The 144,179-nt window shown below is 45.3% G+C and overlaps 6 protein-coding genes and 3 non-coding genes across 9 annotated transcripts; 5 read left to right on the top strand and 4 right to left on the bottom strand.

Annotated features, from left to right (window-relative positions):
• The first annotated feature begins 7,337 nt into the window (after positions 1 to 7,337).
• Positions 7,338 to 8,103, top strand: LOC125530291 (putative calcium-binding protein CML31). Its single transcript, XM_048694687.2, has one exon. The coding sequence runs from the start codon at positions 7,472 to 7,474 to the stop codon at positions 7,925 to 7,927; it is 456 nt and encodes a 151-aa protein (XP_048550644.2). The 5' UTR covers positions 7,338 to 7,471; the 3' UTR covers positions 7,928 to 8,103.
• Positions 8,104 to 14,086: 5,983 nt separating this feature from the next.
• On the top strand, positions 14,087 to 14,808 carry LOC125549370 (putative calcium-binding protein CML31). Its single transcript, XM_048712803.2, has one exon. The coding sequence runs from the start codon at positions 14,193 to 14,195 to the stop codon at positions 14,649 to 14,651; it is 459 nt and encodes a 152-aa protein (XP_048568760.1). The 5' UTR covers positions 14,087 to 14,192; the 3' UTR covers positions 14,652 to 14,808.
• Positions 14,809 to 18,089: 3,281 nt separating this feature from the next.
• Positions 18,090 to 18,844, top strand: LOC125549371 (putative calcium-binding protein CML31). Its single transcript, XM_048712805.2, has one exon. The coding sequence runs from the start codon at positions 18,227 to 18,229 to the stop codon at positions 18,680 to 18,682; it is 456 nt and encodes a 151-aa protein (XP_048568762.2). The 5' UTR covers positions 18,090 to 18,226; the 3' UTR covers positions 18,683 to 18,844.
• An 8,906-nt stretch (positions 18,845 to 27,750) lies between these two features.
• Positions 27,751 to 28,561, top strand: LOC125549372 (putative calcium-binding protein CML31). Its single transcript, XM_048712806.2, has one exon. The coding sequence runs from the start codon at positions 27,876 to 27,878 to the stop codon at positions 28,332 to 28,334; it is 459 nt and encodes a 152-aa protein (XP_048568763.1). The 5' UTR covers positions 27,751 to 27,875; the 3' UTR covers positions 28,335 to 28,561.
• Positions 28,562 to 31,355: 2,794 nt separating this feature from the next.
• TRNAK-CUU (transfer RNA lysine (anticodon CUU)) lies at positions 31,356 to 31,428 on the bottom strand. The gene has a single exon. It is a non-coding gene; the product is annotated as a tRNA-Lys (tRNA).
• An 11,733-nt stretch (positions 31,429 to 43,161) lies between these two features.
• LOC147981933 (non-specific phospholipase C2-like) lies at positions 43,162 to 47,411 on the top strand. The gene is made up of 4 exons (XM_087514170.1): positions 43,162 to 43,856; positions 45,847 to 46,364; positions 46,473 to 46,652; positions 46,756 to 47,411. The coding sequence occupies exons 1-4, from the start codon at positions 43,276 to 43,278 to the stop codon at positions 47,076 to 47,078; spliced, it is 1,602 nt and encodes a 533-aa protein (XP_087370296.1). The 5' UTR covers positions 43,162 to 43,275; the 3' UTR covers positions 47,079 to 47,411.
• A 929-nt stretch (positions 47,412 to 48,340) lies between these two features.
• Positions 48,341 to 99,656, bottom strand: LOC147981932 (uncharacterized). The gene is made up of 9 exons (XM_087516146.1): positions 99,647 to 99,656; positions 99,382 to 99,498; positions 99,242 to 99,298; positions 50,210 to 50,514; positions 49,915 to 50,118; positions 49,620 to 49,793; positions 49,176 to 49,535; positions 48,882 to 49,091; positions 48,341 to 48,792 (listed from the first exon to the last, which is right to left on the bottom strand). Exons 1-9 carry the CDS (start codon positions 99,654 to 99,656, stop codon positions 48,616 to 48,618), a joined length of 1,614 nt encoding a protein of 537 aa, XP_087372272.1. The 3' UTR covers positions 48,341 to 48,615.
• Positions 97,892 to 97,964, bottom strand: TRNAK-CUU (transfer RNA lysine (anticodon CUU)). Its single transcript has one exon. It is a non-coding gene; the product is annotated as a tRNA-Lys (tRNA).
• Positions 99,657 to 100,119: 463 nt separating the features above from the next.
• On the bottom strand, positions 100,120 to 100,328 carry TRNAK-CUU (transfer RNA lysine (anticodon CUU)). The gene is made up of 2 exons: positions 100,292 to 100,328; positions 100,120 to 100,155 (listed from the first exon to the last, which is right to left on the bottom strand). It is a non-coding gene; the product is annotated as a tRNA-Lys (tRNA).
• Positions 100,329 to 144,179: the final 43,851 nt, after the last annotated feature.

The following is a 144,179-nucleotide window of genomic DNA, read 5'->3' as shown; positions in this document are numbered from 1 at the left end:
AAGCGTATTGCAACAGTCTGATTCTTAAGCCTTGTCAACACGAGATTTGTGAAGCTTTCCACAAACTTAATCTGCAAGTTGTTCCTCAAGGTTTCCTCGCCAACCTTCAAGTCTCTCCTATCTTGGAAGACCAGATTTGCCAAGCCCAGCTTCTTGATGCTATGGTGAAAAAGGTGAAGATTGGGATTGCCAAGAGTCAGTCCAAGTACAAGTGCTACCACCTTGATGACAAGGACACTCTCTTCTTCGAGGATCGAATTGTTGTACCCAAAGGTGAACTTCGTAAAGTGATCTTGAACGAGGCTCACAATTCTCTCCTCTCCATCCACCCTGGGAGTACGAAGATGTATCAGGACCTCAAGCAAGCTTATTGGTGGACTCGAATGAAGCGCGAGATCGCTCAATTCGTGAATGAATGTGATGTCTGCAGAAGAGTGAAGGCAGAACACCAAAGGCCAGCTGGTCTCCTCCAACCTCTTGCCATTCTAGAATGGAAGTTTGACCACATTGAAATGGACTTCGTGACTAGGTTTCCAAAGTCCAAGCGGGGCAATGATGCTATATTCGTTGTCATCGACAAACTCACCAAAGTGGCTCACTTTCTGCCCATCAAAGAGTCGATCACTGTAGCTCAATTGGCGGAACTCTATACCTCTCGAATTGTCTCTCTACACGGTATCCCTCAAGTGATATCTTCAGACCGTGGCAGCATCTTTACCTCCAAGTTTTGGGATTCTTTTCAGAAGGCCATGGGCACCAACATCCGCTTCAGCACAGCTTTCCATCCTCAAACAAGCGGTCAAGTCGAGCGTGTCAACCAGATTCTTGAAGATATGCTCAGGACTTGTGTGATCGCCTTCGGCATGAAGTGGGAGGATTGTCTTCCTTATGCTGAATTCTCCTACAACAACAGTTTTCAAGCAAGTTCGGGCAACGCCCCATTTGAAATTCTGTATGGCAGGAAGTGCCGTACCCCTCTCAACTGGTCTGAAACCGGTGAACGTCAGCTGCTGGGTAATGACTTAATCACAGAAGCAGAAGAAATGTGCAAAGTCATTCGTGATAACCTCAAAGCAGCCCAATCCCGCCAGAAGAGCTACTATGATAGTAAGCACCGTGATTTGGCTTTCGAGATCGGAGATCATGTTTACCTCCGCGTCTCTCCTATAAAGGGTACTCGTCGCTTCGGTATCAAAGGGAAGCTTGCCCCTAGATACGTGGGACCTTTCAAGATTGTCAGCAAGAGAGGCGACCTCGCCTATCAACTCGAGCTTCCTTCAAACTTTGCACATGTTCATGATGTGTTCCATGTCTCTCAGCTTCAGAAGTGCTTCAAGACTCCTGACCGCACAGTCAACTTCGAGGACATTGAGCTCCAAGAATATCTCTCTTATCGTGAGCACCCAGTTGCTATTCTTGAAGAGACTGAACGCAAGACTCGCAACAAGTCAATCAAATTTCTCAAAGTCAAGTGGTCACACCATTCCGACCGTGAAGCTACCTGGGAACGCGAGGATCACCTCCATTCTGAGTACCCGGCGTTCTTTCAGTCCTAGATCTCAGGACGAGATCTTTTCGTAGTGGTGGAGTGTTGTAACGCCCCGGATATAACTTTCCCAATTTGTACTCCAACTCTTGCCGTTTCCGGTGTTAAGTTATATTTATTTCTCGGGTTCGGGTCTTTGTCTCCGTGTGTTGTTTTCATTGTCATGCATCTCATATCATGTCATCATGTGCATTGCATTTGCATACATGTTCATCTCATGCATTCGAGCATTTTCCCCGTTGTCCGTTTTGCATTCCGGCGCTTCGTTCTCCTCCGGTGGTCATTTCTAGCTTTCTTTCGTGTGTGGGGATTAAACATTTCCGGATTGGACCGAGACTTGCCAAGCGGCCTTGGTTTACTACCGGTAGACCGCCTGTCAAGTTTCGTATCATTTGGACTTCGTTTGATACTCCAACGGTTAACCGAGGGACCGAAAAGGCCTCGTGTGTGTTGCAGCCCAACACCCCTCCAATTTGGCCCAAAACCCACCAAACTCTGCTCCATCACCTAGAGCGTTCGATCACGATCGCGTGGCCAAAAACCGCACCTCATTTGGACTCTCCTAGCTCCCTCTATGTCTATAAATAGACCCCCCCCCCCCGAAATTCGGATCTCTCTCCCCCTCTCGAAACCCTAAAAATCCCTCTCCGCCGCCGCCGGACGTGTCCGGACGAGCCGGACAATGTCCGGATCCGCCGCCACCTATCGCCGCCCGCCACGTGGCACTCCGCCGCCAGCCACAGCCGCCGGCCCGGGGAGCCCGTTCCCGGCCCCCGAGGCCCACTTCCTCGCCGCCTCCTCGCCCGCAGGCCGCCGCCGCCTCCCTCACGCCCGATCGCCGCCTCCGCCGCCCGCCATCATCGCCGGAGCCCCGCGACCCCTCGCCTTCCCCGCGCCTCGGGAGCCGTCGTCGAGGGCGCCCCGCCGTCGCCGCCGCCAGATCCAGCCGGGGAGAGGCCGGCCTCGCCTCCCCTCTTCTCCCCGCCGACGAACCACCTCGCTGGAGCCCACCGGCTCGCCGGAGACCTCGGGCAACTCGAGCTGCTACAGTACATCGGGCCAGATCTGGATCTGAGGACCCCCCGGTTGACTTTTGTCCCCCCGAACCCTAATTTTTATGCATACTTTGACCTGTGATATCTCCGCATCCGTAGCTCCGATTTGGGCATATAGCATATCAAAATGTTTGTCTCGATGAGTACATCATTTCTTTATATTGCATCATTTTCATTTGAGTTCATCTTGATGCCCGAAATGCTATTAGAAGAGGGCTTCGTGAGTTAATTGTCAGATCTGCTAGTTCATCTTAGACTTTTGTCATTTTTGCCATGATTATTGTGTGCATGATATGCCCATGAGTCCTACATATGTTTTGTTAAGGGTTTTTTCATATTTCCAGAGGTGCAGCCCATGTATTTTTGTGATGTGTGTGGTGACTTGTGCAAGCTTGCAAAGTGAGGCATCCGGTAAATCTGTTTTCAGGGACTTGGTAGTTTTCACTAAGTCTGGGATTGTTTAGTTCATAATGCCATATGTTTATGCTGTTTCCTAGTGATCCGTGCCTATTTTGAGGATGATCAGTAAAGGAGTTTTGTTAATATTGTTGTGATCTATCCATCCATGTCTTTTTTTGCAATTATGGAGCACCCTAGCTTGAGTCAATCGAGCTCTACTTTTGCTTCGTTGTGAATCTGGGCAGATTGTCAACTCATTTGCAATTTTGCCGGTGATGTTGTAGTTGATCCGTGCATGCTATGCCATTGTTCTTACCATGTATAGCTTGAATTTTGTGCCTTCTTAATGGATGTATGCTTGTCTTGCCATGACTTGCACCGTAGTGAGTGCATCAAGCTCGTTAACATGCCTTCGTGAGTTATGTTTCAGCATGTGTCAGTTTTCACCAAGTCTGAAAACCGATTATGTTTTAGCTATGTTCGTGTGCTTGTTAGTATATTTTTTGATCCCTTTTGGCTCAAGGTCACTAAGGGTCTTTTGTTAAGCTTGTTGAGTAGCTCCATGCCATGTTCTTCTTTGTCTTAATCAGGTCCTGTAGCATGTTGTTTTGTTGCTCCGAAGAGGGCTTCATGATCTGAAATTTCAGACAAGTGTTAATTTCACTAAGTCTGAGATCTGTTTACCATTTGCGTTTTTGCCATGCTTGTTTGAACCTGTTAATGGATGAATTGGCCGTAGCTCAGTGCTAGTATTTTGTTAAGCATCTTGAATTCTTCCCTGCCATGTATTTTGTTGCTATATTTGAGTGCTGTAGCATGTTCATTTCGTTGCATTTAGATGCCTACTTGTTGTAAATCGCAGACCGGTGCCAATTTTGAATCGCTTGCCATTTCCAAACCGTAACTCCGATTCCGGCGTTCTTTATATCGTTTTGAAGCGATTTCATCTCATATTTCCAGTGTCACACTTGGTTTTCCAAGTAGAGGCCAGGTTCATGCATTTCCTGTCATATCTTGCATTTTGCATCCCGCATCGCATCCCGCATAGCATACCATCATTGCATCTTATTGTTTGAGCTTGCACGTGGTTGATTGTATCCTTGTTGCTTGTTTGTATTGTTTGGGTAGAGCCGGGAGACGAGTTTGCTAACGAGGAGCCCGTTGAGTTTGCTTTTGAGGATCCAGTCAACTCTAACAGTTTTGCAGGCAAGATGATCATACCCTCGAAATCACTACTATCTTTGCTATGCTAGTTTGCTCGCTCTTTGCTATGCCAATGCTACGATGCCTACCTTTTGCTTGTCAGCCTCCCAATTGCCATGTCAAACCTCTAACCCACCATGTCCTAGCAAACCGTTGATTGACTATGTTACCGCTTTGCTCAGCCCCTCTTATAGCGTTGCTAGTTGCAGGTGAAGATTGGAGCCGTTCCTTGTTGAAACATTTATTTACTTGTTGGGATATCATTATATTGCTATGTTATATTAATGCATCTATATACTTGGTAAAGGGTAGAAGGCTCGGCCTCTCGCCTAGTGTTTTGTTCCACTCTTGCCGCCCTAGTTTCCGTCATATCGGTGTTATGTTCCCGGATTTTGCGTTCCCCACGCGGTTGGGTTATAATGGGAACCCCTTGATAGTTCGCCTTGATTAAAGCTTTTCCAGCAATACCCAACCTTGGTTACCATTTGCCACCTAGCCTCTTTTTCCCTTGGGTTTCCGGAGTCCGAGGGTCATCTTATTTAAACCCCCCCGGGCCAGTGCTCCTCTGAGTGTTGGTCCAAACTAGAGTCCTGTGCAGCGCCCCCTCGGGGAAACTCGAGGTTTGGTTTTAGTTGTATGGAGCGCTCATCTGAGTGTGCCCTGAGAAAGAGATATGTGCAGCTCCTATCGGGATTTGTCGGCACATTCGGGCGGTGTTGCTGGTTTAGTTTTAACCTGTCGAAATGTCTTGTTGTACCGGGATACCGAGTCTGATCGGAATGTCTCGGGTGGAGGTCTATTCCTTCGTTGACCGTGAGAGCTTGTCATGGGCTAAGTTGGGACTCCCCTGCAGGGATTGAACTTTCGAAAGCCGTGCCCGCGGTTATGTGCAGATGGGAATTTGTTAATGTCCGGTTGTAGATAACTTGAATATAAACTTAATTAAAATGAATCAACTGTGTGTGTTACCGTGATGGCCCCTTCTCGGCGGAGTCCGGGAAGTGGACACGGTGTTGGAGTAATGCTTGCGCAGGTTGTTCCTCTAGATTCTCGCTCGCGCTTTGCCTCCTCTTCTTGCTCTCTTCTGCGAATTAAGTTAGCCACCATATATGCTAGTCGCTTGCTGCAGCTCCACATATATTTGCCTTACCCTTCCTATAAGCTTAAATAGTCTTGATCGCGAGGGTGCGAGATTGCTGAGTCCCTGTGGCTCACAGATTCCTATTACTCCAGATGCAGGTCCAGGTGATTCCGCTCCAGGTGACGCCTACGAGTTCAAGTGGGAGTTCGACGAGGACTCTCAACGTTACTATGTATCTTTTCCTGATGATCAGTAGTGGTGCCCAGTTGGGGGTGATCGGGACCGTGTCGCATGTTGGGTTATTTTCTATTTTGGCGCCGTAGTCGGGCCATGAGTGTGTGGATGATGTATGTTATTTATGTACTTTGATGTGACGTGGCGAGTGTAAGCCAACTATGTATCTCCCCTTTTATTCTATATATATTACATGGGATGTTGTGATGTTTGCCTAACTTGCGACATTGCTTTCAATGCGGTTATGTCTCTAAGTCGTGTCTCGACACGTGGGAGCTATAGCCGCATCGAGGACGTTACACCCTATGCCATTGCCGGGACTAGCCGCCGCACCACCATGGATCAGGTCGGGAACACACCCCCGTGAGCCTGGGAGTCCCGTGCCACCTGACTGCCATGAGAGGGAGGTGTCCCACCGCCACCGTTATCGGCCTTCCGGGCTTAACCCGGCGGCTTCCTCCAACAGCGACGGAGGGGAGGAAGGGAGGAGCGGCGGGAAATGGTAGCTAGCGTTTTTGTGCCCTCCCGAGTCGCCCGCGCGGGGGACGACCCGTGGAGCTTATCAGAACTCTAGGATGATTAGCGCCATCTCTTGTTGATTTTATCGGTTCTGTGTCAGCAATACAACACACGATAACAATTATTTTTGCCAAATCCCTTTGGCTTAACCTCCCTTGGCCACACACACACCTAATTACTTTGTCAATGTCCAGTCTCTCAGCACACCAGCAGCTCTACCGAGGTATTGGTCTTTGGCTTCGCCGTTGTCGCACGGGCAAACCTAAATATCACACAATTTTTTTTTTGGGGAGGAGGACTTCCGATCTATTCATCAACCGTCAAGATAGTACAAAAAGCAGTAGAAATAAAAATTACATACACGTTTGTGGAGCATTTATTAACAACTACAAGCACTAGAGTGAGCCGAAGGCATGTCGCTGTCGTTGCCCCTCCATCACCGGAGTCTGGCAAACCTTTTTGTAGTACAAAGTCAAAAAGTCGTCGTGATAAGGCCATAACAATAACAACTGCTGCTGACGAAGAGAAGTTTAGATCAGAAGGATTCAACCAGTATACACACGAACATAGACCGAATCCACTGAAGACAAGCATCAATCGACTCCTACGAGATCCGCCGGAGACAGACCTCCACACGCCCTCCGACGATGCTAGAAACATCTCCGAGATGGGAGCTAGGCGGAAAGAATCTTATCCTATCTTCAAAGAGCCGTCACCGCCTCACCTTAGTGAATAGGACATAAATCATAAAGAAACTGAAAAACACGTAGAAACGGAGTTCTCCCACTGGCTACGTGCTGGGTGAGCCTTGGTTTTGCATCAGCACTCCCAAGCAAACCGTTGATGAATACCACTTTTCCATCCGACGACAGTGGCACGATGTCGACATGGCATGAATAGCAAGGAATCCACGCACGCCAACGCGGAGGCGCCACCAGTTTCCCGGCAAAGGACACACGCGTGACTCGGACGTCCGCCCTGCCAAGTCGGACCGAACGCGGGGCCAAAATCGAACTTTTCCGTCGCCGAAGCAGATTTCCCCCGTGCCTTCGCCTGCTTTTCTCCTCCAGGAGAACCATCTCGGCCGTCACGCCAAAGTCACGTACGCCCCCACGAAAACTTCGCATCCATTTCCTGGAGAAGACTACTGACCCGCCGTGGTTGACCACCCAGAAGAAAAACCTCCTGTGCAATCCGCCACACGGCATGTACGTCCACGACGACGACCACCGCATCTCTCCCCCCGCCCTGCATGCTGCCGTGAAGCTTCCAAGGATCGCGTCGCGCCACGAGTATATATGCACACGCGCTCCCACAAGATCATGCAGCAGCAAAGCAGAGGATCTAGGAAGCACAGGCAGGATCGACCAAAGACAAAAAGCGTCTAGTTCACCGGTTAGTTAGCCCGACCGATCGATCGATCATCCGGCGAGAATGGTTGCGACAAAGTCGGGCGAGCTGAGGGCGCTATTCGCGTCGCTGGACCAGGACAGCGACGGCCGGGTCTCCGCGGTAGAGCTGCGGGGGTGCATGCGGGCAACGCTGGGCGAGGACGTGCCGGCAGAGGAGGCCGAGGCACTGGTGGCGTCGGCGGACGCGGACGGCGACGGGCTGCTGTGCGAGGCCGAGTTCCTCGAGCTGGCGCAGCAGGCGGCCTGGGCGAGCGCCGAGGACGAGGACAACGAGCAGAGGACCCGGGCGCTGAGGGAGGCGTTCGGGATGTACGAGATGGAGGGGCAGGGGTGCATCACGCCGGCCAGCCTCGGGCGGATGCTCGGCAGGCTCGGCACCGAGCGGGGCGCCGGCGAGTGCCGCGCCATGATCTGCCGGTTCGACCTCGACGGCGACGGCGTGCTCAGCTTCGACGAGTTCAAGATCATGATGAGCTAGCTACCTAGCTAGCGCGTGGGCCCAAGCATACAGTACCAGTTTAGTTTCGTCTTGCATATAGCCCCTGTGCTCATTCATTCATTCAATTGTTACGTGGTAGTAGCAGTAGTCCAAAATTTGTACTCTTGGAGTTGATGCACAGTAATTGATCTATGTGAATACCTTTGGTCTCGATCGATTATCGGTGCTCCAGGAATTGGATTGTGGGTTTCTTAAGGAATTCAGATGCCCGAAATGAATGGAAAACATGAATGTGAAGGGGCTGACTTGTCATCCTTGGCTCCAAACCCTTTAGACCTTGTTCGGTAGTCAGGAGACCAACCCCCTAGGGCATCCAATCCACCCTGAGATTGGGTGATCCCCACTCCTTCAACCAATCCATGTCGGGATTAAACCTCTAGATCCCCTCAATCCCTCGCTCACCCAATCATGTTTGGTTAAACCCCTCCTGGCAGGTAGCCGTTGCCGCCAAGTTCGCATTGGGCTTCGCCGTCGCTCAGAGTTCACCTACTGGTCCCGCGTGGTTTGTTTTCATGGGTGAGGTGACGATTATGTTTCCCCGTGTTTTTGCGTGGATTGAGGGGTTTCGGTTGGGAACAGCCCACGCGATGCTTAACCGAACCTGCATGAACGGATGAGCCGAGGTACGCCCCGGCGGAGGTGCTCCCTATGGACCCGTGTGGATTGAGCAGGGAACACCGCGTGTATGGGTGTAATTAGACAAGGACTTAGAGGGCTGCATATGAATAGTTTTTTTCTCAATTAAAATCTGGGAGTAACCAAATACACACTCGGGTTATATGGTTTACATTTGAGAGTCATAGCACCCAATATACCGAAAAAGTCCCTGCTATATTATTTAGGCACCAAATATGTGTAAGTTACCAAAATTTTACTTAGGGCCTCTATTGAATTTTCTATGCCGGTAGACTAAGATCCAACAGTCGTCTTTTTTTCTTCTTCCTCCAGCTTTTATTTCGTCCGACCGTTCCTCCTTCCACAAAACCGACTTACCCAAACTGCAAATTCAATGAACTTACATTTTTTTAAGCAAAAGAGAGCCTTCCTCTCTGATACCAATTGTTGTTGCCACTCTCCCTCACGCAGGACTGGAGGTAGACGAAGCACTTTTTCTGGCAACCAACGCCCCGGCGCTCAAAACGCCTCGATTTTTCTTTGTTCCAACTGGATAGCTCCGCCTATGCGGTTACAATGAATGGTATCATGAGTTGGTTCATCTTGGGTGTCGTCCCCTTGCCGGAGGCGAGCCGGCGGTGGCAGCGTTCGCCGGCGGCTGCGCGGTGAAGCTTCGGGCCGTGTGTCGGACTATGGAGGTGCGCGGTACAGCGAGGAGGCCGCGGTGGCTGCGGCGGCACGATGAGGAGGCCGCGGAAGACCTGCGTGGTGGCGGCTCGAACGACACACAGCGGCATGGCAGCATGGAGGTGATGCGCTGCAGTTGAGGCCGCAGCGATGCAGGCCAATAAGCCGTGGCGGCGAGCCGGGCGCGACCGGTGCGTGTTATGGTGCGCACTGAAGGCCTCGGGCGCGCCGGGACCACGGGCGCGCGTACGAGCGTGCGATTGACGTTGGGAGGAGGCGTATGTCGCCGTTGTGCTCGAGTCCGTGCTCGAGTTCGGCTACATCCTTCCGGCGTTTGTGACTGCCATGGCGGACGCAGAGGCGGTGCGCGGTGAGTCCACGACGTGTGGTGTGGTCGGTCTCGTCGGGCGCGTCGGGTGCGCGCGGGACGCACCGGTGCGGTCGGGCTCGTCGGGTGTGCGCGGGACGTGCGGGGCACCGAGAGACGCCAGGCGTGTGTCGCCGGCGGAGAAGGAGCTCGGCGTGTGTCGCCAGAGTCGTGATGAAGCACGGTGCGACCGGCGTCGTTGCGCCAGGTCGGGTCTGCGAGCTGGGTCACGCTCGTGACGACAACAACGACGGGAGCTGCAACAACTCCGACGATGACGAGGTCATGGCTTAGGAGGAGAATGTTAGAAATAAGCCATGTCACTGCATGCGTCGTGCGCGCCGCCATAGCTCTGTGTTTAGTCATATGTGTAGTAGCGGCGGTAGAGGTCTGTTGGACTGGCCGCGTTGAGTGGCGCAGCCGTGGCTGATTAGCTACATGCATGGTGGGTCATGTGGCTGTTGGAAGAGGCTGGATCTGAGCGTGCATGCAGGTAGTGGCTGGTGCGGTGGGGACGAGACTTGTCTGCTCCTCAAGCGTGCGCCCATCCGTGCTCCCGCATACGTGGCTTTATTTGATTGGAATAAAATAAGGCCCGGCTCCATCCCCTTAAAATCTGAGGGGGGGTGATTAGATTAGAAAAGAAAAGGGAAAAAAGACAGATGTAGGATGAAATGGTAGCACGGATGGGAGCATGGGGAGGGAGCAGGCAAGCCGGATTGATGCGGTGAGCGTGTAGTTGGTGCATGCGTGAGCTAATTAGTTAGTGCTGTTAGTGGCCGCGTGTGACGGACGGTGCGTGTGCTGGTGTGTGTGCGTGCAGCCGGGTATAAAAGACCCCCTAATGTATTGATCTAGGTGCGCCGGTATGAGCCGAGTGTAGCTATGTAGCCATTGTAAGGAAGAAAAAAGATTGGAGCATTCGTGCGCTCTTGGCGGCGTTCGTGCGCCGGCCAGAAAATCTTATGTCCAATGTTTTTCTTCTTCCACCTCCATTCAAGTAAGAGAAGAGGTAACTAGAGGGCTGCAGTTCCAACAAAAAAATCATTTGGTTCGTATCTTACAAACTAACTCCCACCAGCAACTACAACAAAGCTAAAAACATCATCAAAGCAAGAGGCAAAACATCTGGGGAAGAAACAGCTCACCAGATGAAGAACCTAGACTGCAACACCACAAACAAGGGCGGATACAAACATATTACACAGACCACTAAAGTTTTAAACTCAATAACATTAGAAGCTACCAGCACAAAACCTAGAGCCAAACCACAATTACAAATACAGAAGATAAATTCAAAGCGAACATCAGCATCCATGGGAAAGACATCACCAAGCAAAAGTCTGCTTCCAGAAAAATTCCAAAGCATCGTTACATCATCAACCACTGATCCCTAAGAAGTCCTAGTCTCCACCCTTGTGAAGCTCTATACACCTCATTTGCTACATTCTCTATGATTCTTGCCCCAGCATCAACACCCTTTAATTTTCCTCAATTATCTACAGAATGGACCAAGAAGATATCCTGTGATATATCAGTTTGTTGAGAATAAAAGGATCATAATTGCAGCGGAGGAGAAGCGGCATGGAGCTCGGGTGTAGCATTGGAGGAGATGGAGTCGTCGAGTTCCAGCAAGGGTGTGACCGGGCGGCAGGAGTGGTGGAGCGGCAGCGGAGGCAACATAGAAAACAGATGTAAAGAAAGATGGGAGGATGGACGCATGGCGTTCGGGATGAGTTTTGAGTGGCCGGGGTGTCGGAGTCCTGCATGGCTACTGTTCGGACTCCCGCAAAGCCTCCTACGTCTGTTACGACTTTGCAGAAAATGCGTCCGGCTCGATCGGCGGACCGATACAGACCCTTGTTAAATGGCTAAATACGTTGGGAGGTCTGAATGGTTGTGGGTGGTGGTCCGCTTTGTAGATGCCCTAACGAAACCAAGCAAGTCTATCTGGAAAATCATGCACAATTATTGAACGGCGGCAAGTGAAATGTGTACGCGTTGCATCAACGCTCCCAACCAAACAGTTTGACAAAATACAATTGCTCCATCCAACAGCAGTGGCATGATGCCGACATGGAATGAATTTGATTACGAACCCACGCACGCGAACGCCGAACGCCGGGCCGGCCAGAGTAACACTCCACACACGCGACACCAATCGACGTACTAGTACGCGCAAACAACACTCATCTTTCCGGCTTTTCTTGTCCCGGAAGGAAGCAACAGATTTCGCCGCGTCTTCCCCCGCGTTATTTTATTTGTTTCTTGAATTAATCGACACACGGACGCCAACACACGAAAGCTTCGAATCCATTTTGTGGAGAATACTGACCTGCATGCCGTGGTTGATCACGAAGACGAGACCAAAAGAATAACCCCCAGTCCAACCCAGACTCGTAGACGACCTTGACTTTGGGAGCGTAGCAGGGGCAGACTCCTTGGCGCTCTCCGATCGACTCACGCGAGGGTGTTCCGGCAGCGGGGCGTGATTGCCCATGGTCGCCGGCTCAAACCCTAACCCTAGCGCAACCAAACTCTAGAATTGTTACATGTTCTGATTGCATGACTAAGGTGATCTTTTTTCCAGTTTTGGTATGGATAGCTAAGCCCTTCTATTATTTCTAGAGACTAGTGTGTAAGCAGTCAACACTATTTACATGTAAATGTTTTAAGATATAATATCATTTCTAGCAGCCTGTGGTTCACTCAACAAAAAAAAGGACTGTTTCACATATGGAATGTTTGCAAATTAAATAAAAAACAAAGGAAATTCAGTTTCTGATATTGTATTACAATTGAGACTTGTTTATCTTTTGTAGGAAGCAAACAGAAGGACTGCACTCACAAGGGACCATGAAGCCAGTGCTCCACGTCAACTGGATATTTTAGCTTTCATTTTGTACAACTGCGTCTTATTTTAGAACCTTTTGTGAAAATTATGTATGTTTTCTTGGTGGCTATGTTTAGAACAGACTGAAGTATATGTATGTGACAGCTTTTTAACGGAATAAAAAAAATGTTTGGTGTAGCTGATGTATGGTGTTTTGTGTTTTATGTTTTGAAGAGAAGAAATATATGTATGTGACAATTAGTACCATGTGTTAATTAAAGTTGTGGTTGGCTAAACAAAATGTTGGCGTAATGTTGGTCGGGAAAAGAACACACTGTCTGATTGTTGGTTGGCAAAGGCTCTTGGCAGGGCGGTCGGAATGTTGCTCAGCAAAACAAATGCCGTCAGGCAATCAGTCGGGAAAGGGGCCAACAGAAAGTTGGTCGGTAAAAAACATCAACTGACAGTCAGTCGGGAATTATTCTTAGTTAGCCATCAAACAGTCGGTTGGCAAAGGTATGCCGGTCGGGAAAGGCGTTTCCCGTCTAAACTTTCCCCAACAAACATGGTTGATCGGCAATAGTTTTTCCAAAGCGACTGTTTGTAGGCAGAAGCTGTTTTCCCGACCAATCTGGATGTTGGGGTTGCAGTGTTGTGGTGTAGTGATATGGCAGAAATCTCAAAGCACGAGTGGACAGCGGATACATGTACATTGTATCCGATGCACGGTAAAAAAATCCATCTTTTTCCAAGAAAAAATGAATCTATGAAAGAGGTGAAACAGGTGAAACTGATGCTTACATGTTGGAGTATTTAACAAAAACTACCACATTTAAGGTCTCGATCTTACAGAACTACTACTTTAAAATTGTGAGCAAAAACTACCAGCTAGACCTATTTTTTTTTTAAAACAACCACGGATAGTGGCCGGTTTAGACGATTTAAACGCATTTACAGTAGGAGGGGCCTGCTTGTTAGGGGGACGTGACGGGAAAATCAACTCCATTGCGATGGACTGTTAAGTTGACCGTTATGACTCATGGGGGCTCACATGTCAGCATGAACTTTCTTCTGCCTCTCTTTCTCTCCTTGACAATTCAACAGGCACCTTGTGTGCATCGGGCAGCACCACCGCACCGACATCGGCGAGCAGCGGCAGCCCGTACTCGAACGTCCGTGCTGAGTGAGCCTTGCTTTTGCGTCAGCGCTCCATCCAACTACAGCGGCACGATGGCGACATGCATGAAAAGGAAGGAACAAACGCGGAGGCGGCGCCCACAGTTTCCCGGCAAAACAAACGCACACGACTCCCACGTCAACCCTGCCAAGTCGGACCGCACGCGCAGCCAACCTCGAACTTTTCAGTCCCCGAAGCAGATTTTCCCCGTGCCTTCCCCTGCTTTTCTCCTCCACGAGAACCATCTCGGCCGTCACGCCAAGTCACGTATGCCCCCACGCATCCATTTCGAAGACTACTGACCCGCCGTGGTTGACCACCCAGAAGAAAATGAAAACCTGCCGTTGTCCAATCCGCCACACGGCATGAACGTCCACGGCGACCAGGGCATCTCTCTTCCCGCCCTGCATGCCGTGAAGCTTCCAAGGACCGCGTAGCGCCATGAGTATATATGCACACGCGCACCTCAAAGATCATGCAGCAGCAACCTTCAGCTCTATAGCAAAGCAGAGGATCTAGGAAGCACAGGCAGGGTCAAGATCAACTACTAAAGCATCCGGCGAGAATGGTTGCCACAAAGACGGGCGAGCTGAGGGCGCTGTTCTTGTCACTGGACCGGGACGCGGACGGCAGGATCTCCGCCGCGGAGCTGCGGGGGTGCATGCGGGCGACGCTGGGCGAGGACGTGCCGGTCGAGGAGGCCGAGGCGCTGGTGGCGTCCGCAGATGCGGACGGCGACGGGCTGCTGTGCGAGGCCGAGTTCCTCGAGCTGGCGCAGCAGGCGGCCTGGGCGGGCGACGCGGGGGAGGAGGACGACGAGCTGAGGATCCGGGCGCTGAGGGAGGCGTTCGGGATGTACGAGATGGAGGGGCAGGGGTGCATTACGCCGGCCAGCCTGGGGCGGATGCTCGGCAGGCTCGGGGCCGAGCGGGGCGCCGGCGAGTGCCGCGCCATGATCTGCCGGTTCGACCTCGATGGCGACGGCGTGCTCAGCTTCGATGAGTTCAAGATCATGATGAGCTAGAGCTAGCTGGCCTGACCCCAGACCCAAGCGTATACCCGTTCCGTCTTGCATATAGCCCCTTCGCTCATTCATTCATTCATTCATTTGATTGTTACATGGTAGTAGTACAAAATTTGTCATGATGAGGTAATTGATCTATGTGAATACTTTTGGTCTCGATCGATTGTCGGTGCTCTTGGAATTGGATCGTGGGTTTCTCGAGGAATTCAAATGCCCAAAATGAATGGAAAACATGAATGTGAAGCGGCTGACTTGTCATCCTCGGCTCCAAACCCTTTACAACGCGTTTGGCAATATTTGGAAAGGGGAATGAGAGTTTAGAGTAGGAAGTTGTATTGTGATTAGCCATGAGATGGGTCGTTTATTCCCAATCATATGTTTGGCGCATGATAGGAAGTCCCATGACTATTCCCTTATGAATTCTCAATCCCTTCAACCAAACAATAGATTTAAAGTCTCGTACCTCTTCAATTCAGATTCCCCAGCTTTAATTACCCCCAACCAAACACGTTGTTAGGCCTTGTTAGGTAGTCAGGGGACCAACCCCCTAGGCCATCCAGTCCATCCACGGATTGGGTGATCCCCACTCCCTCAACCAATCCGTGTAGGGATTAAACCTCTAAATCCCCTCAATCCCTCGCTCACCCAATCATGTTCGGTTAAACCCCTCCTGGCAGGTCGCCGCTCCCGCCGAGTTCACATTGGGCTTCGCCGTTGCCGAGAGTTCACCTGCAGGTCCCGCATGGTTTGTTTCCACGGGTGAGGTGACAATTATGTTTCCCCGTGTTTTCGCGTGGTTGGAGGGTTTTGGTTGGGGAACAGCCCATGCGGGGCTTAACTAAACCCGCATGAACTGATGGGCCGAGGTACACCCCGGCGAAGGTGCTACCTACGGGCCCATGTGGATTGAGCAGGGAACACCGCGTGTATGGGCGTAATCGGACAAGTACTTAGAGCGAGGGCTGCATGTGAATAGTTTTTTTTTTCAATTAAAAATATAGGAGTAACCAGATACACACTCGGGTTATATTGTTTACATTTGAGAGTCGTAGCACCCAATATACAGAAAATGTCCCTGCGGTACTATTTAGGCACCAAATATGTGTAAGTTACCAAAAAATTATTTAGGGCCTCTATTCAATTTTCTATGCCAGTAGACTAAAATCCAACCGTCATCTTTTTTTTTCTTCCTCCAGCTTTTATTTCGTCCGGCCGTTCCTCCTTCCACAAGACCATCTTACCCAAATTGCAAATTCAATGAACTTGCATTTTTTTTAAGCAAAAGACAGCCTTCCTCTCTGATTTTCTATTAAAGAGTTAATTTGGTTCGTATCTTACTAACTAACTCCCACCAGCAAATACAACAAAGCTAAAAACATCTTCAAACGAAGAAGCAAAACATCTGGAAAAAAAACAGCTCAGCAGAGGAAGAACCTAGAGTCTCCAACACCACAAACAAGGGCAGGCACAAACATATTACACAAAACCACCAGAGTTTTAAACTCAACAACACTAGAAGCTACCAACACAAGACCTGGAGCAAAACCACAACTACAAATACAGAAGGTAAATTCGAAGAAGACATTAGCATCCATGGGAAAGACATCACCAAGCAAAAGTCTGCTTCCAGAAAAAATCCAAAGCATCAGTCCAGTATTAGCCACTGATCCCTGAGAACTCCTAGTCTCCGCCCTTGTGAATCTCTATACACCTCGTTTGCTACATGCTCTATGATTCTTACCCCGCATCAACACTCTATCATTGATGAGAATAATTGAATCATGATTGTGGCAGAGAAGAAGGAGCGTGGAGCCCGGGTGTAGCATTGGAGGAGACGGAGTCGTCGAGTTCCAGCAAAGGTGTGACTGGGCTGCTGGAGTGGTGGAGCGGTGGCGGAGGCGAGATAGAAAACGGATGTAGAGAAAAATGAAAGGATAGATGCATGGGGTCCGGGATGAGTTTTGGGTGGCCGGGGGTGTCGAAGTCTTGCATGGCTACTGTTCAGACTCCCTTAAAGCCTCTCACTTTTGTTTCGACTTTGCAGAAAATGCGTCCGCCCCGATGAGCGGATCGATATAGACCCGTGTTCAATGGCTAAACACATTCGGACCATGCCGTCCGAACGGTTGTGGACTATTTAAGGACCCGTTTTGGAGATGACCTAACGGAACCAAGCATATCTCAAAAATCATGCACAATTATTGAACGGAGGCAAGTGAAATGTGTACGCGTCGCATCAACGCTCCAAACGATACAGTTGACAAAATACAATTTCTCCATCCAACGGTAGTGGCACGAGGGACTGTGGTATCACAACCCATCAGGGTTCACATTCTGGTGTTCACATTTATTTCTGGATTTATTTAAGAATTTCCGGCGATGCGCATTCAGTGGGAGGAGACGTTCCCGTCGACTACGAGGTGCCTATGGTGACTTCATAAATTTCAAGATGATATGCCGGCTCAGTCTTTCATAGATGCTCATAGAGGCAGGGTGTGTGTGTGCGTTCATATCGGTGAGTGTATACGCGTGTATATGAGCGCTTGTGTCTATATTAAAGTTAAAAAAACAGCAGTGGCACGATGCCGACGTGGAATGAATTTGGTTCCGAATCCACGCACGCGAACGCGGGGACGGGCCAGAAGACTACACGCGACGCCAACCGACGCCGACCCCTTTTGCCAAGTCGGACCGCACGCACGCGGAACCAACACACATCTTTTCAGGGGAAAACAACTTTTCAGGGGAAAAAAAACACTAATCTTCCGGCTTTTCCTCTCCCGGAACGAAGCAACAGATTTCGCCGCCAGTTCCCCGCGTGCTTTTCTTTGTTTCTCGAATTAATCGACACTCGGACACCACGCGAAAGCTTTCAAGGAATGCGTTGACCACAGAGACGAGAAGAATAACCCGCAGTCAAACCCCGCGACACGGGGACGTGGAGTTTCTACACCCAGGAGCAAATGCTCCTGGTGTGAACAGTAAAATCAAATAAATTCAAAAACAATTCAAAAAATTCTGAAATTTTTTTGTGCCATACTTTCACAAATATTTGTTGTGCCTACAAAATTTCATCGCAAAATCACACTGATGGAAGGCGTGGTAAAAAAAACAAAATCGATGCTCTGAAAATGTTACTTACAAAAGCATTTTGGAGCTCTGATTTTGTTTTTTTTTGCACGCCTTCCACCAATGTGATTTCGCAATGAAATTTTGCATGCACATCAAACATTTGTGAAAGTATGTCACAAAAAAATTTCAGAATTTTTTGAACATTTTTTCTAGTTTTTAAATTTTACTATTCATACCAGGAGCATTTGCTCCTGGGTGTAGAAAGGTACTTCCGGCGACACGGCATTGTCCATGACGACCACGGCATCTCTCCTCATGCCGGGAAGCTTCCAAGGAATGCGTTGCGCCCAGAGTATATATGCACACCCGCACCTCCAAGATCATGCATGGCAGCAGCGCAATCTTTATAGCAATCAGAGGATCTAGGAAGCCCAGGCAGAATCAACATCAACTAGTACTAAACTCTTACTAAGAGCCTCTCTAGCGTCAACCATCCGGCGAGAATGGTGGCGTCGTCGGGCGAGCTGAGGGCGCTGTTCGCGTCGCTCGACAGGGACGCGGACGGCCGGATCTCGGCGGCGGAGCTTCCGGGGTGCATGCGGGCGACGCTGGGCGAAGACGTGCCGGCGGAGGAGGCCGATGCCCTGGTGGCGTCGGCGGATGCGGACGGCGACGGGCTGCTGTGCGAGGCCGAGTTCCTCGAGCTGGCGCAGCAGGCGTCCTGGGCGGGCGACGCGTTGGAGGAGGACGACGAGCTGAGGATCCGGGCGCTGAGGGAGGCGTTCGGGATGTACGAGATGGAGGGGCAGGGGTGCATCACGCCGGCCAGCCTGGGGCGGATGCTCGGTAGGCTCGGCGCTGAGCGGGGCGCCGGCGAGTGCCACGCCATGACCTGCCGGTTCGACCTGGACGGCGACGGCGTGCTGAGCTTCGACGAGTTCAAGATCATGATGAGCTAGGGACCTCGCGCCTGGAACCAATGATACATCAGTTCCATCTTGCATATAGCTTCTTCGCTCGTTCGTTCATTCATTCGATTGTTATATGGTACTAGTACAAACTACAAAGTTGTAATGGTGATGCACAGACAGTAATTGATCTATGTGAATATCTTTGGTCTCCATCGATCGTGCTTTTCGAATTGGATTGTGGGTTTCTTTGCGAATTCAGATGCCCAAACTATTTATTTATGCTAATGCTAAAAATCCGACATCTGATTTTTGGGTCGTCCCAGAGAACGAATTTTTGGCCGCTACATCCGCTAGCACAAATCTTGGCACATGTTAGGTCATGGCCAGCCTTTGGAGGTCGTTCAATACCGAATCGAAGCAACTGAGTGAACCTCCCCCACCCCCGCAGCACCACCTTATCCCTTCACCGACAATTCAAGGAGCTATGCTCTGGCATCGGCGCGCGGACCACGGAGGACGTCTTGTGGCAATAGGGGCGGCTGAAGCAGTGTGAGAGGCGGATGCGGCGGCAGGAGCGGCTACCCCTGGCCAACGACACCTTCTGCTCGTTGCCGGGAGCTGCGACGGTACGGTGGTTGCCCATGGCCAATGTCGAGTGGAAGCCCCTACTCCCGGTTTTTTCTGGCGTCTTCACAGCGCCCCGGCCTTCTCCCGCACCCGAAGAGCTCGAAGGCGGCGAGGTCGTCCACCCGTCCACTAGGTCTCCCCACACAACGTCAATCCTCCTATGTCCTTTTTTCCCAAGTGTGGCTACTTTGAATAAATCTCTAGATGCTCTTTTGTGCTAACTCCCACTAGAACATGACAATTTAGTTGAAAATGTCGATGTGGCAAATTGAGTAGAACATGGCAAATTGTTGAACATTTAGCATATTCCGATACTATTTTAGTGAATTTAGATTTTGGACTTATTGTTGTCTTTGGTAAATGTTGAGTCGAACATGACAATTTTATTGTAAATGTCGAACATGGCAAATTGAGATAGAACTTGGCATTTGTGTAGGACTTGGCAAAAAAAGTTGAGCCCGCAGCTGTGTGCGCGCACATGGTTGATGTGCTCCGCCAAATGCTTGTCCTCCAGCTAGCTCTGATCTGCACGTGGGTGATGGTGAATCATTTTTATGCTTCATCTATCATCCGGGTAACATGTCAAAATGCCATGGCAAATTTGCATAAGTACATGGTTTTTAGTTGGCAAAGTTCACAATCTGTACATAGCTTTATGTTTTCTTCCCATGGTTCCTTATATTTTTTGACAGGTTTAGTCACTATTTCGTGAAGGCAAATTCCACCAAAATTTATAATATGTAAAATGCCATAGCAATTAGTCTTATTTTGATCGCAATTTTCACCCAATTTCACATTCTGGAAAATTTCCATGCCAATTAGTATGCATTTTTGGCCATGATCATATGACACTTTTTATATGTTGCATTGCAAAATTGCCATGGCTATCAGTCTACAAAATTTCCATGGTACTTATATCTTCTTTGTATATGTACTACGATCTTTATGGATTTGCAATAAATTATAGAAAAAAATCCTAAATTTTGCATGACCACATTTTTATCACTTTTGCCATGAATTAGAGATTGTTCCTTTTTCATACACATGGCAATGTTAGAGATCGTCTGCCATCAAATAGAGATTGTTTTGCCATGTCAACAAACTATGTTCATGGTATTTTTTAAAAGATTTCCCATGTCAATGTACTTTTTGTTTTTTCTCATTTTTTCCATCAGCTAGAGAATATAAATTCAAATGTTCCATGAATAAGAGTTCACTTAATTTCATAGCTCATGAAAAATTGAAATACTCAACCATGGCAAATTTATATTCAAGTCCATCACAATTTTTGATTTTCCATGACCATGGCAAATCTATTTTTAAAGACATGGTAAATTTATTTTTATACAGATGGCAAATTTATTTTCATATCAATGGCAACTTTAGTTTTTTCATGGTCCCATGCATGGCAAAAAATATTTCATAACCATGGCAAAAAACATATTCTTCTCTTTTTGCAATGTTTTTTATTAACCAAGACAAGTTTATATTATTTTTCTACCATGGCACGTTCATTTTCCCCATGCATGTGAATCTGGATGTTATGACAAATAGCATGGCCTTTTTGTTACTGCCGTGACTAGCACGGGAGAGACAGAAACCAACTTATATCTAAATCTTAACTCCTAACGGAACCAATTCTATTGGAAAACATGCATAATTATTGAACATAGACAAGTGATTTTTTTAACAAACCAAGAGGCAAGTACGCGTTGCATCAATACTCCCAACCAAATTGTGACACGAACCAATATGTGATTAGATGATTAGGAGGACTGTGGTATCTCAGCTCATTAAGGTTCAAGTCCTAATGCTCGCATTATCTTTGATTTATTTAAGAATTTTCAGTGATGCGTGTTCAGTGAAAGAGACATTCCCGTCGACTACGAGATGCCTGTGGTGACTCCGTAAATCTTAAGACGATATGCCGGCTCAGCCTGTCGAAAGTATTCATAGGGGTAGGGCGTGCGCGTATATTTATAGAGATGAGTATACACATGTGTGTGTATATATAAGCGTCTGCGTCGTGTCTAAAAACCCAAACCATTGACAAAATACAATGGCTCCATCCAACAACAGTGGGAGGATGTCGACACGGAATGAATGTGCTTACGAACCCACGCACGCGAGTGCGGGCGCAGCCAGAGTACTACTACTACTCGAGTAAAGTCTGTTTTAAACCTTGATTTCATATGATTAGTTGGAATTAAACCCTAACCTCTTAATCCCCAAAATTGATACCTTGTACTCACGGATTCTGATCAATCCAAACCCTGAATCCGCTTAGATCAATTTGGTACGTCAGAAAATTGACAATCCCGGCCGGGATCACTCTATGCACTTACTGATTACACAAATCACATGTCTTTAGAATAACGGGCAACAACGCTAGCCAGTCGGACACGCAACACATTTGTGATGGATAGCAGGGCGCCACCGGGTGGATGCTTTACGTTTTTCTTTTTTTTAAACGGGTTATGTTATTTTTATTCCTATTTATTTTTCTTTTTCTTTTTCTTTTTCTTTTTCGTTCTTTTTTTCTTTTTATCATATGCGTGAACTTTTTAAAATAAAAAATCAAATTCGTCAATTTTTCTGAAATTTCTCAGTCTTTTTCGACTTCTAAAACTTTTTTCTGCAACTTCTTTAGGTAATTTTTTACAAAATCAACATAAAATTTCAAAATTGATGGTTTTTTTTCAAATCTGCGAATGCTGGGGCAGGCCCAACAGGCGCCGGACTGGAGCGAGGCCACCATACTTGGGCAAAGGTCTAAGCGTTTTTTCTCCTTTTCTATTTTTTCATTATTATTTGATATTTTCGTCAATTCATTTTTCTCTGTTTTGAAATTTATTATTCTGTTTGAAATTTCTTCAAAAACTTGAAATATTGTTTCAATACCAAAAAAATGTTCTTGTTTTCAAATATTATTTACAGTTGTAGAAAATATTCTAGAATTCTAAAACATGTTCCCGTTTTTGAATTTATATTCACAAATTTAAGAAATGTTTTTGTTTCATAAAAATTTGATTTTTTAAAGTATGTCGTTTCAATTTGTGTTCAAAACATTTCATCTATTGTTGGGAATTTTTTAAAAAGTGATCAAGTTTGTAAAATTTCATACACAATTTTAAATTCAGAATTGTTGATAAATTTCAAGAAGTGGTTAGGACATAACAAAATGTTCATTGGCAGTGACAGAAATTGCAAATAACAGAAGCATTCTAATTAGGGAAAACATTCGAATTGGTCATACAAGGCCATCAAAAAAATTGGGGACATTTAAGGGATGTCGAGAAATGAGGTACTCCCAAACGAACCCTTCTAGTCTACCCAAACACTCTATGCTGAACATAGTATTTTTCGGAAATCTGAAGACTGGCCCCAACTTTTGCAAGCATATGGTCATGCCCATGTTAGGCATCCATGCCTAATTTGAACGACTTCTGACACCATACGCACGTTGCAACACGTCTGACCATGTATTTGCCTTTTTTCACCGGCAAAACCCTAGAAAATGCAAAACATGTCAAAATCCAAACAACTTGGTATGGTGCCTTGAGTTAATCATACAAGCTAGTGGAAAAAAATTGAGGCCATTTGACAGATTTCCAAACAATGTGCTTTCAAATAGACCCTTCTGGCCTACCCGAACACTCTCTATTGAACATGGTGTATTTTAGGACATCCTTCAAATGACCCGAACCTTTGCAAGCAGGTGGTCATGCCCATGATAGGCATCCATGCTAGATTTGAACCATTTCAAGCGTCGTATGCATGTTGCGATATGTCTAGCCATTTATCGGCCTTTTTTAACCGAGAAAACTTTAGAAAATGCAAAACTTGTCGAAAATTCAAACAACTTGGCATGGTTTTTAAAAAAGTTCATACAAGTCCATGAGAATTTTTGGAGTCATTTCGAAGGTTGTCAAAAAACAAAGTGCTCGCATTCTATCCACTCGGACATCGTCCGTTGAATATGGTCTATTTCTTGCCATTCTTGAAATGAAGCCATTTTTTGCACGCAGGTGGACATGCCCATGGTAGGCATTCATGGCTGGTTTGCACGATTTTCGACACCGTATGCAAGTTATGAATATTTGTATTTAATGAACAAAATTAAAATGCAAAGATTTTTCTGAAACTTGGAACATATTTTTAAAAGCATGATTTTTTAGAAATAAAAAAGAAACAAAAAAAGAAAAATCAAAAAGAAACAAAAACATACAGAAAAAAGAGAAAAGAAATGGTGGGAATAGACCAGTTTGCTACAGTAAACCGGTCGCTGAGGAACCTTTTGGGAACCTTTATCGATGTTTTTACCTTAATGTTTCTTTTCTGATATTTTGGTTTTCCTTTTTTTTCAATTTTTCTTCTTCTTCTTTTTATTCTTCTTTTTTTCCTTTTCCTTTTCTTCATGTTTATTTTTTAAAATCTACATAAAATTAAAAATGTTGTATTTTCAAGTATTTGTCCCAAATTTAAGAATTGTTCCCGTTTTAAATTCTCTTTGGATATGTTAAAAAAATTGCTTATAAAAATATTCAGAAATAAAATAATACTCACAAAATAAAATAAATGCTCGGATATTTCAAAAAAATGTTCTCATTTTCCAATTTTGTTCATAAATTAAAAAATTATTCATGTTTAAAATTTGTTCGCAAATACCAAGAACGTTTGGTGGAGTTTGAATATTCTTTGGGAATTAAAAAAATATCCTTGTTTTCAAAGTTTGTACACAAATATCAAAACGAATAATTTAAAATTTGTTCGAAAATTTCATAAAACTCGGGGAATTTTAAAAAAAACTCGTTTAGGAAAAAGTCACAAATTAAAAAATTCTGGATGTTTTAAATTTTTTCCATAAATTCAAAAAAACGAGGAATTTTAAAGAATGTTCACATTTGCAAGGAAATTCTCGTTATATTGGAAAATGATCTAGTTTTAAAACTTTGTTCCTGTTATTTAAAAATCTTGGAACTTTCCAATAATGTTCATGTTTTTCAAAAAATGTATAGAAATTTCAAATTTTATTCAGATTTGTTTTTGAGAAACCTGGTCATGTTTTCCGAAATGTTTGTAAATAATTCAAAATTCTGTACCTTGCAGGAAGGAATTCTGCGACATTGAATGTGCCGTTAGTGTTAATTCATAAACTATTTGCGCCTATAATAGGTACTAGTTAGCATGCACGTGCAACGCACATATTTTTTAAAAAGATAATACATGTTCATCCTAGTTAATAGATAAACATTAAAATAAAAAATATAGTGATGCACTACTTATAAATATTACACATTCAATAGATGATAATAATGTACTGATAATAAACTAACATTTTTCATTTAGCGGAAGAATATTGAATTTATTTGTTGTATTGAAGGGAGGATATTTTCTTTTTTTTAACACGGGAGGATATTTCCTTTGCGGAGAGGAGTAACTAACCTATACAAACTTCTGATGCAATAAGTCTATAGGGCACATCTAGATGTGCTCTAGTTATTGCACATCTAAGTGAGTGAATCAAGTATAGAGAGGAAAAGAAAAAAGAAAAAAAAAATATCCATACGAATCTCAACGTAAGATCAATGACATAGGACTTAGATGTGCAATACTTATGGCACATCTAGATGTGCTTTAGCAAAACTGTATTAAAAATTTCCAACAACTGAAAAAGCTGGACAGTGGTAATAAATAGGAACATCGTGCGTTCGATTTTCCCAAAGAACAGAAATATGAATGTTTCAATAAAACTATATTTTCTAAATTTACATATAGATGTTCTGTTTGTTTATAAAATATCCATTAAAAATGGAAAAATAATTAGGCTATGTTGTTGTCTTTGATTTATCCAGATTTCCACGGAAACAAAGCACTCAAGAGGATCAAAAGGCCAAAGCTGTTGTCTTTTTTTTTCTGCCGAGCGACACAACCTGCACCTGATCAGGCCCTGGGACCTGGGTATCTCTTGGTTGCTTTTAGGAAAAATATTCCAAACTTTTATGCTCGGCTTCAACTTCTGAAGGATTCTGACAAAAAAGAGAGGAGTTAAGTCGCTAACATGACCATTCTAAGGAATCTGTGTCAAATATTAGTATTAGAGGTGAGATTAGGATTTCCCCTAAAACATGAGATTATGATTGATGGGTCAAATAATGTCAAACTTTTGGGAGAAATCAAGGAGAGAAGGTGTCACATCAAGTTTGTAGTGATGTAGTGCCTGTCACCACGAAATCTTATGCAGCAGAATATCTAACAAAGGATCAGTGCACACCAGCGCGCATCAAAAGTTCAGAGCACAACCCACTATTCAGTACACAGCACGCAGACACAACATAGACGCCGCCGTCCTCAACCTCCGGCCATGCACACTCTCCTTTCTCTGCACCCGCATTCTCCTCAAGCAACATTCGCATTGCCTCCTCAAGCCCCGTTCGGGCGTCGTCCGTGCTTGCCCTCCTCAAGCTCCGGTCCGCATGGCCCGTACTCGCCCTTTGCTGTAAGGAGGAGGAGAGAGGGCACGAGCAGAGAAGGGGACTCACTGGCCTCTCGCTCAGGCCACCGCGCGCCCCTATGGCCGCCGGCCACGCACGCCCATGCTGAGCCAACTCCCTTACCTCGCATCCAGCATCTACCCGACGAGCCTCTCTTCACCTGGTCAAACACCCCGCTCGCTGCCCCGAGGCTACGGCTCACACCCCATATCTCCCGCATGGCGAGCAACTGGCCACATGTGGCCGTGGCAACGACCTCTAACACGTCGCCCATGCCGCCGAAATCTAGCGGCGCCGAAAGCGGTGCGTAGGTGGCGGTATGCTCGAGCGGCCCCTCGCACTCGTCCGGATTGCGCCCGACGGTGACCCGGCCCTCCGCGTGACGATTGCGGCGATGTCGGCCAGTCGCACACACACGCCGCCCCGCTCCAGCGTGGACTCCGCCTCCAGCCGCAGCTCCTTCGCCTCCGGGATGTTCAGGGGTAATTACTAATTAGCGGCCGGGTGTGGTGTGGAGGCCTGTTCACAGAAGGAAATTGTTGACGTGATTTCAGGAACTCCTTGGATCGGGGGGCGGAAATCGTTGAGGTGATTTCAGGAACTCGTTGGATTGGGGGGCGGGTGGTGGAGTACGGTCAGTCATTGGAAATTACTAAGTGCACACCGTAAAACTATTAGATCAATGATGGTCGTTAGATTCAGATTTGTGGGACTAATCGTGCGGTGGTGAATGGGTCGTCCGGTGTTCTGGGTGTAATTACGGGGTGCACTTAAGAAAGTTTATGTTGGATTGTTTAATAGTAGTGGAGATTAGCAGCCGTTGAGTCTAGTGGCTAGCAGTACTCTTTTTGGAGGGAAAATATGGTCGGCCTTTATTCAATAACAAAGAGTTTTGGGTACAATAAAGGGATCTGAGGGCTCCATGAGCCATACATGCCAACCAGAATCTAAATTTACCGAGTATCTAGCTAGCAGGCGAGCCTCTCCATTTGAACACGCCCTTCATAAACAGAGATCACCTCCTCAAACATGCTCCTGCCTTGCTATTTCATGTAGCACTGAACTGTAGCTGCACCGGCTGCCTCCAGTAATATCACGTACCACCCCCTGAGCATCCGATGCCACTCACAACTTCTGCAAATGTAAATCTTCCACCAAACAAAGCGCCTCACAACATGCTATAGCTTCCAAACTCGCAGGGTCCGTCACGCCTTCACAGACTCACGCCGACGAACCAAGATAGTTTCCAAAAGAATCGCAAGCTATAGGCGCTGCTGCCCCTTGGCCCAAGTTCTTCGAGACCGCACCATCAACATTGATCTTTCTAATACCGGCTGGGGGCGGTATCCACTTCGGAGCTTCATTGCCTGTGCATCCCAGTGTTTGTTGCTGAACCGGTGAAACCTATTCAAGTTTTGAAATATAGTTCTAAACGGTTGTAGGCGGTTTAAAGATCCGCTTTGGGATGCTCTAACGGAGCCTATCTAAAAATCACGCATAATTATTGAACGGAGGCAAGTGAAATGTGTACGCGTTGCATCAACGCTCCAAACAAAACAGTTGACAAAATACAATTGCTCCATCCAACAGCAGTGGCACGACGCCAACATCGAATGAATTTGCTTACGAACCCACCCACGCGAACGCCGGGCCGGCCAGAGTAACACTCCACACACGCGACTCCAACCTACTCCATCTGTTCCAAAATAGATGACTCAACTTTACGCGCAAGCAACAGATTTCGCCGCTTCTTCCCCCGCGTGCTTCTATTTGTTTCTCGAATTAATCGACACACGGACGCCACGCGAAAGCTTCGAATCCATTTCCTGGAGAATACTGACCTGCATGCCGTGGTTGACCACGCAGACGAGACCAGAAGAATAACCCGCGACGCGGCATGTCCACGACGACCACGCCATCTCTCCTCTCTCCGTGCATGCCGTGAAGCTTCCAAGGACCGCGTCGTGCCACGAGTATATATGCACACGCGCACCTCCAAGATCATCCATCGCAAGAACGCAAGCTTTATAGCGAAGCAGAGGATCGAGGAATCCCAGGCAGGATCAAGATCAACGACTAAAGTCTATAAGAGCCTCTCTATCGTCGACCATCCGGCAAGAATGGTTGCGAGGAAGTCGGGCGAGCTGAGGGCGCTGTTCTTGTCATTGGACCGGGACGCGGACGGCCGGATCTCGGCGGCGGAGCTGCGGGAGTGCATGCGGGCGACGCTCGGCGAGGACGTGCCGGCAGGGGAGGCCGAGGCGCTTGTGGCGTCCGCGGACGCTGACGGCGACGGGCTGCTGTGCGAGGCCGAGTTCCTCGAGCTAGCACAGCAGGCGGCCTGGGCGGGCGACGCGGCGGAGGAGGACGATGAGCTGAGGATCCGGGCGCTGAGGGAGGCGTTCGGGATGTACGAGATGGAGGGGCAGGGGTGCATCACGCCGGCCAGCCTTGGGCGGATGCTCGGCAGGCTCGGCGCCGAGCGGGGTGCCGGCGAGTGCCGCGCCATGATCTGCCGGTTCGACCTCGATGGCGACGGCGTGCTCAGCTTCGACGAGTTCAAGATCATGATGAGCTAGCTACCTAGCGCCTGGACCCAAGCATATACTCCTAGTATCGTCTGGCACATAGAAGCTCCTTCGCTCGCTCGTTCGTTCGTTCATTCGATTGTTATATATATAGTCCTAGTACGAAGTTGTAACGATGATGCACGGTCGTTGATCTATTGTCGATGCTCTTGTAATTGGATTTTGTGTTTCTTGAGGAATTCACATGCCCGAAATGAATGGAAAATGTGAATGTGAAAGGGTTGACTTGTCATCATGGGCTCTAAACTCTTTAGAGAAAACTTGCACTGGTACTCAATGCTTAGTTGTCTTAAAAAATGTGTAAACCAAAGAACTGTGATGGTCTAGGTCTAAAAAATCTTCATCAGCAAAACAAATGCCTACTTATGAAATTTGCTGTAAAAGCTTTCTTGCCAGACAAAACACATTGGTTAGAGTGGATCGCCTTACAACACCCAAATGCCCTCATTGCTCCACAAAATAGCCACTCCTTCATTTGCCGAACAATAAATCAACAGCTGCCAGCATTCCATGCCATCTCTTTTGTACTCACAAACTCTGGCACTAATACGTACTTCTGGCTTGATACTTGGATACACAACCAACCCCTTGCTACTTTATTCCCCTGCCTGTATTCACACACCACTATACCACTAGCTCGTGTGGCTGCTGTTCTGAATCACGGTTTGGAAACAATCCTACGGAACCGCCTAACATCTGATGCTACTACCGAGTTATGCGCTTTGTTGTCTCTCTTGCAGGATTTTCGGTTGTCGACGGGACCGGACGAGCGCTGCCTCAATGGTAGCATGCGCTTCTCCATGAGGGCAGCATACGCGCTAACCATGGGCTCCCACGATGACGACGACGATGTGCATGCCGTTGCCATCTGGTCTTCACGCGTTCCAAATCGCGTGAAGATCTTTGCAGGGCTCCTGTTTCGGGATCGACTCAACTCAAAAAGCAACCTTCAGCGCAAGCATATCGTCACCGACTCACTATTGCCCGCGCTGCGGGCATGATGGTGAAACCAGCTCACACATATTCCTAGACTGTCCGCTTTCACAACGTATTTGGCAACGGATCGGCCTCTCTCCCTCGAGTACCATTGATGGACTCTGGGACTGCCGTCTACCTACACAAGTGGATGTGGTAATCTGGCACTCCGTGCTCCTCATCATCCGATGGAAGATTTGGGATTCCAGAAACGCTATGACTTTCAAGCAACAAAATCATCACAGTATCCTCACCCTCAGGCGAATCGTGGATGATCTCATGCTCTGGACGCACCGAATGAAGAAACCGGTGCACAAGTAGGGCGCCTCCTCCTGACGTTCCTACCTCTTATCACGACTACACGTGCTCATGTAACTCCCCTTTGTAATCAATCTGGCGATGGGTTACAAACTTGAGAAATATATTCAGGTGGGGAGCTCCCCCCCCCCCCCCCCCCCGGCGGTGATTTTTCAAAAAAAAAAACCTTTAGAGGGATGCAGGACCTGCTATTTCATTCATGAGGGAGTAACCAAATATCCGATAGTGTTATAAAGTATTGTTCAGAGTTTAGACTCATAGCATCCAATATAACAAAACACATCCAAATGGCCCCTACTAAATTATTTAGGGACCGGCTATGCTTAAGTTGCCTGAAAGTATATTTTGGGTAAGTCAATTTTTAGGCCTGCTAGATTAAGATTCAACTTTCTTCTTTCTCCAACTTTCTTCCTTGACGGACCGTTCCTCCTCCCATAAAATTGACTTACCCAGATTGCAAATTCAATAAACTTATATTTTTGAAGCAAAAGAGAGCCTTCCTCTTTGATTTCTATTGAAGAAACAATCTGCTTCAGTTCTCACAAACTAACACCCACCAACAAATTTAGCAAAGCTAAAAACATCATCAAACCAAGCGGTAAAACATCTAAAAGAAAATTAGCTCACCAGATGAAGAATCTAGCCTCCAACGCCACAACAAGAGTGGACACAAACATTACATAAAACACCAGAGTTATAAACTCAGCAACATTAGAAACTAGCAGCACCAAACCTAGAGCCAAATACATAAGATAAAACCAAAAGCAGACATCAGCATTTAGGGGACAGACATCACCAAGCAAAGTTCAGCCTCCAGAAAAACTCCAAAGCACTAGTCTAGCATCAGCCCCTGATTCCTGTGAACTTTTGGTTTCCACCCTTGTTAAGCTCTATACACCTCATTTGCCACATGTTGTATGACTCTTAACCCCATCATGAGCACCCTTCAATTTTCTTTATCTATAGAATGGCCCAATAAGATATCCAATGACATATCAATTTGATGAGAATAATAGGATCATAATTAAGTTTTCTCTCAAACACAATATTATTCATGCATCTCCATATATATACCAGATTCTTATTTATCTTTGAAAAACATATAATCCAAACACGAAGACAAGTGATTAAGCTGTCAGGAAGATTTCTCAAATCGAAAGCACATTTGAACAAACTCCAAACCATTTAGCAACTAAGTGTTTGAAAAAAAAGATGAACAATACCACAAAGAACACAACATTTGCTAACCTATCCAACCTCTCATCAGAAAATTGTCTTTGGTTAATATGCTCTTCTTAACCATCAGCCATAAAACACTTTAATTTTAGGAGCAACTTTTATTTTCCACATACATTTCTGTTGGAAGCCATTGTCTACAATAACAAGTTGTCTGTAAAAAGATTTTATATGAAGACACCATCAGATGTCAACATCCACAAGATGGTATCTTTTTTGTTGGACATTTTAATTTAATCAAGATGCGAAAGGCGATTATAGAGATCACAACTTTAAATATTTTTGTTTTAACTTTCACTTTTATGACGCGTATAACCAGTTTGCATTTTTTTCCGCCTTATTCGACCTAATAAACGATAAAGTGGGGTTATTTAGTAAAACAATACGAAACATTGAACTTGTGAATTAATTGAAAGCAAAAGGGCAGAAAGTTTTTTGAAACAACTTCAACTATTTTTTCCTATTAAATGCAAAAAAGGTAAACGCTCACCTTGGGGCTCGAACCCAAGACCACAAGGTTAAGAGCCTTGCGCTCTACCAACTGAGCTAGACGGGCTATTTGATAAAGTTTCAAAATTAGGAAATATATCAAGGCATGTTTTAAGTGATGTGTATTATAAACAGAAGGCCCCCATTGGCCACATATCCAAATCAACTCACATACACTGCAGTATAAGGGCATGTACAATGCATAGCCTCAAGGTGATGCCTCGCATGCCATGTAGGATCGGATATGACGTAAAATAGGTTTGGATAGGAAAGCAGGATCCTCTCCAGGAGGCGGCTGCTTGAAGAGAAAAAGTGTGGTCCGGTGACAAAAGCTGAAAAGGTTGGAGTAAAAAATAGAGATGCATGTGTATTAGAGTCTTTATTTTTTATTTTTTAATGAGGTCCACTGGTGGTAGCTTGCATTGGGGAGAAAAATTAAATGTAGATACCTTAAATTACTTTTTGTCATGGGGCATATGTAACCATATGCCACCATTGTACATGCCCTAAGGCCTTTTCACCAATTTCAGGTGATGCCAGCATAAAGTACTATACGTGGAAGGTCCCCCTTGGAAGCTTTTTGAGCAGACGAACACCGAAAAGCAGTCGGCCGCAAGTAGGCACCAACCGAGGTGGCCAACGCACCGGAGAGCTCTGTGTAATGTAGTGTGTACCAGGTGCCAACCGAGCTAGGAAGAGGATCCTAGCCTCCTGACTTTTCATGGCTTTTTAGATCGACATGTTAATTAGCTTTGCTAATTAGGTCTATAGTCACAAGTCTCAACCAGCCAGTCGACTCCACGGTGATGGTCAGGATGAACTATATATTGGCCCTGCTTGATGACAATTCATAAACAGCATGCAGGTCGCTGCAAGGATCCAACATATTCGGTCTGTGTCAGCAGGGGACGTTGCCGAATGCTGACTGGTGGAATGCTGCATTTAACCTTGGGAATAGTTTAGACTGAAACCTTAATTTCAGTTTGGTTTCTCTATTAGATTGTGTTTGGTTGGTTTAAATGGGCTGAGAATCTAAAACAATCTGATGTAGTTTGGATTCTGTCAACTACTGGATTGGACTGGTTTGATCTGGACACAGATAATTTGGTCTCAAACCGTTTTAATCTGTGGACAGAATTCAGTTTCTCGATCAAATAGTGCAAGACGGCCATCTACCAGTTCGCTTCACTCAATACACACGCACGTACTTAACTCAATTCAGTCCATCCATCAATGGCGTGCATGGAGGCATTGAGCATAAGTGGTCTGTCCGTGATTCCGATGGAGTACGTGCGGTCTGAAGATATTGTCGACGTGGCTGGTTTCGACGCCACCAACCCGGCCTCTCCCTTCAGTGTCACCTGCGTGTCCGACGTGCCAGCGGCCGTGTCATGCATGTGGCCAGCCGTGGCATCCCGGCGGACCTCATCAACGCACTGCTCCCCGCCGGCTCCGGCTGCGGACTATGCACGCTCGCCGGGCACTCGCCCGTGTACATCCATGTCAACAAAAGCTTACGTGTGCACGTCAGCGTGCTCGCGCCTTGGCTCCTCGCATCCTCTCCCTCAGATGGGTGGGCGAGCACGTCGATCCTCACTAGCATGGGTAGGCGAGCACGCCCGCTTCTTGTGTCCATGGTTTCAGACCACAGATTCAGTCCAAAAACGAAATATAGTTTGGACGGGTCTGGTTAGAAAACGTACATAGTTTGGTTTGGTCTGGATAATGATGGTGAAATTTTGGATTGGATTGGTTTGGATGAAAGAGGTAGAGTCGTATGGTTTGGGTTGGCTTCAGTTTGGTTTTGAAACTATTACCAGGTTTGCCCTGCATTGCTTGTATACCACAGTAGCAATGTTTGGTTTTACTACAGCCCATGTATTGCCGAAGATATTGAATACAGGCCATCCAATGGCAAAGATCCAAAGGTAGTTAGATATCTGTACTGGTGAAACCGGATCAGCAGTATTGCTAGTATTGCGTGTCTCTCGTCCACCGGTATATGTGCTTGCAGTTTATTATGGGGAGATCACAGTCCTCACCCGGCGAGATTGATCAACCTGACCCAGTCGTTCTCCTTGTTAAATCGGTGACTCTCTGCACCTCCGAAAGATGCCCCCGGCCGCTCGTCTCCTCTTCGACCGCACGCCCGCCGGCCCGTCGCGCCACCATGATCGTGGACAGATGCTTCTACGGTTATGACGTTATGGCCCATCGCCATGCACCCCATCATCACCCATAGCATCACTCTTACTGTGCCTTGTGCATGGCGGCAGCACATGGCAAACCACCCTGTGTCGCGGACGAGCTCGCCGCCGTTGACGACGAGGTCAGGATACGCCTGAAGAGCTGCGGCTAGGTGAGTGCCCGAGCGTGGTGGAACCGAGGTGGCAGCGACTAATTCATCCCACTCCCCTCAAATCCTGGGGTGGGGCTCCATTCCCTCCAATCTTTTAATGACACCCCTCTCCGTAAGCTTAAGTCTGTTAAAAACTGCAAGTGTATCATTGCTCGTGGTGGAACCTCGTGCTAGTTCGTGCTAACCCTGTCCTCGCTAGGCTCATGGTCGTCTTTTTTCATTTTACTAGTGCTCTACTTCGGCCGCATCTCGCGGGACGTGGAGCTGCTCATCTACCTTTGCTGTGAGATCGACAACCACATCGTGTGCTAGAATGCTCACTTAGGCATATTGCTCAACCTGCTTGTGTCCTGGTCATCACCGCCGTTGTCATCAGCGTGCACGATGGCTCACCAGAGCAATTCCCTTTATGAACAAGAATAGTTTTCAACGTAAGTTTTCTGATGAATCAGAGATGTATGTAGTACTATCCTTAAAAATCACGATGGGATCACACATATACTGCTCGCTTCCTAGTAACAGTATAGGGTACCGTAAAAACCCTCATTGCGGAATCCATCCATCCTACAGGTACAGCACTTCCATTCCATTTAGTGAGAGCACACCGTATATATGATACTGGCTAGGCTACGCTGGCTGATCTTCTATATTTAGTACTAGTAATATATCTCCCCCAACATCAATCAATTTTTCCTATGTACTATGTATGTATGCTCTCTACGGACGATCATCTTGGTCCGCAGTGGAGGTCCTGGTGGTGAGGGAGGGCCTCATCTTGACGATCTGCTCGTCGTCGGCGAGGCCCATCCTCTTGGCCGACATGCCGGCCTCGAAGAAGCGCCCACCGCGCTCCTCATGTAGGAGGTGCTTTCCCTCGCGTTTATCCTCTTCCTGATCCTCTCTTGCAGGCTGCTCAGCCGGTGGTCACCGTTTAGCTCGGGGGTGGACTCGTTAAATTCGAGAGCCGCCACATGTTCCGCTGCGGCCTGGATGGCCACAACATCCATGATCCAGCACTACAGCCGCGAGCGCTCAGAACGCTTGCAGCGGCGTGCGATGGGAGGGTAAGCGGCCACTCGGTACGGAGCCGAGAGCTGGCGGAGAAGGACTCCGTAGGAAGACGCACGAAAATGCTCCGCGCTGCGGACAGGCAGCGCCTTCACGTCCCGCGGGGCCTCGCGAAGCCACACTGAGTCGTCAACGATGAAGAAGAGCGTCCTGAAATGGATTTCCTCGCCGGCTAACATGATGATGGAGAAATCCACCTATGCCATGAAATTTTGCTAGACGCCTAGCCCCACGGTGAGAGGCAACTGTCGGGGTTACCATCTTGACAATGAGTGCTAGGGGTACGAATAAGGGGCAGAACCTAACTACGACGCATGTGTAACACTCGGTGATTGACGAGTTCAGGCCCCTCTCGGCGGAGGTGACAACCCTACGTCTCGTGCCACGAGGCTTGTTTTGATTTCATGGGTATGGTTACAAAGATTGCTCGTGCCCAGTTATGGAGGGGAGTGCGGCTATATAGAGTGTGCCGCAACCCCATGTCTTCTATGTCGCCGGGGCATTAAATGACACTGAATGCATCAGTTACAGGTGTGATGAGCTTCTACTACGGCGGTTACAGGTAATGGGAGCCTTGACTCTGTTTAATGAATGATTTAGGATTCCTCGACCGTTGTAGCTCCCATCTGTCCGCTCAACAGACGGAATTTATAATCAAATTTTGAATTCAATTTTTTTGAAATTGATATAGATCGTTATTTAGCTCATAATTATCACGTACGTTGCCCTGGCCTTGTGTCTATTAGACCGCAGCTTGCAAATTGGCAGCTTTTTTTAAGTTTTGCACCCTCAAAAGGTAAATCGTGAGAGACCAGAGTCGAACCCATGTCTCTCAGGGAATGTTCGCTTTACCACCAGGCCATGGCCAGTACTACGGCTAGGTAAGAGGTGGCCTATATTTAACTATAGAGCGAGAGTTTGAATTCAAAATTGTTTCAACTTATTCAAGATTTTTTGCTCGATATGAGTGTTACTCGAGGGGCGTCGGTAAACGCGGTAACCGCGCGGAAGCTCGGAATTTGGCTCGGTTACCAAAACGTGGTTGTGTGAACTTCCTGATATACGCATCCCAATGTTTGTATGGTCCAAGGACCTATCCATAGTGATGATGGCCCTATGTGGGTCCCATATAATGGGTTCTTGACTCTACCTGTAGTAGATGACCTCATCAGTATCCGGATGTGGAATGCCTTTTTTTAGGCGTTACCGGTCACTGTCCGCTGCCACGGGCATTTGAGAGGCCAAATTTGTCAAGTCGAACTATAGATGCTCTTACAAAAAGTTTGAAGTAATAGCATCGACCACCACCACCCCCACAAGGCAACCAACCGAGGCAGGCATGGTCCATCTCCCTCACGAGTAGGGATGAAAACGAAGCGGAAACGGACGGAACTGAGTGCTACCACATTTTTTTCATATATTTTTGCAGAAGCGGAAATGAATATAGACATCCCGGAAATGAATACGGAAACAGATACTACCAGAAACGGATATGAAGCGAATACAAAGCAAACACGGAAACGGAAGTGAGTGTTGACCGGAACTTAAACCCCCCCTGAATCATAGAGAAATACACGCAAAACAAACAAATTTAATGAATTGTTAACATGGCTACAAAATAATATCATTATGTTAGCAACTTAGTGTAATATTGTAGTAGTACTTGACAATTGCGTATACGATCAAGCTGAGTACATGTGTGGTAGCAAACTCATTGTGTTATTGTATTGTTTGGTGGTTGGACTAGAAAGTAGCCATAGGTCTATAGTAAAAACAAAAATTCCATATTTACGGAAACGGAACTTTCCGTTCCCACGTTTGTTCCACCGGAAAACACCGTTCTATTTTTCTTTCCGTTTTCGCATAAAAAAATTTATTTTCACTTTCGTTTTGCAAATTTCCGTTTTCGTTTTCATATTTTCTCTCCGTTTTCATTTTTCCTCCAGAAAAACGGAAAGTTTCCACTCCATTTTCATCCGTACTCATGAGCTCCCAAAAAATCCTCTGCTCTCCATTAGCACTGGGCACACATACAGACTAACCAACCAACCGATCAATGACGTGGTTTTTTTTTTTTAAGCAGTGGCTCTGCTCCTCTCCTTCACCTAGTCTAGCGATGGTTCGCTGAATAACATTACCCTAAATTAATGGGTCTAGAGATGTGAATATTCATGTCTGCATCCGAGCTTATCTGGTCTCGATGAACAATAAAATCGAAAAAAATGCTAGAATTTTTTTCAAAAATAAATGGGAAACAATTGCAGGGAAGATGTTCGAGTGTGTGATGTCGTGCCAAATTTTGTGGTATTTGGATATCTAGCATTTTTGGTACGGACGTCACGAGCTTAAACATCTTCCACGCAAAAAAATAATCTGAATTTTTTCTAGTATTTTTTTTACATTATTGTCCACCTTAGGAAACTGATGAGCTCAGAAGCCATTTGACCGCGTCTCTAAAATACTACTCCCTCGGTCCCATAATATAAAATGCTATTACATCAAATATACTTACGCATCAAATATACTTACGCATATTGGATGTAATAACGTGTTATATTACAAGACAGAGGGAGTAGTTTAACTAGTCGGTTGCGCGCCCTCTCGCCGCACCGTGATCACCCTCAGTCGATCATTCAACATCCGGACGCATCACAAAAGTTGATACGCACGTACAATTAAGTCGTGACACATACATACATCGCCGGGGCGTGTACGTATACGCGGAACCGCGAGTAGGTTGGCGTGCACGGCACCACACGGGACGGCATGGACGCGTGCATGCATGCCATCGACGTGCCGTTGCTGCTGATAGCACGCACACGCGCGCGCATGTCATGGTTACTCACGCGAAAGGGAGTGCGCGACCGCGACCGATCCAGCACCACCACTCGGTCAGCTCAGCGATCGAGCAGCTGACCGCGGAATGCATATCTTCAGATTAAGGCCAACTCCATCGCACGACCCTATCCTGTTCGACCCCGTCTGTTTAGGGTAAAACGATCAAAGGAGACGGCCCAGCGTGCGACGGCCCGGACCTATCTTGTTCGTTTTGTGTCCGGGCCGACTCATTTCGAGCGTAAACTTGCGCCGGGTTTGGGTCGTGATGGACACCAAACGGACGCGCGCCTCGTCCGCGTCGGAGCCGCGTGGCAGGCGGCCACCTACCTCCCACCCGCCCACATTAATGCGCACGAGCGGGCGGCCCCACCTGTCATCCGCACGTCGAACGGTCGCCTTTTTCTTTAAGTGGGAAGCGTGGACGTGTCATTGTCCACACTGCCTCACGCCACCCCGCGGCCTTCTCGAAACCCGACAGCACCGAATCCAAACCCTAGCCAAGAACTCGCCGGCCGGCCGCCCGCAGCCATGGGCATCTGGAACTACGGCCGCAAAGGCAAGCACGACCGCGAGGCTGGTTCCTCATCGGGACGCCGCCGCGGCTCGGTGAATAAAGAGGAGCCCGCGTCGCCATCGCCACCACGCCGGGCCCCCGCACCGCCCGCCTTCTCCATCGCGCCCATGGCCGCCGGCTCGCGCGACCAGCACTACATCGAGGCGGGCGTCTGCCGCCGTTATTAGGAGACGAGGACGTCGCTACCCTGGAGCGACGTCCACCTCCCCAATAATTGGCATCTGACGGCCGACCGCGTGCTGATCCCGCCTGTTCCGCAGAGCGGCCGTGCGCGCCGCCAGGAGATCGAGTGCCGCCGCCTTCTTCTCCCGGACGACCTCTACCACGACGAGAGGTACGCCCCGACTCGACATTGTGGGACACGTGGTTCCGCGATGAGCACGACGTGCGGCGGGTGTCGTTCTTCGCCGGCACGTCGACGGGGCCGTGGCGGCCACGTGAGCCCCGAGCGGCTCCCCAGGTGCGCGGGCGTACGCGGGTCCGCGGCCTGACGCCCACGCCATCGCCGTCGCCATCTCCATCGCCATCCCCACCTCCTCGCATGACGGCGGAGGAGGAGGCCCGGCTCATGGCGCGTGTGCTGAAGGACTCCATGCACGCGCACGACGAACGCCAATGGGCGGACCTCGAGGCGATGATGGCCCTCTCCGCGGCCGGCGACGTCGCCATCCCAAGGAGCCGCTGGTGGCCGCGTTGCACTCTGACCTGGTGGGCCAGGGGTGGAGCTGGTCGTGCTCCGCTGAGCAGATGGCGGCCGCCCTGAGGGCCGTGAACTGGTGCCCCACGCCGCCGTGGTCGCCTGAGCGGGAGGCCTCGTCTCGGGAGGAAGTGGTGCAGGCACCACCGGCCACCTTGCAGCCCGCCACCCCCGTGCACCACGGACCGCCGGCCCACCTGTGGACACTGCCGGAATACATCGACCTCGTCAGCGACGACGACGACACCGGCAGCTAGTGAAGACGGCAACGGCCACGGCATCGACGGGCACGGCAGGAGCGCGCGGGAGGCGTTTTGTTTTTGGTTTTATGTTAATTATGAACTGGGCCATTTAAATGGATCGAACTGGGCCGTTTTGTGGCCGTAAACCCTATATATATGTTTTATATTTTTTTAACTGCGTTTATTTACCTTTTCAGTCATTTCAATTAAGTTTTTTTTAAATTATTCACGTCCACCCCGGACAGGTTTTGGGATGCGGTCGCGCATTGGGCGCACCCACGATCCATCGGACAAATACGGACATGGGCGAACCCATCAGCGTCCCAAAGAGACAAAATTTGACCAAACCGAACGTCCATTTGTAGCCGCGCGGTGAAGTTGGCCTAAGCAACGATCGAGCCTTCAAAACTCGCCGGACGCCTGCATGCAGTGGCGGAGCTTGCTCCGAAAAGCTGGGCGGGCTGGGTTGGCCTGGCAGCAAGGGATTGTTACCAGCAGGCTTGATGGGCTGGATAGTTTGGCTATAAATGTGAGGTGGAGGTTCAGAGCTGGGCGGGCCATGGCCCATTCGGCCTTGCTTAAGCTCCGCCAGTGCCTGCATGGCTCCCACCGCGGAATGCATATGCATCATGCGTGCAGATAATTTGCCCGGACGATCTGATCTCTGTTTACCGGTACTATGCCTACAGTCTTACAGTTTTACTCCTTTTGCAATATGGTCATGAGCCACTGACTGATCTAGCTTACGGTCGAACTCGGTCAACCCATCGGGATACGTAAAACGAACAGTGATATGCATGCATGGCCTCACGGCGCCGAGTTTCGGATATGCCCTGCACTGCTGTATGGGCGCAGATTCGTCACTGTGGGCTGTGGCCTGTGAGGACCGGGACGACAGCCACAGTGAGGAGTGAGACGAAAGCGGCGCGCACATGTTCCCACATGCCCCAGGGAGCAGACCACCTAGCTAGTCACGGGCGTCCATCGTCAAGCGTCGCCCATTGCATTGCACCGTACCAACCGGCCGCTGGCAGGCCGGCGACCGCTCTTCCTAGGATCGTTCACACCGCCCCCCGACACCTTTCTGCCAGACATGACGATTTGATCCATCTCTATCTATCTATCTACAACAGAGACGCGTCAACAGAATTTGAAAGCGGCGGATGATGTAGGTGCTTAATGCTCGAGTGATTTTTGTGTTTTCATCACATTGATCTATTCTTTTACTGAGTGTATAAAACAAGTCATTGTATGTACTAGCCTAAAATAAATAAATTTTGAGACGAAGGTAGTAATTGATATTCTTGTGCAAACTAGCTACATATACACGGAAAATACCCTTTGGAACATGGTGGTAATTACACCTGATAATTGATTTTATTTTAAATTCAAAATACGTCAAAACGTCTCAAAACTTTTTTGCAACAAACTTGAGATGTCATTTCTGTCATGCATAAATACTACATAAAGAAATATTCTCAAGCAAAATTCTGACAAAAATCTCAAAATTATATATGTGCGGCGAGGTGTTGCTGGAGCACGGCCGGTGTCGTCTTCTTTAGGGCCGTAGGAAGAAGGCAGTTGAATGTGGGACAAGTCTTGTAAGCCCTTGGATTTTTTTGTTTGATGATCCATGTTGATTTGGTCGAATGCTCAATTTATATGAGAAGTCCTGGGCATCTTCAATGTGGGCCCTTAAATAGCCCGCATTCATCCAAACCAAATTGTGCAACACACATCCAATGCAGACCTGCATTTGTTGTGGACCAGCGCGTTCGTCTGTTTTTTCACAAACTGGAGACAAACCTACTGGAGCTTTGAGGTGTCCGTACATCCATATGACGGCCATAAGCCACTACATTGTCCGTACCCGCAAGGCCACTCCTATTCTAATAGTTGATCCGTGAGGATGGGTACAGATCACAGTGAACAACTCTCATAGTCACTAGGAATGAACCTCTCAATCACAGGGAACAACCATTAGAATCACAAGGAACAATCACATAAAAAGGTTCTAAAGAGTGAGAAACAACTCTCTCATTCACTTGGAACAAGTCTCACAATCACAGGGAACAACTGTTAGAATCACACAGAACAAATACATAGAAAGGAGGGATTCAGAGTGAGGAGCAACTCCTCTCTCAATCGCATGAAACAACTCCCTCAATCACATGAAACAACTCCCTCAAGCACCAAGAACAAATCTCACAATCATAGGGAACAACTCTCAATCACAAGTTGTTATTGTGTGTTTTGGCGGAAAGCAACTTAACAAGTTGTATATCTTGGGGTAAGCCATTTCAATAAATAGAGGTGAACAATATTTCTTTGAGTTAATTGAGGCGCACATTCGAGGTATAGGGTTCGATGACCGGCTCATGTATCATGTCTGCGGAAGTGTTCGAACGTGGTCCACGGATAGATAGTGTCTGTCTTAGGGGATATCATAGGAGACCGCCTCATAATAGCCACACTGAAAAACACGGTATGTGCTATATTTTTGATAGAACAATATAAGTCAGGTATGAACAGGGACCAACTAGGCGTAAATCGATTCATAAACATTCGATCCCAAGTCGTTTCTTTCTAAACCCTTGGATCAAGATCCAACAGATCGTAGTGCCAACTCTTTTTTTTTGCGGGATTTGTAGTTCCAACTCTAGCCGCTAGCACTGTTTCTCTTCTTCCTATGTCCACTGTCGTATCCAACACATACCGAATCGTCTGCCTCCGAAGCCCCGCCCTCCCCTCAAACTTCCCCACCGTCGTGTTGGCGCCACCCTGGCCATATCCCTCTAACCCCGGTGAACCTACAGATTTTTCCGAAGAACCTGCAGCCTCGCACTACTAAGATAGACACTCGACGAGTCTGCACCCCCGCACCTGTAAGATATACACCCAGAGGCTGATACTTCCCCGACGAGCCGATGGCTGCTACTTTCTTTCCATCTGAAATCGACTGTGCCAAAAACATAATGGCACTATCAATAGTTCTGCGAACAGCCTGCATGTGAATCTCTTCGCAAAGTGGTTAACTCTGACAAAATAATTTCCCCTCACTTAGTCTGCCTGCAATGAGAGTATCAAAAACGGTATCATGCTTGCCAACTAGATATTTTTATGAGATGGCACACAATTAAATGAAGAAAGAGAGAATTTGGTTCCATATCATGATATTGTATCAGATTGAATGTTGTTCAACAATCTAAGATAGTAACTATGATACCATTGCGGGCAGCCTTAACTAGATAAGATTAAATACACATACTTGGTATAATTTTACATCTTTTTACTATTGCCAAGATTAAATATTATCTTATGGCAAAAAATATATATATATATCCATTGACGTGGTAAAGATATGCCAAAAGAAATTTCGTTGACCCATTGCTAGATTCCAAGGAATTAATAACGAAGATTTGGCTACGAAATAGCTAATTCTGACAAAGTAATTCCCCCTCACTTAACTTCTGTTTCGAACAAAAAATCCCCTCACTTAACTGGATAAGATTAAATTCATGGATGGTATAATCTTAAAAAATTTCTATCATTTCCTAGATTAAATGTCTTTTTATTGTAGGATATATATCCATTAGCGTGGTTGAGATATGCCAAAAGGAATTTCGTTGACCCGTTGCTAGATTTGGAGGAATTAACAGTAAAGATTAATTGTGTTAGCTACGAGTACATCGTCATGGCTACAAAATGGTTATTTCTGACAAAATAATTTCCCTTCACTTACCTGGATAAGATTATATACATATACTTGGTAAGTAGTATAACCTTTACATTTTTCTATTATTGCCTAGATTAAATACGATTTTATTCCAAGAAAATATCCAAGACATGCCAAAAGGAATTTCGTTGACCCCATTGCTTGATTTGCAGGAATTTTATTAACGAAGATTAATTGTGTTAGCTAGGAAATACATCACGGCAGCCCTGCATGGCCGTAGCTAATTTGGCCCGTCCAGAAGATGTAAGTAGACCCCGCCCACCGCCGTCCACGATAAAAGGACAACATCCTCCACCACCACCCCACAAGCCGGGCGGGGTCCATCTCCCTCACGAGCTCCCCCAAAATCCTCCGCTCTCCGCTACTGCGCTGCGCACAGAGATCAATCAGTCGACCGACAATGGCGGTTCCCACGCCGCAGCGCCGTCTCCTGGCGGCCGCCATGGCCCTGCTCCTCGTGCTCGCCTCGTCCGGCGCGGTGGCGCGCGCGGGGATGAGCGGGCCGATCAAGACGGTGGTGGTGGTGGTGATGGAGAACCGGTCGTTCGACCACATGCTGGGGTGGATGAAGCGGCTGAACCCGGCGATCGACGGCGTGACGGGCGCCGAGTGGAACCCGGCCAACGCGTCGGACCCGTCGGCGGGGCCGCGGGTCTACTTCGGCGACGGCGCGCAGTTCGTGGACCCGGACCCGGGGCACTCGTACCAGGAGATCCGGCAGCAGATCTTCGGCTCCGACGACGCCACGGGACCGCCGCGGATGAACGGGTTCGTGCAGCAGGCGCGGTCCATCGGCGGGGGGAACATGACGGACGCCGTGATGAACGGGTTCGCGCCCGACAGCGTGGCCGTGTACCGGGAGCTGGTGGCGCAGTTCGCGGTGTGCGACCGGTGGTTCGCGTCCGTGCCGTCGTCCACCCAGCCCAACCGCCTCTTCGTCCACTCCGGCACCTCCGGCGGCGCCACCAGCAACAACCCAGAGTACGTACGCCCTCCTTCTTCAGGCCTTAATTCTGTTCTACAATCTCTCTACCTATCCATCCGGCGAATGCGTCTTGATTCTTTGCGTGTCCGTGGGCGCGCGTGGCGGATCCGATTCCAACCTGCATTGCGGACGGAGAGGGGTGGGTTGGTCGCCAACAAGAAAAAAAATAAATTTATGGATGGTAGGTTGTTGGGGATGATGCGCGCTTAGATAGGAACAAGAATGAATGTCACTTTTTTTAGGGTTATAGGAACAAGAATGTCGTGATCGTGCTAATTGTAGAAAAGTGCTAGCTATACGAGGGAGGGAGTTGCGTATTAGCAGCACGAACACGATGGATGGAGACGTTTATTTTAAGTAGTTTGTATGTACTCCCTTCCTTCGGAATTACTTTTGTGTACACACACGTATATGTATGAATATATAGGCACCTTTGTGATTTAATGGTTTCCATGTCTGTGGTTTTCATTTAGACTAGTCTCGCCATCTATTAATAATATAATCTGCTTGAATGGTCATAATCACATCCTAATAGTACAATACTAGTAAGAATTCTTTTTTGGATTACACTGGTTAGGTCGTCAAATCAGTGGTCTTGTTTTGGTCAAAACTAGTACAGTACAGTAGCTCCGTGGCAGCATGTGCAACCAGACGTACTCTGTTGCCGGAAGGAGCTAGTAGTACTACTAGTCTATAGCTTGCGCTGACATTAGGGTGAAGCAGAGTGGGCGATTTATGTCTGGCTGGGACAGATCATTCAGTGTGGTAGTGGTACCACTTTCATCTTGTGTGTAGGGCAAGGGCAGCTCTTATCCGAGTGCTTTTCCTCTTCCTTGGTTGGGCAGCAAAGCCAAGCACTCGTTGGGAAAAGAGCTTTAGCCTGACATTACAGTGTCTAATGTGAGAGGACATCCCTCGCACAAATAATAATAATCCAAGAAAGTGCGATTTGATTGGAGAGGCCGGCCCGACACGAGGAACCCAAATCCCGGCTGCCAAATCTTTATATGGGCCACGCGTTGCTTTCTCGCGCCTCTGCTTTTTGTCACGCTGGTGCTGGATGCGGCTAATCAAACAGGATTAGAATAGATTGGTACGATCGGCTCGTCAATCAAATAACTAAATCGGCAGAGGACGGTGCGCACGATCAATCATGCATCCATGTGAAACTGACGCGACCTGGCAATACCCTCGCGACATCTACGCGGTGGCCCGCCTCGCTGAACCGTGGGACCAGAAGGTTGACTGGGCTCACCGTCAGTGAGTCTGTCTCGACACGTCTCTTTCAAAGTTTCGGTTGTCCAGCCAGGGCCAGTGACGAGAGTGGAAATCCGTGCATGCCCGGCTCTGTCCGTGACACAAGAGAGCTGGCTGGCTGGCTGGCTGACATTTATTCGGCCATGCGACCTCCCATGACCTTTGTCGGTAGTAGGAGTGGTACATGCGCATGGGATGAAGCCAAGTGAGATGCGGCAAGACTCCTCTACTGTACCCTCAACGCCTTTCCAGGGTACTTTTAAATTACTCATCGTAAAAATGAATGTATTTAGAATTAGTATTATCCATACCTGTGAAAAGTAATTCGAAACGGAGAAAGTACAAAAAAGAAATGAACCACCGACGTTCGTATACAGAGTAGCAGAGGGCGTGTCTCATTTTTTATAGTACAGAAATGAGCAAAACAAAGTCTCCACTAAAAGAAAACTAAACAAAGTTTAGCGCCTCTATTCCCTAAATCTCAGAAGGGATCCAGAGCATATCCTTTCTTTTACCTGTCTAAAAAATGCTTTCTTTTACATCTCACTCAATAAAATGTTCTCTTGTCTGCTACAAAAATGTTTTCCTTTACACGAAGGAAGCAGTTTCGGGGAGCAGGAACAACATTGCTATCCTCACTTGAACTGAACAGAGCAAAAAAAAAAAAAAAAAAACCACAGCATGAGCTACCCTGAGCGTTTTTCTGACAATACTGTTGCACCTATGCAGGTTGCTGGCCAAGGGGTACCCGCAGAGGACCATCTTCGACAACGTGCACGACGCGGGCCTCTCCTTCGGCATCTACTTCCAGGACGTGCCGGCGGTGCTCTTCTACCGCAACCTCCGCAAGCTCAAGTACATCCTCAACTTCCACCCCTTCCACAACGCGTTCCGTGACCACGCTAGCCGCGGCTCCCTGCCCAACTACGCCGTCATCGAGCAGCACTACATGGACTCCAAGGACCACCCTGCCAACGACGATCACCCTTCGCACGACGTCTACCAGGGCCAGATGTTCGTCAAGGAGATCTACGAGACGCTCCGCGCCAGCCCCCAGTGGAACGAGACGCTCATGGTCCTCACCTACGACGAGCATGGCGGGTTCTTTGACCATGTGCCCACCCCTGTCGATGGTGTGCCGAGCCCCGACGACATCGTCGGCCCGCCCCCATACAACTTCACGTTCAACAGGTTGGGAGTGCGTGTCCCGGCCATCTTGATCTCTCCATGGATTGACAAGGGAACAGGTCAGTCAGCGCGTTCTTTGTTATTATGTGCAAACTAAATGCTAGCTAGTGCATAATTCGCCAGCTATATATATACTGTCTTTCTGACAATTTTTGTTTCGGTTTCAGTTATGCATGGGCCGAATGGAAGTCCAACCCCGACGTCACAATTCGAGCATTCTTCGATCCCCGCAACCGTGAAGAAACTGTTCAATCTGCCACAGGATTTCCTGACCAAAAGGGACGCATGGGCTGGGACCTTCGAAGGCGTCGTGCAAACCAGAACTGAACCGAGGACAGATTGTCCAGGTAATTTGTCAAGTTCATCATACGACTTGGTGTCACCACCTGGCTTGCTTTGTATTCTTGCGATGAGTTGCTTGCTTATCCATGGAAGTTATGAAATGTGCAGAGCAACTCCCGACGCCGACGAGGATCCGGCAGACGGAGGCGAACGAGGAGGCGAAGCTGAGCTCGTTCCAGCAGGAGATCGTGCAGCTGGCGGCGGTGCTGAACGGCGACCACCAGCTAAGCAGCCTGCAGGAGAGGATCAGGGAGAGGATGAACGTGAGGGAAGGCACCTCCTACATGAGGAGCGCCGTGCGGCGCTTCTTCGAGGCTGGCATGTCTGCCAAGAGGATGGGCCTCGCCGACGACGAGCAGATCGTCAAGATGAGGCCCTCCCTTACCACCAGAATGACCTCCTCCCCTGCAGATCAAGATGATAGTCCGTAGAGGGCACAGACCGACGCATACATACCATACATAGGATGAAGATTGATGTTGGGATTACCAAAATTCCTAGTACTACACATACATACATAGAAGATCGATCGACCAGAGTAGCGTAGCCAGTGCGATATGGTGTGCTCGTGCTACAGTACATCGAATGGAAGTGATGTAGGATGGATGGATGAATTTGGTATCCATGTATGTGCATGCCGGCCAATGGTCGGCCTAGAAAGAGAGACTGCACAAGGAAGTCCATGGACCCATGCAGCAACCAGCAATCTGTATGCTGTTTATGAATCGTCATCAAGCAGGGCCAATATATAGTTCATCCGACCATCACCGTGGAGTCGACTGGCTGGTTGTGGGTCGTGACTATAGACCTAACTAGCAAAGATAATTAACATGTTCATCTAAAGCCATGAAAGGTCAGGAGGCTAGCTAGGATCTTATTCCTATCTCGGTTGGCACCTGGTACACACTACACTACACAGAGCTCTCCGGTGCCTTGGCCACCTCGGCTGGAAACACCTCGTGCCTACTTGCGGCCTACCTTTTCGGTGTTCGGCTGCTCAAAAAGTTTTGCAATGGGGAACTTCCGCGTATAGTACTTTATGCTGGCGTCGCCTAATATTGGTGAAAAAACCTATACATAGTATGCTTATAAACCTGTTTTTTTTGTTACACTACCAGAATCGCCCCGTCGGGATAGGCCTATGCTGACGGCCCCCGTCGGCATAGGGCCGTCGGCAACATATGCGTCGGCACAGCCAGGGAGGTCGTCGGCATAGAAAAGCCGTCGGCATATATGATACGCCGACGGGGGCCGTACATCTATGCCGACGGCCCTAGCCGTCGGCAACTATCACGCCTAACGGCGGCCGCCGTCAAGTCTGCCCAACGAACGGTCGCCACGTGGCACCACTATGCCGACGGCCTAGTCGTCGGCTTAGTCAAAAACTATGCCGACGGCTCGACCGTCGGCATAGGTGTGCCACGTGGCGACCAGCCGCTGCTCTAGGACCAGGGCTATGCCGACGGCCTGGCCGTCGGCATAATTTGAAACTAAGCCGACGGCCAGGCCGTCGGCATAGTCCTTCATACAGAGCTCCCAGTAGCTGACACGTGGGCGCCTATGCCGACGGCCTAGCCGTCGGCATAGTTTTTAAACTAAGCCGACGGCTATGCCGTCGGCATAGGCGCCCACGTGTCAGCTACTGGGAGCTCACGCTAGCCCTATGCCGACGGCCTAGCCGTCGGCATAGTTTGCTTTTGCTTTTTTTTTTCTTTTTTCTGTTTGTTTTCAGATCAATTCAATTCAAATAGCAGCACATATCAGCAGATATATATGATGAGATAAACATATAAAACACAACGGGATATCATCCGGCACCATCACAACAATATATGCATAAGCATCATCACACACAAGTCTCTAAATGAACATCATCACAACCAACATAAGCATATAGAGAAGCACACAAGTCATCTAAATGATCATCACCACACACAAGTCATCTCAAGCATCATCACCACACAAGGATCATCGAGCACCGCGGAGGTCGTCACCGCCAAGACGGCCAAAGCCCAGGTCGTCACTGCTAGCGGCAGCGCTACCGCCAAGACCGCCTCCGCCTCCGCCTCCGTGGATCGGAGTGGTCGGGCTCCGTGTCTCCGGAGTGCTGCGAAGACCACCGCCAACGGTAGATCCACATGTTCCCTGGATGCTGAAAAGACATATGCACGGGATATATGACTGTGTTGAAAGGCATGGCATGCTTTGGGTGAATAGATTGGGGATGAACTAACTGGCGAGGGGCCAGCGTTCTGTGCCACAAACTCCTCAAAGCTCATCAGCACTGGTTGTGCTGGAGGGCATTGTGCTGGAGGGAACTGAGGACACCTGCCGGCCGCCATATCCTGAAAAGCCTGCTGCATCTGGCTATCCCTCTGCACTTGGTGTTCATAAAGCCTCTGATGCCACGCCATGGTCTCCTGGCGTGTGTACTCCATGTAGGCCTACAGTATGACATGATGGAACTCATAAAACTACTAAATGCGGAAAATGAAGTGAGCAATGAAGATAAGAGGGAAAATACTTACAGATTGTTGCTCCTGAAAGAGGGACTGTGTATTGGCCACTGGCTGGCTCGTGCGCTGGCTCAGGCTCGGGTCGATCCGACGAAGCTGTGTGTAGGAGATACTAGGAGTGATCACAGCATCGAGAACCGCCTCCCGACCGTGCTCCTTGGGCCCCATGCTCACCACCGCCCTGTCGTCCAGAGGCGCCGCAATGGGGTCAGGTGTGTCAGGATGCAACTTCAGATACGCTTCGGAGTAGGCCTGCTTCCTCCCCGCGGTCTTCTTGCCGTAGTACTGGGGCTCGCCAGGCTTGGAGTCCTTCCGCGTATGGGCGATCTCCCACGCCTGCATGTCTGAGAGCGGCCGCTTCAGTTTCTCCTCCTGCACCATCAAACAGAGATTAGTCATACATAAGAAAGTGATGGTAAATAGAAGAAGAAGAATGTTTAATGGGGTTAGTCATACATTAACTGCCTTGTGGAGATAGTGGTTTCGGTTTCCCTGAGCATGTACTCCCTCCGTCCCTCGGTTAGCCTTATTTTTGGTTCTCATAGCCGCCCAGACTCCAGCCTCATCACACCAAAGATCCACCAATGCCGCCCAGGACTCGTCTTTTCCATAACACCAATTTGGACACACCTACATAATAAAAGCATAATGGCATGTAGGTGTGTCCAAATTGGTGTTATGGAAGCATAAAGCATAAAGCATAATGTACCACAAGGTAATGAAAGCATAATGAAAAATCTTTTATACTTACCGCCAAGAACTCGGGCCTCTCCAAGGTAATGGCCATCCTCCGCGCTTCTTCCTTGGTCATCTTCACACCAAGATAGTCATGGTAGTATGTGGAGATGGCCACATAGCGCACCTCGTACTGCATCTGGCGGGCCTTCTTCTTGCATTGGCGCAGCACGATCTGGTCCGCTCTAGCCCTGTGCTCCGAAAGAACTCGATAGAATGTCTACAATCATGCATGAAACAAGAATGGAAGAAGCCATGAGTTAAATCATTCATGAAACTAGAATGGACTTGTGCTTCTGAAGAGAACTCACCCAGAAAGTAGTGATCACGGCCTTGGCATGGGTCTCATGGTCCGCGTGGCGGGCCGCTTCCCAGTGGTCCCAGCTCGTGGCCAAAACCCGACGGTCCGGCTGCCTGACTGGATCAGGACAGTACAACCCCGGCCAATATAACTTCAGCAAGACGGTGATGAGGCCGTTGGGAATACGGACCCCTTTAGAATATATCCAGTTGCTGCAAAAGAATGAACTATTAGCATGTGACAAGCAAAATAAATAACAACCGGAATAAGCATGTGACAAGCAAAATAATGAACCACTTACTCTTTTCCCGTGGGCTCAATGAGCCACTTCTGCTCCTCAGTAGCAGGAACCTGCTTTGGTAGCTTTGCGTTGCCACGCAGCCACCCCTTCTTGTCAACCCCCTTCCCGTCACCACCATCATCCCCGCCACCACCCTCCTCCTCGCCTGCCTCCCCCTCCCCAACCTCCTCCCCAACCTCCTCCTCCTCCTCGCCTGCCTCCTCCTCCACCTCCTCCTCCTCCTCCTCCTCCTCCTCCACCACCACCTCCTCCTCCTCCTCCTCCCTAGAGGGTACCTCACTAGAGGAGGGCGTCGAAGACAACACCCCTAAGTCGGTGAGGGTGCGCTCTTTCTGGCCGCGACCCCCTGTAGTGGCTCTCCCCCCAGCACCTCGTCCTCTAGAGGCTCTCCCCCCGCCCCCTCCTCCTCTAGGGGCACCTCTTCCTCGACCTCCCTGTGAGGAGTCATCGTCAAGTAGCCGAGGGGGAGGATTACGTGCTCGACCACTCCGACTAGGCAGGCCGACGACCTTGCATAGGAAACCCACGCCGTCGGCCTTCCCCTTGCCCATGTTCCACGAACCTGCATTGAAAAGAGAAAATGCAATTAGTAAATTAATGAAATGAAGGAAAAGGCATGATAATAAACACATTAATAAAAATGCATAAAAAGGCATATTCCTAAACTATAGAAAAAAATACTTGAAACGTACATCTGCTAGAACCCATATGAATCATCACTGTTGTAACCTCTTTCTCGGTCCGTCTCATCATCACTATCAATCATATCATCTTCGTTGTCCGACGGAGGTGGAGGCTCTTCCTCGTCGTCAGCGTCTTCGTTTAACTTTTCTAGCATAAGTATGTCATTTTCATTGACAATGATCTCACCATCATTCCGTGCATCATCGACGTTTGGGTCCACATCATCATCACCCAATGGTCTAGCGTCATTGTTTCTAACCACATCATCATCATCATCATCAGGTTGCTCTTGATAGAACACTCCCTCGTATGTCATGGGGTTAATGTTGTAGTAATCGTCTTCATTCGGGTCTGGTAGCTTACCATGTGGCGACACCTTGAACACAACTTCCCAACCCTTTAGATACACTTTCTGGCATGGGTAAGGCAGATAATATACTTGTGTAGCTTGGGTAGCCGCAATGAAGAGATCGGCTCCGGCATAGACGGTTGATGGTTTAACTTCGACCAAACCAATGGAAGGCGTATGTTTTACCCCCTCCCGCGGATCGAACCATCAACATTTGAACACAGGCAGACTTAGGGTCTCACGCCCCTGGCGGAATTTAACCTCGTATATATTTTGTACCCTTCCGTAGTAGTCTACTGAATTTTGACCGGGGGTGTACACTCCAGTATTTATAGTTTTGGGATCGGGGCGGCTGTTTTGGTGCTCCTCTGTATGGAAGCGATACCCATTCACATCATACTTTTTACATGTCATGACGGCAGGGTCAAAACCCATGGAAACCCATCTCAATTCATCATCCATAGATATGTTCGGATCTTTTCCCTACAAGTATAATGGAAATTGTTGCGTGCATTAGTTCGGTTAACTAATAAATGTTGAAGTAGGTATTTAATAGGGGAGTGTGGAAAATTACTTTCTCCATGAACCAAGCAACAAAATTTTTACGTCCAGGGTTTCCATGACGGAGAAGAGTAAGTGCCTCCGCCTCAGTAGGAGGATTCACTCCCGTCCATTCCTCTTGAACGAAATCACTAAAAAAAGATAAGCGGTGTTAGACCGGGACTAAGTGAACATGAAACATGATGATGTGGAAGACATAAAGGAATGGTGTAGTGGTATTCCACACTTCCTCAACTTCCTTGATGTTGTGCAAGATATAGAACATGAGGTCCTCCCACTCTTGTCGTGGCATGTTATAAGATTTCGAGGCCCCAGCCCTCCCACCTTGCGCGTTGAATAGATCGATCCTGGGTTGATACTTGGGCTCTTCTATATTGTATCGAGGCACCTTGTTATGCAGATGGGGAACGTGGTCTGGATAGTATGATGTCCTGAGGTCTGACACCTCCTCTAGGATAACTGCCTCAGCTATGGAAGCTTCAATCTTAGCTTTGTTTCCACATTTCCGTCGGAGATGCTTGTTCTGCCTCTCAGGGCCGTACTGCCAGCGATTTTGCACAGGGCCCCCCAACAATACCTCGTTCACGAGGTGCAGAATGAGATGTGTCATCGGAGTAAAGAAGCCTGGCGGAAAGATCTTCTCTAGCTTGACTATCAACTCCGGTGCCTTCTTATGCAATTTTTCAATCACCTCTTTACTTACTTCTTTAGCACAGAGCGTGCGGAAGAAATGGCTAAGCTCGGCAAGCACTCGCCAGACATGCTCGGGGACATAGCCTCGAACCATCACCGGCATTATCCGCTCAATCCATACATGGTAGTCATGACTCTTCAGGCCGGTCACTTTGCCGGTTGAAAGATTGACTCCCTTACTTATATTCGATGCATAACCATCGGTGAACTTCAAAATTTGTTTCAGCCAGATAAGTACTTCTTTTTTTTCTGGCGGTTTAAGGACAAAGTCTGCATCTGGCTTGAACCAGTTTTTTCGACCACCTGTGGGAGGCTTCATGTTCAGGCGTGGTCTATCACAAATTCTCTGTTGATCGGCTCTAGCTTTTACGTTATCCTTCGTCTTATCAGGAATGTTGAGGATCGTGTGGAAAAGGGACTCTGCCACATTCTTTTCGGTGTGCATCACATCAATATTGTAAGGAAGTTTGAGGTCCTTGAAATAGGGAAGCTAAGAGAAGGGGGTAATGTGCGTCCAGTTGTGCGTCTCACCATATCCCTCGAAGCCTATGGCTTTGGCTTTGGCTTTGCCTTTGACTTTAGGCTTGAGAGCTTTTAGCTGAGCAAGAACATCTGCCCCCGAAAATGTTGGAATCTCGGTTACTTCATGAACAACCCGGCCTTTCGTGAAGTTCTTCTTGTCTTCCCTGTCTGGATGGTCTGGAGGGAGGAACTGTCGATACAGGTCAAAGGCTACATACTTGCCACCCTTACTCAGCCAAATCATTCGCAGAGCCTGCATGCACACTGGGCATGGCATCTTACCACTTGTACACCATCCGCAGAATAGAGCATAGCCGGGAAAGTCATGCATGCAATAGTGCAACCAAACTTTCATCAAGAAATTTCTCTGCAGATCCCGGTCGTATGTCAACCTCGGAAAGTACCAAGAATGGTGCAAAGCATCCACAAGCGGCTGCATAAACACACCCAATTGCTTCCCCGGGTAGTCAGGCCCCGGAATGATGAGCGACAAGAACATGGTCTTCCGTTGCATTAGGGCACCGGAGGAAGATTGAGCGGAATTACAAAAACAGGCCAGCAGCTGTATGGATTGGACGACATACCATATGTATTCAACCCATCACCTGATATGGATATTCTGACATTCCCAGCCTCGGCTGCTTCCTCGGGGTATTCTTCATCGAATGACTTCCATGCTTCCCCTCCCGATGGATGTATGATTTTTTTTGGATTGTACCTTATACCTTCCTTGTGCCACTTCATCATTTTGGTAGACTCCTTCGTGATGAAAAGGCGCTGCAGTCTTTTTATAAAATCAAGATACCGAAGAACCTTAACGGGGATGGTTAGCTGCTTTTTCTCACCATCCTCACCGACCACCTCAATGTACCGAGACAAACCGCACTTCCTACAGTACTTGTCATCCGCATACTCGTGCCTAAACAAAAGGCAATTCTTCGGGCAAACATCTATTTTCTCATAATCCATAGAGAGTGCCTTCATGATTTTCTTTGTATCGTACATGCTTTTCGGCAGTTCATGACCCTCAGGGAGGCTGTTAGCCCATACTCCCAGGAATGCTTCGAAGCATTTCTGGCTACAGCCGTACTCAGCCTTGACTGCAATCAGTTGCGAGATGGCATCCAGCTGAGATATTTTCGCACCCGCATAAAGAGGATTCTTCGACGAGGCCAAGACCTCCAAGAAGGCCTTTGCGGTTGCCTCAGGCTCCTCCGGTTCATTCTCTGAAGGTGTCGCATTTGCCGTTTCTGCAACAATGACATCATCTAGCATGTCCCTGACCCCGTCGTCCTCATATCCATCGATGCGTTGTCGCATCACCTCCTCTCTACCACGGTCCTGCTCGGCTATGTTTATCGGTGGCATGTCAAAGTTTGGCATATATCCGTGCGTGCGAAGGTGCTCACTCATGTCCGTCTGATTTCTACGGTGACGTCTGGCACATCTCGCACAGGGGCATGGTGGGATAATTCTCATTGGACGACGGAATATCTCCTTCAAATACACATCGGTTTTCGCGATCCACTCTGATGTTACTCGATTCCGACGGATAAAACCACTATACATCCACTGATTATCTGCCATCCTCTGCTTTTTTGCAACCCACACAACATAATTAAGGATTCACTTAAATTAACCACATCAAATTTTCAGTTTCTACCGCGTTTAATCCACCTACATCTCTAATAGGTAAAGATGGGTCCTAATCCCACCCGAGGATCTGTAGATTGAGTACGTTCTCCATTCTACCCCGTTCCGAGACAAAATTTCGGCAGCACCTCCCCGCTGTTCTCCAGATACACGTCTCGGCAAATAGCCGAGAGAATGTGCTCCGGAGAACAATGGGGAGGTGCTGCCGAAATCCTGTCTCAGAACGGGGTAGAACATGGAGAACATACCCAATCTGCACATCCTCGGGCTATCCATGGAAAACGCTGGACAATCCGAAAGAGCTACGGTGATAAATATGCAATTGAATGCATATTTATCGATGCAGCCCTTTCGGACGGGAGACGCCTAGGTTACGCCACTTGACTTGAGAATGAAATCTAGTGACATTATTCGTAGCTCACCCTCGGCTGTAGAGGAAGTAGTTGAATAGTGGAGGGACAATCGGGGTCCAACAGCTCCTACGACGATCACTCCACCAAGATGGAACACCACAGAACCTGCACCGTGACAAAATTTAAGAACATCGCCGTCATCATCTATCATCATGTAACAATCATCGAAGCATAAAAAAATAATCATCATCATCATTTATCATGATCCAACAATCATCATCATTTATCATCTCTTTCGCAAAAAATGGAAATCTGTCATCGTCATCATCTAAAAATTATCAAGGCATAAAAAAAGCATTATCATCTATCATCAACATCATCATCTATCATCATTAACATCATAATCTATCATCTTCTATCATCTATTTTTTTTGCATTTCTTGCTTTTCTCACATTTCTAACTATCATCACATCATCTATCATCTAACTATCATCATACATAATGCATGCATTCATCCATATAACCATATATCATCATACATAATGCATCCATCCATCTATCATCTAACTAAATTAAAAAATTGCTTCAAAGAGGGAGGGAGGGAGCTCACCGTGGGGGAGGGCAGGCTCAGGGGGGGGGGGGCAGGCACGGAGGGGGAGGCGGAGGGGAGCTCGGGCTCGTGCTAGGCCGGCCAGAGCAGCGGTAGAGGAGGGCCGGTGCAGCCTAGCCGCCGGCCGGAGCGAGTGGAAGGGCGGGGGGGAACACGGGTGGGGAGGCTGCGGCGAGTGGCAAAGGAAGGGCGGCGGCGGCCCAGAGCGCGTGTGGGGCGGCGGTGGAGCAGGGCGAGGGAACGGCGGCAGCAGCGACTGGAGAGGAAGGGCAGCGGCGGGCGGAGCCGAGGATCCGGCGGCGGTGCGGGTGTGGGTCGGGAGGAAAAGGGGGAGATGGGGAATGGGTGGTCGGGGGCGAACCGCAGTGGATAAGGTCAATCTATGCCGACAGCTTGGCCATCGGCATAGGCTTGGCCCTTTGCCACGTCACCGATCCGTGGCCGTGCGCGCTGCTATGCCGACGTAAGCCGTCGGCATAGATACTTTGCGATTTTTTTTGTTATGACATATGTGTGACTCTCAGCACAATGTAAAAAATAGTAGGGCCTACCTCCGAGACATGGCGGCAGCGACGCCCGTGAGGGGGGCACACCCCGGAGTCGCGTGTCAAGTGCCTGAGCATGCCACCATGCTTCCACAAGCATAGTAGGGCCCACCGCAACACCTGGCGGCATTGCTACCCCCTTCGGTACCCCGTCCCGTCTAACCCTGACATAGACGACCGCCGGATCTAGCTTCTTTGACTTTTGCCGGACTGGGTCTGACCGGTGGACCTTTTCACCTGATTTTCATAGCCCAGCCCATAGCTGCACCCCCAACACCATCCCGGCCCAACCCACCCAAAGATACCCTCCGTGTCGGTCCGACGTGGCTGTTTCCCCCCTTCGGGACACGGCGGCAGCCACGCCCGTGAGGTCTACATGGAGGGACGGGGGCCCTGGTGGGGGGTAGCAATGCCACCAGAGCGTCGCACCGGGCCCTCATACATGAGGGGTGGTGTGATGGCATGTCTGAAGAGGCGGCATGCGTCTCCGGGGTTAGCCGTCTACTACCGTGTCATCGCCGTCCGTGAGGGGGGGGCACGCCCCGGAGACGCGTCCCGCCTCTTCGGACATGCCACCACACCACCCCGCATGTATGAGGGCCCGGTGTGACGCTCCGGTGGCATTGCTACCCCCCAGTGCCCCTGTCCCACCTAACCCTATAACGTTTGACCACGGGATCTAGCCCTTTGACTTTGCACGGACGGGCTTTGACCAGTGGACCTCCCCACCCGGTTGTGTTAGGTCAGCCCATAGGAACACTTTGGAGCAACATCCGGGCCAGACCCACAGCAAGATCCCCTCCGTGTAGACCCCACGCGTCCGTTTACCCCCTCCAGGTGCCGGCGGCGGCGCCGTCCGTGAGGGGGGGCACACCCCGGACACGCGTGCCGGGCGTTTGCAACCGCCACAACACTTCCAGACTTGTGAGAGGCCGCCTACGCAAGATTTGGCGGCATGCTAGCCCCCGGAGGCCGCCGGCCACAGCCGTAGACGCACGAAGGGCAATCCGCGTAGAGGGAATTTTTCGGATACTTCTCCATCACCAAAAATTATGAAAAAATACCATCGTTCCTATAGCACATGTGCCCGCATCGTGCAAAAAACTCATGATTTTATCGCACTCCGAGTATTTAGTAATATTGACGCCGCATCGTTACCGCAGAACGTCTACTACCGTGTCATCACCATCCGTGAGGGGGGGCCACGCCCCGGAGACGCGTCCCGCCTCTTCGGACATGCCACCACACCACCCCGCATGTATGAGGGCCCGGTGCGACGCTCCGGTGGCATTGCTACCCCCAGTGCCCCCGTCCCGCCTAACCCTGTAGCGTTTTTCGGATACTTCTCCATCACCAAAAATTATGAAAAAATACCATCGCGCGTCTATGGGCTGACCTAACACAACCGGGTGGAGAGGTCCACTGCTCAAAGCCCGTCCATGCAAAGTCAATGGGCTAGATCCCGTGGTCAAACGCTATAGGGTTAGGCGGGACGGGGGCCCTGGGGGGTAGCAATGCCACCGGAGCATCGCACCGGGACATCATACATGCGGGGTGGTGTGGTGGCATGTCCAAAGAGGCGGCACGCGTCTCTGGGGTGTGCCCCCCCCTCACGGACGGCGCCGCCGCCGGCACCTGGACGGGGGAAACGGACGCGTCGGGTCTACACGGAGGGGATCTTGCTGTGGGTCCGGCCCGGATGTTGCTCCAAAGTGTTCCTATGGGCTGACCTAACACAACCGGGTGGAGAGGTCCACTGCTCAAAGCCCGTCCATGCAAAGTCAAAGGGCTAGATCCCGTGGTCAAACGCTATAGGGTTAGGCGGGACGGGGGCCCTGGGGGTAGCAATGCCACCGGAGCATCGCACCGGGACATCATACATGCGGGGTGGTGTGGTGGCATGTCCGAAGAGGCGGCACACATCTCCGGGGTGTGCCCCCCCTCACGGATGGCGCCGCCGCCGGCACCTGGACGGGGGAAACGTACGCGTCGGATCTACATGGAGGGGATCTTGCTGTGGGTCCGGCCCGGATGTTGCTCCAAAGTGTTCCTATGGGCTGACCTAACACAACCGGGTGGAGAGGTCCACTGCTCAAAGCCCGTCCATGCAAAGTCAAAGGGCTAGATCCCATGGTCAAACGCTATAGGGTTAGGCGGGACGGGGGCCCTAGGGGGTAGCAATGCCACCGGAGCATCGCACCGGGACATCATACATGCGGGATGGTGTGGTGGCATGTTTGAAGAGGCGGCACGCGTCTCCGGGGTGTGCCCCCCCCTCACTGATGGCGATGACACGGTAGTAGACGTTCTGCGGTAACGATGCGGCGTGAATATTTTTAAATACTTGGAGCGCGATAAAATCATGAGTTTTTTACACGACGTGGGCACATGTGCTATAGGACTGATGGTAATTTTTCATAATTTTTCATGATGGAGAAGTATCTGAACACTTCCCTCTACGCGGATTGCTCTTCGCGTGTCTACGACTGTGGCCAGCGGCCTCCGGGGGCTAGCATGGCGCCAAATCTTGCGTAGGCGGCCTCTCACAAGTCTGGAAGTGTTGTGGCGGGTGCAAACTCCCGGCACACGTCTTCGGGGTGTGCCCCCCCCTCACGGACGGCGCCGCCGCCGGCACCTGGACGGGGGAAACGGACGCGTCGGGTCTACACGGAGGGGATCTTGCTGTGGGTCTGGCCCGGATGTTGCTCCAAAGTGTTCCTATGGGCTGACCTAACACAACCGGGTGGAGAGGTCCACTGCTCAAAGCCCGTCCGTGCAAAGTCAACGGGCTAGATCCCGTGGTCAAACGCTACAGGTTTAGGCGGGACGGGGGCCCTGGGGGTAGCAATGGCACCGGAGCGTCGCACTGGGACCTCAACCGTGAGGGGGGCACTCCCCGGAGCCGTGTGCCGGGTGTCTGCGCCTGCCACCATGCTTCCACAACCGTAGGAGGGCCCACCGCAACGCCTGGCGGCATTGCTACCCCCCAGGTACCCCGTCCCGTCTAACCCTGACACAAACGACCGCTGGGTCTAGCCCTTTGACTTTCGCCGGACGGGATTTGACCGGTGGACCTTTTCACCTGGATGTCATAGCCCAGCCCATTGCTAGACCCCCAACACCGTCCCGGCCCAACCCACCCCAAGATTCCCTCCGTGTCGGCCTGACGTGGCCGTTTCCCCCCTCCGTGACACGGTGGCAGCGTCGCCCGTGAGGGGGGCACACCCAGGAGTCGCGTGTCGGGTGCCTAAGCCTGCCACTACGCTTCCACAACCATAGGAGGGCCCACTGCGACACCTCGCGGCATTGCTACCCCCCAGGTACACCGTCCCGTCTAACCCTGACACAGACGACCGCCGGGTCTAGCCCTTTGACTTTCACCGCACGAGGTTTGACCGGTGGACCTTTTCACCTGTTTGTCATAGCCCAGCCCATAGCTACACCCCCAACATAGTCCCGGCCCAACCCACCCCAAGATTCCCTCCGTGTCGGCCCGACGTTGCCATTTCCCCCCTCCGGGACACGGCGCCAGCGACGCCCGTGAGGGGAGGGGCACACCCCGGAGCCGCGTGTCGGGTGCCTGAGCCTGCCACTACACTTCCACAACCGTAGGAGGGCCCACTGCGACACCTCACGGCATTGCTAACCCCCAGGTACACCGTCCCGTCTAACCCTGACACAGACGACCGCCGGGTCTAGCCCTTTGACTTTCACCGCACGGGGTTTGACCGGTGGACCTTTTCACCTGGTTGTCATAGACCAGCCCATAGCTACATCCCCAACACAGTCCCGACCCAACCCACCCCAAGATTCCCTCCGTGTCGGCCCGACGTTGCCGTTTCCCCCCTCCTGGACACGGCGGCAGCGACGCCCGTGAGGGGAGGGGCACACCCCGGAGCCGCGTGCCGGGTGCCTGCGCCTACCACCACGCTTCCACAACCGTAGGAGGGCCGACCGCAACACCTGGCGGCATTGCTACCCCCCAGGTACCCCGTCCCGTCTCCCCTCTCCGCAACACGACGGAAGCGACGCCCGAGAGGGGGCAATCGATATATATATATATATATATATATATAATCGAGATATGTTTTTCTGTACATAAGGCACATTTAAGTTAATCTAATTATTTTGGGAAAAAATAAAAAGGAAAAAGAGAAAACAAATAAAATATGAAAAAAATATTAGAAATCTATGCCTACAGCTATGCCATCGGCATAGCTACAGCCACAGAAGGGTAGAGCCATGGATCGATGACGTGGCGTATGGCGCGGATCGATGACGTGGCACCGCCCATGGGCCAAGCCTATGCCGACGGCAAGGTTGTCGGCATAGATATGCCACCCCACGGACTGGTGAGCGTTTCGGATCGTTGACGTGGCAGATCACGCGGATCGATGACGTGGCAGATATGCCGACGGCCACCGATAGGCCCCGTCGGTGTAGGCTTCACACCGTCAAAGGATGTCGCCACCCGGGCAGTCGGGACCACAGATATGCCGAAGGCATCCTCTATGCCGACGGCCGACGTAGGCATATTTATTGGGATGCCGACGGCCCTTCTATGCCGACGGCCCCCGTCGGCATAGGTGGATGTATGCCGACGGCTTTCCTACGCCGACGGCCTGGCCTGTGCCGTCGGGATAGATCTGTCGATGCCGACGGGGGTCGTCGGCATAGATTTGGCCGTCGGCAATTGGGTAAATTCTGGTAGTGTTACCTTGTTCATTTAATAGAAAAAAATAGTTGAAGTTGTTTTCAACAACTTTCTACTCTTTTCCCTTTATTAATTCACAAGTGCAAAATGTTTCATATTATTTTACTAAATGATTCGACTTCAACGTTGACTAGGTGGAATAAGTCGAAAAGAACACAAACCATGATATACGCCATAAAAGTGAAAGCCAAAACGAAGATAGTTAAGGTTGTTAATCTCTATAATTGCCTTTTGCATCCTGATGTTCCACTGCGACTCACCCAAGAAAATTGCACAACAAAAATCCGTCTAAACTGGACTAACTCAGAGATTCGAAAAGCCACATGAGCCGAATATTGTGAAAACCTTAAATCATTACACGTTTGGACACACTTTGGTTTAAGACAAGAGGTTTGCAAGGTGAGCTACCATTGCTTGCTTGTTGTACTATCAACAATGAAGATCTTAGGTACACAGATTATAAAATGGGAGAACCTCTAACCAAAACAAATTTGATGCCATCGTGAACACCATCATTGCCAAGAGGTTTGCAAGGTGAGCTATCGCCGCTTCATTGTTGCACTGTGAGGCACCACCATTACCAAGAAAATCATACATTTTGTGATATCAAAACACCATAAGAGATAACCCCGACATTTTTCTTCCTGCAATAGTAGATGCCATTACCACCGAGACGTTGATATGTGATGGGTTTGGCGTTTGGTGGCGTGTCGGCTCTATTGGGTTGGGAGCACTCCAGAGTTTGCTGCTTCGATCATTCATTGGTTTTGCTTTGCTTCCCCTCACCCGATTTCGCTCACATTTCCCCTTTTTCCATACCTTTGTTTTGCGGAGTTATTGGAAAATTTTGGGAGCGGGGGAGGGGAGAGGATATATGAGGGGGGAGTTTGCAAGATTCTCGCAAAGGTTGCAACGTAATCCCAAAAGCATCGGAACCCAAACATAAAACACCTATTGCAACACAACGAAACTAAAACCCCCCAAATTTAGCCCACCAAATATAAAGAGGTTAAAAAAGAGACCGGCGAAAAAAAGTGTTGATGAAAAATGGCACAAGGCACGCGTCTATTTCTTGTCCTCAATCATATTCAAGTAGTTCCAATCTGTTCCGGGCCTCCCCTCCTTCTCGATGTCATTTGTATTCCATTCGATATTATTTGTTTAAGAACAATTGTGGTTTCAATTATATTTGATACCATTTTTGTTGGCCGATAGCTTGATGTCATGCATACACGTCACTCGTGGTGCGTCCATGCATCTATGGTTATGTCATTGCAAACGAAAATGCATGTAACATTTTTATGCCTACTATATCCCCACAACCAGATACATATATACGCTTGCACTATCCCACATAGACTGAATCTCAAAAGTACACATTAATTTGGAATATACGAGGAAGGGTAGCAGGAGGGACATGGTGTTGGGTTTCGTAGTAATTTCAAAAAATTTCCTACGCACACGCAAGATCATGTGATGCATAGCAACGAGAGGGAAGAGTGTTGTCTACGTACCCACGCAGACCGACTGCGGAAGCGATGACACAACGTAGAGGAAGTAGTCGTACGTCTTCACGATCCAACCGATCAAGTACCGAAACTACGGCACCTCCGAGTTCGAGCACACGTTCAGCTCGATGACGATCCCCAGACTCCGATCCAGCAAAGTGTTGGGGAAGAGTTCCGTCAGCACGATGGCGTGGTGACGATCTTGATGCACTACAGCAGCAGGGCTTCGCCTAAACTCCGCTACAGTATTATCGAGGAATATGGTGGCTGGGGGCACCGCACACGGCTAAGGAATAGATCACGTGGATCAACTTGTGTGTTTCTGGGGTGCCTCTGCCTCAGTATATAAAGGATTAGAGGGGGGGAGGCTGGCCGGCCACAGGAGGCGCGCCAGGAGAGTCCTACTCCCTCTGGGAGTAGGATTCCCCCCTCCAATCCTAGTTGGAATAGGATTCGCGGAGGGGGAAAAGAGAGAGAGGGGGCCGGCCACCTCTCCTAGTCCTAATAGGACTAGGGGAAGGGGGAGGCGCGCAGCCCATGTAGGGATGCCTCTTCTCTTTTCCACTAAGGCCCATCATGGCCCATTTAGCTCCCGGGGGGTTCCGGTAACCTTCCCGGTACTCCGGTAAAATCCCGATTTCACCCGGAACACTTCCGATATCCAAACATAGGCTTCCAATATATCAATCTTTATGTCTCGATCATTTCGAGACTCCTTGTCATGTCCGTGATCACATCCGGGACTCCGAACAACCTTCGGTACATCAAAATGCATAAACTCGTAATATAACTGTCATCGTAACCTTAAGCGTGCGGACCCTACGGGTTCGAGAACAATGTAGACATGACCGAGACACATCTCCGGTCAATAACCAATAGCGGGACCTGGATGCCCATATTGGCTCCTACATATTCTACGAAGATCTTTATCGGTCAGACCGCATAACAACATACGTTGTTCCCTTTGTCATCGGTATGTTACTTGCCCGAGATTCGATCGTCGGTATCCAATACCTAGTTCAATCTCGTTACTGGCAAGTCTCTTTACTCGTTCTGTAATACATCATCCCGCAACTAACTCATTAGTTGCAATGCTTGCAAGGCTTATGTGATGTGCATTACCGAGAGGGCCCAGAGATACCTCTCCGACAATCGGAGTGACAAAACCTAATCTCGAAATATGCCAACTCAACATGTACCTTTGGAGACAGCTGTAGTACTCCTTTATAATCACCCAGTTACGTTGTGACGTTTGGTAGTACCCAAAGTGTTCCTCCGGTAAACGGGAGTTGCATAATCTCATAGTTATAGGAACATGTATAAGTCATGAAGAAAGCAATAGCAACATACTAAACGATCGGGTGCTAAGCTAATGGAATGGGTCATGTCAATCAGATCATTCTCTTAATGATGTGATCCCGTTTATCAAATAACAACTCATTGTTCATGGTTAGGAAACATAACCATCTTTGATTAACGAGCTAGTCAAGTAGAGGCATACTAGTGACACTTTGTTTGTCTATGTATTCACACATGTATTATGTTTCTGGTTAATACAATTCTAGCATGAATAATAAACATTTATCATGATATAAGGAAATAAATAATAACTTTATTATTGCCTCTAGGGCATATTTCCTTCACATGGTGTGGCTAGTCTTGGTCACCCATACCAGCTTTCTCTGGATAACTTCCTTGCCTTGCCAATACACTGAACTGAAGGTCAAGACTCCATAGCACAACCATATGTACGGTAAATAATCCCACAATAGCTATATATAAGTTGACTAAATTGATTAAATTAAAATGTCGAACAAGAAAGATACCACCAAGATACCAGCAGGTGGATGTTTACATATGATGTTGTGTTCACTATCAAATATTTTTACAGTCAACTTGTTATTGTCAACAATGACTTCCCACAAAAATGTATGTGGAAAATAAAATTTCCTCCTTCATTTTAAATATTTCTATGGCTGATGATTAAGAAGAGCATATTAACCAAAGACAATTTGCTCCAGAGAAGTTGGATATGTAAAACAATGTTGTGCTTTTTGTGGTATTCATCTTCTTTTTTTCAAACGCATAGTTGCTAAATTGGTTTGGATTTTGTTCAAGTGTGCTTTCGATTTGAGAAATTTTCCTGATAGCTTAAACACTTGTTTTGGTGCTTGGATTAAAGATAAATAAAAAACTAGTACTGGTGGGTTTTTTTTGCTATCTTCTGGACTATATGGAGATGCTTCTATGATATTGTGTTTGAGAGAACACAATTACGATCTTATTATTCTCATCAAAGTGATATGTCACTGGATATCTCTTTGGGCCAGTTTGTCGATAAAGGAGGAAAATCGAAGTGTGCGGATGCTAGGGGTAAGTAGGGATGGCAATCATAGGGTATGGGAGGGTGCGACCTTTTTCTACCCAAACCCATACCATTATCTTTTTTCTATACCCATCCATGTCAATATCCATGGGGCACAAATTGGTACCCATGCACATACCCTTCAGGTATCCTATACCCAATGGGCATCCGATGGGTACAATATATAACATTGGCATGATTAATATAAGACAAGAAAAGGGTCTAAAACTAAACCTCAATAACAAGATTGTGGTGGGCACAAGAACACCACCACAAAATCGAAAACTAAACCATCATCTTGATTACCAGCACCAGTCACCCATGACTCAATGGCGAGAGAGAGAGAGACAGAGCAAGGAGTCACCTAAACCGAGGGAGAGGCAGGGATGTAATGAGTTGAGGTTGAGGTTGCGGAAGCCAATGATGTAGAAGATTAGAGAACCTCATGAATCATCCACATTTTCTGGAAAATGGAAGATGGTGAAACAAAGCAAGATTAGAGAAAAATATCTCAGGAAACTCCATCAGAGCTAGAAATATAGCTCATATTTGAAAGATATAATAAAATTATACACTCCATAAAGCTTGAGTAATATATGCACCTAACATGGCATGTTGTTAAGCATTTTTGTAGATAGAAATAACATAAACTAGAGATCCAGAATCAACTTATTACATCCTGTAAATATCGACATTTTGTCTAAATAGCATTGTGCTGGAGAAAAAAAATCATGCATTGTGATCGCATGGTTGCTCCTTCTTAACCAGATTAGCACACCACATACACTGTCCAGATCATACATGAAATAACAACTTAGCCAAAGAAAGATGTAGGAGTAACTAGCACCTGCAATATGCACCGCACATAAACGGATTTATGCCTAATACCATCACACATGGAACTTAAACAGGAGAGGTATCATGCATACCCAAAACAGAACAGATATTACTACATGTGATCAAGATAAAGAATCCCCAAAGACCAAGAATATAACAACATGAAGTCAAGCTTAGTCCGATAGTAGTCCTGCATTCACCCGGTCAATTTGGGAAGTCTGGCTATAGATGCTCTAAGGGCATCTCCAACGGCAACCCGCAAAAATCCTCCCGCATCCGTCAGCGGACAGGGGCGGACCATTCCGCGGACATGGATGCGGGAGGATGCCATCCAACGATAGCTGCATACATTTCAAACCGCATTTTAACTAACCGAATGAAATTCATGGAAAGCGGTCGATATTCATAAAAGTCGGATAGAAAATAGCACAAATTATCCATACATAGCATGCAAATTAAGTCTAGTACAACAATATCTCTAATTCGACTAGATCCCGGATGCCAACAAGTTTTTCATGAACGGGTCATGTTGTTCCACACAATGAAACTCCCCCTTCAGTTTGATCCAAAAGTGTGTGCACGTAATGGTCGTCCCTCTGTCATGTGGTACAGCAAGGCGGCGCGTGCGAGCTACATATAATGTGTAGACTAACGTTGAGTGAATGAACAAGTTGAGAAAGAGGAAGTAAAACTTACCATCTCCTCCATGTCCGCGTGCAATGACCACCTTGCCTTGAGCTGACTAACCAAGTTGGAAAACTTGATGGCGCTGACCTAGATAGCCTTCCAGCAATACGACAATGACCTCATGTTGCGTGGTTGAATGATGTACATGTCGTAGGGAGCAATGTGTTCTCATGCGTGAAACTTTTCATGCACTTGCTCCCAGAAGGGCTCCCCTCTGCTCCTGCCTAAGAAATCCACGGATACGGCTAGCCATGCATCGCGCAACAACTCATCCTTCGTGGTCGAGTATGTTGGAAATATGCCCTAGAGGCAATAATAAAATGGTTATTATTATATTTCTTTGTTCATGATAATTGTCTATTGTTCATGCTATAATTGTGTTATTCGGAAATTGTAATACATGTGTGAATACATAGACCACAACACGTCCCTAGTGAGCCTCTAGTTGACTAGCTCGTTGATCAAAAGATAGTCATGGTTTCCTGACTATGGACATTGGATGTCATTGATAACGGGATCACATCATTAGGAGAATGATGTGATGGACAAGACCCAATCCTAAGCATAGCTCAAAGATCGTGTAGTTCGTTTGCTATAGCTTTTCCGAATGTCAAGTATCATTTCCTTAGACAATGAGATTGTGCAACTCCCGGATACCGTAGGAGTGCCTTGGGTGTGCCAAACGTCACAACGTAAATGGGTGACTATAAAGGTACACTATAGGTATCTCCGAAAGTGTCTGTTGGGTTGGCACGAATCGAGACTGGGATTTGTCACTCCGTATGACGGAGAGGTATCTCTGGGCTCACTCGGTAATGCATCATCATAATGAGCTCAATGTGACCAAGTGGTTGATCACGGGATCATGCATTACGGCACGAGTAAAGTGACTTGCCGGTAACGAGATTGAACGAGGTATTGGGATACCGACGATCGAGTCTCGGGCAAGTAACGTACCGATTGACAAAGGGAATTGTATACGGATTGATTGAATCCTCGACATCGTGGTTCATCCGATGAGATCATCGAGGAGCATGTGGGAGCCAACATGGGTATCCAGATCCCGCTGTTGGTTATTGATCGGAGAGTCGTCTCAGTCATGTCTGCGTGTCTCCCGAACCCGTAGGGTCTACACACTTAAGGTTCGGTGACGCTAGGGTTGTTGAGATATTAGTATACGATAACCCGAAAGTTGTTCGGAGTCCCGGATGAGATCCCGGACATCACGAGGAGTTCCAGAATGGTCCGGAGGTGAAGATTTATATATAGGAAGTCAAGTTTCGGCCATCGGGAAAGTTTCGGGGGTACTCAGTATTGTACCGGGACCACCGGAAAGGTCCCGGGGGTCCACCGTATGGGGCCACCTATCCCGGAGGGCCCCATGGGCTGAAGTGGGAGGGGAACCAGCCCCTAGTGGGCTGGTGCGCCCCCCTTGGGCCTCCCCCTGCGCCTAGGGTTGGAAACCCTAGGGGTGGGGGGCGACCCACTTGCCTTGGGGGGCAAGCCACCCCCTTGGCCGCCGCCCCCCCCTTGGAGATTAGATTTCCTAGGGCCGGCGCCCCCCTAGGGACCCTATATATAGTGGGGGGAGGGAGGGCAGCCGCACCCTAGCCCCTGGCCTCTCCCTCTCCCTCCCGTAACACTCCTCCCTCTCCCTGTGCTTGGCGAAGCCCTGCCGAGATCACCGTTGCTTCCACCACCACACCGTCGTGTTGCTGGATCTTCATCAACCTCTCCTTTCCCCTTGCTAGATCAAGTTGGAGGAGACGTCTTCCCAACCGTACGTGTGTTGAACACGGAGGTGCCGTCCGTTCGGCGCTAAGTCATCGGTGATTTGGATCACGACGAGTACGACTCCATCAACCCCGTTCTCTTGAACGCTTCCGCGCGCGATCTACAAGGGTATGTAGATGAACTCCTTTCTCCCTCGTTGCTAGATGACTCCATAGATTGATCTTGGTGATGCGTAGAAAATTCTAAAATTCTGCTACGTTCCCCAACGGTGGTATCAGAGCTAGGTCTATGCGTAGTTTCTATGCACGAGTAGAACACAAAGTAGTTGTGGGCGTCGATATTTTCAATTTGCTTACCTTTACTAGTCTTCTCTTGATTCAGTGGCATCGTGGGATGAAGCGGCCCGGACCGACCTTACACGAACGCTTATGTGAGACTGGTTCCACCGATTGACATGCACTAGTTGCATAAGGTGGCTGGCGGGTGTCTGTCTCTCCCACTTTAGTCGGATCGGATTCGATGAAAAGGGTCCTTATGAAGGGTAAATAGAAATTGGCATATCACGTTGTGGTTATGGCATAGGTAATAAATGTTCTTGCTAGAAACCTATAGCAGCCATGTAAAAACTTGCAACAACAATTAGAGGACGTCTAACTTGTTTTTGCAGCATGTGCCGTGTGATGTGATATGGCCAAAAGGATGTGATGAATGATATGTGTGATGTATGAGATTGATCATGTTCTTGTAATAGGAATCACGACTTGCATGTCGATGAGTATGACAACCGGCAGGAGCCATAGGAGTTGTCTTTATTTATTTATGACCTGCAAGTCAACATAAACGTCATGTAATTACTTTACTTTATTGCTAAAGTGTTAGCCATAGTAGTAGAAGTAATAGATGATGAGACAACTTCAAGAAGACACGATGATGGAGATCATGATGATGGAGATCATGGTGTCATGCCGGTGACAACGATGATCATGAATCCCCGAAGATGGAGATCAAAATGAGCAAATGATATTGGCCATATCATGTCACTATTTGATTGCATGTGATGTTTATCATGTTTTACATCTTATTTGCTTAGAACGATGGTAGCTTAAATAAGATGATCCCTCGTAATAATTTCAAGAAAGTGTTCCCCTTAACTGTGCACCGTTGCGAAGGTTCGTTGTTTCAAAGCACCACGTGATGATCGGGTGTGATAGATTCTAACGTTCGAATACAACAGGTGTAAGCCAGATTTACACACGCAATACACTTAGGTTGACTTGACGAGCCTAGCATGTACAGACATGGCCTCGAAACACGGAAGACCGAAAGGTCGAGCATGAGTCGTATAGAAGATACGATCAACATGAAGATGTTCACCGATGTTGACTAGTCCGTCTCACATGATGATCAGACACGGCCTAGTTAACTCGGATCATGTTTCACTTAGATGACTGGAGGGATGTCTATCTGAGTGGGAGTTCATTGAATAATTTTATTAGATGAACTTAATTATCATGAACTTAGTCTAAAATCTTTACAATATGTCTTGTAGATCAAATGGCCCACGTTGTCCTCAACTTCAATGCGTTCCTAGAGAAAACCAAGCTGAAAGATGATGGCAGCAACTATACGGACTGGGCCGGAACCTGAGGATCATCCTCATAGCTGCCAAGAAAGATTATGTCCTAGAAGCACCGCTAGGTGACGCACCCATCCTAGAGAACCAAGACGTTATGAACGCTTGGCAGTCACGTGCTAATGATTACTCCCTCGTTCAGTGCGGCATGCTTTACAGCTTAGAACCGGGGCTCCAAAAGCGTTTTGAGAGACACGGAGCATATGAGATGTTCGAAGAGCTGAAAATGGTTTTCCAAGCTCATGCCCGGGTCGAGAGATATGAAGTCTCCGACAAGTTCTTTAGCTGTAAGATGGAGGAAAATAGTTCTGTCAGTGAGCACATACTCAAAATGTCTGGGTTGCATAACCGCTTGACTCAGCTGGGAGTTAATCTCCCGGATGACGCGGTCATTGACAGAATCCTTCAGTCGCTTCCACCGAGCTACAAGAGCTTTGTGATGAACTTCAGTATGCAGGGGATGGAAAAGACCATTCCTGAGGTATATTCAATACTGAAATCAGCAGAGGTGGAAATCAAAAAGGAACATCAAGTGTTGATGGTGAATAAAACCACTAAGTTCAAGAAAGGCAAGGGTAAGAAGAACTTCAAGAAGGACGGCAAGGGGGTTGCCGCACCCGGTAAGCAAGCTGCCGTGAAGAAGCCAAAGAATGGACCCAAGCCTGAGACTGAGTGTTTTTATTGCAAGGGAAGTGGTCACTGGAAGCGGAACTGCCCCAAATACTTAGCGGACAAGAAGGCCGGCAACACTAAAGGTATATGTGATATACATGTAATTGATGTGTACCTTACCAGTACTCGTAGTATCTCCTGGGTATTTGATACCGGTGCGGTTGCTCACATTTGTAACTCAAAGTAGGAGCTGCGGAATAAGCAGAGACTGGCGAAGGACGGGGTGACGATGCGCGTCGGGAATGGTTCCAAGGTCGATGCGATCGCCGTCGGCACGCTGCCTCTACATTTACCTACGGGATTAGTTTTAAACCTCAATAATTGTTATTTAGTGCCAGCTTTGAGCATGAACATTGTATCAGGATCTCGTTTAATTTGAGATGGCTACTCATTTAAATCCGAGAATAATGTTGTTCTATTTATATGAGAGATATGTTTTATGGTCATGCTCCGTTGGTGAATGGTTTATTCTTAATGAATCTCGAGCGTAATGTTACACATATTCATAGTGTGAATACCAAAAGATGTAAGGTTGATAATGATAGTCCCACATACTTGTGGCACTGCCGCCTTGGTCACATAAGTGTCAAACACATGAAGAAGCTCCATGCAGATGGACTTTTGGAGTCTCTTGATTACGAATCATTTGAAATGTGCGAACCATGCCTCATGGGTAAAATGACCAAGACTCCGTTCTCAGGAACAATGGAGCGAGCAACCAACTTATTGGAAATCATACATACTGATGTGTGCGGTCCAATGAGTGTTGAGGCTCGCGGTGGCTATCGTTATGTTCTCACCCTCACTGATGACTTGAGTAGATATGGGTATGTCTACTTAATGAAACACAAGTTTGAGACATTTGAAAAGTTCAAGGAATTTCAGAGCGAGGTTGAGAATCAACGTGACAGGAAAATCAAGTTCTTATGATCAGATCGTGGGGGAGAATACTTGAGTCACGAATTTGGCACACACTTAAGAAAATGTGGAATAGTTTCACAACTCACGCCGCCTGGAACACCTCAGCGTAATGGTGTGTCCGAACGTCGTAATCGCACTGGATATGGTGCGATCTATGATGTCTCTTACCGATCTACCGCTGTCATTTTGGGGCTATGCTTTAGAGACTGCCGCATTCACTTTAAATAGGGCTCCGTCGAAATCCATTGAGACGACACCGTATGAATTATGGTTTGGGAAGAAACCTAAGCTGTCATTTCTAAAAGTTTGGGGATGCGATGCTTATGTCAAGAAACTTCAATCTGAAAAGCTCGAACCCAAATCGGAAAAATGCATCTTCATAGGATACCCTAAAGAAACTATTGGGTATACCTTCTACCTCAGATCTGAAGGCAAGTTCTTTGTTGCCAAGAATGGGTCCTTTCTAGAGAAAGAGTTTCTCTCGAAAGAAATAAGTGGGAGGAAAGTAGAATTTGATGAAGTATTACCTCTTGAACCGGTAAGTGGCGCAACTCAAGAAAATGTTCCTGAGGTGCCTGCACCGACTAGAGAGAAAGTTGATAATGATGATCATGAAACTTCAGATCAAGTTGCTACTGAACTACGTAGGTCCACGAGGACACGTTCCGCACCAGAGTGGTACGGCAACCCTGTCTTGGAAATCATGTTGTTAGACAACAGTGAACCTTTGAACTATGAAGAAGCGATGGCGGGCCCGGATTCCTACAAATGGCTGGAAGCCATGAAATCCGAGATAGGATCCATGTATGAAAACGAAGTATGGACTTTGACTGACTTGCCCGATGATCGAAGAGCCATAGAAAATAAATGGATCTTTAAGAAGAAGACAGACGCGGATGGTAATGTAACCATCTATAAAGCTCGGCTTGTTGCTAAGGGTTATCGACAAGTTCAAGGGGTTGACTACGATGAGACTTTCTCACCCGTAGCGAAGCTGAAGTCCGTCCGAATCATGTTACCAATTGCCGCATTCTATGATTATGAGATATGGCAAATGGACGTCAAAACGGCATTCCTTAATGGTTTCCTTAAGGAAGAATTGTATATGATGCAGCCGGAAGGTTTTGTCGATCCTAAGAATGCTGACAAGGTGTGCAAGCTCCAACGCTCGATTTATGGGCTGGTGCAAGAATCTCGGAGTTGGAACATTCGTTTTGATGAGATGATCAAAGCGTTTGGGTTTACGCAGACTTATGGAGAAGTCTGCATTTACAAGAAAGTGAGTGGGAGCTCTGTAGCATTTCTCATATTGTATGTGGATGACATACTGTTGATGGGAAATGATATAGAATTCTTGGAAAGCATAAAGGCCTACTTGAACAAGTGTTTTTCAATGAAGGACCTTGGAGAAGATGCTTATATATTAGGCATCAAGATCTATAAAGATAGATCGAGACGCCTCATTGTTCTTTCACAGAGTACGTACCTTGACAAGATATTGAAGAAGTTCAAAATGAATCAGTCAAAGAAGGGGTTCTTGCCTGTATTGCAAGGTAAGAGATTGAGCACGGCTCAATGCCCGACCATGGCAGAAGATAGAGAAAAGATGAGTGTCGTCCCCTATGCCTCGGCCATAGGGTCTATCATGTATGCTATGCTGTGTACCAGACCTGATGTAAACCTTGCCGTAAGTTTGGTAGGAAGGTACCAAAGTAATCCCGGCATGGAACACTGGACAGCGGTCAAGAATATCCTGAAGTACCTGAAAAGGACTAAGGATATGTTTCTCGTTTATGGAGGTGACGAAGAGCTCGTCGTAAAGGGTTACATCGATGCTAGCTTCACACAGATCTGGATGACTCTAAGTCACAAACCGGATACGTGTATATTTTAAATGGTGGGGCAGTAAGTTGGTGCAGTTGCAAGCAAAGCGTTGTGGCGGGATCTACATGTGAAGCGGAGTACATGGCAGCCTCGGAGGCAGCACAAGAGGCAATCTGGGTGAAGGAGTTCATTACCGACCTAGGAGTCATACCCAATGCGTCGGGCCTGATGACTCTCTTCTGTGACAACACTGGAGCTATTGCCCTTGCCAAGGAGCCCAGGTTTCACAGGAAGACCAGGCATATCAAGCGTCGCTTCAACTCCATACGTCAAAGTGTTCAAAATGGAGACATAGATATTTGTAAAGTACATACGGACCTGAATGTGGCAGATCCGTTGACTAAACCTCTCCCTAGAGCAAAACATGATCAACACCAGAACTACATGGGTGTTTGATTCATCATAATGTAACTAGACTATTGACTCTAGTGCAAGTGGGAGACTATTGGAAATATGCCCTAGAAGCAATAATAAAATGGTTATTATTATATTTCTTTGTTCATGATAATTGTCTATTGTTCATGCTATAATTGTGTTATCCAGAAATCATAATACATGTGTCAATACATAGACCACAACACGTCCCTAGTGAGCCTCTAGTTGACTAGCTCGTTGATCAAAAGATAGTCATGGTTTCCTGACTATGGACATTGGATGTCATTGATAACGGGATCACATCATTAGGAGAATGATGTGATGGACAAGACCCAATCCTAAGCATAGCTCAAAGATCGTGTAGTTCGTTTGCTATAGCTTTTCCGTATGTCAAGTATCATTTCCTTAGACCATGAGATTGTGCAACTCCCGGATACCGTAGGAGTGCCTTGGGTGTGCCAAACGTCACAACATAACTGGGTGACTATAAAGGTACACTACAGGTATCTCCGAAAGTGTCTGTTGGGTTGGCACGAATCGAGACTGGGATTTGTCACTCCGTATGACGGAGAGGTATCTCTAGGCCCACTTGGTAATGCATCATCATAATGAGCTCAATGTGACCAAGTGGTTGATCATGGGATCATGCATTATGGCACGAGTAAAGTGACTTGCCGGTAACGAGATTGAACGAGGTATTGGGATACCGACGATCGAGTCTCGGGCAAGTAACGTACCGATTGACAAAGGGAATTGTATACGGATTGATTGAATCCTCGACATCGTGGTTCATCCGATGAGATCATCGAGGAGCATGTGGGAGCCAACATGGGTATCCAGATCCCGCAGTTGGTTATTGACCGGAGAGTCATCTCGGTCATGTCTGCGTGTCTCCCGAACCCGTAGGGTCTACACACTTAAGGTTCGGTGACGCTAGGGTTGTTGAGATATTAGTATACGGTAACCCGAAAGTTGTTCGGAGTCCCGGATGAGATCCCGGACGTCACAAGGAGTTACGGAATGGTCCGGAGGTGAAGATTTATATATAGGAAGTCAAGTTTAGGCCATCGGGAAAGTTTCGGGGGTACTCAGTATTGTACCGGGACCATCGAAAAGGTCCCGGGGGTCCACCGGGTGGGGCCACCTATCCCGGAGGGCCCCATGGGCTGAAGTGGGAGGGGAACCAGCCCCTAGTGGGCTGGTGCGCCCCCCTTGGGCCTCCCCCTGCGCCTAGGGTTGGAAACCCTAGGGGTGGGGGGCGCCCCACTTGCCTTGGGGGGCAAGCGACCCCCTTGGCCGCCGCCCCCCTTGGAGATTAGATCTCCTAGGGCCGGCGCCCCCCCTAGGTACCCTATATATAGTGGGGGGAGGGAGGGCAGCCGCACCCTAGCCCCTGGCCTCTCCCTCTCCCTCCCGTAACACTCCTCCCTCTCCCTGTGCTTGGCGAAGCCCTGCCGAGATCACCGTTGCTTCCACCACCACACCGTCGTGCTGCTGGATCTTCATCAACCTCTCCTTCCCCCTTGCTGGATCAAGTTGGAGGAGACGTCTTCCCAACCGTACGTGTGTTGAACACGGATGTGACGTCCGTTCGGCGCTAGGTCATCGGTGATTTGGATCACGACGAGTACGACTCCATCAACCACGTTCTCTTGAACGCTTCCGCGCGCGATCTACAAGGGTATGTAGATGCGCTCCTTTCTCCCTCGTTGCTAGATGACTCCATAGATTGATCTTGGTGATGCGTAGAAAATTTGAAAATTCTCCTACGTTCCCCAACAGAGTAGCCCACCATCCTTCCTACTCTAAAAACGACATAGCATTTGAAAATAACCCTCAATGGAATTTGACCGAACACCTGCCGGGCGTGATGTCTGCCATGGAGGTCATTGTCAGGGGGCAGAGTGGACCTGGGTACAAACGGCTTCAGGGTGGAAAGCTCCGCCGGAACGGCGAGCGGGCACGTCACTGCTAGTTGCGGACGCCCGACAATGCCTCTATGGTGGCTGGAGACGAACAACATCGATGGCTGTGGTTGAGGATGCGGATGCAAAGCAAGCGAGGAAGAGGCAGAGTGGAAGGAAATGGGACCGGGAGGGGGGATTGGTTGGGATGGGGGTGTCGGTATCCTACATATCGGGTGTCTGGACTACCGCAAACCTCTCCCATTTTGTCTCCAATTTGCGGGAGAAATCGCGTCCAAATTGCCCCACAGACCGATACAGGTTGGCGTTGGATGGCTTCCGCGGTCCGAACAGCACAGTCTGGACTGTTGCGGGAGGTTTGCGGGTCCGCCTTGAAGATACCCTAAGAAAGCCGGAGGAAGAAGAAAAAACAACGACTGCTGGATCTTAATATAATGACCTAGAAAGTTGACTTGCCCATTTTTTTCTTTTCAGGCGGTCCCTAAATAGTTGTAGGGACTATATTGATGTGTTTTGTTATACTGGATGCTACGACTCTAAAGTCTGAACAATATAATATGGCGGATATAAATAATACATAGGTGAACATGGTTCCACGTGCACCCATGTGAACAGTAAAATTTTAAAATCACACTTCAAAAATTAAAAAATCTGAAAATTTCGAGTTATGAAATTTAGTCGACTATTCTACTCACGTGTGAAGTTTCATGATGTATTGACACCCATGGTGTTTTTAGTGTCAGACAGAAAATTCATAACAGATCCGAACGACTCAAGTGTTATCCGATATCTATCAAACGCCCAGATCGAGTAAACTTGTTGCCATCCCACAAGTTACCACTGCCGCATCTGAGATTGATCTTTTTTTTAGAGAAAAAGGGATCTCGCCCCGGCCCCACCTTTTTATAGAATGAGACCAAGAAAGTCACAAGCAATTCGAGTTTTAAGCGCACTCAGGATGGGCACAGCCGCTAGCATCCAGAAAATACAGATAGACTAAAATCAGCTACAACCCAGCTAACATGGCACCCTCGCCAAAACCCAAAGACACACTCACATCCTCTAAGAAGGGGGGTGGGGAGAGCCATAAGGCCGGTAGCGAGGCCACTTGGGAGCGTCATTTTGACAGCATCATGTCCCAGTCCCACCGCACAGCACTTCATCAGAGCTCGTAGGGGCAGCAGGAAACATCTTTCAACCTGGGTCCGGCCAAGGCAGCATAGGTGGATGCCTTGCAAGCTCCCTAATTGACTTGGTAACTTTCAGAGGTCGCACCAACCTGCAACGCTTCTCAGCACATCCTGCAGACCCAGCCAAGGAACACCATTAAAACATAAATCATTTCTTTTCTTCCAAATGGACCAGGGAACAACATCGCTAAGAATATTATCTACATCATGCTTTTTTTCACTCAACCACCGCCCAGCTTTGTCAAATTGTCCCTAGTAAGCTGCTTATTGTGAGCGAGCAACCAAAGGAAAATATGGATCCTGGAGGGGAGGGCATGTATCTTCCAGACAGCAGGCACATGGACAGACATATTTCCTCTAAAGTTTAGCACTGCATACACAGAGCTGACAGTATATTCCCCCTTGGATTCTAGTTTCCAAACGAGAGCATCATCATTTTCATTCAGAGATAGGGATTGAGCAATACAAAGAAGGTCAAGCCATTGATGTAGGAGCCTATCATCCACACATCTTTTGAATATTATTTTTAGGTTGGTACCATCCCAAGCCTCCGCAATAGTGATTTTCTGCTCATTCGAAATGGAATAGAGCTCCCAGAATTGGATAGCTAGGCTACAAGTGCCAAACCATTGAATCTACCAAAACTTCACCTCCCCCCCATTACCTACCTTCCAATTATACCCAAACTTAGCAGCTTGGGCAGCCCAAATAACCCCTTTCTAGAAGGGGGAGGCATGCAAGGTTGGGCAAGAAAATATGTTGGGAGAGCAGTTCTTGTACTTGAAACCAACAATGTCCTTCCATATCTTCCAAGCCCCATGCTCATGCTTCCTAACCCAAGAGGCTAGTAAACATAGGTTCATATCAGCAAGGTTAGGGATACCAAGGCCACCAAACTCTTTTTTCATAGTCAGCAACTCAATGTTAGCTAGGTGGTATTTAAAATGCCCATCATAGCTATCCCAAAAAGAGTGAGCCAACTGAGAGTTCATAAGATTAACGGTCCACTTAGGAAATCTAATGAAGCTAAATAGATAAATGGAGATACTAGCCACACAAGATTTAACAAGCACCAACCTCTTTGCTGGGACAGGAGTCTACCTCTCCACCCAGCCCATCTACTGAGAGTTTTATCCATTACAGGCTGCAGGTCCCTCCTTCTCAACTTGGAGTGGTGCAAAGGAACAACCAAATACTTCATGGGCGGATCTCCTAGTCTGCACCCCAAAGCTTGGGAAACAGGCCCAGAGATATTCTCAGGCACATTCAGGGGGATTAAGTCACACTTGTGAAAGTTGATCCTAAGACCTGAAAGCTGCTCAAAACAAGACATAAACCATTTTAAGTTCTGAGCATTTGCTTGATAAGATTGCTGGAAAGATCATGACTGGCCAGGGAAAGTACATTATGATGGCTGGAAGGAGCACGTGAGTAAAGTCAGTTATCACTTCACAGGCCATCCACCACCTCACTTCGCTTGTGGTGCCCAAAGGAATGATGGCGCCCATCGTCAAGCTGCGGCGGGCTTTTCTTTGAGGAGGCACGGATAAGGTTTCAGGAGGCAAATGTAAGATAAGATGGGAGAAAATTTGTACGCCCAAGGACATGGGCAGCCTAGGCATCCTGGACATGGAAAAATTCGCACGTGCCTTACGGCTCAGATGGCCTTGGTTGGTTTGGAAGGACGCGGAAAGAGCTTAGGTTGATTTGGGGCACCCGTGCGATGAAGAGGACATGGCGATGTTTTATGAGTGCACTTCCATCACTGTTGGCAACGGGCAAAGGGCCTCTTTCTAGCACTCCCCTTGGCTTGGGGGTCGCAAGCCAAAAGACATCGCCCCATCCATTTTTGCAACTTCCAAACACAAGAATGACACCATCCATAGGGCTTTGGATCTCAACAAGTGGATTGCCAACATCAACACAAATTCTGGGCTCACAATTCAGCACATCCTTGAATACTATGAGCTTTGGGTTGGATTATGAGAGGTCTTCCTTGATGAGGGGGTGGATGATGGGATTGTTTGGAAGCTTTCGCCTTCTGGTGAGTACACGGCATCGTCGGCTTACAAAGCTCAACTTGACAACTCCACTGCATCGAAAATAAAGTCTGCAGTGTGGAACAATTGGGCGCCGCCAAAGCACAAATTCTTTGCTTGGCTTATCATTCAAGACCGTGTTTGGACAGCGGACAGGCTTCAACGGAGAGGATGGCCAAATTGCGGCCTATGCCGGTTATGCAAGAGGGAGCCAGAGACGGCGGCACACATCATCTTCCGCTGTCGATACACGGTACGCATTTGGACGGAGATCAAGACTTGGATGGGTTTGACCAGTGTGGTCATCACCGACTGGAGTAGCTTCAACAGTGTCAACGATTGGTGGCACCACATGGTAGGCGTCAATGGCAATGTGAGAAAGGGCCTCACATCTCTCGTCTTGTTGGTTTCATGGGAGATTTGAAACGAGCGGAATGCGAGAGTATTTAGGAAGGTGTCCTCCATGTCAAATGTAATCACGTCTAGGAACAAGGAAGAGGTCAGGCTCTGGGGTTGGCTAGGGCCAAACGTCTGAGTTCTCTTATGCCGCGAGAGTAGGCTTATCGGTTTCGGGCCGTTTACGAGCGGTCGGTCATGTAATTCAAAACTCTTCTTAATTAATGAGATGAGACAAATCTTTTGCCTTCATTTCAAAAAAAAGAAGTTCTGAGCAGTTTCAAGCTTGTCATCAATAAAGATGAGGGTGTCATGTGCATCTCAGATTGATCTCACCTTTTACTGGTGGCGATTATTAAATGAAAAATAAAACGCTAGTGAAGAGTTTGAACTCACGATCTCATGGCACTAGGAGGCGCGCTAGGCAACTTTCCCTAGTGTACTTGTTGTCTAAGAAATGGAAATAATGTACTTGTTCCAATATTCAACCGCCTTCTTCCTCCGGTTCCCAAAGAAAACGACACCGGCCGTGCTCCAGCAACACCTCCCCGCCCGTATATAATTTTGAGACGGAAGTACTCCCTCCGGTCCTTTTTACTCTGTACATTGAATTTATTAGAAATTATTAGCATCTATAATATCTAATAAATATAATATGAAAATATATTCTAAGATGAATCTAATGATATTGGTGTTGTTATATGAATGTCTATAATTTTTTATATAAATTTGGTCAAAGTTGGATGAGATTGATTTTGGATAAACCTAATGTGTAGAGTAAAAAGGACCGGAGGAAGTAGTCTTGTGTCCATCGCAAGTTAGCAACCCGTATATGTAGCTAGTTTGCACAGGAATATCAATTACTACCTCCGTGTCAAAATTCAAGACGTTTTTTAAGCTAGTACATACGATGACTTATTTTATACACTCAGTAAAAGGAGAGATCAACCTGACGAAAACTCAAAAATCACTCGAGAATTAAGCACCTACATCATCCACCGCTTTCAAATTCTGTTGATGCGTCTCTGTTGTAGATAGATAGAGATGGATCAGATCGTCATGTCTGGCAGCAAGGTGTCAGGGGGCGGTGTGAACGAACCTAGGAAGAGCGGTCGCCGGCCGGTTGGTACGGTGCAATGCAATGCAATGGGCGACGCTTGACGATGGACGTCCGTGACTAGCTGGGTAGGGTCGTCTGGTATGCTCCTTGGGGCATGTGGGAACATGTGCGCGCCGCTTTCGTCTCACTCCTCACTGTGGCTGTCGTCCCGGTCCTCACAGGCCGCAGCCCACAGTGACGAGTCTGCGCCCATACAGCACTGCAGGGCATATCCGAAACTCGGCGCCGTGAGGCCATGCATGCATATCACTGTTCGCTTTACGTATCCCGATGGGTTGACCGAGTTCGACCGTAAGCTAGATCCGTAGCTCATGGCCATATTGCAATTTGCACGGGGAGTAAAGCTGTAAAACTGTAGATATAATACTGGTGAAAGAGATCAGATCGACCGGGCAAATTCCCTGCACGCATGATGCATATGCATTCCGCGGTGAGAGCCATGCAGGCATACTACAAGCGAATCGGTGCTTTAATTTGAAGATGTGCATTCCGTGGTCAGCTGCTCGATCGCTGATGTGACCGAGCGGTGGTGCTGGATCGGTCGCCGTTGCGGTCGCCCACTCCCTTTCGCGTGAGTCACCATGCCATGCGCGTGTGCGTGCTATCAGCAGCAACGGCACGTCGATGGCATGCATGCACGCGTCCATGCCGTCCCGTGTGGTGCCGTGCACGCCAACCTACTTGCGGTTCGGCATATACGTACACGCCCCGGCGATGTGTGTATGTGTCACTGCTTAATTCTACGTGCGTATCAACTTTTGTTATGCGTCTGGATGTTGAGTGGTCGACTGAGGGTGATCAACTAATCATGGTGGGCCGAGAGGGCGTGCAACTGACTAGTTAAACTACTCCCCGTCCCATAATATAACTTACACGTTATATTTGATGTAATAGCGTTTTATATTATGGGATGGAGGGAGTAGTATTTTAGGACGCGATGAAATGGCTTCTGAGCTCATCTGTTTTCGAAGGTGAACAATAATGTAAAAAAAATACTAGAAAAAAATTCATATTATTGTTTTGCATGGAAGATGTATAAGTTCGTGACGTCCGTGCCAAAAATGCTAGATATCCAAATACCACAAAAATTTGGCACGACATCACACACTCGAACATCTTCCCTGCAATTTTTCCCAGTTTTCAAAAAAAATTCTAGTACTTTTTTCGATTTTATTGTTCATCGAGAGCTAATAATTAAGCTCAAGTGCAGACATGAATATTCGCATCTCTAACCTCTATAATTTAGGGTAATGTTATTTAGTGAACCGCCGCCAGACTAGGCGAAGAAGAGGAGCAGAGCCACTACGTCCAGAAAACCCCCCCGCCATTGATCGGTTGATTGGTTAGTCTGTATGTGTGCCCAGTGAAGGAAATATGCCCTAGAGGCAATAATAAAGTTATTATTTATTTCCTTATATCATGATAAATGTTTATTATTCATGCTAGAATTGTATTAACCGAAAACTTAGTACATGTGTGAATACATAGACAAACAAATTGTCACTAGTATGCCTCTACTTGACTAGCTCGTTGAATCAAAGATGGTTAAGTTTCCTAGCCATAGACATGAGTTGTCATTTGATTAACGGGATCACATCATTAGAGAATGGTGTGATTGACTTGACCCATTCCGTTAGCTTAGCACGATGATCGTTTAGTATGTTGTTACTGCTTTCTTCATGACTTATACATGTTCCTCTGACTATGAGATTATGCAACTCCCGAATACCGGAGAAACACTTTCTGTGCTACCAAACGTCACAACGTAACTGGGTGATTATAAAGGTGCTCTACAGGTGTCTCCGATGGTACTTGTTGAGTTGGCATAGATCGAGATTAGGATTTGTCACTCTGATTGTCGGAGAGGTATCTCTGGGCCCACTCGGTAATGCACATCACTATAAGCCTTGCAAGCGTTGTAACTAATGAGTTAGTTGCGAGATGATGTATTACGGAACGAGTAAAGAGACTTTGTAGTAACGAGATTGAACTAGGTATTGAGATACCGATGATCGAATCTGGGGGAAGTACAACATACCGATGACAAAGGGAACAATGTATGTTGTTATGCGGTTTGACCGAGAAAGATCTTCGTAGAATATGTAGGAACCAATATGAGCATCCAGGTTCCGCTATTGGTTATTGACCGGAAACGTGTCTCGGTCATGTCTACATAGTTCTCGAACCCGTAGGGTCCGCACGCTTAAAGTTCGGTGACGATCGGTATTATGAGTTTTTGTGTTTTGATGTACCAAAGGTAGTTCGGAGTCCCGGATATGATCACGGACATGACGAGGAGTCTCAAAATGGTCGAGACGTAAAGATCGATATATTGGACGAGTATATTTGGATACCAGAATGGTTCCGGGTGAGATCGGGAATATACAAGAGCACCGGGAGGTTATCGGAACCCCCCGGGAGGTATATGGGCCTTATTGGGCTTTAGTGGAAAGGAGGGGAAAGGAGCAAGGGAGGTGCCCCCCCCCCAAGCCCAATCTGCATTGGGAAGGGGGCCAGCCCCCCTTTCCTTCCTCCCTCATTCCTCTTCCTTCCCTCTCCTACTCCAAGTTGGAAAAGGGGGAATCCTACTCCCGGTGGGAGTAGGACTCCCCTTGGCGCGCCTCTCCCTGGCCGGCCGCCTCCTCCCCCTTGCTCCTTTATATACGGGGGCAGGGGGCACCCCATAGACATAACAATTGATCATTGATCTCTTAGCCGTGTGCGGTGCCCCCCTCCACCATAATCCACCCCGATCATATCGTAGTGGTGCTTAGGCGAAGCCCTGCGTCGGTAGCATCATCATCACCATCACCACGCCGTCGTGCTGACGAAACTCTCCTGTGAAGCTTTGCTGGATCGGAGCTCGCAGGACGTCATCGAGTTGAATGTGTGCAGAACTCAGAGGTGTCATGTGTTCGGTACTTGGATCGGTCGGATCGTGAAGACGTACGACTACATCAACCGCGTTGTGCTAACGCTTCCGCATTCGGTCTACGAGGATACATAGACACACTCTCCCCTCTCGTTGCTATGCACCACCATGATCCTGTGTGTGCGTAGGATTTTTTTGAAATTACTATGTTCCCCAACAGTGGCATCCGTGCCTGGTTTTTTGCGTAGATGTTATATGCACGAGTAGAACACAAGTGAGTTGTGGGCGATACAAGTCATACTGCTTACCAGCATGTCATACTTTGGTTCGGCGGTATTGTTGGATGAAGCGGCCCGGACCAACATTACGCGTACGCTTACGCGAGACTGGTTCTACCGACGTGCTTTGCACATAGGTGGCTGACGGGTGTCAGTTTCTCCAACTTTAGTTGAACCGAGTGTGGCTATGCCCGGTCCTTGATACGGTTAAAACAGCACTAACTTGACGAACTATTGTCGTGGTTTTGATGCATAGGTAAGAACGGTTCTTGCTCAGCCCATAGCAGCCACGTAAAATTTGCAACAACAAAGTAGAGGACATCTAACTTGTTTTTGCAGGGCATGTTGTGATGTGATATGGTCAAGACATGATGCTATATTTTGTTGTATGAGATGATCATGTTTTGTAACCGAGTTATCGGCAACTGGCAGGAGCCATATGGTTGTCGCTTTATTGTATGCAATGCAATCGCCCTGTAATTGCTTTACTTTATCACTAAGCGGTAGCGATAGTCGTAGAATCAATAGTTGGGGAGACGACAACGATGCTACGATGGAGATCAAGGTGTCGCGCCGGTGACGATGATGATCATGATGGTGCTTCGGAGATGGAGATCACAAGCACAAGATGATGATGGCCATATCATATCACTTATATTGATTGCATGTGATGTTTATCCTTTATGCATCTGATTCTGCTTTATTTGTCGGTAGCATTATAAGATGATCTCTCACTAAATTTCAAGGTACAAGTGTTCTCCCTGAGTATGCACCATTGCCAAAGTTCGTTGTGCTGAGACACCATGTGATGATCGGGTGTGATAAGCTCAACATTCATCTACAACGGGTGTAAGACAGTTTTTCACACGCAGAATACTCGGGTTAAACTTGACGAGCCTAACATAGGTAGATATGGCCTCGGAACACTGAGACCGAAAGGTCGAGCGTGAATCATATAGTAGATATGATCAACATAGTGATGTTCATGATTGAAAACTACTCCATCTCACGTGATGATCGTACATGGTTTAGTTGATTTGGATCACGTGATCATTTAGATGACTAGAGGGATGTCTATCTAAGTGGGAGTTCTTAAGTAATATGATTAATTGAACTTTAATTTATCATGAACTTAGTCCTGATAGTATTTGCATAACTATGTTGTAGATCAATAGCTCGCGATGTAGCTCCCCATTTATTTTGATATGTTCCTAGAGAAAAACTAAGTTGAAAGATGTTAGTAGCAATGATGCGGATTGGATCCGTGATATGAGGATTATCCTCATTGCTGCACAGAAGAATTATGTCCTTGATGCACCGCTAGGTGACAAACCGATTGCAGGAGCAGATGCAGACGTTATGAACGTTTGGCGAGCTCGATATGATGACTACTTGATAGTTTAGTGCACCATGCTTTACGGTTTAGAATCGGGGCTTCAAAGACGTTTTGAATGCCACGGAGCATATCAGATGTTCCAAGAGTTGAAATTAGTATTTCAGACTCATGCCCATGTCGAAAGGTATGAGACCTTTGCCAAGCACTTTGCCTACAAGATGGTGGAGAAGAGCTCACCTAGTGAGCATGTGCTCAGAATGTCTGAGTACTACAATCACTTGAATCAAGTGGGAGTTAATCTTCCAGATAAGATAGTGATTGACAGAATTCTCTAGTCACTATCACCAAGTTACTGGAACTTCGTGATGAACTATAATATGCAAGGGATAACAGAAACGATTCCCAAGCTCTTCGTGATGCTGAAATCAACGAAGGTAGAAGTCAAGAAAAGCATCAAGTGTTGATGGTTGACAAGACCACTAGTTTCAAGAAAAGGGCAAAGGGAAGAAGGGAACTTCAAGAAGAACGCCAAGCAAATTGCTGCTCAAGTGAAGAAGCCCAAGTCTAGACCTAAACCTGAGACTAAGTGCTTCTACTGCAAAGGGACTAGTCACTGGAAGCAGAACTGCCCCAAGTATTTGGCGGATAAGAAGGATGGCAAAGTGAACAAAGGTATATTTAATATGCATGTTATTGATGTGTACTTTACTAGTGTTTATAGCAACCCCTCAGTATTTGATACTAATTCAGTTGCTGAGATTAGTAACTCGAAACTGGAGTTGCAGAATGAACAAAGAATAGTTAAGGGTGAAGTGACGATGTGTGTTGGAAGTGGTTCCAAGATTGATATAATCATCATCACACACTCCCTATACTTTCGGGATTAGTGTTGAACCTAAATAAATGTTATTTGGTGTTTGCGTTGAGAATGAATATGATTTGATCATGTTTATTGCAATACGGTTATTCATTTAAGTCAAAGAATAATTGTTATTCTATTTACATGAATAAAACCTTCTATGGTCATACACTCAATATAAATGGTGTATTGAATCTCGATCGTAGTGATACACATATTCATAATATTGAAGCCAAAAGATGTAAAGTTAATAATGATAGTGCAACTTATTTGTGGCACTGCCATTTAGGTCATATTGGTGTAAAGCGCATGAAGAAAATCCATGCCGATGGGCTTTTGGAATCACTTGATTATGAATCAGTTGATTCTTGCGAACCATGCCTCATAGGCAAGATGACTAAGACTCCGTTCTCCGGAACAATGGAGCGAGCAACTAACTTATTGGAAATAATACATACTAATGTATGCGGTCTGATGAGTGTTGAGACTCGCGGCGGGTATCGTTATTTTCTGACCTTCACAGATGATTTGAGCAGATATGGGTATATCTACTTGATGAAACATAAGTGGGAAACATTTAAAAAGTTCAAAGAATTTTAGAGTGAAGTGGAAAATCATCGTAACAAGAAAATAAAGTTTCTACGATCTGACCGTGGAGGAGAATATTTGAGTTACGAGTTTGGTCTTCATTTGAAATAATGCGGAATAGTTTCGCAACTCACGCCACCTGGAACACCACAGCGTAATGGTGTGTCCGAACGTCATAATCTCACTTTACTAGATATGGTGCGATCTATGACGTCTCTTACCGATTTACCACTATCGTTTTGGGGTTATACATTAGAGACAGCTACATTCACGTTAAGTAGGGCACTATCTAAATCCGTTGAGATGACACCGTAGGAACTATGGTGAAACCAAAAGCTATCATTTCTTAAAGTTTGGGGTTACGATGCTTATGTGAAAAAGTTTCTGATAAGCTCGAACCCAAATCGGAGTAGTGCGTCTTCATAGGATACCCAAAAGAAACTATTGGGTACACCTTCTATCACAGATCCGAAGGCAAGATATTTTGTTGCTAAAAGTGGATCCTTTCTAGAGAAGAAGTTTCTCTCGAAAGAAGTGAGTGGGAGGAATGTAGAACTTGATAAGGTAATTGTACCTTCTCCCGAATTGTAAAGTAGTTCATCACAGAAATCAGTTCTAGTGATCTCTACACCAATTAGTGAGGAAGCTAATGATGATGATCATGAAACTTCAGATCAAGTTACTACCGAACCTCGTAGGACAACTAGAGTATGGTCTGCACCAGAGTGGTATGGTAATCCTTTCTAGAAGTCATGTTACTTGACCATGACATACCTATGAACTATGAGGAAGCAATGATGATCCTAGAGTCCGCAAAATGGCTTGAGGCCATGAAATCTGAGATGGGATCCATGTATGAGAACAAAGTGTGGACTTTGATTGACCTGCCCGATGATCGGTGAGTCATTAAGAATAAATGGATCTTCAAGAGGAAGACGGACGCTGATAGTAGTGTTACTGTCAACAAAACTCGACTTGTTGCAAAAGGTTTTCGACAAGTCCAAGGGGTTGACTACGATGAGACTTTCTGACTCGTAGCGATACTTAAGTCTGTCCGAATCATGTTAGCAGTTGTCACATTTTATGAAATCTAGCAAATGGATGTCAAAACTGCATTCCTTAATGGATTTCTTAAAGAAGAGTTGTATATGATACAACCAGAAGGTTTTGTCGATCCTAAAGGTGCTAACAAAGTGAGCAAGCTCCAGCGATCCATCTATGGACTGGTGCAAGCATCTCGGAGTTGGAATATATGCTTTTCATAAAGTGATCAAAACATATGGTGTTATACAGACTTGCCGTGAAGTCTGTATTTACAAGAAAGTGAGTGGGAGCACTACAACATTTCTGATTAGTATATGTGAATGACATATTGTTGATTAGAAATAATGTAGAATTTTCTGGAAAGCATAAAGGAGTGTTTGAAAAGAATTTTTCAATGAAAGACCTCGGTGAAGCTGCTTACATATTGGGCATCAAGATCTATAGAGATAGACCAAGACGCTTAATTGGACTTTCACAAAGCACATACCTTGACAAAGTTTTGAAGAAGTTCAAAATGGATCAGGCAAAGAAAGGGTTCTTGCCTGTGTTACAAGGTGTGAAGTTGAGTAAGACTCAATGCCCGACCACTGCAGAAGATAGAGAGAAAATGAAAAATGTTCCCTATGCTTCAGCCATAGGCTCTATCATGTATGCAATGCTGTGTGCCAGACCTGATGTGTGCCTTACTATTAGTTTACCAGGGAGGTACCAAAGTAATCCAGGAGTGGATCACTGGACGGCGGTCAAGAACATCCTGAAATACCTGAAAAGGACTAAGGATATGTTTCTCGTTCATGGAGGTGACAAAGAGCTCATCCTAAATGGTTACGTTGATGCAAGCTTTGACACTGATCCAGACGATTCTAAATCGCAAATCGGATACGTGTTCATATTGAATGGTGGAGCTATCAGTTGGAGCTGTTCTAAATAGAGCGTCGTGGCGGGATCTACATGTGAAGCGGAGTACATTGCTGCTTCGGAAGCAGCGAATGAAGGAGTCTGGATGAAGGATTTCATATCCGATCTAGGTGTCGTACCTAGTGCATTGGGTCTAATGAAAATCTTTTGTGACAATACTGGTGCAATTGCCTTGGCAAAGGAATCTAGATTTCACAAGAGAACCAATCACATCAAGAGATGCTTCAACTCCATCCGGGATCAAGTCCAGGTGGGAGACATAGAGATTTGCAAAATACATACGGATCTGAATGTTGCAGACCCGTAGGCTAAACTTCTCTCATAAGCAAAACATGATCACCCTTTGGGTGTTAATCACATAGCGATATGAACTAGATTATTGACTCTAGTAACCCTTTGGGTATTAGTCACATGGAGATGTGAACTAATCACATAAAGATGTGAACTAGATTATTAACTCTAGTGCAAGTGGGAGACTGAAGGAAATATGCCCTAGAGGCAATAATAAAGTTATTATTTATTTTCTTATATCATGATAAATGTTTATTATTCATGCTAGAATTGTATTAGCCGGAAACTTAGTACATGTGTGAATACATCGACAAACAAAGTGTTACTAGTATGCCTCTACTTGACTAGCTCGTTGAATCAAAGATGGTTAAGTTTCCTAGCCATAGACATGAGTTGTCATTTGATTAACGGGATCACATCATTAGAGAATGATGTGATTGACTTGACCCATTCCGTTAGCTTAGCACGATGATCGTTTAGTTTGTTGCTACTACTTTATTCATGACTTATACATGTTCCTCTGACTATGAGATTATGCAACTCCCGAATATCGGAGGAACACTTTGTGTGCTACCAAACGTCACAACGGAACTGGGTGATTATAAAGGTGCACTACAGGTGTCTCCGATGGTACTTGTTGAGTTGGCATAGATTGAGATTAGGATTTGTCACTCTGATTGTCGGAGAGGTATCTCTGGGCCCACTTGGTAATGCACATCACTATAAGCCTTGCAAGCATTGTAACTAATGAGTTAGTTGCGGGATGAGTATTACTGAACGAGTAAAGAGACTTGCTGGTAACAAGATTGAACTAGGTATTGAGATACCAACGATCGAATCTCGGGCAAGTAACATACCGATGACAAAGGGAATAACGTATGTTGTTATGCGGTTTGACCGATAAAGATCTTCATAGAATATGTAGGAACCAATATGAGCATCCAGGTTCCGCTATTGGTTATTGACTGAAGACGTGTCTCGGTCATGTCTACATAGTTCTCGAACCCGTAGGGTCCGCACGCTTAAAGTTCGGTGATGATCGATATTATGAGTTTTTGTGTTTTGATGTACCGAAGGTAGTTCGGAGTCCCGAATATGATGATGGATATGACGAGGAGTCTTTAAATGGTCGAGACGTAAAGATCGATATATTGAACGACTATATTTGAATATCGGAATGGTTCCGGGTGAGATCGGGAATATACCGGAGCATCGGGAGGTTATCGGAACCCCCCGGGAGGTATATGGGCCTTATTGGGCTTTAGTGGAAAGGATGGGAAAGGAGCAAGGGAGGTGGCGCCCCCCAAGCCCAATCCAAATTAGGAAGGGGGGCCGGCCCCCCTTTCCTTCCTCGCTCCTTCCTCTTCCTTCCCTCTCCTAGTCCAAGTTGGAAAAGGGGGAATCCTACTCCCGGTGGGAGTAGGACCCCCCTTGGCGCGCCTCTCTCTGGCCGGCCGCCTCCTCCCCCTTGCTCCTTTATATACGGGGGCAGAGGGCACCCCATAGACATAATAACTGATCATTGATCTCTTAGCCGTGTGCGATGCCCCCCTCCACCATAATCCACCTCGATCATATCGTAGATCGTAGTGGTGCTTAGGCGAAGCCCTGCGTCAGTAGCATCATCATCACCGTCACCACGCCGTCGTGCTGACGAAACTCTCCTGTGAAGCTTTGCTGGATCGGAGCTCACGGGACGTCATCGAGTTGAACGTGTGCAGAACTCGGAGGTGCCGTGTGTTAGGTACTTGGATCGGTCGGATCGTTAAGACGTACGACTACATCAACCGGGTTGTGCTAACGCTTCCGCATTCGGTCTACGAGGGTACGTAGACACACTCTCCCCTCTCGTTGCTATGCATCACCATGATCCTGTGTGTGTGTAGGAATTTTTTTGAAATTACTACGTTCCCCAACACCCAGTGCTAGTGGAGAGCAGAGGATTTTTGGGGAGCTCGCGAGGGAGATTGACCACGCCTGCCTCGGTCAGTTGCCTTGTGGGGGTGGTGGTCGATGTTATCTTAAGGCATTTCCAAGGCGGACCTTCAAAACTATTGTAAGAGCATTTATAGCCGGACTTGATAAATCTGACCTCTCAAACGCCCGTGGTCATAGATAATGACCGGCCACGCCTTAAAAAAATACATTCTATATCCGGATACTTCAAATTAGACCCCAAATCTATATTATTACATGCAACGCAACGATTTTTGATGGAACTTCCAGGGGCAAAATTAAGCCTGGGGCAATTGGGGCTGTCAGCCCCAGGAGTGGCCCAACTAGCACCAACAGCTCAGCAGTTCTTTTTCCCGAATCCTATTTGGCGCCCCAGCGCCGAATACAATGTTAATGGTACAGGGCGCATACCCCCTGTGCGACGAGGTCCGGCCAACATTTCTTTTTCTTTTTCTAAACTGATGCAAAAAAGACGTACCTGGGAGGATTCAAACCCAGCATGCAACGTGATAACCAGCCCGCCACTAAACGTTTTGTGATCAAGTACATTTTCTTACATCTTTTGTTCTTTCTTTTCTTTTTCTGTCTTTCTTTTTCTTTTTCTTTTTTTCTTTTTCTTTGTACCCTTTTCTAATTCGTAAAGTTCACCGAATTTCATGAACTTTTTTCCAAAATTTTGGTGAATTAATTTTCAAGTTCGATGAAATTTTGTCAAAATTCGATGGACTTTTTTCAAATGCAGTGAACTTTTCTTCAAATTCGATGAACTTTTTTTCTATAATTTGGTGAACTTTTTTTCAAATGCGGTGAATTTTTTTCAAATTCGATGAACTCATTTTTAGGTCGATGAACCTTTTTTTAATTCGATGAACTTTTTTGAATTCGATGAACTTTTTTTAAGCCGATAACTTTTTTTGAAATTTGATGAACCTTTTCCAAATTCGTGATTTTATTATGTAAATCAGTGATTTGTTTTTTTTCTGAACGAACATCACAAATACAGCCGAAAAAAAAAACAAATGCGAGATCGTTTGATGGAACGAATGAAGGCGAGCGGGAGGGAAGCGAGGGCGTGATGGGTTAATGGGCTGGCCCACGAAGGGGGCGCGTGTGGGATCATTCTTTTAAGAATTTTGACTGATAGGAAGTCCAGCCCCAGACGTGTAGAGGCCCAGCACCAAGCTCTAGCCCATAGATCTCTCTAGACTCCACCCTCCCGTACGAGAGATTTCCACCTAACGTACGAGCCAACCCAGTTCAATGCTACCAAAAATGATCTTTTTAGAATGACTCATCATCGGCAATCCCTATTTGGCGCTGCAAGTGCCGGTTATAAGCGTTTCTGCAAACCGGCGCATGCAGCGCACGTCCCTTTGCTGCGACTGAGCCGGCCCATGTATCTGCCTTTTCTTTCTATTAGCTCAAAAAGTGTGAGCCAGCGAGAATTCGAACTCGCGGTCTGCTCTTGAACCCCAGCGACCACAACCACCAAGCCAAAGAACGACTCGTGTTTTATACTCCTTTCGTCCGGAAATATTTATCATCAAAATGAATAAAAAGGGATTTATCTAGATGTATTTTAATTCTAGATACATCTCTTTTTGTCCATTTTGATGACAAGTATTTTCGGACAGAGGGAGTAACTTCTTTCCTTCTTTTTATTTCCTCAAGTCGCGGGAACTGCTCCGGTTTTGGGAAGCTTCCTAAACCTTTTTTTCGGTTCGTTGGTCATTTTCAGGTGCGGTTTTATTCGGGTTTTCTTTTTCTTTTCTTTCTTTTCCCTTTTTGTTTTGTTCTTTTTTTCATTTTTAAAATTCATCTTAAAAAAACCGTGTTCTTTTTCAAAATCAATGATTTTTCTTTTTCACGTTTTTTGTAAGAACCAATGAACGTTTTTCAAATCAATGAACTTTTTTTCCAATTCGATGAACTCTTTTTGAAAATTGATGAACTTTTTTCCAAATCCGATGAACATATTTCAAATTCAACGAACTCTTTTTCAAAATCGATGAACTTTTTTCGAATTCGATGAACTTTTTCCAAATCCGATGAACATTTTTCAAATTCGATGAACTTTTTCCAAATCCGATGAATGTTTTTCAAATCTGATGTACTTTTTTAAAATTCGATGAACTTTTTTTTTTCAAATTCAATGAACTTTTTTCAAACTCGATGAACTTTTTATCAAATTCAATGAACTTTTTTCAAATCTGATGCACTTTTTTCAAATCCAATGTATTTTTGAACTTTTTTGGAAACTTCATGCGCATTTTTGAATTCATGAACTTTTAAACAGTAATTCTGAACCTTTTTTTTCAATTCATATGAACCTTTTTTTCAAATTCGTGGCTGTTTTCAATACTTTTAGAATTATTTTAATTTATATTTCTTTTCAAAATAATTTATGCTGGGTATATATAATATGTGTTAATTGAAGGAAAGGTCAAATAGTACTGGTTTCTAATTGTGGACAACGATATGATCTCAGCCTAGTGGTTACGAGCTACTGCTGTCGATGCCTGTGTGCCGAGTTTGAATTCTTCTATTCCCAAAGAAACAGTTTCAGTATTAAAATCCTCTTTATTTTTTTCGCAGCATGGTTGCTGCGATTGTTGAGCCGGCCCAGCAGCGCGCCGCGTGAGCGCCGGTTGCAATAACGGGCGCTGAAGGCGATGTACAGGAGGTCCCCTCATCATCTCGCCCAGAAACCCTCGCAACGTCGACACCGCTTTCCTTCTGCGCGGAATGTATGTGTGCGGCTGCGCCCAACTGCCTCGGTGTTCAGATCGTCTCATCGGAGAGCAGTGCCCCTAATATGCCCTGACGGGAGAGTATCTGGTGCTATCAAGGCTTAAATGCTACCGTGTTACGGGCATATGGGCCGTCGGATTCTTAGATAGGACGGTACCTGGGAGCTGTTGGATCTGCTGGACCAATGCACAATTTTTGGAATCTTTGAAGCCTTTTTTATAAATGTTGCAGAGTTATTGAGAGTTGTCCCATCTGAGAATCCGACGTTGAGGAGCCCGTATCACGGTAGCACCTAAGGCTTGGTAGCACTGGATATTTCCCCCCTCGCGTTACCAAAAGCGACCTCAGTTAATTTATTAGCTCCGTCCTGATTTATTGGTTCCATTGTATTTTGTGCCAAATTTTGACCATAAATTTAGCTAACAAAATGTTCATGCATGCCACAGAAAATTATATCATTGAAAGCTATGTTAAAATACGAATCCAACGATATAATTTTTGTTGACATGCATTAACATTTTGTTGATTAAATCTTTGGTCAAAGTTTGACACAAATTACAAAGGAGAGCAATAAACTAGGTGGTAGTATTAAGTAGTATCATCTAGCCTTTCCGCCCTAGTTACTCTGAATCAACCGAAATACACCGGCAAAAATAGGAAAATAATTCAACCGAAATAAGCTATTTGGTGATTCTATACTTCGTTCAATTTTAATTTCATTGTCAACATGAATTAGACTTAGACTATGTCCAAAGTCTTGATTTTAAACACTGAATCTTATCTTACAGCTCCAAGTCCTACTACACCGATGAAAAAAATGATGGGCTCAAACGAAGAAAGTCTTCCTTAATTTGCTACCAGCTTTTGGCATGATGCAGCCGGTTAAACTGTTACATGCATCTTTTTCTGAAATTTTCTCTCGTGGTAATGATGAGTTCGTATTTCCTTCCAACTCTGAATTGTGTACTTCTAACATGCATTGGTATGTGTCGTGGAATAGGATTAGTTTTTTTACACCCACATGGTTTTACCCTAGGTTTTGAGAAATCCTGGCTCCGCCTATGAGAGCTTCGTCGGACTCGAGGCCCATGGTGCATCCCGATGCTCGGCGCGCCAACGAAGGGGTTGCGCGTCCGCCAGCGCGTTCGGATGCCAGACGGGTCCCACGGCCTCTGGCGAGGCAGCTACAACTGGCCTAACGCCGAATCCATGCGCCATTTGGGTGGACACAATGGATTCCTAACGGATGGAGTCCGAGTGTAGCCGTGCACGGGCCTCTTTCCGGGCGCGGCGGAGCGCAAGCCAGACGGCCATCCCTCATTGGGGCCGCGGGGGATGAGCTCCGGGTCGACGAATCTGGAGGTGAAGGATTAGGATCCGCTTCCCGCCATGCCGGAGATGGCCGGAAAGAGCCGGAGACGAGCTTGCGTGGCAGAGGGAAGGGGAGGGGAAGGGGAGCGAAGTGGCTAGGGTTTGGTCCGGTGAGTGGATGGAGAGGAATTTATATGGGGTCGGGTAGGCCGGGTCCGACGTGGCGGGTGTGCCCGGGCGTCCTCATATCCGCCCCATATTTGGGTTGGGTATGAGGGGTGCCGGTCAGCCCGGGCGTCTGAGAGCCGTTTGAGGGGATCATCTGGGTCAAAAAACGTGACCGGACAGCGATCGGGTGGCCCGCCCGGGCATATGAGACGGGTTTGAGGCGCCAGGCTGTAGACGCTCTAAGTGTGCGGACAGAGCTTTTCAGTCGCAGTTTGTCATCCAATGTCGTCCCACATCGGTCTGCGGACCAGTCCGGACATCATTTTTTTCCGCCAACAAGGAGGGCATTACGGGACTCCGAAAACCAGCCACGTAGAACTCTGACACCCTCGGGCCACCCAAAACCTCGTCCGGACCCGCGTCTCCATCCTTCCCTCTTTTTTTGCATCTACTTTTTATCTCGCCCACGATGTCGTTCTTCTACCATGGGTGCCGGTCAGCCCAGGTGTCTGAGAGCCGTTTGAGGGGATCGTCTGGCTCAAAAAACGTGACCGGACAGCGATCGGGCGGCCCGCCCGGGCGTATGAGACGGGTTTGAGGAGCCTGGCTGTAGATGCTCTAAGTGTTCGGACAGAGCTTTTCGGACGCAGTTTGTCATCCAACGTCGTCCCACATCGGTCTACGGATCAGTCCGGACATCATTTTTTCCGCCAACAAGGAGGGCATTACGGGACTCCGAAAACCAGCCACATAGGACTCTGACACACCCGGGCCACCCAAAACCTCATCCGGACCCGCGTCTCCATCCTCCCCTCTTTCTTTGCATCTGCTTATCTCGCCCACGATGTCGTTCTTCTACCCTGGCCGCCTGCCAATCCCTTTCCGAAACTCCCCAACCGCCACCGTTACACATGACCTCCGCCTCTTGTCTTCAGCCGTCGGTCCAGACCCTCGTCCGTCCGGCGCAGGTACCATTCGCCCTTACAGGGGTCACAACGCCCGGCAAGTGTTCGGTGAAATGTTCGTGCTAATTTTTGTCGATCCTTCTTTTAAGCAATTGATTCGGACAGGAAGTACATATACAAGCACTACTCTGATTCGTTCGAGGAGGCAGGTGCTCGGTATCAAGCCACCCAGCTTCCTTTTTGAACCCACCCAACCAGATCTTGAGCTTGATGACACCGAGGCAACCTTCCTGGGCTGGAGTCTAGAGTCTGAAGCCCATCTCCAAGACGGTGAAGGCTAAGCCTGGTGGTGTGTCAACATTATCCTCCTGCAGCGTCTCCCCATCGTCACCACCTCCGCCGCAGTTTGGGGGCGATCTTCTCATGCAATCCCGATTTTTGAATCAGGAGGTGTTCGATGTTTAACTTTCTTTGTAGGAGTCTTGAAGAACATCGAGATGTATGATTATAAATATCACCTTTATCACAAACATTTGTGATATGTAAAAAAATGTGATTACAGGGATCACTTTTATGAAAAATATTTGTGGTTTGTATTTCCGACTTATTCCATCTAGTCAGAGGTAAAAGAATATTAAACATTGCATTTGTTTGTTCGAAAAGGCATAACTCTAGACAACTTCTACTAAAATAAAGTTTAACTAAAAATATGCCACCCACCTTGGGGCTCGACCCAACAAGACCACAAAGTTAAGAGCTTTGCGCTCTATCAGCTGAGCTAGACGGGCAATCTGGCCCAAATTCAAATTTTTACGTTTACATTTTAGGCAGTATTAAGTGATGCATATTATATATGGAAGGTTAAAATAGGAAATATTTTTGGCAAGACGGACATTGAAAAGTTCCCCGCACCTCATGGTCGCGTTGATCATGGGTTGGAGCTCCTAGAAGAAACTTAGAACTTCAGAACTTAATGAGCAAATTTCGAACCACGGAACACAACATTTCATAGTTCCATGCGCAAAACAAATCACCAATTCCCATGGCATAACACAAACCTACTACTACTAGTATGTTAAATCATATTTGTTATTCACAACAAAAGAATCATATGTTAAAACTTTACAATTGAAGGATAAAGTGAAATAAAAGATACACTTATATTAGCATCATAAAAAACCCGCAACAAGGGTAGTTCCTGGAAAAAAATAAAGGTGCATATTATAATTGAAACCACAACTATTCTGCATGCATAAAATAAAAATATTCTAAAATAAATAATACCAATAACAACGTTTGAAATAAAAAAGAGATTGAAATGATGGGGGTTAAGAATAGATTGGAACCACCCCACAAAAAGAATCTATACTGGAACAACTTGAATATGATTGAGGATTAGAAGTAGACATGCATGCCCTAGCGCCGTATTTTCTTTGAAATCTGTATTTTTATCAAACTCTTCTTTGACCTTCACGTGTTTGGTGAGGAAAATTTATGGTATTGCCCGTCCACATGATGGAATGAGTGTTATTTTGCTTGGGTTTCAGTGCTTCGAGGATAATGTTGCAACCTTTGTGAGAGGCGATAGTAATTAGATTGACATCTCAATGGTAATGGCATCTACGGTACTAGGAAGAAAAATCTCATGGCTCGGTCTAGTACATTAATCTTGACAAGGAAACCCTATCATGTGTTGATCTTCCAAAATGACTGATTATCTTGGCAGTGGTTGCGAATGAAGGTACAATAAGGAAAAGGCGTTGGATCTTGGCAGTGGTTGCCAATGACAGTACAATACGAAAGACATCGGTTCACTTGCCGTACCTCTTATCTTCGACCAAAGTGTGTGCAAATGTTTAACGATGTTAGGTTGTCACAACATTCGACTCATGCAGCTTTCCAAATGTTTGTGGGTTATCCACCTCGTGCATATTAGGTGTTATATTACTTCCAATGCATGATTCTTGGAGAACATCAATATGTAAAAGGTGTTATAGAGATCACCTTTATCAGGAATATATGTGGTTTGTACGAGATGCAAAAGGTGATTAGAGAGATCATTTTATCACAAATATGTGTGGTTCATATTTATTCCACCTAGTCCTAGGTAAACGAATATGAAACAGCCTACACAAAACATTATCGCCCACCTTGGGGCTCGAATCCAAGACCACAAGGTTAAGAGCCTTACGCTCTACCAACTGAGCTAGACAGGCAATTTGTTCAAATTTCAAAATTAGGAAATATAGGGAGGCAAGTTTAAGTGATGCGTAGTTTGAATGAAAGTTTAAAATGGAAAAGATTCTTTAGCAGACAAACTCTGAAAAGTTTCTGCTCATGTTGATCGTAGGTTACAACTCACAGAAGAAATGGACAACTTCAGAACTTAGTGAGCAAATTTCGATCCGCAAACACACAACAGTTCTTAGTGCCATGCGCAAAACAAATCACCAACGACCGACCTTTGCTCTTGGTTTTGGCTTTGGTGGAAGTGGCCACCATGAGCGTGGTAACGCGTGTCACGTTGGCGGCGGATTGCACGGTGAGGGACGCCACCCACGCGGTGAGCGGCGCGCTGGCTTTGGGCGACAGCAGCAAGTGTGAGCGTACCAGGAGTAGCGTTCAGCTGCACACGGAGACAGCGGCCGCCCAAAACGTAGGTTTTTAGCCTGGAACTTAAGACTTAATACTCGAAGAGCACCACCATAGACAAAGTCTCTTATGTTGCTAGCAACTTGGAGAAGAAATACGGTTGCAATATATCCATATCAGTATCAGAACCGCGGATCAAGGTGAACTCCACACACTGGGCTACTTGTTGAGATTGGAGATCTGCAAATGCAAACAATGAACGTGCTAACAACTGTGCTGACGGGGACAAGCACCAAAACATCTATAATGCTAAACGTACAAAGAGTTACACACAAGTACACACTGACTAGGATTCTTTCTTTCTAACTAACCTCTCCCCCATGATTTTCACGGGGCTGAGCCCCTCCTCCCTCTTAATCTCCAATCAAAATCCACGTACGTGTAAAACCCCCGTAAACCTATTATGTATAGCATTACTCCCAAAACATTCAATAGAAACGGACCATCATGTGGGCAGTAATGCTACATCCACGGTATTGTACCGCGTTTTATGGAGTAGTTTTGACTTGGAACGTTGTGATAGGTTTAGGGGGAGGATTATTGATCATGTGGGAGGGATCCATGGAGCCTCACAGGATGACACGCGAAGCCTGGCGGCCAAGTTGCATGCACCTCCATTAACATCAATGTGTTTTTGTTCTCTCATGATACATTTGATTCTTTTAAGTCATATAATACTTTGATTGTCACAAAATATGGTAGGGCAAGACATATTTTCATAAAGCCTAGTGTACAAACTTCCCAACCAAATAGCTTCTTTGCATGTCTCAGAAACCGCCATATACTCGACATCAGTAGTGGAACGAGATACAACACACTGCAAAGTTCCTCTCGAACTCACAGGCCACAACACAACCACCAATGATGAAAACATAAGTTGTGAGAGATCTTCTCTTGTCTAAATCACCAGCAAAAATAGAATAGCAAAACCAACAAGTCCATCTCTAGATTTCCCAAACTGTAAATAAGCATTAGAAGTACCTCGCAAGTATCTAAAAAGCCACCGTACTGCTTTGCAGTGCTCTTTTCCAGGATTAGCTATGTATCTGCTAACAACACTCAATGCACATTTATCTATGTACAACATTTGTTCTTGGACTGCATAGTGAAAAAAGAATATTAGAAGTGTTTATCTGATGTGGTTGCTTTTTTTATTCCTCAGTCGATGTCTGGCTTATGTAGGTTGTGGTCTCTTAGTTCTAAACTTGTTGTAAGTAATGTGATATGTGCTTCTTGCATATGGAACCTGTGGCCATTGCGTAATGATATTTACTTCCAGGGCTCGGTCTAGGCTGATGTATGAGCCTTGTTGAGAAGGGAAAGTGTCCTGGTACTTCCATGGATGATTATGTGCAGCGATGGTCAATCATTTCTGTTGTGACACACAAATAGATGAACACATGAATGACCACCACTAAAATAGCGCCACAGACCCCACCGTCCATAGTCTAGAAGATGGCCTAAAAACCAATCATAGAAAATTACAACGCTAAATATAATAAAACAAAGCCACTCACCTGGTGCTCCATCACCTGATTTCCTACATTCCAAGGTCCACATCACACCAATACATTTGATTCATCTAGCTAACTTCCATGTGGAGTTTGATGTTGCATAAAATACATAACTCTAAGTTATCCCAAATACCTAAAATAATTAGTCAAAAAAGGGTACAAATCCAGAAAGAAAATAAAATATGTGGAAGCACCAAAAAGAAATTGCCCGCCTTGGGGCTCAAACCCAAGACCACAAGGTAATGAGCCTCTATGGTGTGCTACCTAGGCAGTCCTACCATTCCAAACAGTGATCTCCGGCCCACTCGTCCTAAATCGTGGGGCTAGGATGGCTGCAGGAAAGGCAAGTTTGCTCAGGTAGCAAACAAACCATGTGCTAAGAACCTTGAGCTCTACCAACTGAGCTAGGCGGGCAATGTGATCTTTTTGACAATCTATCTATTATATAATTAAAAGGAAGATATAATCAATCCCTTAGGTTCACCCATATTACCATAAATGTTGAACAACCTACTCCATTAGTTATATAGTAAGGCCTAACTATAAAAGTTAAGATTTCTATATATAAGGTGAACATCAGTGGAAGAACTATAGTATTAGTTGTCCATATATGTCACATACGTGCCCTACAGAATCTATTTTTAGATGGTTCCCTACAAAATATTTATATGACTAAAAAAGTATAACTGATGTGGCTCTTCAACTAAAGAGAAAATTTCCTATGGATAATGACTGGGAATGTAAATTTCTTATGGTGTATGTTCGTGCTCTACCTCGTATTGAGGCTATATCAGACCACACATCCATTCTCCTAACTACTAGTTTACCACGACCACAACATAGATGCAAGTTCAACTTGGGGGGTTGCTTTGGGATGGCTTCCATGACATGGTCAAGGCGGTGCGGGTGAAACCGGTGGCCGGGCATACCCCAATGCACAAATGGAATAACAAAATGCATGCATTACGCAAACTCCTTGGTGGTTGGGCTAGGCATACGACGAGTATCTAAAAAAAGGAGAATCTTTTTCTTTTGTCTATATATCATTGGTGAATTAGAAGCTTTGGCAGAGGTTAGACCTCTATCTGAGCATGAAATCGAGATCAAGAGTCATTCGAATGCACAGATAGCTAGCATGCTGTGTGAAGAGGAACTCAAATGATACCATCATTCTAACTCTCAATTTATCCTAAAAGGTGAGTTGAATACTAGATATTTTCATGGAGTTTCCAATGGCAAACATCGGAAGAAAAGTATTCATTCCCTACAACAGGATGAGGGCACGATCGAGGGGCATGATCAACTTAAATGTTATATCACTAATTATTATAAAAATTTGTTCGGAGCCTGAGAGGATGGAAATTTTTCGATGGATGAGTCTTGAATAGATGACATCCCCCCAGGTCTCTGATGGGGATAATGGCCTTCTAACAGCCCCATACTCCGAGGAGGATGTTAGAAACACGGTTTTCCTAATGGAGTACAACAAAGCCCCGGGTCCGGATGGTTTTCATGCTAAGTTCTATCAAAACTTCTTGAAAGTCATCAAACCGGATCTCCTACTTTTGTTTAGCGACCTACATGTTAGGCAATTAGAATAGTTTCTCTTCAACTTCGGCGACATTATTTTATTACCTACGGTTAATGAGGCTGAAAAGATACAACAATATAGACCTATTTGCCTCTTTAATGTTAATTTTAAATATTTATGAAGGTTGCGACTATTAGGCTAAATTCGGTAGCTAAACATGTGATTCGTCCTTCACAGACTGCTTTTACGCAAGGCAGGCACATCCTAGAGGGAGTTGTTATCCTTCATGAAACAGTCCATGAATTACATCGAAAAAAGGTTGAATGGGGTGGTAATCAAAATAGACTTTGAAAAAGCTTGTGACAAAGTCAAATGGCCACTTCTTTAACAGACTCTCAGAATGAAAAGATTTTCTGCAGTGGTGCACTATTGATTTAAGACCTGAGAGTTGCTCAAACTAATTTTATCAGCATTCGAGCAACTCTTAGGTCTTAAGATCAATTTTCACAAAAGTGAATTGTTTTGTTTTGATGAGGCTCAAGATAAGGCCCACCTATATGCTGAACTGTTCGGATGTGGGTAGGGCCAGTTTCTGATCACATATTTGGGGATACCGATACATTATTGAAGATTCACAAATGCTGAATGGAAACACATCGAGGAGAGACTGGAAAAAAGACTTAGCAGTTGGAGAAGTAAACTACTGTTTCTGGATGGAAGATTGGCCCTCATAAATTCAGTACTAAGTAACATGGTACTATATATGATTTCCATCCTCCAATTGCCGAAAGAAGTTTTTACATAGACTGGAGTATTTCTGATCAAGATTCTTTTGGCAAGGAGATAGCGAGAGAAATAAATATTGGCCAGCTAAATGGAGTGTAGTTTGCCATCCCAAAGACCAAAGCGGGTTGGGCATTCATGACCTTGAGATTAAGAATAGGGCCCTCCTCGGCAAATAGTTGTTTAAATTATTGACAAAAGACGGTGTATGGCAAACCCTCCTGAGGAGGAAATATGGGTTCCAAGGTGGTATCCCAAGTATACTGGAAGCTTGGGGATTCCCACTTTTGGGCGGGTCTAATGGCTACGAAGAAATATTGCTTCACTTGTGGATCCTTGTCGATTAAAGCCGACTCAGAAATTAGATTATGGGAGGACAAGTGGCTAGGAAATGCCACACTCCGGAAATAATATCTTGCTCTTTACAACAATGTGTGTCACAAGGGTGATACTATTGTCACGGTAATGCAATCATTTCCGCCAAATGTGTATTAGAAGAGATTTAATTGGACCCAGACTCGAATCGTGGTACGTCCTGTTCCAGCGATTGTCTGCAGTGCAATTGTAATCCAATCTATGTGCCAGTTGATAATAACAAGAATATCTGAAAGATGAAGATACCTCTTAAAAATAAAATCTTTGCATGGTATCTTCGCCGCAGAGTCATGCTTACTAAAGGTAACCTTATTAAGATAAATTAGCATGCAAGTCAGCAATGTGTCTTTTGTCAACATGATGAGATAATAAAACATTTATTCTTCAAATGCAAATTGGCCCGTTCTATATGGTCAGTCATCAAGATAACTTCTGGCTTGTATCCTCCTTGTAGCGTTGCTTATGTATTTGGCAACTGGTTACATGGGATATATCACAAGTTTAGTACTCTTGTTAGGCGTGGGAGCGATTGCCGTTATTTGGTCGCTTTGCCTATGTAAAAATGATAAGGTTTTTAATGATAAAAGTACGTCTCTGATACAGGTTATCTATAGATGTACCGGGTCTCTTCATTGATGGTTCTCTCTATAACGTGTGGAGAATTGAGACCTGTTTACGGAGGTGTATGCACGATTGGAGGATACGGCGAGGGATACTTTTACCCTACATGGGTGGCAACATGATCTTATGATTGGCCCACCTACGTTTTAGGTGTTATTCAAACTCTACATGTTTCTTTGTGCTTCACCTTTTTATTTTTTGTTTGTGCAAGAGGACTTTGTTTGGCTGTGTGCATCTTAATTATGTAGAGGCCAGTGTAATACTTAAGCCCTTTAAGTAATAAATCGTCTCTTTTCAAAAAATCTAAAAACATCACATCATGTATCCTTGCTTTGTAGATTTAGAGTATTAAATATTGCTATTATTATTTCTAACACTAAGCTAGCTACGTGGCAGACAAGGTATTTCTGGCCGCGACTTCAAATGCTCCGTCGTGAACATTATTTCTTAAAAAAATGGTAAAAGAAACCGATGTGGCAACAAACATTGACGAATTGTCTTTATACGTACAAGTTTTCATGCAGAAAAAATTACTCCCCCCGCCCTCCCCCCCTAATAGTACATATGATTTTCTTCTCGAATATGTGCAGATACATAGACAGTTCTTCAATGTTTGTTTAAAAAACACAGATTATTTTGATTTTTTTGGATTTACTGTTCATCACAGGTGCATTTGAACTCGTGAGCAGAAGACTCCTTTCGCTAAGTCGCTGGCTATTCATCTTTACTTATGTAATTCAATGCAATATGTGTACGTTAGATCAATATACATTTTTTGAGGTCGGATCAATCATCTCCTATATCACTAAGCTCTCTGGGGCAAAATCGGCCGGGAGCGATTCAAACATCGATTTTGACCGAGTCGTACGTTTCTATGATCTGGGTCTGGTGTGAGCTGGCAGTTTTGTGGGCCTTTTTGGTGAGTGTTGGGTGATACGTGTCAATTCCACGCGTCGGTCTGTTGTGGACAGAGGGGAGAGGTTGGCTGGGGAGTGCCTCAACAGAGCGGAGAGGTGGGCTAGGTTCGTTGCGCCGTCATCTTCGTCATTGGAGGAGCTCGGACGCCGACGCGCTGTGTGTGCCGCTGCCGTTGGGTGAGTATTCAATCAAACTACCCACTACCACTTTCGCAAAAAAAATCTACCCACTACCAGGAGATCGATGCTATCAGAAGAGTCATCTTGCATCTACGATCTGATTTGATATAGGAGGCCGATCCGGCAGACTTGGCTCACCGCCATCTGGATCCCGCCACCATGATCTGATCTGATGGTGAAGTGGGACCGCAAGAAAGAAGTACCCGAGAGGAGCCACGGTGGGGCCTCAAGCTCATGGGGTGCGCCCTCCACCCAAGGGTGTGCCACATGCATGTGTGGGTCCCGCGTCAGTCCCCCGAGACCCATCTTCTACTATATGAAGCCATTTTTCTAGAAAAAAAAAATCAAAAGAAGACTTCCAGGGCGAAGTGCCGCCGTCACGAGGCGGAACCTGGGCAAGAGCACTTTTGCTCTATGATGGAGCGATTTCGCTAGGGATACTTCCTTCGGGGAAGGGGAAATCAAAGTCATCGTCATCAACAACACTTCTCTCAACATGTGAGGACTCATCTCCATCAACATCTTCACTAGCACCATCTCATCTCCAAACCCTAGTTCATCTCTTCCATCTTTGTCTGAAACCTCAGATCGGTACCAGTGGGTTGCTAGTAGTGTTGATTAAATCATGTAATTGATGCTAGTTGGTTTAGTTGGTGGAAGATTATATGTTCAGATACAGATTTGTTAATCATATATTGTTCTCCTGTGATCATGAACATAAATATGATTTGTGAGTAGTTCCGTTTGTTCTACAGGACATGTGAGAAGTCTTCACTAGTAGAAAAAGGCCCATTTGTCCCGGTTCCAGAGGTCCATTTGTCCCGGTTCCAGAGGCCCATTTGTCCCGGTTCTGAAACCGAGAAAAAAGGGTCGGGACTAAAGCCCAATACCTTTAGTCCCGGTTCGCCTATGAACCGGGACAGATGGGCTTTCACGTGGCCGCTGCGGCTTGCCCATGCAGGAGGGCCTTTTGTCCCGGTTGGTAGCACCAACCGGGACCAAAAAGCATCCACGCGTCAGCAGTTCAGGGGCTGGGTTTTTTATATTTTTAAAGGAGGGGGGGTTGGGGGTTTTGGGGGCTTTGTAGGGTTAATTTAGGGGTTTCATATATTGTGTTAGCTAGCTAATAGAGACAAGTGTCCTCTCTTATCTCCGTGCTTGGTCGACGCCACGTACTATAGGTATAGAGAGGACTCGACACACTAGCTAGTAAGAAAATGAAGGAAACCATTAACTACACAAGATCGTCATGAACATATACAGAGAGAAGTGACCGACCTCTCCTTCTCCGAGAGATTGGTCGAACAACAAGTTTTTTAATATCTATCCGACGCTACTGGCTACATATATACAATATAAGATCTCTTACAATTCCCTAAAATCTAATGTCAAATTCCACATTGTATTCTCCGGCTTTATTTATGACGTGGTCAAGAAAGAATCCGCCAATTCCTCTTGAATTGCTTGTATGCGATCTTGTGGTAGGAGTTCATTCCGCATCTGCCATATCTAATTTGAAGAAGGGGGTCAATACTTATATATGAATGAAACTCAACACAAATGATGGTAATAAAATAGAATTGTGGCACTTATTGCTTACGCACTTCAAATTGTTTTTTAGAGTAACCCCGCTTAGAGGTCGTCGAGTTGTAGATGTACTTGCAAATGTAGTATCCATAATAATCATTCCCGGGTTCCTGCCACAAGCACTTTACGAGAAATAGAGGTCAATCAAACTGATAATCAAGCATTATAAATGGTATTGATGAAAGTAGCTAGAATCAATGGGAGATGCGCGGAACTAGCTAGTAGTACTTACTTTCGGGGGTGTAAATCGCAGCTCCCCCGGCAGTCCCAGAGCTTTTGCGGTGAACTCTTTCCAAACCATGCAAGACAAAGAAAATAATTACTTGATATCAGGAAATGAACAAAGTTGCCTATATGGTGCGATAATGATCAATTGAACTTACTTCTAGAGCATTTCAATCATGTTCGCATACTCCTGGGGATCTTTTCGTTTTGAGTCTAAGACGGTTACTACTCCCAGCTCAAGCTTAATCTCCACTAGAATAAAGTGGAAGCTGCGCACACATGCATAACTCATCAATTACATTACTATAACCTCAAGTAATAAGGTAAACCGAATATGCACAAGATAGTAACACTTACTTGAAGTTGTAAGGAAAGAGTATTTTCTCTTTGTTTTGATTTTGAAGCAAGTTGGCCTCGGTTTCTGTGGCACTATATTTAACTGTAAATTCATCTATGATATTTGTGTTAATGAACCCAATATCATAGATTTGTGCTTTTCTGCATTCGACGATCTTCAATCTGCATAATATAGTAAGGATAATTATATATACATGCAATGAAAGAGTTGAGCTATATATAGAGACTTAAATACATAAGTAGTATTTACAAACAGTAGCAAGTGACGATTATTTTATTGAGGGCCTTTTGATTGTAAAGCTAGAAGAACTCCTCAAATGGAACAGACAACATATCAATTCCAACGAGGTCGTGCTCCTCTTTAACTCTCAGCGTCAAAGTATCCTTCCCAGACTCGCTGCAGGTGTCCATGTACCACTCATGGAATCTTCGCACCATCGTTGTTAGAGGAGGATGACTAGGTTTGACGAGAGGCTTCCTGTACCAGTATTTGAATTCGTCCACCTCCATTGTATCAAAATGTGCATCGTCGGGCAGGTAATCTGCATGATTGGTACCGGGCACCATCCCCAAAAGATTAGCGACGATGTCGCTAGACACCTTGAGCGGGGGCTAGGATTGGTTCGCTTATTCGCCAAGCTAGGGAATTTTTTCCCACTTCTTCATTCTGCTAACCTTCGATCACTGCAAGTACTTCCCGACCGCTCCGCTTCCTTATATGTCCTTTCAATAATGCGATCATAGCTGGTTTGCGGTGAAGACGGTGGTGGTCGCTTTAGGGCATCGATAGTGCGCTAAACTTTCATGGAATCTATCTTCTCTTCCGGAGGTGAATGTTTCATAGCTCTTTGCGTTTCAAAGAAGTCCTTCACATAGGCTTCACAGATCTCCGCGTTTTCCTCCATGGTGCTCTCATATGGTAACTTCTCTAGAGGCTTGAGAGATGGACCGAATCTGTATTGCCTCCCGCCTGTGGCTGTACTGCAAGACGCCGGAGCAGCCGAAGTGGCGGCGGCAATACGTCGTAGCGGCGGCAATGTTGAGCTTTTGTGATAGCATCCACGAGGTAGCTAGGAGCCGTGAAGCCAGGCTACTAAAGGAGCTCGGTGAAAGCCACGCTGCTTCTCCGCTGAAATGGCGGGGTAGCTTCTCGGGTAGCTCCGGCAGGTCGCTGGCTGTGAACTGCTTGTTCCTCTAGCTTTCATACCCTTGCATTCAACTTCTACAGTTCACTCTGCTCCACTTTCCTCCTCCTCTCCCAGGTTTTGTAACCGCCTGCGCCGGCAAACCGAACCTTCCACGCAACGGAGCCTGTCGTGCCTCGTGTTCATCCAGGGTGCTCAGGATTCCCGAGGGCTTGTGTGAGCTCGTCATTCTCTCTGTCAGGAATGAACGTCCCTTGCTATGCTGCGGCGATATACTTCTGAAGGTTCTTGACGGGTATTTCCAGTTGCTCGTCAGTCCAAACGCACTACCCTGTTCCAGGGTCCAACATTCCCCCAACCCCGAAGAACCAAGTCCTTGAACGGTCTGGCCAGTGGAATGTCTCTGGTTCGACCCCTTTAGCAAGCAGGTCATTCTCAGCCTAGTCCCACAACGGCCGGGCTTTGAGGTAGCCACCTGACCCCGTGCGATGGTGATGCTCCTTCTTTGCATCATTTATCTTGTTTGTCCCTGACATCTTCTTACTCTTCTCCGATGTCTTGTAGGCCACAAATGCGGGCCACTGATCTCTTATCTTCTCAAATGGGCCGGTGAATTCTGGAGTCTTCCCTTTGTCGACAACGTTGATTTCAACTCATTCTTCCACCTCCTGAATAGATCTGCCATCTTCTTAAGAGCATGAGCCTTGACCAATGGCTCTATAACTGGCTTCTCCGGATCCTCCTCTGGCGGTAGGGTGAAATTTACCTTTAGCGCGGTCCAAAGATCATCTTTCTGTCTATCGTTGACATAAGGAACTTGAGGGTCTTCGTTCTTAGCCTTATTCCATTGGTGGATTCTGATCGGGATCATGTCCCTAACAAGAACCCCGCACTGAGCAGAACATGCTTCCTTGGTCCGGCTGGGTTCAATCGGTTGGCCATTGCCAGCGATTGCTGTGATTGTGAACCTTTCATCCTAACGCAACCTTTTCTTCGGGCCTGTTCTCGTTAGCGAAGTTTGGCTCGATCCGTAGGGCTAGAAAAGAAGAAAGAAGAGAGTTAATATGTGTACATACTGCTACGTCTTGAGCTTGCGTTGGTTTTCCCCGAAGAGGAAGGGATGATACAGCAGAGTAGCGTAAGTATTTCCCTCAGTTTTTGAGAACCAAGGTATCAATCCAGTAGGAGCCCACGCTCAAGTCCCTCGTACCTGCACAAAGCGATAACTACTCGCAACCAACGCGATTAGGGCTTGTCAAGCCCTTCACGGTCACTTACGAGAGTGAGATCTGACAGATATAATATTTTTGGTATAAAGATGCAAAGTAAAAAGTAAAAGCAAAGTAAAAAAGAAAAACAAGATTAAAGTGATGGAGATTGATATGATGAGAATAGACCCGGGGCCATAGGTTTCACTAGTGGCTTCTCTCAAGAGCATAAGTATTCTACGGTGGGTGAACAAATTACTGTTGAGCAATTGACATAATTGAGCATAGTTATGAGAATATCTAGGCATGATCATGTATATAGGCATCACGTCTGTGACAAGTAGATCGAAACGATTCTGCATCTACTACTATTACTCCACACATCGACCGCTATCCAGCATGCATCTAGAGTATTAAGTTAAAAACAGAGTAACGCCTTAAGCAAGATGACATGATGTAGAGAGATAAATTCATGCAATATGAAATAAACCCCATATTGTTATCCTCGATGGCAACGATACAATACGTGCCTTGCTGCCCCTTCTGTCACTGGGTAAGGACACCGCAAGATCGAACCGAAAGCTAAGCACTTCTCCCATGGAAAGAACTACCAATCTAGTTGGCCAAACAAAATAGATAATTCGAAGAGACTTGCAAAGATAACCAATCATACATAAAAAGAATTCAGAGAAGATTCAAATATTATTCATAGATAGACTTGATCATAAACCCACAATTCATCGGTCTCAACAAACACACCGCAAAAAGAAGATTACATCGAATAGATCTCCACAAGAGAGGGGGAGAACTTTGTATTGAGATTCAAAGAGAGAGAAGAAGACATCTAGCTACTAACTATGGACCCGAAGGTCTGAGGTAAACTACTCACACTTCATCGGAGGGGCTAGGATGATGTAGAAGCCCTCCGTGATGACGACCCTCTTCCGGCGGAGCTCCAGAACAGGCCCCAAGATGGGATCTCGTGGATACAGAAAGTTGCGGTGGTGGAATTAGGTTTTTGGCTCCTGGTCTGATCATTTGGGGGTACGTGTGTATATATAGAAGGAAGAAGTACGCCGTAGGAGCAACGAGGGGCCCACAAGGCAGGGGGCGCGCTCTGGGGGGGGGGGGGGCGCCCCCCACCCTCGTGACCGCCTCTTTTGTTCCTTGGAGCAGGGTCCAAGTCTCCTGGATCACGTTCGGTGAGAAAATCACGTTCCCGAAGATTTTATTCCGTTTGGACTCTGTTTGATATTCCGTTTCTTCGAAACAATGAAATAGGAAAAACACAGCAATTCTAGGCTGGGCCTCCGGTTAATAGGTTAGTCCCAAAAATAATATAAAAGTGGAAATAAAGCCCAATATAGTCCAAAATAGTAGATAATATAGCATGGAGCAATAAAAAATTATAGATACGTTGGAGACGTATCAGGCATCCCCAAGCTTAATTCCTGCTCGTCCTCGAGTAGGTAAATGATAAAAAGAGAATTTTTGATGCGGAGTGCTACTTGGCATAATTTCAATGCAAATCTTCTTAATATTGGTATGAATATTCAGATTAGAAAGATTCAAGACAAAAGTTTATATTGACATAAAAATAATAATACTTCAAGCATACTAACAAAGCAATTATGTCTTCTCAAAATAACATGGTCAAAGAAAGTTATCCCTACAAAATCATATAGTCTGGCTATGCTCCATCTTCACCACACAAAGTATTTAAATCATGCACAACCCCGATGACAAGCCAAGCAATTGTTTCATACTCTAACTTTTTTCAAAACTTTTTCAATCTTCACGCAATACATGAGCGTGAGCCATGGATATAACACTATAGGTGGAATAGAATGGTGGTTGTGGAGAAGACAAAAAGGAGGGGAAGATAGTCTCACATCAACTAGGCGTATCAACGGGCTATGGAGATGCCCATCAATAGATATCAATGTGAGTGAGTAGGGATTGCCATGCAACGGATGCACTAGAGCTATAAGTATATGAAAGCTCAAAAAGAAACTAAGTGGGTGTGCATCCAACTTGCTTGCTCATGAAGACCTAGGGCAATTTGAGGAAGCCCATCATTGGAATATACAAGCCAAGTTCTATACTGAAAAATTCCCACTAGTATATGAAAGTGATGAGAGACTCTCTACTATGAAGATCATGGTGCTACTTTGAAGCACAAGTGTGGTAAAAGGATAGTAACATTGTCCCTTCTCTCTTTTTCTCTCATCATTTTTTTATATATTTTTTGTTTGGGCCTTTTTCTCTTTTTATGGCCTCTTTTTATTTGGGCTTCTTTGGCCTCTTTTATTTATTTATTTATTTTATTTTTCGTCCGGAGTCTTTTCCCGACTTATGGGGGAATCATAGTCTCCATCATTCTTTCCTCACTGGGACAATGCTCTAATAATGATGATCATCACACTTTTATTTTTCTTATAACTCAACAATTACAACTCGATACATAGAGCGAAATATGACTCTATGTGAATGCATCCGGCAGTGTACCGGGATATGCAATATGACAATGATGGAGTGTATCATGATAAACGGAACGGTGGAAAGTTGCATGGCAATATATCTCGGAATGGCTATGGAAATGCCATAATAGGTAGGTATGGTGGCTGTTTTGAGGAAGGTATATGGTAGGTGTATGATACCGGCGAAAGGTGCGCGCTATTAGAGAGGCTAGTAAAGGTGGAAGGGTGAGAGTGCGTATAATCCATGGACTCAACATTAGTCATAAAGAAATCATATACTTATTGCAAAGATCTAGAAGTTATCAAAGCAAAGTATTACGCGCATGCTCCTAGGGGGATAGATTGGTAGGAAAATACCGTCGCTCGTCCCCGACCGCCACTCATAAGGAAGACAATCAATAAATAAATCATGCTCCGACTTCATCACATAACGGTTCACCATACGTGCATGCTACGGGAATCACAAACTTTAACACAAGTATTCTTTAAATTCACAACTACTCAACTAGCATGACTTTAATATTATCACCTCCATATCTCAAAACAATTAACATGCTTCAATCTTTTCTTAGTATTCAACACACTCAAAAGAAAGTTTCACAAATCTTGAATACCAAGCATATTATTATTAAGCAAATTACCATGCTATTAAGAGACTCTCAAAATAATTTAAGTGAAGCATGAGAGATCAATAGTTTCTTTAAAACAAATCCACCACCGTTCTCTAAAAGATCTAAGTGAAGCACATAGAGAAAAATTATAACGCTCAAAAAGATATAAGTGAAGCACATAGAGCAAAACTACTTAGCTCAAAAGATATAAGTGAAGCACATAGAGTATTCTATCAAATTTTAATTCATGTATGGCTCTCTCAAAAGGTGTGTACAGAAAGGATGATTGTGTCATACTAAGACACAAATACACAAATAATACAAGACGCTCCAAGCAAAACACATATCATGTTGGTGAATAAAAATATAGCTCCAAGTAAATTACCGATGGAAGTGGACGAAAGAGGGGATGCCTTCCGGGGTATCCCCAAGCTTTGAATTTTTGGTGTCCTTGGATTATCTTGGGGGTGCCATGGGAATCCCCAAGATTAGGCTCTTGCCACTCCTTGTTCCATGATCCATCAAAAGAATTCACCCAAAACTTTAAAACTTCACAACACAAAACTCAAAATAGAAAACTCGTGAGCTCCGTTAGCGAAAGAAAACAAAAGAGCACTTCATGGTACTGTAATGAACTCATTATTTATTTATATTGGTGTTAAACCTACTGTATTCCAACTTATCTATGGATTATAAACTATTTTACTAGCCATAGATTCATCAAAATAAGCAATCAACACACGAAAAATAGAATCTGTCAAAAACAGAACAGTCTGTAGTAATCTGTAGCTAGCGCAAGATCTGGAACCCCAAAAATTCTAAAATAAATTGCTGGACGTGAGGAATTTATCTGTTAATAATCTGCAAAAATAATTAACTAAATTTCACTCTTCAAATAAAAATGACAGCAGTTCTCGTGAGCGCTAAAGTGTCTGTTTTTCTACAGCAAGTTCAACAAGACTTTCCCCAAGTCTTCCCAATGGTTCTACTCGGCACAAACACTAATTAAACACAAAAAAACACAACCAAAACAGAGGCTAAATAATTTATTTATTACTAAGCAGGAGCAAAAATCAAGTAATAAAAATAAAATTGGGTTGCCTCTCAACAAGCGCTATCGTTTAACGCCCCTAGCTAGGCAAAAAAACGAGGATATATCTAGGTATTGCCATCTTTGGTAGGCAATTCTTCGATTAGGCATCTGTTTCCCTTAGGAATTTATTTATTTCTAGTGATTATTAAACTTTTAGGCACAAGATCAAAAAATTCATGTGTAGCAAATGGTTTCTTAATGATATCAAAAAGATTGGGATGAATGCTTATAGATTTAAGATCCGCAGTTTCCTTAGATGATTCGCCCTTATTTTTGGGAACATACATAAGCTTGGAAATTTTAGTAGGAGGACTTGGAGTATTCTTTATGGAAGAAAAAGCGGTTCCCAAGTTTGTAATGATACCCTCAAGTTTATCAATTCTAGTGGAATCTAAGTTCATTTTCTCATTAACTATGAGTTCTTTTTCCTTACTATTTTTCAAAGTCATTCCTACCTTAGATCCATATTGAGTAATTTGATTGTGGATCTTTTTATCTAGATTTTCAATTGATTCCATAGTGGCAACTTTATTTTCAATAATTTCAAGTCTTTGCATAACATGCTCCAAAGTTAACATGGTTCCATTAACCAAAAGAAGTGGTGAGCCAAATAAATTTAGCATAGCATTATAAGAATCAAAAGTATGGCTACCCAAGAAGTTCCCTCCGGTAATGGTATCTAGGATATATCTATACCAAGGATTAACACCTACATAAAAATTGCGGAGAAGAACTAAGGTAGATTGCTTCCTGGTAGATCTATTTTGAGCATTGCAAATTCTATACCAAGCATCTTTTAGATTTTCTCCCTCCCTTTGTTTAAAATTTAGAACTTCACTCTCGGGAGACAACGGAGAAGATATGAGACTAGTCATGACGACAAGCAAACAAGAGGCAAATAGAGAGGGAGGATAGAGAGCGAGGGAGAATAAAACGGCAAGGGTAAATTGGGGGGAGAGGAAAACGAGAGGCAAATGGCAAATAATGTAATGCGCGAGATAGAGATTGTGATGGGTACTTGGTATGTTGACTTTTTGCATAGACTCCCCGGCAACGGCGCCAGAAATCCTTCTTGCTACGTCTTGAGCTTGCGTTGGTTTTCCCCGAAGAGGAAGGGATGATGCAGCAGAGTAGCGTAAGTATTTCCCTCAGTTTTTGAGAACCAAGGTATCAATCCAGTAGGAGCCCACGCTCAAGTCCCTCGTACCTGCACAAAGCGATAGCTACTCGCAACCAACGCGATTAGGGCTTGTCAAGCCCTTCACGATCACTTACGAGAGTGAGATCTGATAGATATAATTTTTTTGGTATTTTTGGTATAAAGATGCAAAGTAAAAAGTAAAAACAAAGTAAAAAGCAAAACAAGATTAAAGTGATGGAGATTGATATGATGAGAATAGACCCGGGGCCATAGGTTTCACTAGTGGCTTCTCTCAAGAGCATAAGTATTCTACGGTGGGTGAACAAATTACTGTTGAGCAATTGACAGAATTGAGCATAGTTATGAGAATATCTAGGCATGATCATGTATATAGGCATCACGTCCGTGATAAGTAGATCGAAATGATTCTGCATCTACTACTATTACTCCACTCATCGACCGCTATCCAGCATGCATCTAGAGTATTAAGTTAAAAACAGAGTAACGCCTTAAGCAAGATGACATGATGTAGAGAGATAAATTCATGCAATATGAAATAAACCCCATCTTGTTATCCTCGATGGCAACGATAAAATACGTGCCTTGCTGCCCCTTCTGTCACTGGGTAAGGACACCGCAAGATCGAACCGAAAGCTAAGCACTTCTCCCATGGCAAGAACTACCAATCTAGTTGGCCAAACCAAACGGATAATTCGAAGAGACTTGCAAAGATAACCAATCATACAAAAAAATTCAGAGAAGATTCAAATATTATTCATAGATAGACTTGATCATAAACCCACAATTCATCGGTCTCAACAAACACACCACAAAAAGAAGATTACATCGAATAGATCTCCACAAGAGAGGGGAGAACTTTGTATGGAGATTCAAAGAGAGAGAAGAAGCCATCTAGCTACTAACTATGGACCCGAAGGTCTGAGGTAAACTACTCACACTTCATCGGAGGGGCTAGGATGATGTAGAAGCCCTCCGTGATGATGGCCCTCTTCCGACGGAGCTCCGGAACAGGCCCCAAGATGGGATCTCGTGGATACAGAAAGTTGCGGCGGTGGAATTAGGTTTTTGGCTCCTGGTCTGATCGTTTGGGGGTACGTGTGTATATATTGGAGGAAGAAGTACGCCGGAGGAGCAATGAGGGGCCCACGAGGCAGGGGGCGCGCCCTAGGGGGGGCGCCCCCCACCCTCATGACTGCCTCTTTTGATCCTTGGAGCAGGGTCCAAGTCTCCTGGATGACGTTCGGTGAGAAAATCACATTCCCGAAGATTTTATTCGGTTTGGACTCCATTTGATATTTCGTTTCTTCGAAACACTGAAATAGGCAAAAACAGCAATTCTGGGCTGGGCCTCCGGTTAATAGGTTAGTCCCAAAAAATAATATAAAAGTGGAAAATAAAGCCCAATATAGTCCAAAACAGTAGATAATATAGCATGTAGCAATCAAAAATTATAGATACGTTGGAGACGTATCATATACCAAAACAATTGATGCATCAATTAGCTAGTCAGCACAGGCTTAATTAATATATATACCTCGCCGGACTTTGCAACAGCTCCCTCCTCCATTCTGTCACCGAAGCCGTCATCATGGTGGCCTTCTTCCACCGGCATTCGGTCACCGGAGCCATCATGATCATGTCCTTCCACCTCCATTGTTCGATCACCGGAGCCTGCTTCACCCTCTCCTTTCAGATCATCGGTGTTGTTGAGATACGACATGACATCACCTCCGCCGAAGGTTATATCCGCCAACAACTGTTCTTTTCCAAGTCTCTTTGTTGATCCATAGTTTCTGCAAATATTACAACATGGAAATTAATATACAAACATGACAGATGGATATATTAGTGGCAAACGTAGACCTAGCTAGCTCGACGCTTCTACGGTTTAGGGTTGCCTCGACAACACTTCTAGGGTTTTGGGTGGCCTCGATGCTTGTAGAATTTAACAAAATGGCGCCATTCTGGATGTGCAAAAAATGGTTCCTATTTTTCCTAATCTCATCTACCCTTCTATATGTCATGTTGTCTAGTGTCAAAGGATTCAAGAAAACCATGGCTTCATCATTAGGCGAAAGTAACTGGCGCATAATGTTACGAAGCTCTCCAAAGTTATTTTGGAATGGAGTCCCAGATATGATAATTCTCTTTTTGTTATGAAGTTCAGCAAGAGCCTTCCGAATATCACTACTTGGAAGGTCTTTGTTGAACTTCATAGCAAAAAGCGGATTCTCCTATCCGGGACTCCGTTCCAAAATAACTTTGGAGAGCTTCGTACCATCATGCCCTGGTTACTTCCAGGTAATGATGAAGCCATGGATTTCTTCAATACTTTGACACAAGGCAGCGTGACATATAGAACGTTACGTACTTGAGATCAAAAAAAAATGGATCAACTTGTGCACATCCATAATGGGGGCATTCTTGAGAAATCTCTTGTAAATCTGGACCCCCCCTCATGTCGAAGTTATCGAGGAGGGGGTAAATCGACCCCCCCTCATGTCGAAGTTATCGGGGAGGGGGTATATATCGACAACGACGACATACATACATGGAAAGAAATGTTATCGGGGAGGGGTAGATCGACCCCCCCTCTCATGTCAAAGTTATCGGGGAGGGGGTATATCGACAATGACGACATACAAACATGGAAAAAATGTTATCGGGGAGGGGTATATCGAACCTACCCTCATTTCGAAGTTATCGGGGAGGGGGTATATCGACAACGACATACCCGATAACAAATAAGAAGATGAGGAAGAAGAAGAAAAGAGGAGAAGAAGAAGGAATAGAGGAGAAGAAGAAAAAAATTCCTCTCCTTCTTTTTCTTCTTCTTCCTTCTTCCTCTTTTCTTCTTTTTCCTTATTTTCCTATTTCCTCTCCTATGACCTAAAATCTACTAACCTAAAATGCACTAACAGTACAACTAACCTAAAATGCACTAAATGAACTATCATCTATCATATGAACAAAAAAAGCATACATATATGAAAAAAAATCAGCATATGAACAAGAAAAATTAATACATATATGAAAAAAAATCATCATATGAACAAAAAAGCATACATCATCTATCATCAACATCATCATATCTATCATCAACATCATCTAACAAAATCATATGAAAAAAATGCATATATGAACAAGGAGGATCAGACAAGGAGGCCGGCCGGACCGTAGCGCGGGGCGGCGCGGACCGGGGCGGTGACTACACGGGGCCGGTGACACGGTCGGGCGCGTCGGCGAGGGCTCGGGCCAGGCAGGGGCGGCGCGGCGACGACGTCGGGGCAGGGGCGCGCACGACGATGAGGGCTCGGGGCAGGGGCGCGGCGACGGCGTCGGATGCAAGGCAACGACGGCGATGGCGGGGCAGAGGGGCAGCCTGCCGAGGTCGTCGGAGGGATCGAAGAACTGAAACGAAAATTTCACAAGTGCTGCTTATATAGACGAAGCATTGGTCCTGGTTCGTGGCACCAACCGGGACCAAAGGCCAGTTTTCAGCAGCCCAAAGGGCGGGAAAGAGAGACCTTTGGTCCCGGTTGGTGGCACCAACCGGGACTAAAGGGGGGCATTGGTCCCGGTTGGTGCTTGATGACCCACAAGTATAGGGGATCTATTGTTGTCCTTTCGATAAGTAAGAGTGTCGAGCCCAACAAGGAGCAGAAGGAAATGATAAGCAGTTTTCCGCAAGGTATTCTCTGCAAGCACTGAAATTATAGGTACCAGATAGTTTTGTGATAATATAATTTGTAACGAGCAACAAGTAACAAAAGTAAATAAAGTGCAGCAAGGTGGCCCAATCCTTTTTGTAGCAAAGGAAAAGCCTGGACAAATTCTTATATAGCGAAAAGCACTCCCGAGGACACATGGGAATTATCGTCAAGCTAGGTTTCATCATGATTATATGATTCGTGTTCGGTACTTTGATAATTTGGTATGTGGGTGAACTGGTGCTTGGGTGCTGTTCTTACTTGGACAAGCATCCCACTTATGATTAACCTCTATTGCAAGCATTCGCAACTATAACAAAATTATTAAGGTAAACCTAACCATAGCATGAAACATCTGGATCCAAATTAGCCCCTTACGAAGCAACGCATAAACTAGGGTTTAAGCTTCTGTCACTCTAGCAACCCATCATCTACTTATTACTTCCCAATGCCTTCCTCTAGGCCCAAATAATGCTGAAGTGTCATGTAGTCGACGTTCACATAACACCACTAGAGGAGAGACAACATACATCTCATCAAAATATCGAACGAATACCAAATTCACATGACTACTAATAGCAAGACTTCTCCCATGTCCTCAGGAACAAACGTAACTACTCACAAAACATATTCATGTTCATAATCAGAGGGGTATTAATATGCATATAGGATCTGAACATATGATCTTCCACCAAATAAACCAACTAGCATCAACTACAAGGAGTAATCAACACTCCTAGCAACCCACAGGTACCAATCCCAGACTTGGAGACAAGAATTGAATACAAGAGATGAACTAGGGTTTGAGAGGAGATGGTGCTAGTGAAGATGTTGATGGAGATTGACCCCCTCCCGATGAGAGGATCGTTGGTGATGACGATGGCGATGATTTCCCCCTCCCGGAGGAAGTGTCCCCGGCAGAACAGCACCGACAGAGCCCTAGATTGGTTCTGCCTCGTGGTGGTGGAGTCACGTCCCGAAAGCTTGCTTATGATTTTTTCCTCAACGAAAGACTCCATATAGCAGAAGATGGGCATCGGAGGGCCACCAGGGGGCCCACGAGGCTGGGGGGCGTGCCCAGGGGGGTAGGGCGCGCCCCCACCATCGTGGCTAGGGTGTGGCCCCCTTTGGAACTTCTTGCGCTTAGTATTTTTTATATATTCTGAAAATGACTTCCGCGAAGTTTCAGGACTTTTGGAGCTGTGGAGAATAGGTCTCTAATATTTGCTCCTTTTCTAGCCCAGAATCCCAGCTGCCGGCATTCTCCCTCTTTATGTAAACCTTGTAAAATAAGAGAGAATTGGCATAAGTATTGTGATACAATGTGTAAGAACAGCCCATAATGCAATAAATATCGATATAAAAGCATGATGCAAAATGGACGTTTCAACTCCCCCAACCTTAGACCTCGCTTGTCCTCAAGCGAAAGCCGAAATCAAAAAATATGTCCACATGTTTAGAGATAGAGGTTTCGATAAAAATAAAATACGGACATGAGGGCATCATGATCATTCTTAGAACATCAACTTATATAATTGTTGTCATATGATCTCTTATGCTAGAGTAACAATTCAATCACAATTTCAAGTATGAATCATAAACTTCATTGAAAACTAACAAACTATAATCTTAGTCATTGGATCAATTGCAATTTATCATAACATAGGAAAGAGTCAATATAAGAGATTTTCAACAAGTCCACATACTCAACTATCATATAGTCTTTCACAATTGCTAACACTCACGCAATACTTACGGGTATGGAGTTTTAATCGAACACAGAGAAAGATAGGGGCTTATAGTTTTGCCTCCCAACGTTTTACCTCAAGGGTAATGTCAACAATAACAGTTCATGAAAACTCACATCCAATTAGCCATATATACCAGGATCTTTCCAACATGTTGTGCTTGCCAAAAGATAAAATGTAAAAAGGAAGGGTGAAGATCACCATGACTCTTATGCAAGGTAGGAGATAAAAGTAAAAGATAGGCCCTTCGCAGAGGGAAGCATAGGTTGTCATGCGCTTTTATGGTTGGATGCACAAAATCTTAATATGAAAAAGTCACTTTATATTGCCACTTGTGATATGGACCTTTATTATGCAGTCCGTCACTTTTATTTCTTCCGTATCACACGATCGTATAAAGCTTATTTTCTCCCACACTAATAAGTCATACATATTTAGAGGGCAATTTTTATTGCTTGCACCGATGACAACTTACTTGAGGTATCTTACTCAATCCATAGGTAGGTATGGTGGACTCTCATGGCAAAACTAGTTTAAGGGTGTTTGGAAGCACAAGTAGTATGTCTACTTGGTGCAAAGAATTTGGCTAGCATGAGGGGGAAAGGCAAGCTCAATCATGTTGGATGATCCATGATAATATAATTTATCTCAGATGTAAGAAAACATAACCCATTACATTGTCTTCCTTGTCCAACATCAACTCTTTAGCATGTCATATTTTAATGAGTGCTCACAATCATAAAAGATGTCCAAGATAGTGTATTTATATGTGAAGACCTCTCTTTCTTTATTACTTCCTATTAATTGCAACGATGACCAAAACTATGTTTGTCAACTCTCAACAACTTTTATTCATCATACTCTTTCTATGTGAGCTCATTACTCTCCATAAGATCCATATGATCTCTTTGTTTCTTTTTATTTCTTTCTCTTTTCTTTTATTCACTCAAGATTATGGCAAAATAATCAAGCCCTTGACTCAACAATAATCTTTATTATATATAGCTCACAGACTCGATTACATAGAAGGATCATAAAGCAAAACTCTCAACTAGATCATACTAAAACTTTATGCTACTAGATCAAGATATAACCAAAAGGATCGAACTAAGAAAAACGGTAAAGATAGAAGTGATGGTGATACGATATCGGGGCACTTCCCCAAGCTTGGCAGTTTCCAAGGGGAGTGCCCATACCCATGTGATTATATCTCCCTTTTCGGGGATGGTGATGTGATATTCTTGGCGATGATGCCCCTCAGGATACGATTCTCCTCCTCGAGCTTATTGACTTGCTGCTTGAGTTCCATTATTTCCTTTCGAAGTTTTCCTGTAACAGCCAAAGCTCCCTGCACCCAAGGGTGTTGCATAGCTGCGGGAGAACAAGTGACACTCTTTTCATATTCTCATAAGAAAGAAATCTAACATTGGAAGGGATAACTGAGTTTGGGATAGCCGAGCTCTGCAGTTCCCCCATTGTGAATCCAGCTCAGAAGCGAGAAGTGACTTCTTGATCCTCCTCCATGCAATCTATCCTCTTCAAATCAGCCACCATCTCTTCCTTCGTTGCTGGCCCAAAGTGGTCAACATTGTTGTTTGTCATTGATCTCGGTGCCGGATGAGACACCCGGCTCTCCCCGACTGACTCTAGCGAAGACACCTTGCTCTAATCTGCAGCAGCAACAACACGAAACACAAAACAGAGGATAACTGCGTGATATGGGAGTCAAAACCTTCGGGGGATTATATAATGAATTTTTACCGACCAAAATACGTAACATGCAAGAAAACGGAGTCCGGAGAGCGCACGAGGTGCCACGAGGCAGGGGGGCGCGCCCAGGGGGGTAGGGCGCGCCCTCCACCCTCGTGGAGCCCTCGTGTCCTTCCCGGACTGCTTCTTATTTTTCTATTTTTCTAAATATTCCAAAACGAAGAAAAATTGCCATTATAACTGTTTTGGAGTCGATTTACTTACCGTACCACGTACCTATTCCTTTTCGGAGTCTGAAACGTTCCGAAAAGTGTCCCTTATGTATTCCTTCGGGGTTATGGTTTCAATAACATTGGTTTCAACATTTATAGGATTACCTGAGATATAATGTTTGATTCTTTGACCGTTCACCACCTTCGGATTTGTGCCTTCGAAGTTGTTGATTCTTATGGCATCGGAACGATAGACCTCCTCGATAACGTAAGGACCTTCCCATTTAGAGAGAAGCTTTCCTGCAAAAAATCTTAAACGAGAGTTGTATAGCAATACATAATCACCTACATTAAACTCACGCTTTTGTATCCTTTTGTCATGCCATCTTTTAACCTTTTCTTTAAACAATTTGGCATTCTCATAGGCTTGGGTTCTCCATTCATCAAGTGAGTTAATGTCAAATAACCTTTTCTCACCGGCAAGTTTGAAATCATAATTGAGCTCTTTAAGAGCCCAATAGGCCTTATGTTCTAGTTCGAGAGGTAAGTGACATGCTTTTCCATAAACCATTTTATACAGATACATACCCATAGGATTTTTATATGCAGTTCTATAGGCCCATAATGCAACATCAAGTTTCTTGGACCAATTCTTTCTAGATCTATTAACAGCCTTTTGTAAAATTAATTTGAGTTCTCTATTATTCAATTCTACTTGACCACTAGACTGTGGGTGATAAGGAGATGCAATTCTATGATTAACATCATACTTAGCAAGCATTTTATGGAAAGCACCATGAATAAAATGTGAACCACCATCAGTCATTAGATATCTAGGGACTCCAAACCTCAGAAAAATAACTTCTTTAAGCCTCTTAATAGAGGTGTTATGATCAGCACTACTAGTTGGAATAGCTTCTACCCACTTAGTAACGTAATCAACAGCAACTACAATATGTGTATATCCATTAGAGGCAGGAAAAGGTCCCATATAATCAAAGCCCCAAACATCAAACGGTTCAATAATAAGTGAATAATTCATAGGTATTTCTTGACGTCTACTAATATTACCAATTCTTTGACATTCATCACAATATAAACAAACTTACGGGCATCCTTTAAGAGAGTAGGCCAATAAAAACCGGATTGCAATACCTTATGTGCAGTTCTATCTCCAGCGTGGTGTCCTCCATAAGCTTCGGAGTGACACTTGCGTAGGATCTGTTCCTGTTCATGCTCAGTTACACAGCGTCTAATAACACCATCTACTCCTTCTTTATAAAGATGTGGGTCATCCCAAAAGTAATGTATTAAATCATAGAAAAACCTTTTCTTTTGCTGGTATGTGAAACTAGGTGGTATAAACTTAGCAACAATGTAATTAGCATAATCAGCATACCATGGAGCAGTGTGAGAAGCATTTATGACACTTAATTGTTCATCAGGAAAGCTATCATCAATAGGTAGTGGGTCATCAAGAACATTTTCTAACCTAGACAAGTTGTCTGCAATAGGGTTCTCAGCTCCCTTTCTATCAATAATATGCAAATCAAATTCTTGTAGCAATAGGTTTAGCATCTTTCTTTTCCATAAGATATTTAATAGAAGCATGATCGGTGTGAATAGTTACTTTAGAATCGACAATATAAGGTCTGAACTTATCACAAGCAAATACAACTGCTAAGAAATCTTTTTCAGTAGTAGCATAATTTCTCTGGGCGTTGTCTAGAGTTTTACTAGCATATTGAATAACCTTTAATTTCTGATCAACTCTTTGCCCTAGAACAGCTCTTACAGCATAATCACTAGCATCACACATAATTTAAAAGGTAAATTCCAGTCAGGTGGCTGAACAATAGGTGCAGAGGTTAATGCTTTCTTAAGTATTTCAAAGGCTTCTACACAATCATCATCAAAGATGAATGATATATCTTTTTGTAATAAATTAGTCAGAGGCCAATAAATTTTTGAGAAGTCCTTAATGAACCTCCTATAAAAACCGGCATGACCAAAGAAACTTGTTATACCTTTGATGTCCTTGGGACACGACATCTTTTCAATAGCATCAACTTTGGATTTATCAACTTCAATGCCTCTTTCAGAAATTTTGTGCCCCAAGACAATACCTTCATTAACCATAAAGTGGCATTTCTCCCAATTCAAGACAAGGTTAGTTTCTTCACATCTCTGCAAAACTCGATCAAAGTTTCTTAAGCAATCATCAAAAGAGGATCCATAAACGGAGAAATCATCCATGAATACCTCACATATCTTTTCACAAAATTCAGAAAATATAGCCATCATGCATCTTTGAAAGGTAGCAGGTGCATTACATAAACCAAAAGGCATATGTCTATCAGCAAAAGTATCGAAAGGGAAAGTAAAAGTGGTCTTAGATTGATCATCAGCTGACACGGGTATTTGGGAGAAACCAGAATAACCATCTAGAAAGCAAAAATCTGTATGTTTGGATAATCTTTCTAGCATTTTATCAATAAAAGGTAAGGGGTAATGATTTTTTTAGTAGCTTTATTTAATTTCCGGAAATAAATTACCATCCTATAACCTGTAATAATTGTTTGCGGAATCAATTCATCTTTATCATTAGGAACGACAGTATTACCTCCCTTCTCAGGAACACAATGGACATGACTTACCCACTGACTATCAGCAACGGGATAAATTATACCTGCCTCAAGGAGCTTTACTATTTCTTTTCTTACCACTTCTTTCATCTTAGGATTCAATCGTCGTTCGTGATCAATAACTGGTTTGGCATCTTTTTCCAAATTTATTTTGTGTTGACATAGAGTGGGACTAATGCCCTTAAGATCATCAAGAGTATATCCAATAGCAGCATGGTGCTTCTTCAGAGTTTTCAATAATTTTTCATCCTCCTTCTCTAAAAGGTTAGCGCTAATAATAACAGGATATATCTTCTTTTCATCAAGATAAGCATATTTAAGAGTATCAGGGAATGGTTTAAGCTCAAACACGGGATCACCCTTGGGTGGAGGAGGATCCCCTAAGATTTCAACAGGCAAGTTGTGTTTCAGAATAGGTCCCTGTTTAAAGAACACTTCATCTATTTCCCTTCTTTCATTCATATACATATCATTTTCATGGTCTAGCAAATATTGTTCTAAAGGATCATTAGGAGGTACGGCAATAGAAGCAAGACCAATAATTTCATCTTTACTAGGCAAATCTTCTTCATGGTGTTGTCTATGGAATTTAGAAAAGTTGGACTAATGAGACATATCACCTAAACCAAATAGTAATAACATCATTTTTGCAGTCTATCCTAGCACTACTAGGGAAAACCTTATACACAGAACATTAGCCGTAGCGCAGGATAAAAACGCACGCTAGTGCTAATTAGCAGCAACGCGGTATTTAAAACTATGTAGCGCGCCCGAGTACAAAACAGCTACTACTAAAATTCCCACGGCTTAGCCGATAGGCTACACATAGTAGTAGCGATCTACGTGGAACCGCGCTACCGCTACTTGTTTTGTAGCAGCGCGTTTACGAACAAAGGCGCTACTGCTAATGAAAATTAAATTAAATGGAAAGCAAATAAAAAAGAGAAGGAATAGTAGTAGTGCTTGTTAGGAAACGCGCTATAGCTACCGTAGCAGCAGCACACTTCCTGGAACGCGCTACTGCTACTTTTAACTTAACCACGCGGTTCGTTCTTCCCCCACGGCCACTTCCCCCAAATCCCTACTACTCAGCTGTCGCCGCCCTGCATCGTCGTCGGCCGCTGCGCGTGACCCGTCACTCTCCGCACACCTTCGACGCCGCCCCTGCCCCCGACCGCGACCTCGACGCCGCCCCCGCCCCCGACCCCGACCTCGACACCCCCCTACATCGTCACCCTCTGCCGTGCGCCCGCCGCCCCGACCCCGTCCCCAACCTCGACGCCGCGTGCCCCTCTCCCTAACTCCGCCGGCGCCAGACGTGAGCACCCCTCCTCCTCCTCCTCCCCTACCTCTGCCTATCTAGGGTTCTTAGGGTTAAATTTCAGAGTTCATCTAATTAGTTAGGGTTCATCAAATTAAATGCTAATTATGGTAGTAGTTGTTAAGTAGAATTACTTTTAGAGTTCATCGAATTAGTTAGGTTTAAATTTTAGAGTTCATCAAATTAGTTAGGGTTAAATTTTAGTAAGTGTTTAATAGAATTAGTAAGAAAATTAATATAACTAGTTGAACTAGTTTATTTTTAGTAAAAACTAGTTTATTTTTAGTAAGTAAATTAATAAACTAGTTGAACTACTTTAGTTGTAGTTGAACTAGTTTAGTAAGTAAATTAATAAACTAGTTGAACTAGTTGAATTAATAGAACTAATGTATTTTTAGTAAGATAATTAATATAACTAGTTGAACTACTTTATTTTTAGAAAGAACTAGTTTTTTTTCTATTTATAGTAAGTTTATATTTAGTAAGAACTAGTTGAATTAATAAAACTAGTTGAACATGTGATATTTGCTCAAATAGGATATGGGGTTGCCCAAGTGGCCGTGCATGTTCAGTTTACACCTCCGAGTGGCCTATGTTTTGCCGGAGTGTTGATTAATTTTTGTTCCGGCAAATTTTAGGTGCTCGATATGTCCTTTTTTTAGCAAAGGTCATGCCGGATTTTTCCGTGAATTCTGGCATGACTTGTGCTAGAATATGTAGGAAATATCGAGTGGCCTAGATTTTCTCGAAAAATAATGATCTAATTTAGGTTTTTTAGTACATATATTTAATTGTACAAGTTTAATCTTTGAATTATGAACGTAGGAAATGTCGTACTCGGACGACGACAGTCTCCCAGGGGAGTGCAGCTGGTGCCACGACGATCGAGGTATGTGCGACATGTTCGTTGAGCTGGACGAAGATCGGCGCTTCAGCATTAAGCTCGAGGAGACCTTCGATGTTGAAACGGTACGCAACAACGACAAGTGCTTTTTCGTAATTAAGCATGACTTCAACTATTTCAACATCTAATTTTCATCTTTTACAATTCGACTAGCTTATCCCATGCCATGCAAGACACTATGTCTTGGAGAGGATGGCTTTTGCGGACCATGAAAATTTTCAAACAAAGAAAATACACCTAAGGACCCATCATGATATCGATTTTGAAGTAAATCTATACAATTCTCAGAGCGTAACCCATTTTGGTTGCCAAAATTGGGAAGCACTTTGCAAAATGTATGGTTTTTATGAGGGTATGATTGTCACCATGGATCTTGGTGATCCTGACATCGAGCAAGACTTATGGACGTTTGGGTCCTTGTTGATACGCTTCCGATTCTACCGCAATGTGAGTTTCTCAAACATAGTTATTAACTAATTTATATTGTTTATTTCAAAATAGTTGACAACTTATTTCCATTGACAACTTATTTTGAATCTTCAAAGAATGTGCAGAAGATGGTAGACAAAACCCATTACACTGATGGCTCTGAATTAACTTATAAGGAGAAAAGTCATCTGATTGCTTATTGTACTTATCTTGAGAATTACAATACCTATTATCGAACTCCTCCAAATTATGGTGAATACGTGCCACTAGTGCACGTGTTGAACCATGATAACTTCTATGGAGATACCCTGGTAAGATTTTTTACTATTACGACATCCGTGCATCCTTTTCATACTTCTAAAACTAGTACATCATTGCTAACTACGAAGTTATTACTATGTTTTTCAACAGAAAATCCCGATGGATTGTGTGCCTCATCTGATGTATCAGAATGGTCGCCTTGCAGTTCTGAACATACAACCAGGTCAATCTAAGGAGCTCACATGTGCATATCAGATTTCTAAAGCTAGTGAACACATGCTAATCAAAGAATGGAAAAAATGTTTGGACATTCGCAAGGAGGTTCTTGGAAGTAACATTAAGCGAAAGGCAAGAATTGGAGACAGGATAATCTCCATTATCCATAATGGAGAGTCAGGGGCTATCTTGTTTTTTGCTATTTTACCTTAGAGAATATAGTAGGTCCTAAGAGAATGTAGTAGGTCCTATGAGGTACAATATGTTTATTATGTGATACAATGTGTTAGAGTTGATGATGAGGAGTACTTGTGATTACGACTAATGACCAATTTTCTATGTGATGTCTCATTGATGAAAACAATGATCTTGAGGAGGTGTTATATGACAATGATGTATTATGATGATAAGTTGTTAATGATATGATGATGATGATATTTATTATATCATTCGGTGAAAGAACCGCGGATTAGTTTCAAGTGGATGTCCATCTACTTGAAACTAGTCCACGGTTCTTTCACCCCATGATGTAATAACTCATTATGATGTAAAAACAATTTCTAAATTCCCGTTGTATGAAAACTTGTGTAAAGGTGTACGAATACAACATGAAATAAAAAAGAAATAAAATACGAAATAATAGTAGCAGCGCGGGCAGGGAGAAGCGCTACTACTAATTACCAGTAGTGCTCTTCCGGGAAGTCGCTACTACTAAGTCGATTTAGCAGTAGCATGGTCGGAGGCACGCTACTGCTATATGTTAGCTGTAGCGCCTTATCAGTAGCGCTGGGCGCATCGCCCAGCGCTACTGATAGGCCTAAAACCCGCGCTGCTGCTAGGCTTTTCTCCAGTAGTGTAGCATTAACAGTGTTTAAGAAGGTTCTACCAAATATAATGGGACAAAAGCTATCTTGTGGGGGAACCAAGAACAAGAAAATCAGCAGGATATTTAGTTTTCCCACACAAGACTTCAATATCTCTAACAATTCCCATTGGTGAAATAGTATCTCTATTGGCAAGTTTAATGGTGACATCAATTTCTTCTAACTCAGCAGGTGCAATATCATGCATAATTTCTTTGTATAAGTCAATAGGTATTGCACTAGCACTAGCACCCATATCACACAAGCCATGATAACAATGATCTCCTATTTTAACAAAAATAACAGGCATGCCTACCATAGGTCTATGTTTATCTTTAGCACAAGGTTTAGCAATTCTAGCAGTTTCATCACAGAAATAAATAACATGCCCAGTAATATTATCAGCCAAGAGATCCTTAACAATAGAAATATTAGGTTCAACTTTAACTTGCTCATGAGGTGTATAGGTTCTAATATTGCTTTTACGAACCATAGTTTAAGCTTTAGCATGATCTTTTATCCTAACAGGAAAAGGTGGTTTCTCAACATAAGCAGTAGGAATAATAGGATCATTATAAGTGACAGTCTTTTCTTCAACTTTAATAGGTGCAGCTACTTTTACTTCAATGGGGGGATGATATTTAAACCACTTCTCCTTAGGGAGATCAACATGAGTAGCAAAAGATTCACAAAAAGAAGCTACTATCTCAGAGTCAAGTCCATATTTAGTGCTAAATTTACGGAAAACATCGGTATCCATAAAAGATTTAACAGAATCAAACTTAGGTGTCATACCTGACTCCTTACCTTCGTCGAGATCCCAATCTTCAGAGTTGCGTTTAATTCTTTCCAATAAATCCCATTTGAATTCAATAGTCTTCATCATAAAAGAGCCAGCACAAGAAGTATCAAGCAGGGTGAAGTTGTTATCAGAAAGCCGAGCATAAAATTTTTGAATAATCATTTCTCTTGAGAGCTCATGATTGGGGCATGAATATAACATTGACTTAAGCCTCCCCCAAGCTTGAGCGATGCTTTCTCCTTCGCGAGGCCAAAAATTATATATATAATTACGATCACGATGAACAAGATGCATAGGATAAAACTTCTGATGAAATTCCAATTTCAATCGTTTGTAGTTCCATGATCCCATATCATCACATAGCCTATACCATGTCAATGCGCCTCCCTCCAAAGATAAAGGGAAGACCTTCTTCTTGATAACATCATCGAGCATACCTGCAAGCTTAAATAATCCACAAACTTCATCCACATATATTAGAGCATCTCCAGGCGGCCCCCCGACAGCCCCCCTAGGAGCACTTTTTTTAGCACTGGTTGTAAAAAAACGTCCCAGCCATGCACCCAGGACCTCATTTTTCGCCGGATTTAGCGAATGTTACGGCCGGCGCGCCCACCCCACATCCAGCTCCCTGCGGGGCAGCTAGGAATGCCGGTGCTCGCCTTTTGCATGCGCAGGCCCACCTACAGCCCCTCTCTCTCCCCTCTCTCCTCTCTCCTCTCCTTTCTCTCTTCCTTCCACCGCCCCGCATCTCCCCTCGCCGGCCTTGATTCTCTCCTTGCCGGCCCCGCCCCACATCTTCCCGCTAGCCGCCTTGCTCCTCTCCTCGCCGCTCCCTGCATGCTCGCCGCCGTGCTGCGTCCGGCTCCACCCGACTAGAGACAGAGGAGCAGAAGGGAGAGGCGAAGCTGGCGATGGGACGGCCGGCTCCTGCCGTCTCCGGCCGAGCCGAGCACACCGGCGGCCGTGGCGGGGCCCGCCGCACCCGTTCCCGGCCAGAGGGAGGCGTGGGAAGGCGTGGGGACGCGGCAACGGGCGACGCCAGAGGAGAAACAAAGGTGAGCGGGCGACAGTGGTCTTTGATGGTGCGGGCAACTCCGACGGGCTCCGGCTGATATAAGGACACTGGCGGGACCGGGGCGACGAGGCGCACCCATTCAGAGGCCAAGGAGGCAGTGAGGAGGGATGGAACGGAGGGGAGGCTGCGGCGACAGGAGGTTACAGAGGCGGCGACGGTGGTGATGGTTTTCGGTGCAACAGCCAGCTCCGGCGAGGGCAAGTGGGTGGGGCGAGCTGCGAGAGTGAGGGGGAGCTCATGGACAGGTTGGGAGGAGGGGAGAGGGGCTAGGCACGTCGGGGTGGACCGAACTCCGGCGATGGCCACGGTGGTCTAGGAAGAAACGATGACTTGGGCAGCACAACGGCTGGAATTTTTTTGCACCCAAAGACTAAATTAGCACCGGGGCCTCGCCAGGAGGCTGAAAAAACGCCTCATGGGGGGCACAACGGCTGGAGATGCTCTTAGGTGCTCATCAGGATGTAATGTTCCATCTCCTGCAAAAGGATTAGCTAGAAGTTTTTCTATCATACCCGAAGGAATTTCAAAGCAGACATTTTCATTTTCAGTAGGTTCAGTAGGTTAAGGAGCAACTCTTTGCTCTACTAGTCGGGGCGAAGATACCCCGAACAAGCCCCTCAAAGGATTACTTTCCATAGTAACAAGTGACAGTAAATTTCAGCACACTATATAATTTTTTCCTTACCAAATTCCACCTACCAAAGGCGCTTCACTCCCCGGCAACAGTGACAGAAAAGAGTCTTGATGACCCACAAGTATAGGGGATCTATCTAGTCCTTTCGATAAGTAAGAGTGTCGAACCCAACGAGGAGCAGAAGGAAATGATAAGCGGTTTTCAGCAAGGTATTCTCTGCAAGCACTGAAATTATAGGTAACAGATAGTTTTGTGATAAGATAATTTGTAACGAGCAACAAGTAACAAAAGTAAATAAAGTGAATCAAGGTGGCTCAATCCTTTTTGTAGCAAAGGACAAGCCTGGACAACTTCTTATATAGCGAAAATCTCTCCCGAGGACACATGGGAATTATCGTCAAGCTAGGTCTCATCACGATCATATGATTCGCGTTCGGTACTTTGATAATTTGGTATGTGGGTGAACCGGTGCTTCGGTGCTGTCCTTACTTGGACAAGCATCCCACTTATGATTAACCTCTATTGAAGCATCCGCAACTACAACAAAAGTATTAAGGTAAACCTAACCATAGCATGAAACATGTGGATCCAAATCAGCCCCTTACGAAGCAACGCATAAACTAGGGTTTAAGCTTCTGTCACTCTAGCAACCCATCATCTACTTATTACTTCCCAATGCCTTCCTCTAGGCCCAAATAATCGTGAAGTGTCATGTAGTCGACGTTCACATAACATCTCATCAAAATATTGAATGAATACCAAATTCACATGACTACTAATAGCAAGACTTCTCCCATGTCCTCAGGAACAAACGTAACTACTCACAAAGCATATTCATGTTCATAATCAGAGGGGTATTAATATGCATATAGGATCTGGACATATGATCTTCCACCAAATAAACCAACTAGCATCAACTACAAGGAGTAATCAACACTGCTAGCAACCCACAGGTACCAATCCCAGACTTGGAGACAAGAATTGGATACAAGAGATGAACTAGGGTTTGAGAGGAGATGGTGCTGGTGAAGATGTTGATGGATATTGACCCCCTCCCGATGAGAGGATCGTTGCTGATGATGATGGAGATGATTTCCCCCTCTCGGAGGGAAGTGTCCCCGGCAGAACAGCTCCGCCAGACCCTAGATTGGTTCGGCCAAGGTTCCGCCTCGTGGCAGCAGAGTCTCGTCCCGAAAGCTTGCTTATGATTTTTTCCTCAACGAAAGACTCCATATAGCAGAAGATGGGCATCGGAGGGCTACCAGGGGGCCCACGAGGTAGGGGGCGCGCCCAGAGGGGTAGGGCGCGCCCCCACCCTCGTGGGCAGGGTGTGGCCCCCAGGTGAAGTTCTTGCTCTCAGTATTTTTTATAAATTTGGAAAACATCTTCCGTGAAGTTTCAGGACTTTTGGAGCTGCACAGAATAGGTCTCTAATATTTTCTCCTTTTCCAGCCCAGAATCCCAGCTGTCAGCATTCTCTCTCTTTATGTAAACCTTGTAAAATAAGAGAGAATAGACATAAGTATTGTGACACAATGTGTAATAACAGCCCAAAATGCAATAAATATCAATATAAAAGCATGATGCAAAATGGACGTATCAGTGCCACGAACCGGTACCAATGCACCCCTTTCGTCCCGATTGCTGCTGCCAACTGGGACCAAAGGCCTTGCGCTGCTCGCGGCCAAAAGTTTAGTCCCACCTCACTAGTTGAGAGGAGCTTGGAGTGGTTTATAAGCCCCACTGTGGCTGCCCTCTTGAGCTCCTCTCAAATGCAGGCTTACGAGCCTAATCTAACGCTACGCTGCCTGTGGGCCTACTGGGCCTTCTGCGGGCCTGAATCCTGGCCCATAGTTGGGTTTCTAGCCGTATTCAGGCCATGGTGGCCCAGTAGGTGGCATTTTTTTCCAGTTTTTTTTCTTTTTTCCTTTATTTATTTTATTTTGCTTCTACTTATAGCAAAATACTTACTCTTTTCAATGATTCTTTTTTGCTTTTAGTTAATAAAAATTATAAACTTTTTGTTAGTACCATTAGTTTTCCAATTTGAATAATTTAAATTTGAATTTTTGAAAATTTGTGTGAATCACTTGTTTGTGAATAACTATACTATAAAAGTAGATTTTTGAGTGATTCTTTTTTCCAGCTATTTAATATTACTGTGTTTTATTATTATATTCAATTTGGTAATTTTTAGGTTATTTGAAATGTTTGTTTTAATCAAAATCATATTTTGTTATTTTAGTTTGCTATTAAAGTTTCAAACTTAAAATTCTTTATGAAAATTCCTTTTGCTATTAATGTTTTGAACAAAAAAAATACTTTGATAATTTTAGTTACATAAATTTTAAATAATTTTAGTTTCAATAATACTAGAGGTTTATAAAAGGTTTTTAGTTGATTCCTTTTGCTATTAGAGTTTCAGTAAAGTTTTCTAGTTCATCTTTTGCTATTAGAGTTTCATTAAAGTTTTCTAGTTCATTCTTTTAGTTTATTATTTTTTCTATTAGAGTTTCATAAAAGTTTTCTAGTTCATTCTTTTTTATATTAGTTCATTCTTTGAGCTATATGACCCTGAAATTGAAAAGCACTACAAATGAACTCTAAAAAGGTTGAAAGTTGGCATGGTATCATCATTTCACCCACAAAGCATGTTCTAAAAAGTTGAGAGGGTTACAGCAAAAACTAGATGCACTTCGTGTACAAAATAGGCAATCTCTTTCGTAGTATCAGGGTTTGAGACAAAAACTCATCTCTTACAAAGGGATTTCATTTTTTGAACTTATTTGAACTCCATACTTTGTGTGTGTTCAAAATGCACCATTCATAGCCACATCATCAATTTTCAACCCTTTCTGACTTCATTTGTTATTTTTCATGCATTTACTGATTTTTTGAGCTATATGACCTTGAAATTGAAAAGCACTACAAATGAACTTTGAAAAGGTTGAAAGTTGGCATGTTATCATAATTTCACCCACATAGCATGTGCTAAAAATTTGAGAGGGTTACGGCAAAAACTGGATGCACTTTGTGTACAAAACGGGCAATCTCTTTCGAAGTATCACGGTTTCGGATGAAAACTCATCTGTTACAAAGGGATTTCATTTTTTTGAACTCCAGACTTTTTGTTTGTTCAAACTACACCATTCAAAGCCACATCATCAATTTTCAACCCTTTCTGACTTCATTTGTTATTTTTCATGCATTTACTGATTTTTTGAGCTATATGACCCTGAAATAGAAAAGCACTACAAACGAACTTTGAAGAGGTTGAAAATTGGTAGGGTATCATCATTTCACCCACATGGCATGTGCTAAAAAGTTGAGAGGGTTACGGCAAAAACTGGATGCACTTCATGTACAAAACGGACAATCTCTTTCGAAGTATTAGGGTTTCATATGGAAACTCGTCTGTTACAAAAGGAATTTCATTTCTTGATCATAATAGTTGTGGAGAGAAAGTCTTCACTTTTTCTTTGCTTGTGTCCTTTGCTTATTGCGCCGTAACCATGGATATTCTTCATCGCTTAACAGGGTGCTTGGGTCAGCCTTGACTTTGGAGGGAGGAATTTCATTAAACTTTTCATAATCTTCAGACATGTCTGTCTTGCCCTCCAATCCCACGATGTCTCTTTTTCTTGAAAGAACTATGTGGCGTTTTGGCTCATTGTATGATGTATGCGCTTCCTTATCTTTTCTTTTTCTCGGTTTGTTAGACATGTCCTTCACATAGAAAACATGTGCCACATCATTGGCTAGGACGAATGGTTCGTCTGTGTACCCAAGATTGTTTAGATCCGCTGTTGTCATTCCGTACTGTGGGTCTACCTGTACCCCGCCTCCTAACAGATAGACCCATTTGCATTGAAACAAAGGGACCTTAAAATCATGTCTGTAGTCAAGTTCCCATATGCCCACTATGTAACCATAATATGTGTCCTTTCCCCTCTTGGTTGTTGCATCAAAGCGGACACTGCTGTTTTGGTTGGTGCTCTTTTGATCTTAGGCGATCGTGTAAAATGTATTCCCATTTATCTCGTATCCTTTGTAAGTCAATACAGTCGAAGACACCCCCCTGGACAACGAGTACAGCTCATCAGAAACAATGTTGTCACCTCTGAGATGTGTTTCCCACCAACTGCCAAAAGTCCTGATGTGTTCACATGTAATCCAGTCGTCACACTGCTCCGGGTGTTTGGAGCATAGAATGTTCTTTTGTTCATCGACATACAGGGTCACCAAGGTAGAGTTCTGTAGAACTGTGTAGTGTGCTTGAGACCAAGAATGCCCGTCCCTACATATTATTGAGTCCCCTCCTAGAATGCCTTTTCCAGTCAGTCTCCCCTCATACCGCGATTGAGGGAGACCAATCTTCTTAAGGCCAGGAATGAAGTGAACACAAAATCCAATGACATGCATCCTCTGTTTGATGGCCCATGGAGATGCTTCCTTCTGGCCTAGTTCAGTTACAGACATATTTCTTTAGGACTCCCATGAACCTCTCAAAGGGGAACATATTGTGTAGAAATATAGGGCCCAGAATGACAATCTCATCGACTAGATGAACTAGGACGTGCATCATGATATTGAAGAAGGATGGTGGGAACAGCAGCTCGAAACTGACAAGACATTGCGCCACATCACTCCTTGACCTTGGTAGGATTTCTGGATCGATCACCTTCTAAGAGATTGCATTGAGGAATGCACATAGCTTCACAATGGCTAATCGAACTTTTTCCGGTAGAAGCCCCCTCAATGCAACCGGAAGCAGTTGTGTCATAATCACGTGGCAGTCATGAGAATTTAGGTTCTGGAACTTTTTCTCTGGCATATTTATTATTCCCTTTATATTCGATGAGAAGCCAGATGGGACCTTCATACTGAGCAGGCATTCAAAGAAGATTTCCTTCTCTTCTTTGGTAAGAGCGTAGCTGGCAGGACCTTCATACTGCTTTGGAGGCATGCCGTCTTTTTCGTGCAAACGTTGCAGGTCCTCCCATGCCTCCGACGTATCTTTTGTCTTCCCATACACGCCCAAGAAGCCTAGCAGGTTCACACAAAGGTTGTCCGTCACGTTCATCACCTCGATTGAAGAGCGGACCTCTAGGTCTTTCTAGTAGGGTAGGTCCAAAAATATAGATTTCTTCTTCCACACGGGTGCGCGTCCCTCATCGTCATTCAGAACAGATAGTCCGCCGGGACCCTTTCCAAAGATTACGTGTAAATCATTGACCATATCAAGTACGTGATCACCGGTACGCATGGCGGGCTTCTTCCGGTGATCTGCCTCGCCTTTGAAATGCTTTCCTTTCTTTCGACATTGATGGTTGGTCGGAAGAAATCGACGATGCCCCAGGTACACATTCTTCCTGCATTTGTCCAGGTATATACTTTCAGTGTTAGCTAAACAGTGCATGCATGCATGGTATCCCTTGTTTGTCTGTCTTGAAAGGTTACTGGGAGTAGGCCAATCATTAATGGTTACAAACAGCAACACATGCAGGTCAAATTCCTCCTGTCTGTGCTCATCCACACACGTACACCGTTTCCATTCCGCAGCTGTAAAAGTTCTTCAACTAATGGCCTTAGGTACACATTAATGTCGTTACCGGGTTGCTTAGGGCCTTGGATGTGAACTGGCATCATAATGAACTTCCGCTTCATGCACAGCCAAGGAGGAAGGTTATAGATATATAGAGTCACGTGCCAGGTGCTGTGATTGCTGCTCTGCTCCCCGAAAGGATTAATGCCATCCGCGCTTAAACCAAACCATACGTTCCTTGCGTCACCTGCAAACTCCTCCCAGTACTTTCTCTCAATTTTTCTCCACTGCGACCCGTTAGCGGGTGCTCTCAACTTCCCGTCTTTCTTACGGTTTTCTCTATGCCATCGCATCAACTTGGCATGCTCTTTGTTTCTGAACAGAAGTTTCAACCATGGTATTATAGGAGCATACCACATCACCTTGGCAGGAACCCTCTTCCGGGGGGGGGGGGGGGGGGGCTCGCCATCAACATCACCAGGGTCATCTCGTCTGATCTTATACCGCAATGCACCGCATACCAGGCATGCGTTCAAATCCTCGTACGCACCGCGGTAGAGGATGCAGTCATTAGGGCATGCATGTATATTCTGCACCTCCAATCCTAGAGGGCATACAACCTTCTTTGTTGTGTGTGTACTGTTGGGCAATTCATTATCATTTGGAAGCTTCTTCTTCAATATTTTCAGCAGCTTCTCAAATCATTTGGCAGGCACACCATTCTCTGCCTTCCACTGCAGCAATTCTAGTATGGTACCGAGCTTTGTGTTTCCATTTTCGCAATTGGGGTACAACCCTTTTTTGTGATCCTCTAACATGCGATCGAACTTCAGCTTCTCCTTTTCGCTTTCACACTGTCTCTTTGCATCAACAATGACCCGGCAAAGATCATCATCGGGCACATTGTCTGGTTCCTCTTGATCTTCAGCTTCCCTCGTTGCAGCATCACCGTATTCAGGGGGCACATAGTTGTCATCATTCTCTTCTTCTTCGCTGTCTTCCATCATAACCCCTATTTCTCCGTGCTTGGTCCAAACATTATAGTGTGGCATGAAACCCTTATAAAGGAGGTGGGTGTGAAGGATTTTCCCTTCAGAGTAAGACTTCGTATTTCCACATATAGGGCATGGACAACACATAAAACCATTTTGCTTGTTTGCCTCAGCCAATTCGAGAAAATTATGCATGCCCTTAATGTACTCGGAGGTGTGTCTATCACCGTACATCCGTTGCCGGTTCATCTGCGTGGATTATATATAATTAAGTGTGTCAAAAACAATTACAGAACAACATGAATAGATAAGTGACAAAATTAATAGAAGTTCACCATCACATTAAAACCAAAGTACATACATAGATCTTATTGAACAACATATAGCTCTCCAGAGCATCTAATTAAACCATACATTGAAACTATGTAAAACATTTCAATGCAACAACAAATGCAATCATAATCTCAACCGAGGTAATAATTGATCCAACGGCATAATGATACCAAGCCTTGGTATGAATGGCATATTTTCTAATCTTTCTAATCTTCAAGCGCATTGCATCCATCTTGATCTTGTGATCATCGACGACATCCGCAACATGCAACTCCAATATCATCTTCTCCTCCTCAATTTTTTTATTTTTTCCTTCAAGTAATTGTTTTCTTCTTCAACTAAATTTAACCTCTCGACAATAGGGTCAGTTGGAATTTCCGGTTCACATACCTCCTAGATAAAAAAATCTATGTCATGTTGGTCGGCACAATTGTCATAAACAATAAATGAACCAAATAGTTATAAAAGATAATATATACCACATCCGAATCATATACAGGACGTGGGCCGATGGAGGCGGATACCAAAACCATCGCACTATATAATAACAAACTATAATAAAACTAATAAAATGCGATCATAATCGCAACCAAGGTAACAATTGATCTAATTCATACAAGTAAGAATTTTTTTTCTTTTATAAAGAAGATAAGAACAAGAGGCTCACCACGGTAGTGCCGGCGACGAGATCAGCACGGGCGATCGACGGAAGTGACGACGAGGACGGGACGTGACGGACCGCTAAACCTAGACAAATCTTTAGGAAAATGGAGCTTGGAGGTTGAGCTTGGAGAGGAGAAAGCTTAATTAGTGTGGCTCGGGCATTTCATCGAATACCTCATGTGCATAGGAGGTGAGCTAGAGCACCATAAAGCCCTCCCCTCGCCGGCTAGAAAAAACAGAGCAGTGGAGTGCTCGGCTCGCGGGCGAGGGGGTATATATAGCCACATCATTGGTCCCGGTTCATGTCTGGAACCGAGACAAAAGGGTCTAGACGAACTGGGACCAATGCCCTGCGGGGCCCGGCCGGCCCCCTGGGCGCACGAACCGGGACGTATGCCCCCATGGGTCCCGGTTCGTGACTGAACCGGGACTAATGGGCTGGCCAGGCCTGGACCAAAGCCCTGTTTTCTACTAGAGCTTGTTATAAGTAATCATGTGAAGTTGGTTTTCATTCAATGTTTTGATGATGCATTTATTGTTCTTCCTCTGGTGGTGTCGTGTGAATGTCGACTACATGACACATTACCATGTTTCGGCCTAGGGGAAAGGCATTGTGGATTAGTAAGTAGACGATGGGTTGCAGGAGTGACAGAAGCCTAAACGCTAGTTTATGCACTACTACATAAGGGGTTGATTTGGATCCACATGCTTCATGCTATTGTTAGGTTTATCTTAATTCTTCTCTTGTAGTTGTGGATGCTTGCGAGAGGAGGTAATCATAAGTAGGTTGTTTGTTCAAGTAAGAACATCACCTTAGCACCAGTCCACCCACATAACCACTTATCAAAGCAACGAGCGTGAATCAATGAATCGTGATGAAGATAACTAGACGAAATTCATAAGTGTCCTCGAGAACGCTTTAATCACTATAAGAAGTACTTTTGGATTGTCCTTTGCAATAAATAGGATTGTGCCATCTTGTTGTACCTCACTACTTTTGTTACTTGTTGCTTGCTATGAATTATCTTTCTAGGAAACTATCTTTCACAACTTCTTTACAACACTTGCAAAGAATACCTTGCTGAAAACCATTTATCGATTCCTAATGCTTCTCATTGGGTTCGACACTCTTATTTATTGAAAGGACTACGATTGATCCAAATACTTGAGGGTCATCAAAATACTTTTCTAGCGTCGTTGCTGGGGAGTGAAGCACTCTTGATAAGTGGAATTTGATAAGGAAACATTTATAATACGTGCTGAATTTTATCTTTTGATTGTCACTGTGGAAGGAAATCCTATGAGGGGCTTGTTCGGGGTCTCTTCACCTCGAATGCAAGTGGTAAGAGTCGTGCCTCAACCTACTAAAAATATTTATTATTAAATCCCTTTTGGTATTCTAGAAAAATTGCATGGTAATCCCTATGCAGGAGATGGAACAATACATCATGATATGTACTTAATCTATATGGATGAATTTTGTGGACTGTTTAAGCTTGCATGTTCATCAAGGGATGGAGTTAAGAAGAAATTGTTCCCTTTATATTTTGAGGGAAGATCATTGGCATGGTATAGGCTGTTGGATGAACCTGAAAGATAGGACAGAAGCTAGAATTCCATCAAAAAATTATCCTATGCACTTGGTTCATCGTGATAGGAATTATATATATAATTTTTGGCCTCGTCAAGGAGAAATTATCACTCAAGCTTGAGGAGGGTTAAGGACATGACCCTCAAATGCCCCAATCATGAGCTCTCAAGGGAAATTATTATTCAAAACTTTTATGCTCGGCTTTCTGTTAATGCTAAAACAATTCTTGATTCTTCTTCTCCTAGTTCTTTCTCAAAAAGAAGTATAAAATTCAAATGGGACCTTATTGAACGAATTAAACACAACTCTAAAGATTGGGAAATTGAAGAAGGTAATGAGTTAGCTATAAATCTTGAATTTGATTGTGTTAAGTCTTTTGTAGAACATATGTTTTTCATAAGCTTGGTGCAAAATATGAACTTGACTCTGAGGTAGTAGCTACATTTTGCGACTCCTTTGCTGCTAGTGTTGATCTCCCTAAGGAGAAGTGGTTTAAATTTCATCCACCCATTAAAGATATTTGTGAAGAACCAATTATTGCTAATACTAAACTATTTTCTTACACTGCTAATCCTGTTGTGCCTACTACTTACATTGAGAAGCCACCTTTCCCTGTTAGGACTAAGGAACATGCTAAGGCTACAACTGTGGTTCATAAGAGTAATATTAAAGCATACAAACCCTCAGAACAAATTAAAGTAGAACCTCCTATTGCAATGGTTAAAGATCTATTGGTTGATAATATTGATGGGCATGTTATTTATTTCTCTGATGAAGCTATTAGAATTGCTAAACCTGTTAGAAATGAACGTGATATGTTAGCTAAGAATAAGAAAGTTGTTGGTAATCCTATTATTCTATTAAGATTGGAGATCATTGCTGTCATGGTTTATGTGATATGGGTGCTAGTATAAGTGCCATTCATTTCTCTCTCTATCAAGAAGTCATGCATGATGTTTCACCAACTGATATTCATGTTGCTATTAAGCTTGCAAATAGGGATACTATTTTGCTGCTTGGGATTGTTAGAGATGTTGTACTCTTGCGTGGGTAAGATCAAACCCCCTACTAATTTTCTAGTACGAATCACAATAAGATAATTTTTGCCCCATTATATTTGGTAGACCCTTCTTGAATATTGTTAATGCTGAAATTGATTGTGTTAAAGAGAAGGTTAAAGTTGGTGATGTATCTCATGAATTAAATTTCTCTAAGTTCACTAGATAACCTCATGATAAATATTTACCTAATAAAGACGATATTCTTGGTCTTGCTTCTATTGTCGTGCCTCTTATTGATCCTTTAGAGCAATATTTGTTAGATCATGAATTAATATGAAAAATATGGAATCTTCTTTAGGCAAGCACCCATCCTTAAGCATAATTTTCCACTCGAAATTTTGGGAGATCCTCCTCCAAATAAGGGTGATCCTGTGTTTGAATTAAAGAAACTCCCAGATACATTGAAATATGCTTATCTAGATGAAAAGAAAATATATTATGTTATTATCAATGCTAACCTTCTAGTGCACGAAGAATAGACATTATTGAAAACCTTGAGGAAACATCATGTTGTAATTGGATATACTCTTGATGATCTTAAAGTCACTAGTCCTACTCTGTGTCAATACAAAATTAATATGGAGCTCGATGCCAAACCAGTCGTCGATCATCTACCTCGGTTGAATCCTAAGATGAAGGATGTTTAAGAAAGGAAATACTAAAGCTTCTGGAGGTAGGTATAATTTATCCTATAGCTGATGGTATATGGGTAAGTCTTGTTCATTGTGTCCCTAAGAAAGGTGGCATCACTGCTGTTCCTAATGATAAAAATAAACTTATCCCACAAAGAGTTGTTACATGTTATAGGATGGTAATTGATTTTAGAAAATTGAATAAAGCTTCCATTAAAGATCATTATCCTTTGCATTTTATTGATCAATTGTTAGAAATATTATCTTAGGATACACACTTTTGTTTCTTAGATGGATATTTTGCTTTCTCTCAAATACCCATGTCACTAGAAGATCAAGAGAAAATTATTTTTACTTGTTCTTTTGTAACGTATGCTTATAGACGTATGCCTTTTGGTTTATGTAATGCACCTGCTACTTTTCATAGGTGTATGACTGCTATATGCCATGATTTTTGTGAGAAAATTGGTGAGGTCTTCATGGTTGATTGTTCCGTACGTGAAACTTCTTTTGATGACTATATGAGCAATCTTGATAAAGTTTTGCAGACATGTGAAGGGACTAAACTTGTCTTGAATTGAGAGAAATCCCACTTTATAGTGAATGAAGGTATAGTCATTTGTCAGAAAATTCCTGAAAGAGGCATTGAAGTAGACAAAGCTAAAGTTGATGCAATTGAGAAAATGTCATGTCCTAGAGATGTCAAAGGTATAAGAAACTTCCTCGGTCATGCAGGTTTCTATAGGAGGTTCACTAAGGAATCTTTCCGATCTAAATAAGGATATTACAGATACAAATGGTCTAATTGAAATGATGGAAGCAATTCAAAATTTTAAAGCACTCATAACTTTGAAGTATGGCCTAATGAAAGATGTTAAACTTCACTTGGACAAACTCTTGAAGCAACAAAACACATACTAGTAGCAGAGGGGGAAATTAAATGGGCTACTTTAAGAAGTGAAAATTCTATATTCTTCCATGCTTTAGCTACTGTCTAGCATAGGCACAACTATATATCTTCACTGACTGGATCAGATTGTTTGGAAGTTTCTAATCATGCTGCAAAATCTTCTCTTATGCAATAAGCTTTTAAGGACATGGTAGGCAAATCAGAGCATTACAATATTCTTCCTGAATTGCTTCACCTATTGCGAGTGCATCATGGTATATCCTTCCTGGAAGAACCTTTCTCTACTTAGAAGATAGATGCCACAATTAAGGACTTGCCGTCAAATAAATCTCCAAGCCCACATGGCTCTAATTCCTATTTTGCAAGGAAGCTTTTGCTAATAATCAAGCAAGATTTTGTGATCTTTTTAAACATGTTCTATAGAAGGGAGGTGTGCCTACAAAGTATCAATAAATCTTTCATTTTCCCTGTTCCAAAGAAGCCTGATGCATCCTGTGTTAATGATTACAGAACCATATCCCAACTCCGTTGCACAACCAAATTGCTTACTAAACATCTTGCTAATCCATGTCAATCAATATGGATTCATCAAATCTAGATTTATACTTGATTGTATTGCCTGGGCATATAAATATTTATTCCAATGCCACAAAAGCAAAAATCCCACAATGGTGTTAAAGCTAGATTTTGGGAAAGCCTTTCACAAAATGGAGCACGTCATGATTTTAGGTATCTCGAAGCAAAAATGATTTGCGACCAAATGTTGCTCCTGGATGGAGCAGCTTCTTAACACCGCCACCTCTGTTGTATTGTTAAACGGGGTGCCTGGTAACTCTTTTAAGTGCAGAAGAAGGGTGAGACAAGGAGATCCCCTTTCTCCCCTCCTTTTTGGTCTCATAGCTAAATTTTTATAAACAATTTTAGATAGTGTTATGCATAGAGATATTATTCAACCTCCAGTTAAGTTTAACTCCTGCCCTGATTTCCCCATACTTTAGTATGTTGATGACACCTTAATCATCATGCCAACATGTCTAGGTCAATTCGAGAATTTGCAACATCTAGTCAATATCTACTCCAAGGCATCTGGGTTAAAGGTTAATTACCAGAAATCAAGCATATTACAAGTCAATACCCCAAATGACACCTGCACCATCTATCCAGCATTCCGCGATGCACCATGGCACTTTTCTATTTATTTATTTAGGTGCTCCACTTAGTTTCACCAAGCCAAGAATGGATTTTTTTTAATGTTCATCATTGACAGAATTCAGAAAATGCTAAATGTTTGCTCTCAGTTCTTGAGCTATGATGGCAGATTGCTCATGGTCAATCCAATTTTGTCTTCTCTGCCTACTTTTCTTATGAGTTGTCTACTTCTATACAAAGGCACCATAGAACAGATTGATATATATATATATATAGGAGACATCTCTTTTGGAGAGGCAAGGATCTCGAAAAGAAAATCCCTCCTCTCGCAGCTTGGGATCCTCACCCTCCGTCCTATAACATAAGAGCGTTTTGGACACTAGTGTAGTGTAAAAGATGCTCTTATACTATGGGACAGAGAGTAGTTTGTAGGCCAAAAGACAGAGGTGGATTGGGCATTTTGAATTTGTCCCTACAAAATACATGCCTTCTCTTGAAATGGTGCACAAGTTTATCAATCACATGGATATCCCCAAGATCAACCTGGTTTGGGAAGTGTACTATGGGAAGGGTTTCCACCC

Source organism: Triticum urartu, chromosome 3A (assembly GCF_056163025.1).
Source record: "Triticum urartu cultivar PI428250 chromosome 3A, HENAU_Tu73, whole genome shotgun sequence".
NCBI classification, from domain to species: Eukaryota; Viridiplantae; Streptophyta; class Magnoliopsida; order Poales; family Poaceae; genus Triticum; species Triticum urartu.
This window is presented reverse-complemented; position numbering and strand designations above follow the sequence as displayed.

Excerpts from the sequence above, each read along its gene's own strand:
- LOC125530291 (XM_048694687.2), top strand. The coding sequence starts at position 7,472 with ATGGTTGCGACAAAGTCGGGCGAGCTGAGGGCGCTATTCGCGTCGCTG.
- LOC125549370 (XM_048712803.2), top strand. The coding sequence starts at position 14,193 with ATGGTTGCCACAAAGACGGGCGAGCTGAGGGCGCTGTTCTTGTCACTG.
- LOC125549371 (XM_048712805.2), top strand. The coding sequence starts at position 18,227 with ATGGTGGCGTCGTCGGGCGAGCTGAGGGCGCTGTTCGCGTCGCTCGAC.
- LOC125549372 (XM_048712806.2), top strand. The coding sequence starts at position 27,876 with ATGGTTGCGAGGAAGTCGGGCGAGCTGAGGGCGCTGTTCTTGTCATTG.
- LOC147981933 (XM_087514170.1), top strand. The coding sequence starts at position 43,276 with ATGGCGGTTCCCACGCCGCAGCGCCGTCTCCTGGCGGCCGCCATGGCC. Across the intron at positions 46,365-46,472 it reads ATGGATTGACAAGGGAACAG|TTATGCATGGGCCGAATGGA; the intron begins GTCAGTCAGCGC and ends TTTCGGTTTCAG. Across the intron at positions 46,653-46,755 it reads ACCGAGGACAGATTGTCCAG|AGCAACTCCCGACGCCGACG; the intron begins GTAATTTGTCAA and ends TGAAATGTGCAG.
- LOC147981932 (XM_087516146.1), bottom strand. Across the intron at positions 49,794-49,914 it reads AGAGGCCCGAGTTCTTGGCG|GTGTGTCCAAATTGGTGTTA; the intron begins GTAAGTATAAAA and ends TTTATTATGTAG. Across the intron at positions 49,092-49,175 it reads TCTTTCAGGAGCAACAATCT|GCCTACATGGAGTACACACG; the intron begins GTAAGTATTTTC and ends GTCATACTGTAG.